Source organism: Thamnophis sirtalis, unplaced genomic scaffold, assembly GCF_051295495.1.
Source record: "Thamnophis sirtalis isolate CommonGarterSnake01/CBP01778 unplaced genomic scaffold, rThaSir2_p1.2 scaffold_5, whole genome shotgun sequence".
Taxonomy (NCBI): Eukaryota; Metazoa; Chordata; class Lepidosauria; order Squamata; family Natricidae; genus Thamnophis; species Thamnophis sirtalis.
The window spans coordinates 41,672,592-41,794,487 of record NW_028261385.1 but is presented as its reverse complement, the minus strand read 5'-3'; the positions used below and the strand labels follow the sequence as shown (position 1 = coordinate 41,794,487).

General features: G+C 37.0%; 2 protein-coding genes and 1 pseudogene across 2 annotated transcripts; all 3 read left to right on the top strand.

Moving 5' to 3' along the window:
• The first annotated feature begins 9,008 nt into the window (after positions 1-9,008).
• On the top strand, positions 9,009-11,317 carry LOC148045347 (uncharacterized). Its single transcript, XM_087715708.1, has 2 exons — positions 9,009-10,812; positions 10,862-11,317. The coding sequence occupies exon 1, from the start codon at positions 9,553-9,555 to the stop codon at positions 10,522-10,524; it is 972 nt and encodes a 323-aa protein (XP_087571834.1). The 5' UTR covers positions 9,009-9,552; the 3' UTR covers positions 10,525-10,812; positions 10,862-11,317.
• Positions 11,318-25,250: 13,933 nt separating this feature from the next.
• LOC148045345 (uncharacterized) lies at positions 25,251-98,964 on the top strand. Its single transcript, XM_087715893.1, is given in 7 exon segments — positions 25,251-25,881; positions 59,204-59,301; positions 89,881-89,982; positions 90,018-90,035; positions 93,652-94,045; positions 94,048-94,660; positions 98,757-98,964. Coding segments are annotated over 7 exon segments (2,064 nt in total).
• On the top strand, positions 41,127-41,287 carry LOC148045346 (U4 spliceosomal RNA; annotated as a pseudogene).
• Positions 98,965-121,896: the final 22,932 nt, after the last annotated feature.

The window sequence follows — 121,896 nt, the reverse complement described above, 5'->3', positions numbered from 1 at the left end:
CACATTGTCCTTGATTTTGTACCCATCTGTGTGAAAAAGAATTAACAGAGGCAAAATACCTGAGTATGCTGGGATTAACAAAGTAGATAACAAAAATCAAATTAAAAAGAGAACAAGGTTGGTTCATGTATTCTGATATCGACCAAATGCTTAGCTTTTAACATTATTTCTTATCTAGAATAAAATCATTTTTAAAAAAAAAATGATATTATTACGGAGGCAATGGAGAACACATCTTTTACCTCATTATACTCGACACTGATTATAGAATTCATGGCACAATAGCAACTTGCATTTAGAGTTTGACTAATGGTCCCAAGTAAAGAAATATAGCATTTAGTGTTATGTGTAAGGAGAGGTCAAGGGCTGTGAGGAAAAAAATGCTACAATGGCAAATACCTGATTTATTTGTGGAACAGATTTATGGTTATTGGTTATCAGATACTGAATTTTTGTGTATTTATGTTCGTAAAAGAAAAAGAAAGAAAATATGCCATTTTAATAAATTCCTTATTTTAAAACGGAATACCTTGGGAAACTGTACATGGAAAAGTACTATTACATATATACAATGGCTTCAAAGTATAGTATCTTTTCTTTTTATCAGAATCAGTTTTCTTAAAATTTATCCTGGGAAGCAGCAACATGATCAGACTTTTTTTAAATAAAGAAAATAAACAACCACTGGATATTCTTGAATCTGAAAAGTGGGGAATCTGCCCCAAAGCACTTTGATGAGAGATGTACTTTTTTGAATGATTATGTTCTCAAAATGACCCCAATCCATTTTTGGGACTATCAACAGGCTGAGGGACTTTCAAAGCTGATATAACTACAAACAAAACAGTACAAGAAAATGTAATGAAAGTACAAAGATAATAATCATGATTAAGTATACCCAATGGTTGCTAGCTGATCATGGATAGGTTGAGTGGACAGATATAACTTTGTCTTGGGAAGGTAGTAGAGATGAACTTCTGCAGCTGCAACTGTATGCAGGACCTTTGAAGGTACACCAATGTGGGCTCATGCATTGAATTATTTCCTAAAAGAAATCTACTGGTCTCCCTCATTACTTTTTATTGATGAAAAATATTTTATTTTATATTCCTACTTCTTTCTCCATGACATTTTTTTTATAAAGACATTATTATTGTTTTTAATTTTTGTACTGGAATATGAAAGACCAGTTGATATAAAGTCTAGTTGCCTTTTGAAAAAGCACCTTTGGGACAACCATGACTTGGATGATTAAGCACCTCTACAGACATTAAGCATTTTGAATCAACAACTGTACTTATGCATACAGGTACAAAAACCAGTTTTTCTATTAGCAGCATTGATATCATTGTAATGGCAGGGGAAAAAACCCTTGTAGTAGAAACTTACTTGAGCAAAGTTTGATCTGTAGTAACTATACACTATAAACAGCCCCTATATCTAACTTTTTATCATTTGATCAGATTTTTCATTGATTAAATTCGTATGACACTCCCTCCCCCCATCAACTCAGGGTGGTTCAAATAAAAACAAAATAAAAAATACAATAGGAAACAAAAAGTAGAGAAGAAAAATAGCAAAAATGACAGAAACTGGAGAAGAATGAAAAGAAAAACAACAACAAAAACAAAATCAGAATCCAAAGGGACTTCACTAACTCTAGCTAATGGCCTGAAAGATGATGTACCATAATCGCTGGTAATGGACAAAATAGTAAATCGTTTGCAGACTGAATGCTAGAATGTTGAATGTTGAAATTTAAAACTGTGATTCTGAAGACCAATGAAATGAAACTCCGAGTATTTCAGGACCCCAGCATATTGTCCTCCAAATCATATCTTAGAAATGAAGGAGACTTTGAATGGAATGTTCAGATATTTTAGGATTTTGGAATACAATACAATGGGAACAGGCATTTTGACTTAATTGTGCATCTGCAGCACATCCAATCACAGTTTGTTCTTCTAGGCTAACAGATGAGCACAGAGAATCTCAATTTTGTTTCAAAAGTACGGACCTTTCTCCAAGGAGCAAAACAAAGTAAGTTGCAAGCTTCTTGTCTCTCTGATATGGTGACATATTCTTTGTCACAATGGTTCACAATTCTGATTACTTGTGAGTAAAACTTCATTTGCATGTTCATGGTTACTACTCAATTTTATTCCACTCTTGAACATTCTTCTGCAATGTCTTATGTGAACATTACTTCTATACTGTTTTCTCTTCTTATTCTTTGATTGATCTAAATGGGAGTTGCCAATGTATAATGCACAATCATGTTTAATTTTTACTTCATGTTTCCGATTAAGACCAGCTAGAGAACAATTTGAAAGATCCACAAAGTACACCCAGAGTTTTTGGTACCTCATCGTTAGCTCTCTTGACACAAAGAAAAGCACCACCAGTTCAACTGCGCATTTTCAAGTACAGTCTAAAATATAAAGGAAAAGCAGCACAAACAAGTCCAAGTAGTCTGTTTATATAGCTCTAGAGATTCTGATAAAGAAAAACAAACATAACCTTTTCAGCTGTTCCTCACAAGGGAAAAAGAAAATGAAACATTTGATTATAATTGTTTTAATGAGCTGTGATTCAAAATGAAGATGTAATGGTCTGGCTAAAAAATATTCTGTTAATGAGCTTATACTTCTATCAAAATGTGTGAGATATAAAATTCTCTGAGGATAAAGTTAAGCAGCAAGGAATCTTTAATTGCTGGGGGGGAAACCTGAACAATATTACACTAGTGCTAATAATAATGGTGGTGTCTAATCTATAGTGCCTATGCAACAAACTTTAGGAAAATTACTTTCATCTCTTGGCTCCATTAACACTTCGTGCATGCACCATTGGACAGTCTTCATGGTATTCTTTACAGTCACTTTTACAAGAAGCTAAAGAACATTGTGTGATCATTTATATCCCGAATAGCAGACTGCAAAGTTATGGTATTTTCTTTTGTTAGACTGTTCGGTCAAATGGAACAAAGGGCTCATGGAAGATTAAATTAAATTATTGTAGTGGTAAAATATAATGTATTTCTATTGAGCTATGATGTCACCCTTGTTATTACAAGGTCAGTGCGGGCTTTCTTATGAAAAGAGATGCCAGATTCTGGGACAATCTTTAAAACAGTTTGGAAAATACAACTGATTCAAAATGTAGCCATCTCCAAGATGTTGGTTGAAAACAAGAAGTTTAGAGCATATTTCATATCAATCTGACAACAATAACATTAATTCATTTTTGAGCTAAATTTAAAGTATTGTGTTAAACAAAGCTTGGAGGGTTAATTTATATGAAAATTCACTTTTGCTACATGACTTCACCAAAGTCACATCCAAAAATTGGTTATAGCAGGTAATCTTAAACAAAAAATGTATTATTATTATATATTTATTTAGAAACTTTATTGACCACCCGTCTTACCATAGGGTAAAGGTGGCGGGTGGCTTGCAGTTACATATAGCAATATCACTTAGACTTATATACCACTTCACACTGTTTTACAGCTCTTTCTAAGCAATTTACAGAGTCAGCATATTGCCTCCAACAATCTGGCTCCTCATTTTACTGACCTCGGAAGAATGGAAGGCTGAGTCAACCTTGAGCTGGTGAGAATTGAATTGCTGAACTGCTGGTAGCAGGCAGTCAACAGAAGTGTAAGCTAAAACATAAAAAGTTAAAACAAACATTAAAACCTAAGACATATGGGGAGGGTGTGGGGGCGGTGGGATCTGTTATTACTTCATCAACCATCTCCAATTAATTAGATTAATTAGTTCCAAGGAAGAAGCTTGAAGACTAATGTCTTCATAGATTTTTTTCTAAGGGAATTACATCAGTCTCCTAACCAATCTAGACCTATCCTTGAACACTTTGGAGAAATTTAGTATTGGGCAACACACACACACTTTTGATTTATTCAAATTATTAAAATGGTCTTAACTGTACATTAAACTGTAGATACATTATTGTTTTGTTATTGTTATTCTGTGATCCACCTACACTTGTTTTTCCAAATATGTATCCAAGAGAAATTAAAATTGTTGCAATACATCAGGACTGCACAATATTGCCATTTCTAATAAGGCAGCTTTATGAAAACAGTCTTGTTAGGCTCCTAAACCAAGGCAGAATTTTCATTCACAGTTACCAAGGGGAGAATAGAGAGCTGAAACTAAGGCTGTGAAGTGACTTATTTTGTATTAAACTTCTCAGCTCTGAGGAATGTTCATCTTTGCAACTGAGCTTTCTGACAACCTGCTGGCCTTGAATTATCCCAGGCTTAATTATTGTCTTTCGCAGGGTCCATGAATGTTTCTTCTTTCCTCAGAAGAACTTTTAACATCTCTCTTTTTAAAATAGTGTCTTGAATATTGCCTGCACTTTCCCCTCCTTTCTTCCTTGTTGAGAACTATTTATGGGTCCACTTCCACCCATCCTTAAAGGAAAGAACAGAATGTTCCCTGAAATGTAATTTTACTTGGTTGTTGGACAGATTCTGAAAAAGCCTAAATCCTGAAGGTGCAGGAGATGGTCTACAGGTTTCCATGGTTACATTTTTCTGTGGCTCAGATGGGGATGGGGCCAATTATCAAGTTTTGTTTCTTCGATTTTAAGTGGTTTGTTACCTGGATACTCAACAACAAGAAAATGGAAAATAAGACTTGTTTTCTTTCTTAATTGAGGAAAAGAGGAAGCAATCATACTTGACTTTTTTTCCCTTCAGCCCACATTTCTTAACTACACTGTGAAGTATTTAGTTTAGTTGAAGACTTCATGAAATGTTGTCTTCAGTAAATCTGAGGAAAGATTTTCAATAAAGTTAAGAAGAAACTGCGATAGAAGTGAATTTCTAGCTGTCACCCTTGAAACCTCTCTCTTTTTCACCTTCCGGTAATTCTATGACAGTTGAATTTTAGTTCATAGCTTAACGAAAAATGAATCCACATGTCATTTATATACAGATAGTAGGAAGGCAGTGCATTTAAATCTGGTTAGGAATGCCGTAAGACAGACAGAACATTTTTTATTCTGCAATATGTCTTGTAATAAACAGATGTTCATCTTATTATCACTAGCATAAATGTGTGTAGATGACTGCATCTATATACTGTACAGTATGTGGCATTTCTTTCCTAACAATACACATCACTCTTTTTATAGGAATGGTAGGAAATATAGTACAAACCAGGAACACAACCTCACTACTAATATTTTCACAGGTGTCAAATAAACATTTTTTCTTTAAATTTCACATGCCTTGCCAAGCCCAAATATCTGCATTATTGAAATTGCCATTTTAAATCCAACTTTACTATCTAATTTAGGTCAAGATAACTCATAAAACAAGATGGGGAACTAAAGTTCTACATTTCATTAATGATACTAAAAAAGGTAAAAAAAAATCCTTGAATCAAGCTCAACTGTTGGCAATTTTGTGGAACATATCAGTGAAAGTGCTGGCTAACTGTTCATCATAACATTCAGCAAATAGCTCAAGTAATGTATCAACCATGATGTGCCTCTATAAATTCATGCTGTAGCTCAGTCCTTGACTGAAAGACATACTACGGAAGAGTAATTTACAAGTACGCTCAACTGTTCCCAAGGAATCTAAAAGACATTTGTTAATGTCACTTATAAAAATGTCTGAGAACACTATACTGGTTCTAAATTTAATACTTTATATGGGCAGTGGTAGAGCATTATTTAATCTGTCTCTGATTCTAATTTTGTTTGGTAATTTGAAATCTTACAGAATATGGGAGTTTCAGATAAAAATTCAAAACATGAAGAAAATGCCAACACTAAATAAAATAAAATAAAATAAAATCTTCCCTGTCTTTTTGTTGAAATCAAATTTATTGAAACCATACTAGAAAAAAACTGCTCTCATTCTTGTTCTCATCTGTGAAATGTAACCATATGACTGGGAGAAATGAGTTGCTTGATTTATCACCTGAATTAATATTTTTAGGAAGTTAGTCAAAAGATAAATAATGAAGACAAGTGAAACTTTTATGAGGAATTATAAGGAAACCAATGTTTAGGTCCAAATGAGGTCAGCACGAGAATTCTTAGGGAACTGACATGTGCCTAAAATGGTTCTTTCTATCATAGAAGAAAACCCATTTTTTAAAAAGAGATTCAGAGAAAATCTATGTAATTATGCTTAAGATCTGTTCTAGGCAAATTAATTGAAAATATAATTTTTTAAAGATGTTTTAGTGTACAACTGTAAAATAGTTTTTAAATTATAAGCCAGCCAGACTCATTGACAGTCATTTTCAGTCATCCAGGCCATGAGAATCTCTACAGACTGTTAGCCATACAATTTTGAATGAACATCCTTTGAATGATGTGGGAGTAGGAATGGATTTCCAGAGAAAAAATTGCAGATTACAGAAACCAGGAGCACCAGTCAGCCGACCCTCAAGATACAGATAAACCTCCAAGTGCTTCAACCACCCTCTAAAAGGATGCAAATGACCAGCTGTCTGCAAAGAATATAATTCCTCCCATTTCCCACTATCCTGTCAGAGCTGAAAAAGCTTCTTGAATGGGAAACGAAAGTCTTAAAAAAAACACAAGAAAGTCCAGTTGCCTCCTGAAAAAGCACCTTTTGGAAAAGGAATCAGATGATGCATTATTTCCTTACCTGATTTCATTGATTGTGTGATGAATCAACATCAGAAAACAATATAAAATGTGGAAAACAGTTACATTTTTATTAGCATTCATCCTAAAATAGATTATTCATTGTCCAGAATAGTGATGAAGAACCTCTGGCACGTGTGCCAGAAGTGGCATGCAAAGCCCTCAATGTGGGGACATGTGCTGTCGCCAGCTGCTTTTCTGGTTTTCAGCGCACATGTGTGCTGGCCAACTTATCTTCATGGGTGCCAGAGCACTGGAAAACAACGGCGCCAAAAATGTCCTGAAAATGGGCCCAAAAAAAGACAGTTTTCCGGGCTGTTTTCAGGCTGTTTTCCAGGTTGTTTTTTTGGAAATCAGCCTGGAAATGGGCAGAAAATGGCTTGAAAAAGGGCCAAAAAACAGGCATGTGCGCACCGGCCAGCTGGTCTTTGGGTTTCCGGCACTCTGGTGCATGCACACATGTCCATGCACATGCATACACATGCACAAGCATTCTGGTTTGGGCACTTGGTGCCGGAAAGGGTCGCCATCACTGGTCTAGCGCCATGGTCTCCAAATGTTTATTTATTTAGTCATTATAGTAATATGTAGTACTACTGGACTAATGTTATACATATTATAAATGATACCCATCCCAAATAAAAGGCAAAAAAAGAGTGAAATTAAGGAAGAGAAAAATATACAAAAATAAATATTGTCATATTTTTTCTGTACCCTAAGGAAAATCTTGTGCCAACTTTGGGTTGAATAGGATGTACCCTACTTTGGAAATCATTGGTCTCGCATATAAGCTGCCAAATATATGACTAACAGGTAAGAATCTAGAAAATATAAACAACGGAATCCACCAAAACATATCAGAGAAGACAATATAATTTCATTGCCTTATCCTTCTATTTTTAAAACTCTGGGTTTATCACTGCAAGTTATATAGTTATTGTTAATGGTTAACAGATCAAACAATTTGTTGTAGCTTAATAAGCATGGTTTGCTCATTATTCTCTGTTTCAAACACAGGTAGGGGAATAGTTTAAGCTTCAGGCATTTTGCGACCCACGGTTTTAACATAACAGCTGCCTGTTTTGAGGTGACTCTAACTCAGATTGTATTTATTTAAAGATTTGCAACGTGCTAAGTGGTGCATTCATTTGAACAGGAATTGTACAATATGGAGGTTCTTTCCCACTCACCTAGGCCCAAGACACATGCCAAGATGCAAACAGGTCTCCTTGTTCTATGACAGATGCTTTAGGACTTGTGGGTGTCCTACTTTTTGAGTGCGGCAAAATAAATTTTGTTTACTGCAGCCATTCATTCTATTTAGCAGCTGCAGCTTTACAAATCACACCTTGGTGGACTAAGGTTCAAGGTAACAGAGAGTTGAACTGAAAATAAACTGGCACATTGGCCTTTGTTTACAGAAAGTTCCTTTCCTACCAATTGGGCCCACCACAGTGACCAAAATTATAGCTATCTCCTTCACTTATTTTCCAAATGCTAAAATAAAAAGCAACACTTCTTTTTTTAGTATAAAATTGGCTTTAAATGACATAAAGAGCCTAAAGATGGATTTTACATGCTCATTGGCATACAACATTTCTGTATGGATGATTCACTGTTCCTTTTAGGATTAGTGTGACTAGGGAAGCTAGTATCCATCTTCAGAAAGGTCTTTTTTAGAACAGATGTTTTTCACAGCTCTGTTCAATTTGAGGACCTTTGCATGTTGCTGAGAGACCAATTACAAAGTTTGTTATTTTACAGATTTGTTCACTAAATTTAAATCCTAATCTTTCCCTTTTCCACTTGCAATTTAAAGCAAGTCACCAACCTTTTGTAGTTGAGCAGATGAAAATGGACACCTATTATTCTTATTTCTTCTAATGTAGAAACATAAAAATCTTTTTACAACTAGGAGTTGCATTTAATATTTGTGCAATCCTCAGGTTTGCTGTATAGGAGATTGTATTGCACATGATATACTTTAAAGTTTGGGAAGGATTTCTGTGATTCCTTTGTTTTTAACCTGATAAATGACAACTTTAAGACTTATGCTACAGTGTTCATAAGACAAAGTGGTAGGAAAATAAAACCCAAGGGAAAACAAGAATAAATGGAAATTTTTGGCTGATTTGTTGAGTTTTTCCAGGTTTCTTTATAAGTCATTAAATCTTGAGAAATATTACCCATTTGAATAAGTTGGAGAAAAGCAGAAAAAAATGTACAAGATCTTAGTAAATTAGGCTTATGGTGGCACAGTTATACAGTAGAATACAATACTTCAGGCATATTTTGCTGACTGTCAATTGCCAGCAGTTCAGTAGTTCAAATCTCACTGGCTTCGAGGGGAGGGGCTGCCGCCGTCGGGAGCTAAGTAAAGCTCCTGCCAGGACTCTGGTTCGTATATCTTATAAGATCTATAGATATCTCTCCTTTCTGGCAGAAAGGGGCAGGGAGAAGGTCAGTCGTTAGGATCTCTTTGTAATTCATAGCTTTTTTTTTTTTGCTGTGAATGGAGAAGAGGTTCAACATTAGCTGAGCCTTTACTCCGGCCAGTTTTCCGCGCTGCTTTTTTTTGCAGCCTAGGCAGATTGCCTCCCCCCCAGGACAAAACTAAGCTATTTAAAAGCCAATTCGGGCGGGGAACATTCCCGAGGAACTTTCTCTATTACTATTTAAAATACCAGCTTCAATCTCGCAAAAGGCTCCCTCTCTTCTTTTTTTAACTGCGTCACAAGATGGCGATCTCGTAGCTTTTGTGTTTGATCTGACGCAGCTAGCTGACCCTACCCTCCTGAAGGCTTCTCCGTACTAATTGCTAAAAGATTATCTGAGGGGAGCACAGACTTTGATTTTTGGCTCGCTGGATTCTCTTATTTTTATTCTGGAATGGCTCCCAAACTTAGACAGAAGCGCCTCCTTAATAATATATCTCCCAAAAATGCCATGAAGCCGCTACCCTTGTTTCCTACACCCTCCACGGGAGATTTGCTAACACAAGAATTCCTTCTTAAAACGCTTAATGATTTCAGACAGGAGATTAATCAACTGATTTCGGATTTATCTGATGAATTTGATGCTAAAATTGCTCAGGCAAAGCAGGATATAATCGGGGTAATGACAGTCATGACAGATTATATTGCTGAAACGGAGGACAAATTGGAACTTTTGGAAGAAAGTAACCTTAATCTGATATCAAAAATTCAAACGTTAGAACAGGAAATTGAATCTGCACAAAAAGAAATTGTCAAATTAAATTATAACAAGTCTGCCTTTGCTATACGTGTTAGAGGGCTGCGTGAAAACCAACAGGAGAATTTGAAACAGACATTCTTTGAGGCTTTCAGCCGCTTGGTGGGAAGTCCGGGACTTAACTTTGATTGGCAGATTCAAAGAATTTACCGCCAGAATTCCTGGGTAGCAAAACAGCGACAGCTTCCGAGGGACATAATAATATACTTTACTACAAGGGAATCTAGAAATGAGATAACACAGAGGCTCTACGGAAAGAGGTTGAGAATTGACGGGGACGACTTGATTGTTTTTAAGGAAATACCATTTCAAATGTTAAGATCAAGGAGACAGTATGCTTTCTTAACCGAAGAACTCAGAAACTCTCAGATTTCATATAGATGGGAAGTCCCAGCTGGTATTACAGTTACATTTGGCGACCAAAAACACCGCATTAACTCTGTCTGTGAAGCCCGAAAATTTTACTACGAGACCCTGAAGGCGGGACTTCCTGATTCATCCGGATCTGGGGAGAGACAGGGAGAAGGAGAAGACAAACAGCGAGACACGTGGTTACAAGGTGGAGCGTGTTGCTTTTCTCTTCCGGAAGGGCAGAAGACTAAAGAATAAAGACTAGCGATGTTTTTAAAGCTTTATGATTTCCGTCTGGGATAAAATGGAAAAGTGGCATATCGATGATGAGACATGGAGACTGAAAGAAGCGTTGCTGATTGGGGACATATATTGTACAGAAATTTTGTTTGAACTCTAACTTTAATTGCGCATGAACTATTCTTTTAGGTGAAGAGAGCGGAAATTGTGATCTTTTTGAGTTGTGGTTTGGGACAAACGGAGTTGGGAGGTGCGTGGGAGAGGGAAGGGCAGCGAAAGTTTAATTAGATTACATGGGGCTAGAACGTAAGCTGATGTTTGTTTGAGTTGCTATATTAATATAAGGTTAAGAAAGTTTGGTCGGAGAATCTTCAGGAAAGTGGAGTAAATATGGGAGGAGCAACGAATATGGATAAAATATATATGTGGATATGGATAAAGGCAGGGTGGAAGGTAAAAAATTTATATGTGGAGGTGGGTAAGGATAGAAAGGGAGGTGTTGGAAATGAAAAATGAAAGAAGTATTTGAGTTAATGGTGTTATAGAAAGGTTTGGATACTTGGATAAAAAAGGAGATAAATTAAAGGTTTGAATAGATAGACAAAGCAAGGAGATTTTTAGTTGGGGAATTCTAACTGATCAACTTACCTGGCTCTAATATAGTTTGAAACCCTGCAAGTAGTAAAATAATCGAAATTTGGAATGAGTCACATTGATTAAGATTTATAGATAATGGGAAGCTGTGGTAACGTAGTGGGCTTATGACCCTTTTTGTTTCTTTCTCCTTTTTGTGTGTGAGTGTGGGTGTTTTTTTTTTTATTATTTCTTATTTTCTACTATTTTTCCTTTTTCTTTTTGGCTACTTTTATCTTACTTTTTTTAAATTTTAAAGTTAGTTGGCCTTATTATACTTAAATGCTTGTTAAAGAATTATGCCGGGCATGGGACCTGCGAAGCCGTAAGGGGGTTAGGGAGGGGGGATTATAGGGGGGAGGGGGGAGGGTGGAATTACAGTTTCAATCCTTAGAACAATAAGAATTCACTTGTGTACTGCCGTTTTTTTTTTTCTTTTTCTTTTTTTCTTTTTCTACTTTTATTGTAAAAAACAAATTGAATTGTATGGATACACCAAAGTGGGGAGAAGAGGGAAAGAGAAGGGAGAAGTAAAGAGGGAGTGAGAGGGAATGTAAGGAGGGTAAATGGAGGGAGGGGGAGATGTCTGAGGGGGAAGGGAAGTAGAAGAGGGGAATGTTGGAGGGGTGAAAGGAAAGTTGGAGGGGGAAGAGAGGGTGTATGGGGGAATGAAGTGTTATGTTGGGGGGTTTTTTTTTTTTTCCTTTTTTCTTTGCACAGTATATAAGTGATTGTACAAAATGAAAATGAAAATGAAAATGAAATAAAATATTTAAAACGAAGAATAAATGGAAATTTTTGGCTGATTTGTTGAGTTTTTCCAGGTTTCTTTATAAGTCATTAAATCTTGAGAAATATTACCCATTTGAATAAGTTGGAGAAAAGCAGAAAAAAATGTACAAGATCTTAGTAAATTAGGCTTATGGTGGCACAGTTATACAGTAGAATACAATACTTCAGGCATATTTTGCTGACTGTCAATTGCCAGCAGTTCAGTAGTTCAAATCTCACTGGCTCAAAGTTGACTCAGCCTTCTATTCTTCCGAGGTCAGTAAAATGAGGACCCAGATTGTTGGGGCAATAATGCTGACTCTGTAAACCACTTGCAGAAGGCTGTAAAGCACTGTGAAGCAGTGTACAAGTGTTAGAACTATTGCTATTGCAATAGCAAACATTTCAAACAAATAAAATGTTGGACAAGTACTCCAGTTCTTATTCAGTACCAAATCAACCCCCAACATGATAACAATAAATCTATTCAAAAAATAGTATTTAATTTGCAATGAATCAAATAAAGCCTCATAATCATAAAAACTAACTCATGCTAAACTATATATATATTTATTTAGTGTCACAACCCCTGGTATGCCCCAATTATGGGAGGAAGCTAACTGCTTCCATTATCTGTCAATCGGCTCATCACAAGAGTCCATCACGACAGAAACCCAATATTTTTACTGTTGCCTTTGTTATATTTTGTGTTATATTTGTGCTGATTTATTTATTTATTTATCAGCACAAATATAACTCTCTCTATATCTATCTATCTATCTATCTATCTATCTATCTATCTATCTATCTATCTATCTATCTATCTATCTATCTATCTATCTATATTCCACCTTGGCAATTTTAATATATGTGACTTACTCCCAGAATTCTAGAAGCCAGAAATCCACACAAATTAAAATGGCTAAGGTTGAGAAACGCTGCTACAAAATAAGAGAACACACAGATCACTGTTGTCTTCCACTTGGAACTTTGATTAGAATGTCCTGTAAAGTTGCTCTATCAAAATGTCTGAAAACCAAGGGCAAACCACATCAAAGTAGCTACTATGTTGACCATTTTAAATGGCCTACACATATATGCACATGCCAAGAAGGTTTTGCCAGGCAAAAGCAAAGCATTCTACCTCAACACTTCAAATGAAGGGGATCTTAGAATGATTTGCAGTAAATCAGCAAGGAATTCAGATCTCAGTTCTCTATAGCAATAGCAGTAGACTTATATACCGCTTCATAGGCCTTTCAGGCCTCTCTAAGCGGTTTACAGAGAGTCAGCATATTGCCCCCAACAATCTGGGTCCTCATTTTACCCACCTCGGAAGGATGGAAGGCTGAGTCAACCCTGAGCCAGTGAGATTTGAACCGCTGACCTGCTGATCTAGCAGTAGCCTGCAGTGCTGCATTTTAACCACTGCGCCACCTTGGCTCTTGAATATGACAATAGCAAGAACTTTTTGTCTAAATTTTACTACTTAAATAAAGACTATTAGGATGACAGGGTTTTGTGTCAAAACTCAGTTTGATATTTATTTATTTAAATTTATATATCACACATCTCACTGACAAGACAAAAGGAGATCAGGATTGGAGTAAAAAAGAAAATAAATTGGGTAAGCTCACAAACCTAAAATCATAACACTCTTGCTGATAAGCCTATATCCCACCCAGGAGGAAATATACACTTCTTTGATACTTCTAACGGGATAAAAAATGCTCATGGGTATACCTTTTAAATTTTAAATTTCATCTCTTTTGGGAGAGTGCATTTGGCTAAGCATCATCTTTGTGCTAATGAATTTTTCAAGTTGCAAGTATAATGGCTTTTAAAATCTTAGTTAGAGTAATTAAATAGACATTTGTTATTAATGATATTGTTAATGGCAGCAGATATTATATTGAGGATATGCTAGAACAATGATTTTTATCTTTTATTTTTAATGGTTTAAGTTCATTTCAGCAGTAGACCTCAAAATGTTTGGCACACTTTTTCTTGTTATTGGAGCTATCAATTTCATTTGTCATGTATATAGAAGCAATTGCTTTTTCCTTATGTGTTTTTGAGGAAGCATACCTATCTTCTTGAACTTGTTCTTCTACAGGATAAAGTTTGTTGACAAACTTTTTGGGTCAAATTAAAAAAAAAGTTTGCCATTTCCTTATTCCTTTCCAGTTATTTTGTCATATAGTTATTTCTCAACAAACATAAGATTGAAGGTGATATCAGTAACTTGAATTCGATGAAATAAGTGTTATTTGACCACAAGGTTATGAAAGTTGCATTTGAAAATTTGTTCCTCGCTATATAAAATCTCACATTTGAATTTTATATGCAGTTTTATATACGTGTGTGTGCATATGCTAGATCTGTTGATTTATTATGCAAACATGACAGTTGAAAGTTGGGACAAAATATATTTATTCTTAGAGATATTAATGGGAATGTGTCGTTAAAAGTCAGAAAGGATCTGGACAAGGAACCCAGTTTTTTTGTGCAACAGTTACAATTCTTAGGAAAATTATAGAAAGGAACATAAAAGTTATGGGAGGAGTTAAAGGTTGAACTTGAAAGCAGGAGGCAATAAAATATGTTTTATACTTATAGAAGAGTTGTTTCCTTCTTCATATGTATAGTTAATGAAACTATGAAAATAGGCTTTGAGTTTTGTACTATTTCTTCTCCCATTGTTTCTCTCCATCAAACTCTAATTCAATGTATCAAAAATTTATATATTAGAGCATGGATTAGGAGGAACAAATTCCACATTCATCATTAGCGTCTGTGCTGGTGGAACCATTGAAAATTTTAGTTCACCAAAATTTGAAATATTGCAGATTCCAAAACTTTGTTGTAATAGTTATAAATAATATTTGATAAATATATTGATAAGTTGATTGGACTGAATTATGACTATCTTGAAATAAATATATTTTAAACAATGATTCCTTCTTGAACCATAAAATCACATGATAATCATGTATTCTATTAACAAGAGTGTAACATATTATCAAGGACTACAATTCCACCAGAAGATTGAGTTTCTAAACTTGGCATCCCATTGATCAGGGATGTGCTGTTATTTCATAAACATAAATCTGTTAGAATATTCTATATTCTGGATTATGCATTCCTTTGATTTTGTTGAAAAGATGAATCACAGAAAAGGACTTCACAATCTGCCATGAGTGAAGCAATGAGACTGCATACAGCATCATATTTGCTATCAGCAAAATGTGTCAGCTCTGTTTTGTTCTTTTATTGTTTCTTTTTACACCTAGCTTTCTAGTCAAAAAACACTCAGAGCATTTCCCATACAATATAGGTTTAAGTAACATAGACAGTTGCTGCCTTTTAAAAACCTTAGCCCAGTTATTTTTCAGATCTTTCAAAGATGCTCATAGACCTTTGAAATCTAGCAGCGGAACCAATCTGACTGTAGACTTGCTTTCTTTGTTTTTTAAAGGAAAGTCAGAAGTCTAGCAGAGATATATACACAAGAGAAATCTTGAAAATAAAATTCACTTTTGTATCAGAAACCTCCATGAACCAGAGGCTGGCAGAGTCTTCTCAAAAACAGCGGAATGCTCCTAAATTCCTAAACTGGGAATCTAGTTGAACAAGGATGAGTTCATCAGTATATTTTTCCCAAGCCAAAGTCCCTCACATCTCTTCTAATCCAAGGTCCACAAACATAATACTGGAGATTATGAGCCAGCAGTGTGCAGCAGCTGCGAAAAAAGCCAACACAGTTATAGGCTGCATAAACAGAGAGATAGAATCAAGATCACGTGAAGTCTTAATATCACTTTATAATGCCTTGGTAAGGCCACACTTAGAATACTGCATTCAGTTCTGGTCGCCACGATGTAAAAAAGATGTGGAGACTCTAGAAAGAGTGCAGAGAAGAGCAACAAAGATGATTAGAGGACTGGAGGCTAAAACATATGAGGAACGGTTGCAAGAACTGGGTATGTCTAATGTAATGAAAAGAAGGATTAGGGGAGACATGATAGCAGTGTTCCAATATCTCAAGGGTTGCCACAAAGAAGAGGGAGTCAAACTATTCTCCAAAGCACCTGAGAGCAGAACAAGAAGCAATGGGTGGAAACTAATTAAGGAGAGAAGCAACTTAGAACTGAGGAGAAATTTCCTGACAGTTATAACAATTAATCAGTGGAATGGCTTGCATCCAGAAGTTGTGAATGCCCCAACACTGGAAGTCTTTAAGAAGATGTTAGATAGCCATTTGTCTGAAATGGTATAGAGTTTCCTGTCTAGACAGGGGGTTGGAATAGAAGACCTCCAAGGTCCCTTCCAACTCTGCTATTGTATTGTATTGTAAGATTTGGAAGCCGATTAATTAATGTACTATTAAAGAAGCCAGGTTGGCAAAGTTTCAGAGATTCAGTAACATTTCTGTCAAGTCTCTAGTTTAAATCTTCTTTTTGAACTGGATTCAGATCAAATTATATTCCTTCAGAAAATTGAATTGAAGTGATTTTTCTAATTTAATTCAAATGGATTGAATCAATTTTCTAACTCAAACTCATTAGTCATAGAAAAGCCAGTCTGTATATTCCTATAAATAGGCCTCTTTTAGGCATTATTCACATACATACATACATACATACATACATACATACATACATACATACATACACACACACACACACACACACACACACACACACACACACACACACACGTATATGTTTTGCAGTATGTATGTATGTATGTATGTATGTATGTATGTATGTATGTTCCAGCATAACTCTGGAACGCCTGGGCCGTTAAAGAGAGTGAGTGCAATGTCCTAGAGTGGCAATTGTTTGTGATGTCAGTTCTTTCACAGCTTCCTCTGGAAAGCCAGATGTGACGTTTGCCCTCCATTGGACCAATGGGGAAGCAACTGATGGCTTTGGGGCAAAGTGCCAAGATTAAAGACAGAACAGGAAAAGGGAGCACATGGTAGGGGAAAGGGAGAGGGCCAGGTTGATGGGAAGCGGGGAAGGGGGAAGAAAGGCCTCTCTCAATGGCTGCCTGTCAGACAAATGCTTCAATGTCTATAAATACCCAGGCAATGCCGGGTTATCAGCTAGTAATAGCAATATAGCAGTAGACTTATATACCGCTTCATAGGCCTTTCAGGCCTCTCTAAGCGGTTTACAGAGAGTCAGCATATTGCCCCCAACAATCTGGGTCCTCATTTTACCCACCTCGGAAGGATGGAAGGCTGAGTCAACCCTGAGCCGGTGAGATTTGAACCGCTGACCTGCTGATCTAGCAGTAGCCTGCAGTGCTGCATTTAACCACTGCGCCACCTTGGCTCTTTATAGCAATAGCAATAGCAGTAGACTTATATACCGCTTCATAGGCCTTTCAGGCCTCTCTAAGCGGTTTACAGAGAGTCAGCATATTGCCCCCAACAATCTGGGTCCTCATTTTACCCACCTCGGAAGGATGGAAGGCTGAGTCAACCCTGAGCCGGTGAGATTTGAACCGCTGACCTGCTGATCTAGCAGTAGCCTGCAGTGCTGCATTTAACCACTGCGCCACCTTGGCTCTTTAGTAAGGCTAATAAAAATAATAGCCATAGTGTGAGATTGAAATACACATACTGTATACATTTTGCCCACTTCATTCACTTCAAACCTTTCCATCTAGAGGAGAAAAGCCTTGAATTAGGCTCTGTGTTATTTTGAGCACAGTTCTAAATCTCAGTGAAATCAAGGAAACTTAGTACAATTATAATAGCACTAAGTTGTGGGTACAACCTAATTGCAGATTTTTTCTGTAGGGCAGGATGAGGAAGATAGGGTTGGGGTGAATAGCTGGGCTCTCCTATATGCTTTCAATTTTATAACCCTTGAAAAGGGCCAATCAAGACACCTGAGATGTGCTAATATGAAGGAAAGAACCCCTCCCCAAACCTTTATAGCTTACTCCTTTACAGGATATTATTTATTTAATGTGCCTGTTTAATTGATGCTATGGGTGTATGTGAGAATAAAGTTCAATTTTATAAAATAAAATAGGATATTTTTTATGATAGAAATCATAATTTCAAAAAGGACAAAATGCTTCTCACTTATTTTTGCCAGTTGGGGGACATTTTTTTTTTGAAGTTTCACAAACTCACGACATGAATATTAGCTCTTCCTGCTACTTGAACCATTAATTCTCTTGAGAACATATTTGCTTCCTGATTATTTGGAACTCTTGAGTTTTTCACTCAAGCTTCTAAGAATTCCATCTAACACCTTTTCTAAGTCATTCACTCTGACTCTGCATTTTCTCATGAAGATTCACTGTTCTAATCTCTAGTCATTGTTCATGTCTGATATCATTTAGCATTTCCATTTATTTTTCTTTCTCTCTAAGACTTCAACATTATGTTACTAGCTTCTCCCTCCCCTGAAAACCTGGAATCAGTTGCTAATTTTTCTTGTTCTGTCAAGATTAGACAAACCGTTCTGAATAAGCCTACTTTGTTTTCCCAAGGGAGTTTGCTTGAAATAATCCAGTGTTTATTTTTATTCAAATTCTCACAGTACTACAAGGTTTCAGTGATTTCCTGGGATGTTTCTAGTTTTTTTCCACCAGGCCAAAAGGCTATTCTCAGAGGTAGCTCCTTCATGTAAACCTAAAAATGGAACTTTCCCACATTACAGATTACTGGAGAGTTGAAAGTTCACTCGTCTGTCTCTCAGGAAAGTCAAGGAAAAAACATACAGTACAGGCATTTCCCATTCCACTTTCTGAAGAAAAGTGCAGCTCAGTCCTTAACAAGAGCAAACGATGACTGAACAGAATATTGTTGAATAGAATCCATTTTAAAGCATCTCCGTTATATACAGCTTGGTTCTCTGTAAAGCCTTGAATCCCTCATTTTAAAATTTATTTTTTATTTTTTTAGAAAAACTGACTATCCATCAATATCTTACAGTATGAGTGCTGTAATGTTTGTAACAGATGAAAACTAGTGTTGCCGTTTTTAAGACTGAAATACTCAGCATTGTAGCAAGCACAGGTATCCAAAACCTGTATTTGCCATGGAGTATAAATGTTCAGGGGAAAGACTAACTTTTTAGGAGAATATATGCAAGAAGCAAGACAAGGGGAATTCAATATGTGCTGCATCGGAAATATTCTCCAGATCTCTCCCCCTCCCCCAATTATTTCTCCCTTCCAAAACCAGAAAAATCTAGATGGAACAAAAACATCATACTGAGGCATTTTCATGGGAGAATGTTCTGAGAGAATGCCTTGACTTGGTGTGCTCACCCACCCTCTCCTTCGCAATGGCCACAAGGAGGCAACCCAAGACTTTTGCTTCTGTTTTCCATTGGCCACAAATTAACCGCAGATCAGGCTACATGTAAACCTTAGAAGTATTATAATTTTTGTTTACCATGGAAGAAAACAAATCAGCTATAAAGTTAAACTGAACTGATTTTTTTAAAAAAAATGTGGCTGGTTTTAACAGTGATCAATACAGTTCACGATTTGTCCATGACAGATGTAAGACTAAAATTGGCTTAGACAAAAACAGAAGCTTATTGATTTACCAAATATAATGAGGAAAGGGGGCATTTAAGAAACTGGAGGTTCATTCAAAAACCTTTCACTCTTGCATCAAAACCAGGTCAATGCATGAAGGATTTACCACACTGGCCAAACATTCAAAACATCTCTAATTAAGATTAACACATTCATAAAATACACAGAAAAAACATAAATAACTAATATACTGTATGGAGTCCAATTTACATTGCACATATGTGCAAAAGCAAATTACTCACATACTTGCCGAATCATGGGTAAAGTAATCTGCTACTGCTATTTCTTAGGTTAATATGGGATTAACAGCTCTATTTCCCCAGTGGGATTGCACAGTGTGCTAGGCTGTAATGAAGTTTTTTTTTTAAAAAAAATTCTGGGCTAGAATAACAAAAAAATAACCATTATAGTTTCTAAATCAGTGTTAATGAACTGATGACATGGATATCAAAGGTGACACGCCATGATATTTCAGGTGGCAGCCTTCACCTGACAACAGCTCTTCTCAAAAGCACACCCTGATCTTGTATGATTTCCAGAGGCTGTGAAGGCTGTGTGAGAATGGCGTGTGGTCTCTTGAAATCTCCAGACTTTCTTGAAGTCACAAGAGAGGGTCATGTTCTCACATAGCCTCTGGAGCATCTTAAAATCACACAAGAACAGGGTGTGCTTTCCCGCAGTTTTCGAATGCTGCAGAGGCTGTGGAAGAGCATTCTCCAAAGATGCTTCAGTACTAAAGGTCTTGTGTGACCCACAGAGGCCTCTCAGCAGAAAAAGAACACCATCTAAAGGCAAATGGCATGTGGCAGACCCTGGGAAGTGCTGGGTCGCAGGGGCAATTGCACTATTTCCCAAGGTTCACACATCTTGGGAAACATCATGAGACAACCTTTTTTGAGTGACAGCAGTGGCTCTGCGCTGGAAATTCAGAACTGGGTATAGGGGCAGCCTTGGTGCTGCTGCCAAGTACCACTGTTGAGCATAGCCTAGATGTTCAGGAGTTGGAGGGGGGGGGACAGAATTGTTTCTCTTTTGTTTGGGAGTGGGTGACACACCAGCAGAATCAAGTTAGGCATTTTCCAAATTTTTAATATACCCAATCCAAATAGTTCACCATCATTTTCTAATTCCTACAATGGCTTAGTATTGTATGGCTTAATCAGCAAATCATAAGTGTCATAAAACATAGCAGCCAATGAATTCTTTTCTGTCCCCAAAATCAGTGGGATTTACAAGCCATTCCCAATGGAGAGTAAAATAAGAGGAAGGAAGGACCACAAACCCTGGCACTAGACGCAGCGTCAGAGGATGCTTTGAAACAGCATATCAATCCAGGGCTGCAAGGAACCTCAGAGGTCATCTAGTCCAACCCCCTGCTCCAGCAGGAGACCTTATATCATCTTGGTTATTTTGGTGTCTCTAACAGAGAGGAAAAATTCCCAGAAATCCCCAGGCATTGTCAACCTCTCCCCCTAGTAAAAAATAACCCCTAGAGCAAAAGTTTCATGCAATATTAAATAGAAGAACAGAAAAGGGGACTGCTATATATTGTTTACTGGACTGCTAAATTGGCAAAATGGACTGCTAAATTGGCCAGGGCCACCAAGTCACATGACAACATGGCAACACCCACTAAGCCACACCCATGTCTACAGAACCGGTAGTAAAAAAAATTCAATCCCACCATGGGTATGCAAGTATCACATTCAGCAGGAATTATGTCATGCTGAGATCTGATATGATTCCAACAGATTCTATAAAACTGGATTTTATGCTGACCTCTCATTTTGAACAAATATATTTCTTAAAAAACCACTGTCATACCTACAGGAGAAAGTATAATACTAGACTATCTAATGGCTAAATAATCATTTTCCCATTAGCATACTTGTCATTTGATTTTTTTATTTGTGAAGTCCATTAGTTTTCTTTTTAAAATATCACTGATACATGTATTGTATTTGTATTTATTATTTTATTTGTATATTTCATTCTATTATTGCTGCACTTGCTGTTTCAAAATGTGTCTGGGGTCACATTTAGACATGTTTTGGGACTATAAGTGCTGTTGTTATGATCTTAAGATCTAATTAATTGCTGATATTGATTAGTTTAATTAAATATTGATGTTATGGTTTTGAGACTATTGCTTTTTGAACTTTTTAAAAAATAAAATGGCTGGAATATTTTTTATTAATTCATAGCCATTTCTTCAGTTTTGTTATATTGACATATTTTTGGATACCACTCTATTAATCCTTTTTAAAAAAAATAGTTGTATTGTGTTTTTTTCTTGGAAAATTAAAACAAAAACAAAAATGGATAGAGCTATTTAATGAAACTGTACTATCCTCCCTCTGGACACTTTGCCTACCTGCTCTATCGTTATTTTTGTTTTTCATGAAAATAACTGCCAATCACATTACACACACAGCCTCACATACAGTCACACACAGACACAGTATAAATATGCAAAGTTAAGTTAAATTTATATATACAAGGAGAAAGTATTAAAATGCATACCATGTAGGCAGTAATAGTTTAAAAAGATGCCCTTCTTTTCAGCAGTATAATATTTCCATACCTACTTTTACCACTACTGCAGAAATATCATAATAATTATGATCCTTCCTTAGCATAGATAAAGCTGTGAGTCAAGGCCTAGTAGATTTTGTTAAATTACAAGTTTTGTCTTGTTGAGAAACTAGTTTTATCCCTGAGGTTTTTAAAAATGTACCTACAAGATTATTAGATTTATTTTTTTTAATGATATGCTTGTGCTGCAATTGAAAAATTATAAATTAAAAAATAAATTGAGTTTTAACCATAAACTATCCTACATTAAAACAGATTCTAGCCTTAAAAAGGGTCTTATGAAGATTGACTGGGACATAAATGTTGCTTAGTTATTTTTTGGGGAGGGGGGATTTGATTTTGTTGGACCTGAGGAAATGGGTTGTGAACTCAGCCACTTATATGGACCCAGATTGTTGGAGGCAATATGCTGACTCTGTAAACTGCTTAGAGGAAGCTGTAAAGCACCATGAAGTGGTATAAAAGTGTAAGTGCTATTGCTATTGCTATACATTAGATTGCTGCTGGCGTTACTGCTGGTTCGGAGTGCGCATAATAACCCTAACCCTGACATCACATCAGAGCCCTAGAATTTCCTGCTATACAATTCCAAATTCTCATGTTTTTCTTTTCTATTATTCCCCATCCCTTCTTTCTGTAACCCAATGATCATTGCTTTAAAAATGTGTGTGTGAATCTTCCTCTGCTGAGTTATGTTCAATTTTTGCCATGCACAACAGTGTGCTAGTGTAGTGTATGTGTGTTTTGAATTTGTGCTAATTGAGTCAAGGAAAATTATTATCTTTGTGATAATTTCATTCTATTATATTTTTGATTCTACCTTAAGCTTTGACTTTCAGATTCCACTCTCGGTAGTTCTGTGAAATTTTGTGCTATTCAGCCATTAACATCTATGTTTTGTACTACCTTAATTCTTTGATCCTGATTCAGATGGGAATCCCATCTGAATCCCCCCCCTCTGTCTGTCTGTCTGTCTGTCAATCTCTCTATCTCTATCTCTGTATCTCTATATCTATCTATCTATCTATCTATCTATCTATCTATCTATCTATCTATCTATCTATCTATCTATCTATCTATCACCTGTGTGTCTGAGGTACTGGCTGTGTACCTATTGTTCTTTTGTGTTGTAACGACCTGGGTAATGGGCTGTGTGATGACATCCTGAGCTCTATTGTAGTGATATCCTGAGTCCTGTGCTACAACCTTCTGGAGGGTTGGCTGCGTTGTAACATCCTGAGCCTTTGCGTTGTAACCTCATGAGTTATGTGATGTAATGTCCTGAGCAGATGGCTGTGGTGTAACATCCCCGGCTTTGGTTTGGCTCCGAGTTTGCGGTCTGGCCATGTGTTCATGGCGTGTGTCAGTTTGCTTTGGGTGCAGCAGTTGGTGATGCCGCCGTGGTTTGGCTTCTGGATGGTGGTTGCATTTGGTCTATGGGATGTCATCACACAGGAGGAGGAAACAGATACCAGACATCTCAAGATGCAGGGCCAGGGTTCCTTGCAGGACTATGCCAGTGAATTCTGGCTATTTAACCAAGATTCAGCCTGGAATGAGACAGCCCTCATGGACACTTTTCAAGATAGGCTGTCGGACGACCTGCAGGATGAGCTGGTACGGGTGGACAGGCCACTGATGCTCAACGCGCTGATCCACCTGTGCCTCTGAGTAGACGCCGGGTTGCAGAGGTCGGGGTGTCGCCGTGCATCCCAGGAGACCAGAGAGGTGCTGATCCTGCAGGAGACCTTAGCTCCACGGGAAGAGCCAATGGACTTGGATGCTGCTAACTGAGGTATCGCGAACTGAGATGGACAGATGGTGCGCAGGGGGGTTGTTGTTTTATTGCATGGATCTTGAGCACCTGGCATTGGTTTGCCCCAAGAAGAGTAGGGGGTTGAGAGGTCTGGGGCCTATCCCTTCAGCTCCAGAACAACTTGTTGGGAAACGAGTGGAGCCCAATATGAGGGAGACCTTAGGTCAGGTGCACACTGAGACAGAGATTGATGGCCATCCCCAGCACTTGATCATGGCAGCATGCATTCTCCTGTCTGGTAGTCTGCCGGACTTTTTTGCCCATGCCCTGGTCGATTCCGGGGCTACCACGAACTTCATGGATGAGGCATTTGTGATCAAGTATGCCATCCCTCTGTGTCCAGTGGACCCACCAATGCTGGTTGAGACCATTGATGGCTGGGTGCTTCTCTCTGGCCCTATCAAGACTGCCATGCATCCCTTGCGCCTGGTCATCGGGGATCACAAGGAGGCCATCCACTTTTACATTGCCTCGGGCCTGCACTTCCCCTTGGTTGTGGGCTTGGTCTGGCTGCGGGTGCACAACCCCCAGATTTATTGGTCCCAGAACCTGGTCATATTCCCATTCCTGCAATGTGTCGATTACACCAGTCACGTCTGTGCAGGACAGGTGCTTGGTTCACCCAGGGTGTCCTTGCCACCAGATTTAGCAGAGTTCGCAGATGTCTTCAGTGAGAAGGAGGCAGACAATTGCAGCTTCACCAGCCTTATGACTGCCCCATTGACTTGGTACCGGATGCGAAGCTCCCTGTGGGTTGCCTGTACTCCATGTCCGAGCCGGAATTGGCTGCATTGCGGGACTTTCTGGACAAGAACCTCACCCAGGTTTTTATCCGGGCCTCATCTTCACCACTGTCTGCCCTGGTCTTGTTCCTCAAGAAAAAGACCGGGGATCTGAGACTCTGTTGTGATTACCGTTGCTTGAATGTGATCACGGTGCACAACCATTACCCTCTACCCCTGATTCCTGAGTTGCTGGAGCGGCTCCGGGAGGCGACGGTGTTCATAAAACTGGATTTGCGTGGCACCTATAATCTGGTCCAAGTCTGAGCAGGGAATGGAAGATGGCCTTTGGCTCCCGGTATGGATGTTTTGAGTACATGGTTATGCCATTTGGATTGACCAATGCCCCAGCCGTCTATGAATGATGTCTTCCAGGACCTCTTGGACCAGTTTGTTGTCATCTACCTAGACGACATTTTGATTTACTTGGTTTCTCAGGAGGATCATCATCAGCACCTACGCCTGGTCCTGCAACGACTCCGGTAGATCATCTGTACGCAAAGCTGGAGAAGTGTCAGTTCTGGTAGACTACCATCAAGTTCCTGGGGCACCATATCTCCCCTGAAGGAATCATGATAGAGCCGGGCAAGGTAGAGTCGTTGCACAGTTGGCAGCCTCCTCGGCAAGTGAAGAATGTCCAGCAACTCCTTGGGTTTGCCAACTACTACCCGACCTTCACTCCCACCTTTGCTTTCCTAACAGCGCCCCCTTACTTGGCTTCTGCAGAAGAGCCGTTTTGCTGGGGGCTCACGGAGCAACACGTGTTCGAGACCTTGAAGCACGCCTTCATGAAGGAGCCAATCCTGAAACACCCTGATCTCCATCGTCCATTTGTGGTGGAGGCAAATGTGCCAGACATCATGGTGGTCATGGTGTTATTGCAGGCTCACGCCCCTGGTGGCACCCTTTTCCCTTGCACTTTCTTCTCGCGGAAACTCAATCCTTCTAAGAGCAATTACACCATCTGGGAAAAGGAGCTGCTGGCCATTAAGTTGGCATTTAAGGCCTGGAGGCATCACCTGGAGGGGGCCAGGCATCAAGTCAAGGTCTGGACAGACCATAGGAATCTAGAGTTCCTGAAAACGGCGTATAAGTTGAACCAGCGCCAGATCCGGTGGTCCCTATTTTTTGCCTGGTTCAACTTCAGAGTGGCCTACATCCCAAATGCACACAACCAAAGGGCAGCTGCCCTGTCACGGATATGTGAGTACTCTTGAACTGCAGATCCGCTTCCACCCCGGACAATTTTGCCCGTTGAATCCTTGGCTACAGTACACAAGCCAGTGGACTTACAGCCTCAGATATGGGACGCACAGTGGGACGACGGGTGGGTGGAGCAATGGAGGGCAGAGGTAGGGCCGGCCTCCCCATTGCCCTTCAATGATGACCTCTTGAGGTACTGGTACAGGCTCTATGTGCTTGTGGGGCCCCTCCGGGGACTTATTCTCTCCCAGTGTCATGACAATTCAGTGGCGGGACATTTTGGCCTTTTCAAGACTTTGAACCTGGTCTCCGTACCTTCTGGTGGCCACGCTTACAACACGATGTACAGACGTACGTCACCTCTTGTGTACAGTGTCAGCAGGCCACATCAGTGACGGAAGCTCCTCCATGGCTGCTTCAGCCATTGCCGACCCTGGTCAGACCCTGGGGAGCCGTGCCCATGGACTTTCTGATGGACTTGCCTCCGTCTTTGGGTTTTACCATGGTCCTTGTGGTGGTGGACATACTCATGAAGATGACGCATTTCATACGGAAATTGCCGAAAGCCTGCAGCACCGCCCGGATGTTCATCCAGCACCTCTTCCTGCTGCATGGCCTACCCAATCGGTTCGTGTCAGACCGTGGGATGCAGTTCATGGCCCAGTTCTAGAAAGGGCTGATGGAGGCTCTGGACATCCAGATTTGTTTGTCCTCAGCGCACCATCCTGAAACCGGTGGGGGGGGGGGCGAAGAAGGTGATTGGGATCTTGGAGCAGTACCTGCGCTGCTTCGTGAATCAGCAGACTACCTGGCCATGGTGGAGTTTGCATTTAACAATCTCCACGCAGATGACGCCCTTCCTGGCTAATGTCTGGTATCACCCTCGCTTCTTTCCTCTTACCCCAGTCAGCACAGGGCTTCCTCTCGGAGCTCCAGGCGGTCCACCAAGTGGTGCACTGCTAAAGCTAAAGAGGACTACAAGAGGGTGGCGGATAAGTCTCAGTGTGTGATGCCAGAGTTGGCTGTGGGGGATTTGGTGTGGCTGTCCATGCAGCACCTTCCATCCCACAGGCCAGCTAAGAAGTTGGACCATCGGTACCTTGTGCCATTTCTGGTGGAGGCCACAATCCACCCGGTGGCCTATCGCCTGACTCTGCCACACTCAATGAGGTGTTCCATCACTCGCTCCTGGTCCCTGAGCGGTTGGCTTGTCCTCTCTGCCCACCTTCTTCGCCCCAGCCGTCACCGTGTGATGCGGAAAAGCAGCTTATGCATGAAGTGGCCCAGATCTGGTTCTCGAAATGGCTAAAGGGATCATTCCAGTACTTGGTGGACTGGAAGGATGATGGGCTGGACTGGGGGACATGGGCCAATGCGACGGACATGCATGCCCCCACTTTAATGTGAGCCTACCATGCACAATATCCCTCGAGGCCGCACCCCGAGCGTCAGACCTGGGGGAAGGGCCCTGTGGTGAGGAATAGTGTTGTGGCCCAGCAGGATCTGATTGAGCTGCTGATGGACTCAGATAGCGAGGAACCATATGAGTCTGCCATGGAAGATGTGGAGGATCCTGTCCAGGATTCAGACTCAGAGCAGGGACCAGAGAGGCTGGTTGGCCACCAGGAGGCGCCTGAGGCATGGAGTGGTGGGGAAGATCAAAGTCAGTTTGCCCCTGAGAAGGACTGAGAAACAAAAGACACAACTCCATAGCCAGTCTCATAGAAGATAATGAAGCACAGATGGCTGTGGATTGGCCACTCCCAAGAGGGTTTATAAGTGAGGCGTTGGGAGGGGACATTTGTAGGAAACAACTTTTCGAACTAGTATTGAAGAAATCTGTCTGTATTCTAGCTGTGTCATGTGGATTGTCTGCATTGCTTCATTTGAACTTTCTGGGTTGCTGCCAAGCTATTATCTTGAAGGTGAGTTGCCTGGGTCTTCAGCCAAAGGATTTGTTATCTCATTAATTAAATAGTGGCAAACAGACCAGCCGGTGTTCTGGTTTATTCACAGGCCGGGGTGTGTGTGTGTGTGTCAGAACACATGACTAAACGCTAAAAGCAAATGATCCCTATTTTTCTATTTGCATTTTTATGTGCTTTTGAACTGCTAGTTTGGCAGAAGCTGGGACAAGTAACAGAAGCTCACTCCATTATATGGTGCTAGGGGATTCCAACCACCGAACTGCCGACCTTTCTGATCCACAAGCTCAGCGTCTTAGCTACTGAGCCACCATGTTTGTGTAGACCCACACATTTGAAACCACAGAATAATAAAATAAAATAAAAATCTGTGTAATAAAAAAGAACAGAAAAGCCATATGCAATATACTGTATACAAGGAGGCAAGTAAAGGGATACAGGAGGAAGTTAAATTTCACATGTTGATTTGAAACAGGCAGCCAAAACTTTAGCTGCAAGTTGCTAGTGTTACTTCAGTTAGGCAATGGACCATTTAAATTCCAATTTTCCCCAAGATTGTTTCTTACTCCAGTGAACTAGATGCCTTCTATGTAAATGTAATGAGGTAATGTGGTCTTGCAGCTTTTATGTATGTGTACATGCACAATTTCCTTTCCCCATCTTTTTTCTTTTAGAATTTGTTTATAGATCAAAACTTCAGCCAAAAACATTTTCAGCATCCATGAAGGGATATCCAAGAAGTGCAAATCTAGGCCATTTTATTTCCACCTGACCAAAACACAACTATTCATCTAGTATAAACTATATAGTAATTTTGTTGGAGGGGAAAAAAGAATAACCGAGAGAAAAAAAAAACATATCTGGAATGGAAGTCAAGTGTCTAATTTCTTTCCAATCCAAATGTGAGCCTATAAAATGAAAGGAGCCCCACTGCCTTAGAAATGGGAAAAAATGAGCCATTTCCAATTGTTCCCTTTGGCAGGAATTGAGATAAGTAATTTCCTGAAAGATAATTATGAATAAATTCAAAGGTAATTACAGCTGAAACCTTCTCTTCAAGCGTAAGCAGTTGTTTATAATCATTTGATTCAACTTGCATCAGTCACAGAGGAAACAAGCATATGCACTCAACTTGGCAAAAGAGTGCTATTAAACAATTCCAAAAAGAATCCTGGCTCTAACTTTCATGCCCAAACTGTCCTGTATTTTTCTTTTCTGTGGCTTAAAATCATATTATAGCCTCTTTTGGCTACATTAAAAGGTTTGGCAGGAGTTGCTGGTTAATAAGGAGTCCTTTGCTCCACATCTTGCTTTCATTTTGCTCCTTCTAGGAAACACTCCAAGAGGTTTGGTGTATCAAAGAACATGGCTCCTTTCCCCCAAGGATTCAGCACCTGGGTCAGCAGACCTGCTCTCTGTCATAGCCAACTTAATCATAATGGCATCCAGTTAATCTATTTTTTTATATTCACATATCTGAAGTATAAACAAATCACATAGTCTAGGTTTACCCAAAACATTAGACTTATGATTCCGTGCATTTGAAAGATAGCTTTTATGTATCTACCATAATAATAACAGCCTGATGTTCTTTGATAGCTTTATATTGTTGTTGGGTTAGAAACAACACATTTTAGGACGCTGGGAAAGAAAGGATATCTACAACTCTTAATTCCTTATCTAAATCTCAATTTGCAGATCATTCTTCTCATTTTGAGAGAGGGCAACAAGAAAGGACAACTGATCAGGGGCTGATCAGCATTGGTGACAATGCTTAGCAACTACATAGATTTTCTCTGTTCTCAGGATCTCTTTCTGGTCATTCAGATCTGTACTCATCGATCACAACAAAATGTAAGGACAGCCAAATATTGCTTCAACAAACAAATATACCATGTTGCTACTTCCTTGCTTCTGAGTGATCCACGGGGCCTGAAGAATCATGAAGAGTTTCATATTTGTCTCATCTGGAGGCTACTGGTTCCCAGAAAATGCAATTGCAACCTATTTTCTTTTGAGCGGGGAAGGTACTACCTAAAAAAGAAGCAGGCAGATACCTACAGTACATGAGTATAGGGAAGATTCCTAATAATTTCTTGTGTACACCATAAAACAAGCTCCCCTCACTTCAATGTATAAAACTGAAATTCAGTGCCAAGAAAACATATAATAGCCATGCTGTTTTCCTTTGATTTGGAGCATAAAATAAAATTAAATACTGTATTTGTTATTAAGCCCCCAAGAAGCTTAAAGCATCCATAAAATGTGGCTTTCCCCCCAAAAGAAAAAATAGGTCAGTAAACCCAACTCTGTTTTCCACAGTAAAATCATAACTGCATCTCAGATGCAGCCCTTAGAGAGCAAAACAACATGAACAATTGTGCAGCCACAACTATACGAGCTTTCCCATCTCTATTTTAACTGAATATGTTAGGGATTGACTTTCTTTCTGAATGCAAAACATACTCTGGCATTAAATTACATGTCTTCCATTAATAGGCAAACTGAGCAGATTAATATCCTGTCTTTAATTTTTGAGAATATAGATCGCATTAATTCCAAGAAAAAATAAGGGGAAATCTCCCTGAAAATTGCTTTGATCTTTCTGAAAAGATAGGTTACACATTTATAAACATATTAAGCAATATTGGCAGCATTTGGTTGTAACTCTATTGTTACATAGAGAAAAATGTCTGTTGAATACTAAGAGCAGATCTCTTTCAAATATATTTTCTGACAATTTAGGCTACCACTGTACTTTTAAGATTACCAGCAGTCCTCTTAGCTTAGGTTTACTTAGAAATGTGGAAAACAATAAGCAGTTGTATATCATATAACCATGATGGCACACAGGTGGTATGCAGAGCCCTCTGTGGGCACGTGAGCCATCACCCCAGCTCAGCTCCACCGCACATGTGCGTGCATCTCCCACCGGCCAGCTGGTTTCCAGATCTCTGCCGTGTATTTGCGGAGGAGAGGGGTGCAGCAGGAGATACATGTGCATGCATGTGGGGGTGCATGTGCAGGGTAAGTGGCACATGTGAAGGTCACATACACTTGCGGGGGGAGTGGCATGTGCAGGATTAGGGCGTGCAGGGCGTGGCGTCACAAACACATTACATTATGGATGCTCATGTGCGCATACGCGCATGCTTTTAGCACATGGTGACAAAAAGTTTAGCCATCACTATCATGTAGCTTAAGAAAACTTCATCTCCCTGTTCCATACTAAAATGCAATATCTAAATAAATAGCATCTGGTTGTGCAGAGAACATTTCAGTAATTCCTATGGAAGGAGGTAACTGGAGAAAGAGTCACACCATCTTATCTTTTGGAAGGCTTGCTAGCCTGGCTGCAGCATAGGTGCTTAGAAGCAGAGTAAAACCTCCCTTTAGGCTCTATTGAGTTGCAGGTTCCTAGAAGACAGACATGCTGCACTTGTTTAAAGTACCCTGCAGTTGAGCTGGAAACAAAACAACTCCACTATCAAACTGAGAAGGTATTGTGAGACTACAGGAGCACAGAGTAAATAGTGAAATGGTGCAAACGCCATGTGTAGCAATTCCTTTATATCCTTGAACTATTATAGACTATTGCATTCAACAAAAAATGGTAATATTAATTCAAAGCTCTATTTTATGGCATTCTTTTTAATACACCAATGGTGAGGTCACAAGACGGCAAGCTACCAATTTTGAAATCTCTTCTGGTTACAAAAAGGAGATTTTTATGAAATGGGAAAAGGAGAAAAAATACAATCAGAAGGGTTGAATGTTCACAACTAGGAATCTAAGCGAGACATTCCTTTAAACAAATAATACCTGCAGTAGCACACTAACTTCTCCAAGCTATGCTGATGCAAAAGATTTTTGAGCCATTGAAAGGGGAAAAAACAAAAAAGCTCATTAGTCCCAGAAGAATAGGCAATTAATTTTTCAAAGGATGTTTTGTATTTATGTCAGAAGACTAATCTCAGCCTTTCCCATGCCGGTGCCCTCCAGATGGGGGAATTTAATAATCTGCAGCTAACATGAGAAATATGTCTGTGGAAACGCACATAGAAAGTCTGTGCTGTCTTTTAAGGGGGAAGTAGAATACACCCGGCATAAAACAAAATTCTTCCAGAACAAATTGAACACTCACAGAAAGACACATACCGAAAGATAAACAAATGACAATAAGAAGTTTGTTTCAGAAAAAAAGTTGGATTGTGCTGTTGGCCGTACTTAAAAATAAATCCAGCTAATATATATCATTTATGGGTGTTGCCATCTTTTGTTCTGATGATTACTGCATTTTTAAATTGCTATATAACCAGCAGACATTCAGTGCTTAAAGCAATTCCCGTGTGAATCCAATTTCATATGCTAGAAAATAGTCACCTGTTTCATTTTTGTCATCACACATCTGTTAAAGGCATAGGACTCTGCCAGAAAGAAATAGAGAGATGGCAAACTTCCAGGATATCTCTCCATTTCCCCTTGATGCCTGAAAATAACAGCTCATAATTACTGAACTAATATTATCAATTCCAACAGATATCACATTTATTAAATAGAAGATGCGAGATTGCTGTTCATCAGTTCACAATGTGTATAATTGAAACATGAATATGATGCCTGTAAGAATGTATGTGATTCATCATGAATCCTATAAGCTTTGAACACACTTTCTCCTGTTCTTAATTAAACTGTCAAATAGAAAACTGATAATTAATGCAACGGCATTTTTTCTTTTCTTTTTCTTTTCTTCCTCCCTATAATATTTTGCACAAATGTCAGGAATATTTCTATCTATTGTTAGCTAGAGATGCAACTATTCGGGGAGTGTAAAAAAAAAGTCAGCCTTTAATATCTATTTTAATTTATTTAGGACATTAAAATATTTGCACATTTTGATCCTAAGATTAAGATGGGTTATATGGGCTTAGAAGAAGCCATCAGAAGTGGATTCTAAGGCAATGTTTAGGATTGATGACCTATTATGTATGGTCACAAATATATATTTTTTACTTTCACTTTAGTATTTTGAAAGATCAGGTTTAAAATCTGTTGAATTGATCAAGGATTACCCCTTGAACAATCTTAGTTAAGTATTACATCTCTAGATCAATTATTCAGATAGTTTGGGTCTTTCCTAAGTGAGCAAAAATTACTTATACAAATTTCACACATAGATACCTCTCCACCTTAATGTCTGTAAACATCTGGGGTCCTGTTTCTGAGATTATATTCTATGCTGGTTTTAATTTTTTAAAATTATTGGGCACTGCTCAGAGTCTGAAAAAATGGAGCACTAATGAAACCTTAGTAAATAATATACAAAATGACAAGATTAAGAGCCATTAGCACAATCACTGTCAAAAACATTCTAGAAACTAAGAAAAGAGTGTACACATGTATGAAATTTAAGGTTTCATTCCTCATTTTTATTTATTACAAATATTTCATTGTGTTATTTACAAAAAATATTAAATCAATCTAAAATAGAGTAGAAATGGGTAAAAACCTTCCCATCCAGACAGAGATATTGGATCAAATAATTAATTACCAATGAATATTCACAGCTAATATAATTAATATTCATTGGTAATTAGTAATTAATTTTAATAATTGATAATCATAATGAATAAGATTTTTAAAATATTATAGAATAAGTCTGATTAAGAATTTGGAGTATAGCAGAAGAAAATGTATTCCAAAGCACAGGAACTATCACAGAACCCATCTGATTCTGGATCAAGGTACAAACCCCATTCTACAGCCGAGAAGCAAGATTTTCCTTGAAGATTTTGGGTGCCTAGAGGCTTATAATAAAATTGTCTACCTATCTGACATTAAGAACAGAAGTGTTTAGTATTTCTCACTGAATGAAATGTGGTATTTAAATATTTGAAAGGACTGTTTTCAGTGTGATAAAAAAACCATCTGTAGAATGACCTTCTCAGAAAAAACTCACTTGACACCTAAATTAAGAGGGTTTAAAAAAAAAAATCACTGGCAAAGTACTTTTTGATTTCCTCCCTTTTTTCAGTCTTTTAACTTTATTGTGCATTTTATATACTGTAATTTATATTACAATTATTTATGGTTATTGATCTTATTTTGGTGAATTCTTCCTATTTTGTTTTAAGTGTCCACACTTGTTATATTTATTGCAGTAACATTTTACTTTTTTTGTTCACTATCCACCTGTCTGTCTACCTAATTACCTTCCCATATTCTAGAGTTTTCCAAAATATCATATTGAAGAATTTATTTGAAATTCTTTCATAAAATTCCAGACTAATTATGACATGTTCTGTGTGCTAAAACATACATACACACACAACCTGCAGAGCTTAAACAGATGGACAAGAACTTTGCTTTTCAAATGCTGGATCCAAATCCAAATAACTGGTCATCATCATAGTAACTAAACCTATTTGCAACAAAAATATTTATGAAAAATAACACAAACTTTTAATTTGAAAAACAGGAATCTAAAGCAGGGGTCTCCAACCTTTGCAATTTTAAGCACTTCAACTTCCAGAATTCCCCAACCAGCAAAGCTGGGAGTTGAAGTCCACCACGCTTAAAATTGCCACGGTTGAAGACCCCTGGTCTAAAGTACAAGAATGATCTCCTTTGCAAAAAGACCCTCCTCACTACTTGGGTGGTCACAATAATTCTACATGCCTCTTAACACTTCACATCCAATTACAACTCTTCCTTTTTGTGCCAAAAGAAATATCTAAACTATAGATGGAGAGAGGCAATGGTGGCTGTGGGTCCTTACGTCTGCCAAACAGAGCAGCTGTATTGCTGCGGATGTTTGAGAAACCAATTAAAAACACGTGGGATGACCAAGACGAGGAAGAAAGTATATAACATAAAATAAGCATAGTAAATAGTGTCACTTTGTGGGAAGCTAGACAAATGGAAGCAGAACAGCGTTGGGGACAAACCTAAGTAAAAAAAGGATTAAAGTACCTCCAAGATAAACATGGAAATAATCACAGTCTGCAATCCAAGACTGAAAGAAGTATTCATCATCATAGATTAAACCACATCAGTATAAGGATTACAAGGTTGTTTCTGTGGGTGTAGGCATGAGCAGCCACATCATTGGCAGTCCCAGTGGAAATGATGCCTGAAGACAGAAGCAGACAACTAAGGAAAGCTTTCAGAATAGCCCCACGTTTTGGGGCAGTTGTTTTAATTGTTCGTGGAGAGGTGTCTATCATCTAGGTCAGGGGTGTCAAACTGGATTTCTTTGAGGACCGGATCAGCATTGTAGTTCTCTGCAGTTGGCCGGAGGGGGGGGAATGGCTCCCCACTCATGTTTTCAGTCTGGAAAGCCTCCTGCAGCACTCTATGGCCAAAATGGGGCAAGGGGTGTGTGCACGGTTCCCCACACCCTGTTTTCAGCTTGGATAGCCTCCTGCAGCAGTCTGCCAACCGAAACAGAGCGCGAGGGGTTTGGACTGCCAGAGCCATTGCAGACCGATCCTTTGCTCTTTCTAGGCTGACCTGCAGGCCAGATTTAAGCACAACATTGGCCGCATTTGGCCCATGGGCCTTGAGTTTGACACCCCCAATCTAGATCATGGTTGTCCCAAAAGTGCTTTTTCCAAAAGGTAATTGGATTTCTTAGTATTTTCTTTGAAAAAGTTTTTGCTTCTCATTACAGATGAACCGAAGAAGCTTCTTGGATGAGAAGCAAAATGTTTTTTTTTTAAATCAAGAAAGTCCAATTGTCTTTTGGAAAAAGCACCTTTGGTTCAAGGAGAGGTTGTTTTTGTTGATGCTGATGTACTTTAAATAGCACCTCTTCTGAATATTTTGCAGAATTCACCTCTTCTGAATGTTTTGCAGAATCTAGTATACAAACCATAGTCTATTACTCTTGATGCACTCCTTATTCCAATCCCTGTCCAAAAAAGCTTTTAAAGGAGAAGTTGAGAACCAGTATTCTCATTAATGTAGATTATGCAAAGGAGAAATTGGGTGTGAGTCTTCTCACTCCTCCATTTTATAAATTAATACTTCAAGTGGTCAATTTAACAAGGGCTAAGAATGGAAGGAGTTAATTCCTTGTCGTCCTGTTCTTGGGCAATCTTATGAAAAGGAGGGGAAACGTTCTAATTTGCAGTAGTTTTCGTTCAATGTTGTTTTTGATGTTGAGATACAGGTTGGATTTTACTAAAAAAAGAGATATTCTGCTGATAGTGATCTGATGTTTGCAGGGCAACAAATACTTTGGATGAAATGGCAAAATAGGCTTGTAATATTTCCTTGTCTGTGGAACAATAAATGTAAATATGTTAATAAGAGCATACATAGCCTTTTATTTTGGAATCTAATTTTACAGATACATGTTGATTTAATTCCCCCCCTCACATGTACTTTTGCATTGGACAATTATTTTTCTTATATATTTGAAAAAAGACCCTACTTCCTAGATTTAAAGGGAAAAAATCTACTGGAGAGATTTCCTTATAAATAGTGTATGAACTCTTTAGTGAAATAAAACATCAGTTTTGGTCCGTGCCATAAAGCTGGTGGATTCTTGCTTGTTGAATCTTTCTGCCAAAGGGGTGGCTTAAAAAAATATGAAACCTTTTGTTTGATTAAATCCTAAGTGAGATTCTTACTTTATTTTAAGCAAGTCAGGAATTGTTAAGGTAACTAACTTTTTTATAATAGCTTCAGTCAGGGAATATTATATCAGTTATGACTAATAATATCTAAGATAACCATATTTGGGCTGCAAAGATCTGGACCAATATTTTTTAACCTTAGCAATTTTAGAATATGTGGACTTGACTGCCAGAATTCTATAGTCAGTACGTCCACATGTTTTACTACAGTTGAAAAACACTGATGTAGACAACCTCTAAATGGTAGCAAAGATTTCAAATTTTTGAAATCTCCTGTCCTAAATTCTTGCCCCCTAAAGGAACCTTATGGTAACAGTCAAGTGGAATACTCTGCTGCTTATTAGACAAATGCTCAGATCCACATCACTGCAGCTATTAGCAAACATATTTTTCTTATTATTGATAGTTTTATCACATATTGTAAAGAATGTTTCATTTGCATAATCAGGTTAAAACAGGTTTGTGGTAGTAAATCTCTTTCTCCAATGAGCCATGCAATTGTCTGAAATATCACTGGTTATCTTTTAAAGGCACCCTGTAAAGTATGTTTTTTTTCCCTCTAGTACGAAGTAGTTCTCTATTCCTCTCACTTCTTAACATGCACTATTTTCATTTCAAAAAATGTTAAACCTAACTGAATAAACGAAATGCATTTTATAAATGAATCCAAATATACCAAAAATTAAATGATAAAAGTGATCAAAATTTGGGTCAAAATCACCCAAAGTTATCTGAAAAAAATTAGACCGTATTCAGAGATAAGATTTAAAGCAAAGCACAACCAAAGTTGTGATTTGGAGACCATGAAAATATCAGTCTCCAAATCTTGTGAAATTATAGAAAGTCTGGATGAGTGAAACTGATTTTGTGTATTGGCAATGTGTATGAGGTTAATGCCCAAAATGTCAATGCATTATATGCTTGATCATGAGAAGTATGAAGAAATTGTATGAAGTATGAAATAAAGTGTTAAGTTCTTTCATATCCAAATTGAAATCACCAGCTGGGGGTTATATAAGATGTTGCACAAGTTGCTGAAATAATTGCATCTATGACATGAAGAAAGAAAACTCAGAGGGAATGTTTATTGATTATTTCATAAAGGCAGAGATAATATCCATTAATGATCTTGTTAATGCAGGGCCAGCAGCTTTAATATTCTTTTTATATTCTGTATGTAAATGCTTATGTTTATATAATAATAGCTGATGTTTGACTATTGTAGTAATTTATTTTCAAAAAAACTAAACAAGCACTCCTGTGTTTTATTGGAAAAGAGCTTCTGAAGCAGACACGGCAGCAACAATCCTCTCCTTTTAAAAAGCTATAAAATGGCACAACATCACTTTGAAGGAAGCTCACAGCCAACCCAACAGAAGTGTGAGATCTATGTACTGAAGCTTCACATGAAGCACTTGCCATTGCAGTGAATGAACAAGTTCAGAGATTCCTCAAGTTTTGGGGTCAATATTTAGAATTGTGAGCGTGTTTTATGGACAACCTCATTTAACAATTGCCATAGTAGGATTGTGTGGTATAATGGTTAAGGTACCAGTTTAGAAACTGGGACATCATGCATTCTAGTTCTACCTTAGGAACGAAGTTGGCTGTGTGACTTTGGGCCAGTCACTCTCTTCCAGCCGTAGGAAGGAGAAAATGGCAAACCACTTCTGTATCCAAAATTTAGAGACTTGTCCAAGCATCCAAAAAAGGGATTGCATCATTTTAACATTTTCTTTTCCAAAAATATACTGGAAGTTACGGAAGGTCCTGAGACCTCATCGGAGGTATAGATTATATTTAAAATGGTTGCTTTGGGTTGGGTCACAGTCTTACCAATCCTAGTGGATTCTAATGGCTACATTAAAATGCTTATACATAGTAGATATCAATAACAATAGATAGGACTGAGAGTTTGCTAGCATAAGGAACATGTTGTAAAACAGTTTGTTGGCCCCAAGTGCCACACTGGAAGCACAGCTTAAATCAAAGAAATTATATTATCATACTTAGACAATCAGAATTAAAAGTGGATTTTAAGGTCAATCTCTGATAGCTATATTAAAATATCCATGACAGATGGCTGTTTAAATTCTGCTTGAAGACATCCAGGGAAGGAAAACATACCCCTTCTTTATATGTAGATTTATATTGCCACCACAAATGGTTCATAAAGCCGATCACCACAGGGAGATACAAGCACAATTATATAACAATCCATCAGAAATACATATAAAGTATCTACTGTAACCTGTATCATCAACTGAAACACCTGTCTAAATAAGTATGTTTTGATCAGCTGTGGTAAAGTCACAGAAAATATTGCTGCCTACCCTGTTCCAGAGCTGAAATAGGGTGTGAGAATAACTTTGGGAAATAGAGGGAGTAAGGGATTCTCTGGATCCCTTTCAGTCCGGTTTCAGGCCTGGCTACAGCACGGAAACTGCTTTGGTCGCGCTGATCGATGATCTCTGGTGAGCCAGGGATAGGGGTTATTCCTCTATCCTAGTGCTCCTTGACCTCTCAGTGGCCTTCAATACCATCGACCATGGTATCCTTCTGCGACGGTTACGGGAGGTGGGAGTGGGAGGCACCGTTCTATGGTGGTTCTCCTCCTACCTCTCGGACAGATCGCAGTCAGTGTTGGTTGGAAGGCAGAGGTCGAACCCTAGGCCCCTCAACTATGGGGTGCCGCAGGGTTCAGTCCTGTTCCCCCCTCCTATTTAACATCTACATGAAGCCCCTGGGTGAGATCATATGACGGCACGGGATTAAATACCACCAGTATGCGGACGACACTCAATTGTATCTGTCCACCCCGTGCCAACTCAGTGAAGCAGTAGAAGTGATGTGCCAGGGCCTGGAGGCTGTTAGGGTCTGGATGGGAGCGAACAAGCTTGCACTCAATCCCGACAAGACCAAGTGGCTATTGATCCTCCCTCCCCAAAATGGTCCAGTTATTCCATCCCTTAGCCTGGGGGTGAAACCATACGCCCTTCAGAGAGGGTTCACAACTTGGGAGTCCTCCTGGATCCACAGCTGACGTTAGAACATCATTTGTCGGCTGTGACCAGGGGGACCTTTGCCCAGGTCCACCTGGCGCACCAATTGCGACCCTACCTGGACCGGGAGGCCCTTCGGATAGTCACTCACGCCCTCGTGACCTCAAGACTGGATTACTGTAACTACATGGGGCTGCCCTTGAAGAGTGTCCGAAGACTTCAGTTAGTCCAGAACGCAGCTGAGCGAGAGATCGTGAGTGCACCTAGGTACACCCACATTACACCTATCCTCCGCGAGCTGCACTGGCTACCCATTGGTCTCCGGACGCGCCTCAAGGTGCTAGTCATTACTTATAAAGCCCTACATGGCATCAGACCTGGGTACCTGAGAGACCACCTCCTGTCATCATGAAAAGAAAAAAAATGTAAAAGGAAAAAGGCATGAGCTGAGGTCAGGCTGAGCTAGTTGCTGCCAGAGTCACCATGGATGACTCTGCTTAGTGCTTAACTGTTTAAAAAAGCCTCTTAAAAAGTGCCCTCTACAGGAGGCGGCAGGAGAACGATGTGCCTCATCTAGTCTGACTTTTTATGAACACTCGAGCAGAGTTAAGCAAGGGTTAAAAGCCGAAAAATTCCTGACGTAGATGAGGCACTATGTAATACTCTAATACTATCCCTTTGGGTCTTCTGAAATTTTAATTATCTAATCATAAGCAAAAACAATGTTTTCAGTAGAATGAATTTCCACTTCTACTTACACCTGCCAGCCAAAATGCTGCTAGTGGTATTGTTAACATGGGCTGAGGAGGAAAACCTAAATTTTCTGAATCCTGGTGCAACTTTGTGTGTGTGTGTGTGTGTGTGTGTGTGTGTTTGAGAGAGGGGGGAGGGAGGGAGAGAGGGAGGAAGGAGGGGGAGAAGAAAAAGAAAGAAGGAAACTTATTTAGCAAAGGAGAAAAACAAATGCTGTCGCTTTAAATTGGAACTGAGCATGCCTGGTTGTGGAATTCTGGGAGTTGAAGTCCACAAGTCTAAAAAAATTGAAACCCACCAGCCATAAACCTCACCGCATGTCACTGGTGCCACAGAACCTTGCTTCATTCTTGTCAAACTTACTTTCATGGTCAGTGCAACAGAGAGAAGGACCTGCGAGGCATACCACTTTATAAATTATGATCAGCACTGTAAATTGTTCCAGAAACGGCTGTGAGCCATGAAACTTTGGTTAAATGGATATGATTGAAGCCCCAGAGCAAAGAAGCATTTATCACCAGCATTCTAAATCAAGTAAAATTTAGAAATATTTTTCAAAGGCAACTTCAGGCAGAATGTGTGACGGTAATAGCTATATGTGATGATAGTCCAAACAAAATGTAATGGACTGATTATCTGTAACTAAGTAGCAGTTAAATGAGGAAACATGTCCTTTCAATTGAACTCTTATAAAACCTTGGCAGGAAAATTCCCCAGCCTGAATCTATTACTCCAGTTGAGCAGGTATTCAGGATTGGCTGCAGTTACTAAATATTGGCAGAGGCAATTCTTTTTTTTCCAGTGCATGCCTGGAAACAAGCAATGTTGTCCGGGGAATGTATTAGCTGAGCCTTGGAGGTTATCAAGAAATGTATTTAGCACCAACTTAATTTTTTTTAAAAATCAGCATTTTTTTCTGGTACAGCTTTGCGCAGTGGCAGTATCGTAGCCAATGAGGTTTATCCGAGGCGCGATTATTGCTAATTGAAACTCTGGTACAGAAAAAGAATTGTTGGTTTTGAATTTTGTAGATCTCTCTCTCTCTCTCAAACAATCTATATATGTATGTATGTGTATATTTATATACACATCTTACACGGGAAAAGACCCAAATACAACAAGACCAGCATATATTTATTTTTCAGCACAAATGCAACATACATACATACATACATACATACATACATACATACATACATACATACATACATATATACATACACACACACACATGCACACAAATATACATACATGTATTCATACATGTATACATACATATATGTATACAAACAAAAACAACACACATACATACAAAAAAACAAAACTGAAAGTCCAAATAATGCCATATATATATGGCATACTATTTGGACTTTCAGTTTTCTTTTTTCTTTTTCTTTTAATTCCCATGACATGTCAAGCATTAGAACAATAAAACATGAAATAAAAAAGTAAAATAGAATTTTACTATATTAAACTTAGATTTGTAGAAGATTTGTAGAAGAATGGTAAACCCTCAGGAGATATTATATATTAGATATAAGGATTTTGTGGGAGCCAAGAGATCAAATGTGCATGGGCACAAACAAAAACAATAGTGAAGATTTCAGATCTTGAAAAAATTAACTGCTGTCTGTAACATTTCTATCCAAATATAATGCAGTTTACAAGAATGAATAATGACTATTTTCAACAGTAGCAACTGATGAAAATACCAGATCTCCATGTCTGTCTATGTTAGTTCCTGATTTTGAATGAGTTTTAAATGAATAGATTAAACCTACTTATATAATCTAGGTCAGCAACATTAAAGTTACACTAGTACAAAAGGAAGATTAGCTTATTTTCTGGATAGTTGCAATAAAAGAGTAAATGTTCACATTAGTTCCTTTTTTGCAATTCTTACATTGAATATGATATATATCATGTGTGTGTGTGTGTGTGTGTGTGTGCAAATATATAATAGAGGTTAATCCTGACTTACAATGGACCTCCCTAGGACTGCATACAACCATAATGTGAATTTCTGATGGGTGAGCCCCTCCTGTGTTCATGTGGTCATATTTTGGGTGTTCAGCAACCAATCCACATTTACTGCCATTTGCAGTATCTCATCTCAACACTTTTGCTGGAAACCAGCATTTAGAGTCCTGGTGGTGCAGTGGTTAGACTGCAGTATTGCAGACTAACTCTGCCCACACCCTGGAATTCAATCCTGACAGGGTTTAAGCTTGACTGAGCCTTCTATCCTTCTGAGGTTGGTAAAATGAGGACCCAGATTGTTGGGGGCAATATGCTGGCATTGTAAACTGTCCAGAGAATGCTGTAAACCATTATGGAGCAGTATATAAGTCTATGTGCTATTGTTATTTATTCTGGTTTCTGGCAAAAAAACATCCTTTGTAGACAATGGATTCACTTAACAACTATGGTGTTCACTTAACACCGTGATTCAATTAATGACTGTGCAAAAAAAGGTAATAAATTTGGGCACAATCACATAGTGATTCGCTTAATGACTGGCAAGACTTATGACCATAATTTATTTATTTGAATTTGAATTTTATTTCATTTATATGCCGCCCTTTTCCCCGAAGGGGACTCAGGGCGGCTCACAATCCAAGTCAAGGGAAGGGGTACAAATAAAGAATAAAAAAGATGAACAGAACAATACACAATTTAAAAGCACACAACAACCATACCATTCGAGGGGGGGGGGCAAAAGCTCTTTAGCCCCAGGCCTGTCGGAACAGCCAGGTTTTAAGGGCTTTGCGGAAGGCCTGGAGGGTGGTGAGGGTTCAAATCTCCACGGGGAGTTCGTTCCAGAGGGTCGGAGCAGCCACAGAGAAGGCTCTCCTCCGAGTAGTCGCCAGTCGACACTGGCCGGCGGATGGAATTCGGAGGAGGCCTAATCTGTGGGATCTAATCGGTCTATTGGAGGTAATTGGCAGCAGGCGGTCTCTCAAGTTCCCAGGTCCAATACCATGAAGGGCTTTATAAGTGACGACTAGCGCCTTGAAGCGTATCCGAAGACCAATAGGCAGCCAGTGCAGCTTGTGGAGGATAGGTGTTACATGGGTGAACTGAGGTGCACCCACGATCGCTCGCGCGGCTGCATTCTGGACAAGCTGAAGTCTCCGAATGCTCTTCAAGGGGTGCCCCATGTAGAGCACGTTGCAGTAGTCCAGTCTAGAGGTCACAAGGGCACGAGTGACTGTTGTGAGGGCCTCCCGGTTCAGGTAGAGATGCAACTGGTGCACCAGGCGAACCTGGGCAAATGCCCCCCTGGTCACAACCGACAAGTGGTGTTCAAAAGTCAGCTGTGGGTCCAGGAGGACTCCCAAATTGTGAACCCTGTCTGAGGGGCGTACTGTTTGACCCCCCAGCCTGAGAGATGGAAAACTTGGCCAATTAGTGGGAGGGAAACACACCAGCCACTCGGTCTTATCCGGATTGAGTGCAAGCTTGTTAACCCCATCCAGACCCTAACAGCCTCGAGGCACTGGCACACCACGTCAACCGCTTTTGGTCTCAATTACAGTGGTACGTATAAAATGGAGAATAATGCATGAAAAAAATAGGCTGTTAACATGAGCCTGAGCTGTTCCACATATATACAAAAAGAGGGCTGTGAAAATATCTACAGACCTCTGACATCCTGGACATAAACTGTTTAAACTTCTTCTCTCACCACGGCATATCAAAACAACTAGACACAAGGACAGTTTCCCCCCTATGCCATCAGTCTCCTAAGCAGCTAATTCTCACAACACTGTAAAACTATCTGGTAGGGCTGTATTAGTATTATCCTTCTCATCTCTCCTAGTACCTATTTCCTTATCTTCTTACCAATTTCATTGTATTTAAGTACAATGACAATAAAGATTATACTTACTTATGACTATAACTTTGCTGCTTGTATCTTACAATTTATATTAATTGTTTTATTTAGTATCCTTGTATGATTTATGTTGATCGCTTATTTAGTATTCTATGACTATCAGTGAGTGTTGTATCATGATTTATGATGAATGTATTTTATGATTATAATCACGATTTATCACTTGTTGCTTGTATGTACACTGAGAAAAAATTCCTTGTGTGTCCAATCACATTTGGCCAATAAAGAATTCTAGCTGCAGACGAAACAAAAATAAGAAAACCCAACTTGTCTATTTGTTCATACTTTGCAATGCCCTTTTGGAAGGGTAGATAGAAGACAGAATGGCTAATCTGTCCAGGTCTCTTTATTAAAACAATGTCAGAACAGCAAATCAACTTCTAAGAAACCTTAATTTTCACCGATTCAATTCAAAAAAGCTACCAAGAGAGAAGGAAAAAAACTTTTAGAGAGGATAATAATGCCGTGGAACTATGAAGGGCCCTTTAAAACTATCAAGACCAACATTCTTGTTGTTATAGGAGTCTACATTGAAGCATCCTTGGCAGATGGCTGCTTGAAATCATACTATTTATGTGCAGTTGCTTACAGATTCAAAACAAGAAAACAGTGAATATGACAGATGCAGAAGTTTGGATGGTTGATTGAGTACTACTTTTTTTTCTTTTTACAGTAACGTTGTTAATAGGGCCAAAAAAGCTGATTGACTCATTAGGCCTATAAGTGGCTGAAGACAATTCTACAAATGAACAAATCCTCAAGCCCTTCCAACATATCAGATTATGATTGTTATTTTGTCTGTTTTGAACCATGTTGAGCAGCTGTCTGACATTTGAAAATAAGGCAATTCACTCTTACAAATTAGGGCAGGGTTGTATAGAAATCTCTAAAGCCAGCAATTTCAACTGGGAGAAACATCATTATATGAAACAGTTGAAGCCATGACAAAATCTGGGAGAACAAGAAAAAATTCTGCTAGAATTTCTCCCTAAACAAAGCTGTAAAACAGAATCCAGCAAATGACTTGTGCGAAAGTCTAGCTGACACTGGAACAGTTGTGTCCATACATCTGCAGTATAACTGCATTGGAAGAATTGCTAGAAGGACTCTTTCCATAGCCTTCTTGTTAGTCATAAAGTATGCAAAAGGGAACAAATGGATGTACCTGAAACATTTTAGAACTTAATGGCTTGGATTGATGAAATAAACATTGAACTTGTTGGTCACAACTGCAAGCAATAGTTCTGGAGAAAAAAAAGAATGGTGTATATGAAAAGAGGACACTATTGTATAGTGGGCTTTAGTATGCAAGAAGCAGACCACCATAGATACAACAGCATTTCTTGACTTAAACTGGAACTAAGGAACAGCAGGCAATTAGTACCTGTAATTTATACTCTGGGCCCACAGGGCCTTAACCAATCATAACACATGACAAGCCCCACCCAAATATGAATGTTCAAAGTTTCCCTCCAAAACAGTTGGTGTTAACAGTTAGGGTTATCTAAAGGTTAGTTTCACTTTAACAGAACTTAACACATCTATATATATTCAATGCATAACAGAGACCTTATTTAATCAAGAACAGGTTGGTTCTATGACAGTTAGAGGCAGATCAAATACGTGTGTGGAAAAAACAAGGGATTTAAGTTAAGATCCACATATTCTAGAAGTAAGTGTTCCACAGTCAGTATTTAACTTTGTGCCATGTAGAGCAATGCTTTTCAACTGTGCAACTTTAAGATGTCTTACATTTAATTCTCATAATTCCCTACCCAGCATGGGATTTCTCAAAATTAAAGTCCATACATCTTAAAGTTCCCAAGTTTGAAAATCACTGTTGTAGACATTTCTGTTAACTTATGATTCTTTGGTTTTAATTTGACCCAAGGTACCACATTTTTGGCTGTATTAAATGAAAAAGCCTTTATTTCATGAGTTTATATCCTAATAAGTATGTTAATCTTGAATTTGACATTCAGATATGTGTGTGTGTGTGTGTGTGTGTGTGTGTGTGAACACACTAACATGAGCAATCCTGAAAACTTTATAGACTAATACTCAAAATCTAAGTCCATGAGTTCTCATTTCTTTTTTTAAATCAAAATATCAGCCAGCATTTCAAGCCTTCTGCATCCATGCTCAAACCTTCTCCTCATTTATTGAGACTGCTACACAAGTGAGAATCCATCTATCTGTTTTAGGCATTATTTCTGTATCCTGATGTCTATGTGCTGCAGAACTTGCTCCAAAACCTGCTCTGTGAGTAACAGCTCAGATGGAAAGATCAAGGGTGCATAATTTTGCAGGCATGGCTGCAGAACAAGCAGCATTTTGCCAGCCCATCACATTCTGCTACCACATTCAAAAATGGATTCTGAAATTAAAAGTAAATCTTTCTTTTCTTTTAAAAAAATAAAATTGTGTCAAGATGGATTTTTTTCCTGCTTAAATTCTTAGCAATTGGAAAGATTTCAAATCTCTTCCTGAATTTGGAAATGAATTTACAAAAACCTGGCCTTATGGTTTACACCTCACATTCATGATTGGTTGAGCCAACTCTTGTAGGTACGTTGGAAGTAATATGGATTTAGATCCAAATTTCTGACCTACTTTTAGTGAGGATATGGAAGATTTATTTTGGATATGCCCACTGAATTAATTTACTTATGTTACCATTGGCAGACATTTATCTGATGAAAAGATGGCATTATTAATATAATGCTTTTCCAAATGGTATTCATAGTAATCATTTTACTTTACAGTAGCAATTATCTCAGTTTTACAAACACAGGACTTTACATTATTTTTATAACATAAAATACTGGTTACAATTCAAAACAACAAATCAGTAGCTTATCCTTCTTTTAATCACACTTTTCCTGCTCACATCCAACTGACCTTATCAAGTTTCTTATTTATTCAGGAGAGCAATTAATTCAATCTATATGTGAAATTTATTTCCGCCCATCTCCTTACCTTTGACTCATTACTGCTATTTCAATGTTTGAATTGCAATGCTATAATATCATTATAAGTCTAGTCTTACACATACCTCCAACCAGGAGAACAGCTTGGGGCTGGGGGGGGGGGGACTTCAGCTGACAGCTTACAACCATTGTAGTCTTGGAATCCATTCTTGGCTTTAATCACAATCACAATTTCTTTTCACCATAATTTCTCTCTCTCTCCATGTTATACATTAATTCTTCTCAAAAGTAAACAATGCAATTAGGTTTCATATTTTCTTCTTTATTTTATTTCTACCCAGTATTTTATGCAAGGATCTCATGAAAATTTAGAACTTAAAATATGAGCATGCTGTTTGCCATAATAATAAAAGAATTCAAGCAGACAAGCACTTGCCACATAGTAGCCCAAACATAGCAATTATGGATAAGAAAGACAAAAAAAAAATCTACAAGTAGACATCACAGTATCTGGAGACAGCAGAATAGAAGAGAAAGAATGGAAGAAAATCACAAAATACAAAGATCTGCAAATGGAAGTAGAAAGACTGTGGCAAGATAAATCAAAGATAGTACTGATAGTGATAAGTACTTTGGGTGCCATCCCAAAACATATGGAGTATCAGTTGAACACCATCAGCATTGAAAAAAAATCACCATTAGTCAATTGCAAAAGACAACCTCACATGGAATAGCTCACATAATGCAATGATACCTTTAATACCATCAAATAACTAGAGTTTCCTACCCCTTAATCCCCAAGTCTTTGTGAAGAACTTGATAGGTGGATAAAAATGCCAAATCCAATCCAAACATCTGATTAACTGTGCTATGATCACAACTACTACTACTACTACAACTGATAATAATAATTATTATAACTTGCAAATTGAAGTTGAGTGACTGTGGAAAAAGAAATTGTGTGTTGTCCCGATTGTAATTGGAGTCCTTGGAGCAATACCTAAAGGGCTACCTCGCTATTTGGAAATTTTACATTTATTAGACTTGAACATTCTGATTCTACAAAAAACCACCCTACTTGGAACAGCTTATATCCTTCGATGTTACCTTAACAGTTCCCAGGTCCTTGGTTAGGACTCGAGCTGTTGAGCTACCAACCAGCCCCAAAGGCTGTGAATCTCACCAAAGATTAACAACAATAACAACAACAACAACAATGCCATATTGGAGCAAATTTTGTGCTATGGACTCTTTGTGACATAGGCTGGGCAAACCAGGAGCAAAAACAACAGTGACAAAAAGTTATGCCCAATTTATAATTTATACAGGGCCAGGGAATATTGAAAGCTACATTATATTCCCTGTTTTCCTTAACGTCATGGGGAAGAAAATTCCTTGTACTTGAATACTCTAAACAAACAGAATACTCTAAACAAACAATCACTTTTGCCTAACCAACCCTAAATAAAAATTCTGTATCTCTTTTTTTTAAAAAAGGAAATAAATCTCATGTTGAAAGTTTTTGTGGGGGTGTAGACCTTCCGACAATAAGATTGTTTCAAATAAAACAAGTGATTTGGGATGTAATTTTGCTTTCACTTATCTATGATAAATGACAAAATAAGGTAAAGAGATTTAAGATAGAAACTTTGTGCATCCTTCGTTTATACATGCTGATGATATTCTTTCTATTTTTTAAAAAAAACTGTTCACAAGAAAAATATGTTTCATCTTCTCTGGAGTTTTATTATGATATGTTCCACTTTAAAATAAATTATACTTATTATTCATTATAGTTGAAAACAAATTATAATTCAATGTATTGTCATGTTTTCTACCCTTTCCTCTCTGACACATAATGGTATACTTAATCCATGTCACAAAAATCCTTTAATACATGATTTAAACACCCATGGTATAAATAATGAGAAGGCATATTTTCTCTTCATCATTGATTGATATTTGATCTTGAGTCTACCACCTGCCTCTCCTGCTATCAAACTGTGAGTGATGACTAGGGCCCTTCTTTAATTATTGGTCTGTCTAGTAAATATCCAAAACTATGCTTGGACCTGCAGGGAAAGTATCATAAATTTCCAGCTGAATCAGCTTACGTAGGAAGAACTTTAGCTGAAGAATAACAGCTGTCTCTTAGCTGTGGGAAGCAGGGTAGGGAGCATCAATATTGCTCATTCCCATGAACTTGAAATTTGCACTAGGGCAGCTTGGAAGGATCACTCAAAAGTTCATGCAAAGCTTGAATCCTGAGGATGACAGATAACCGTCAGTTAATCAACAGTGTCCACTCTCATAATAAATGATTGCTTAAATAGTAGTGGGTTTTGTTTACCTCTTTGAGCAATGATGGAGCGATAAATTACAAGGAAGACCGGTGTAAATAAGTGGTTTGGGGAGTGAATGGCTTAGATCAATCTAAAACCAATGTAACATTATCTTAAACATTTGTGCTACTGTATCTGCCTCTCTCACTGACATACTGCGCCTACAACTGCATACCATAAGGAGCAATCGTCGCCCGCCTGTCTGCCTGTTTCCCTCAAGAGCCTGAAAAATGCTCATCCAATTGGCACCCATAACACGTTATATGAAAGCTCATGGCATCAAAACAATTTCTCTGTGCTTTAATTTAACCCTTGTTGGTCCTTGACCTCAGAGGAGTTGTTCTTTGACCATCAAATTCTAAGAGTTCAATAGAGCATTTGCTTAAACACCTAAAAGCATAGCCTTAGGCATTTTAGTAACTAAGCCAATAATGAGCCAATAACAGGCTAAAGGACTTTGGGAAGCCTGGGTCTCTAATCTTGCTGTCACATTATACAGCTTCTCTGTGACAAGGAGCACAGAGGCATGGTAAAAAAGAACATAATGATTTTTGGAGCACCATTCTAACTTAGGCACCGATAACTTCATTTTTAATTCTGTCTCATTAAGTTTTGAAGTGGGTTTCAGAAAGCAGAATACACTTTCATAAGAAACAAGTCTGCTTGATGCATTAGTTTCAGATTCTTAGAAATTTTACAATGTACAAAATTAACATATTAACATAATAGTCTACCATTATTGATAAGGGTTTTGTTGCATGTTAAAAGTTGAAAGTCATCATAGCAAAAAGTTTTATGGATTATTTCCCTTTATCCATATATGTCTTAATTAATCTCTTCATTTTTAAGATAGAAGATTCTTGGTTTTTATGCCACAGGCCAAGACAATTACCATATAAAACGGATTGAAAGCTTTATCATTTAATTCTTATATTTTTGTAATATTAAACATGGCATGGGACTGAGTTATCTGATGGTTTCCCTCTCGCCAGTTATATCATCCTGCATCACTAGAACTTCCAGACTGGCTGTTGTGGTTACCATTGTCCAGGGACCTTCAATAGATGGGTCCAGAAAGATGTGTCTTCTCTGCCATGGTGCCTATCTTATGGAACATTTTTCCTCCCAGAATTAGAAAAGGGAGAGACATTGTGGCATAATGGCTGGGCTAGTGGGGATATTCCAACTGGAGACTATTAGGCATCTAATAGTCTCTATTAGGCATGGAAGTCAGCTAGATCAGGGGTCACCAACCTTTTGGACCTCAGGGACCTCTAAATTCATAATTTTAAATCCCACGGACCACTAATATGAATCCAGCCCGCCGCTTGCTGAAGCACCTGTGCTTCCAGTGATGGGATGGGATCCTTCAGGCACTTAGCTTGGCTGCCTGTTTCTGCAACATAAAACACCCAAAGAGCCATTTGAATCAATTTCCCACAGAAAACAAAACACCGGGATCTCTTATCTCTCTCTTTATCTCAGGATCTCTCTCCCTTCCTCCTCCCTCTTTCATCTCTTTCTATTTTTCTGTACAAAAATGGATAATGGAAGGAGAGAATAAGTAGAAAACACTCTCACACAATAGTAGGTATAGATACATAAATATTTGATCCATCTTTCAGCTTGAATTTGTGACTGACATTGTTACTCTGTTTTGCAGACAAACATCTATTCTGTAGCCAAGTAAAATGCAGTTTGTTGATAGCTTCATAGCTTTAATAATGGCCAACAGGGCAATTGTTAACTGGAAGCAGAAACAGTACTTCAAGAACAGCAATCCTTTCTTCAGAAAAGGATAATCAAGTAACTTCAGAGTGCGGATCTAGCTGTGACAGAAAAATAGAACCTTCTTGAAAATAGTGATTTCACTGTTTCCTAGTTTAAAAAAAGGCCTTTTGTCCCACTTTAAAAGCAGAAAAGTTATCAATTTATATTGGCTACAGGAAGCTTTAAGTGTTTTGTATTTATAGTTACAAGTGAAGAACAGAGCAATAGAAATGATATTGGATACTCACATTGCGGAATTTCCAGGCCTTAGAATGATACAAGTTATAACAGTGAAAACATGATCGTAGGGTGATTGTGGAACAGATTACAAACTGCTTGTGTACATGTTCCAAGTCACAACTAAAGCAGACGAACAAAGCCAAACCATTTCCATAATAAGGTCTTGAACCAGGGATGAAATTCAGCAGGTTCTGACAGGTTCTGGAGAACTGGTAGTAGAAATTTTGAGTAGTTCAGAAAACTGGCAAATACAACCTCTGGTTGGCCCCAGGGTGGGGTGGGAATGGAGATTTTGCAATATCCTTCTCCCAGGAGGAATGGGGCTTTTGCAATATTCTTCCTCTGGAGTGGGGAGAGAATGAAGATTTTTGCAATATCCTTCTCCCAGGAGTGGGGAGGGAATGGGGATTTTGCAATATCCTTCCCCTGGAGTAGCGTGGGGATGGAAGTTTTGCAGTATCCTTCCCCTGCCATGCCCACCAAGCCACACCCACAGAACTGGTAGTAAAAAAATTGAATTTCACCACTGTCTTGAACATATATCCATCATTTTCAAGGAATCACTCTGAAATTCATTGACAGAACTAGAGGAACAGTGGAATGAAATTAAATAAGTTATTAAGGCTCTATGAAAAAAAAGGTTGCTGAAGACCAAGAAACAGAAGAAAGCAAACTGGGTGATAGAATAAATGGTAAAAATTGCCAAGGAGAGAAGAGGAACCAAAGCCAAGAAATAACAAAATCTCAGGAAGAACCTAACAAAGAATTTCAGAGAACTGTTAGACAAGATAAGAAATATTAAAGTGACATCTGTAAAGACACTGAAAATGGAAACAGATACAGCAAAACAAGGAAGTCTTCCAAAATATCTTTGAACTCAGAGGAGGTTCCAACCTTAAATTGGTATGCTAAAGAATGCCAACAGATAACAACTGATTCAAAGATCACAGATGGAAGAAGAGTTCTGAAAGTTTATTAGTACAGATGTCAACATTTAACATAGCTTTGATGTCCTATTTATAAGAATCTCTAGTACTAGAAAATGAAGTTAGAGTACAACTCCAATCTTTATCAAGTTGGAAAACTACAGGTCTGATTGAATACTTGTAGAAACATAGTAAGCTAGGGAAGAAGAATTAGTAAAGATTCTAACCAAACCATCCAAGCAAATCTGGAAAACAACACAATGGCAACACATATTGGAAGGAATCAATCTGCATACCAATACAAAAAAAAGGAAAACTTAACAGAATGTTGCAACTATTGTACAGTGTTCTTAATTTCACATGCCAGAAAAATAATACTTAACATCATCAAACACAAATTAGCAGCCTACAAGGAAAGAGAGATACCAGATGTTAAAGCTGGCTTTAGAAAAGGACAAGCAACAAGAGATATTATTACTGATACATGTTGGCCAACTGAAAAAAACATAAAAATACAACCCTCCCTCCCTCCAAAAAGAGTCCATATGTGCTTTATGGGCTATAGAAAGGCCTTTAATAATGTCATGTAATTGATCTCATGTGAAACTGTAGACAGGTAGGAAGTCCCAAGTAGAACATCCAAACCAGATTGCTCCTGGTTGGCAAGGAGTGAGGTAAAGCTCTATATTCTCTCCTTATTTATTCAATCTATTTGAGAATAGAGAGAGATTTTAAACTGGAAGGAGCACAGCAAAAAAAAAAATGGGACTGAGATTAAATATACAAAAGATCAAACTAATGACAATATGTGCAGCAAATAGCCTTAGAAATGACAAAATTTAAATATTAAATTGGTGGGTAGCTTCTGTCTATTCTTATATTCTTGCCTGTCTTCACTGTATCTTTTTAAAAAATGTAAGAAATAAAAATGTAAAAAAAAATTGGAGATACTGAGGTACAGGGTAGATAACAACAATACTGAAATATCACAAAACTAATACATTTTGATACATATTTGGAACATTATAGTATTATGAAATATCATTATCTAATTGAGATCCACCATAAAACTTTAAGCTGAAAAAAACCTGAAAAACATTTATCCCATTAAAATAAAATTATAAGTAGTAAACAATGCATTCCATAAGTACCATAAAATATACAAGAGCTCTAAAACCTAAATTTGGGTTATGGTATGGCCCAATTGTATGTGTGAGATTGAGAATGATTTCCATTTAAAATTACCTGTATTAAAACTAAGTACCATGCCATGTTACTAACTTTTTAAATATGTTATTTTAGACCTTGAGACATATTTCCACAATTTAGCTAGCCATTTTTCCAAACAGGGAGTCAGAGATCTTTTTGAATAAAAGGTGCATATTGATCTTGCTTCTATTAACTTATAACATTAAAAATTTAGCATATTTTTAAAAGTTTCATGTTTTGGTAAAAGTTATTAAAATTATATCTGGTTGTAGTAGGATTGCAGCTTTCAAAATGTGGCTCTTTCTACAGTGAATCACTTTCTGATATTATTGATCTTTACAATATTCACAATATATTGTGAACACACATGAAAGAAGGATCTAACCTCCTTGTTACATTTCCAGCACCTTTTGGAAAAACAATTATCCATTTTAGAATAGGAGTGATATTCATTTGTAGAACATCTTATATCAGTTCCCTATAATGATTAAAGCAAACTTAATATTATTTTTCCATTGACATTCCTATTCTTTATAACTATATTTATAGTCTGCATCCATTTAATGGTACAATCTTTAACTTGTTCAGATTTTGAATCATAATCATGCATAAACCATACATAACAAATGGTCAGTACTATGACTTTTAAGATTTTTAAGTTTGGTCAAGCTTCGCAATATTGACCTTACTTTGTAAATTTTGTTTATTGTTGCACTGGCTATTTGAAGATATTGAAGCCAATTAAATATGAAAGAAAACTGCACAGTAAGAGATTCAAAAGATTTTATCTTTGTCCTGTTATTAAGAAAAACTTAATGAAATTATCTCTTTACTGAGCAAATTTCTTCTGCTTTTTAAGGTTTATTCGATTTAGGATCCACTATTATCCTAATAAAGGAACCAGCTGTCAAGAGATACACTACAGATTAGCATTTGGTAGGGAGGCAATGAAGAAAAGAAATTCACCGGTTTTTCATGTCACATTCTATGGAAGTAAAAGTTGGATCTTGAAGTAGCAGAATTGAAAGAACTTTTGAATGTGATCTTGGAAAGAATACCATGGTTGTGTATAGAGCACATAAATGAATTCAGAGTTGAGGCACAAATGGCCAGATTAAAATTGTCAAATTTTCAACACAATATCCAAAGACTCAGTTCTCTTGAGAAGTCTCTATTGCCAGTAAAGGGTGGAAGGAAAGAGAAGAGAACAATTACCAGCAGCAAGGTGGATGGACTCAATTACAGGTACACCATTGAATGACCAGAAGAGTGTATGTTTGGACAGATCATTCAGCAGGAGATCTATGATGTAGTCACTAACAGTCAATGACTTGATGGCACATAATAAACCAACTACAATGATATAACTTTATATATATATATATATATATATATATATATATATATATATATATATATATATATATATATATATATATATATATATATATATATATATATATATATATATATATATATATATATATATATATATATATATATATTATTGTCAAGGTCAATAGAACTTTGATATAATAGTCTCATTGTAAAATTCTTATTACATTCCCTTTTTGTCAGAGTTTATAGTGCAGTTCTATAGATATTTACTCAGAAGCCATTAGTGTTCTCCAGAAAATTGGACATTAGAATAATAAAAAAGAATGATCAGACCACATTATTAACTAGACTTAGACGACTTAGAATAACTTGATTGTCATTTTGAATGTACACTAATCGGCATACATTAAAATGAAATTTAATTGCATACAGCTCTCAAAAGGTCACCACCTCTAATATACACTACATAAACACAACAAAATAAATAAATACAAAATTATGCATACACCCAGATATATTATATGATATGGAGAAACAACATAGTCTATTCTATTCTGTGGGATGAAAACAGGCACATATACTTTCAGGAAAAAGGCATTCTTGCCATCCATTAGAGTGGTACAGTTTAGTGTTATACCTTTCCTAACTTTGGCACATTCCAAATGTGTGGACCAACATCCAGAAGTCTTGGCAAAAGTCACGCTGGGTGAGAATTTTTTAGCAATCTAACTTTGCTTCCTATAGTACTAAATAATTTATTCTATTTATAGTTCAATTCTCAGAAATTTTATTTACTATCACAACAGTCCAGCTTTAAAAAAATATTTTATATAAATGTCATAATCTTCAAATAGCAGATATTTCTTACATTCATGGCTATATTCCTGTGAATTTTTGAGACTTGGAAGATAACTTTTTTCTCTATTTTCATTGCATTATTTTGACATGAACCTTTTAAAATAAGGAGCACATCCGAGGTCATCATTTTATTATAAATAATTGTTTTTAGTATAAATAGTAAATGGTGCATATGTTTTCTTCAGCTGTGATCTTTTATCAGTTACCACTCAATACTTACTAGACATGTAAGCTCAGAAGTAAACATTTTCAAAGTTTGCAGCCATATGTAATGCTACAAAATTTGCATAAGAATGTATGGGGGTCTATTTACATCTAGTTCCTTTCCATATGTATTTCTAATATGTTTCTGTTGAAACAATAACTCCTACAAGGTTTTGCACAGTTTCAAGAATTGTAGCTTTTTTATTAAGCCCCCATATTCTAAACATACTATTCCAGCAGTGGGTTCCTACCGGTTTGGCCCAGTTTGGCAGTAACTCAGCCTGCCACACCGCCAAACCACTTCTATTGGTGGAGCCTATGCACCACCATTTTGTTTTTTGCTTCTGCGCATGCACAGAATCATTTTTTCAGTACTGTGCATGCACTCATAGAACGCATCAAACGTGCACGCCCACAGCGCATCCCTGAGCAAAGCAGCAGTGACAGCAGCCAGAACCCACCCCTGTATTATTCATACTAAAACTTATGAAGAACAATTGCAGGAATTGGGTATGACTAGCCTAGTGAAAATAAGGACATGATAACGATTCAAGGTACTAATTATGACCTTTAAAGCGCTCAATGGCTTAGGCCCAGGGTACCTGCGAGACCACCTACTGCCACCGGTAGCCTCCCATCGTCCAGTGTGATCCCACAGAGTTGGCCTCCTCAGGGTGCCGTCGGCCAGACAGTGTCAGCTAGTGACCCCCAGGGGGAGCCTTCTCTGTGGGAGCGCCTTCCCTCTGGAATGAGCTGCCCCTGGAGCTTCATATAATCCCCGACCTCTGGTCCTTCCGACGCGCCCTAAAAAGTTGGCTTTTCCAGCAAGCCAGCCTGGCCTAAACAAAACAAAATAAATTATTGATCACTGTTAATTTTAATTCTTTTTTTTTAAAAAAAATGTCATTGTCAATTTTAATTGGGTTTGGGATATTCTATTTAATTTTTTTAAACTTTTGTATTATGTGTTTCTTTTAATGTTGTACGCCGCCCTAAGTCCTTGGGAGAAGGGCAGCATATAAATCTAATAAACCTAACCTAACCTAACCATAGCAGTCTTCCAATGTTTGTGGGGCTGCAACAAAAAAGAGAAGGGCAACCTATTTTCAAAAGCTTCAGATGGCAAGACAAGAAACAATGGATGGAAACCAATCAGGGAGAGAAGCAACCTAGAAAAAATTCCTAACAGTGAGAACAGCTTCCTTCAGAAGTTGTGGATGCTTCATCACTGAAAGCTTTTAAGAAGAGACTGGACAGCCACTTGCCTGAAATGGTATAGGGTCTCCTGCTTGAGTGGGTGGTTGGACTAGGACACTTCCAACTCTATTATTCTGTATTATGTATGTTGGATTTGCATGGCAATACTCTATGTTATCTGTAGTATAAGAGTAATACATTTCAGTTTTCATCTTCCACATCGCTGCTTTTAGTATTCTTACCTAAAAGAGGACATTTTTCCCCCTGAGTTCTGTTCCCCAAAGGAATGTTTATTAATTCAAAGTTCACTGGAATGTGTAACGTTTTCCATGGTGTGCCACTGTACTAGAGGTGTTATGTGAGTGAATTTGTCTGGTTTTGGAGGTAAGTTTCTGTGTTGTTGTTGCTCTTGGTAGTGTGGATTGGAAAGGTTTAATTAAAAAATGGATTTCAGGACCACCAAATCAGCCCATGATCATGGGTTCAGCAATTGAATTGAGCTTTGTGTACTTTCTGAAATTCATAGGGCAAATACTACAACGCCTGGTTGGTTTTGTGGTCAGGTCATAGGGGAGGAACACAAGAAAATCAATTATGCTCATGGACAAGTTGCTCCCCTTTCTTTGCCCATGAATAACACTAGGACATATGTTTGCATCAATAATTTCCCGGGAGTTTATTTACTGTGACTTGGAAAAAAACCCACCATGGATTGCCACTCTGGCAAAACTACAGGATAACCACAGGGGAAAAAATAGTCAAACATGCTCACCTCAGTTACCCTTTCCTCTAGCATAATTATTGCTTCCCAAAGGAGGAAGGGAAGAAGAGTGAAAGGCCAACCTATAGCAATTTTGATTGTATGATTTTAATTGAAAATTGTGCTGGAAAAGCGATAAAGTTGAAATGCCATACAAGTAGTCAAAAAGACAATAATCTTTTTTTTTACAGTTGCATGTCAACTCAGCTTGTTTTGGTGAGAGACACATGCAGAAACCTACCGCAGTGATAACTGTTGGCAGGAATACCATCAAGACAATTAATGCCTGGGCAGTTCCCAAACATTAGATATACTGCTAGACTGGACGCAAACAGAACTAAAAGGCCTGGGTAGGAAGACCCCCCAAAATATTAATAACTATGAATCATGGCCTTCATCCACACAGATCCTACCTACCAATGAAAAATGATGGGCATGGAATGCTTTAAGGACACCAGATATTTGAAGAAGCAAAAAGGTTATCGGAATAATATGTGAAGGGATGAGTTGAAATGGTGCCCTGTGAAGGCTTACTGAATATTGTGGGCCTACAAGAAAAACTAAATGAAGAATAGAAAAGAAACAGGGCATTGCAAAGCATTGCATGGCTATTACCCCCCAAAAAACTAGCAGGCAAAGCACATAATATCAAGACTTGACAATGGCTAAGAGCAGGAAAGTTGATTTAAGGGCAGGAAATTTGAAGAGAGAGGGGGGCTAGTTCTGGCTGCACAAGGCCAAGCCTTAAGAACAAATGTACACAAAGCCAGAATTGAGAAAACAGCAACAGACAGCAAGTGCTGTCTCTGCAAAGAAACTGAAGAAACAATGGACCACTTAATCAGCTGCTGGAAGAAGATTGCACAAACTGACTACAGACAACAACATGACAAAGTAGGAATAATTAGAATAGAATAGTGCAAGAAACACCAGAGACAAAATCACACCAATCAATTGTAAAAGGCAGCTTTACTTGGAACAGCTTGTGATAATACCTTTAACACTATCAAACAACAACCCATCCAAGTCCTTGGGAAGAACTCAACAGTAAAATACCAAATCCAGCATAAACATGTGGCTGGCTATGTGGCCAAACCTAATAATAATATAGCTTGCTATTTATTTATTAAACATCAACAAACATTAAAAACAACAACAGTTAACTACAAAAATAACACAGAAGTCAGAAAAAAGCAGGAAGACAGAGGAACATGTACAACAGGCAAAATTTGTATATTATAAGTAGTTCTTCAAAACATTCTTGTGGACCTATTATGAATCTCTAATTCTACCAATATTTTACTAACCTGATTCTTGACTGTTTCTAGGCATTAATGCAGAACAGACCAAGAACGCCTTTGTGAAAGCAGATAATGTCACTACCATTGTTATTCCTGTAATTTCAGAAAACAATCCTGAAAGCAGAGTAACATTCTTTATTCCCCAAGAGTAGTTTTAGCTTTGATAGTGTTGGTTTCCAACTTCCAAGAGTTAAAAACACATTCATAAAGCCTTCTAACAGCATTTTTTTGCAGAAGATATCATGTCTGGAAGATCTTCTCAGATAGAAAACATATTTCCTGACCCTATATTATCCATACAATTTCACCTGAGCTGTTAGCTAGTAAAGAACTCCAAGCAGCTGCTGCTACTAGGAGCAAGCAAAGATTTTAATAAAATATTTTGACCTATCTACATCCAATAGGATAAAAGCAGTAGGATAAAAAGGATGTTGGAATTATATGATTTAAAAAAAAGAAGCTTAAAAGCTGGCGAAGAATGGTCTGATTGTTTTACAGGTGGTAGGTTAGATGCAATGTGTAATCTTACTTGTACAAGATTGGTATGTTAAAAGCAATACGCTATGGTAGATCAGATACTTGAGATTAAAATAAAAGGTGAGTGGAAGAGACAAATTCTAAAATCTGGTTTACATGTGTTTTATTTATTTTACTTATTTTTCATTTAATAATGAAAAATACAGCTGGACTCACCTAAAAGAAATACATTAAAACTTCTTTTTAGTTTTATGATTTTTAGGTGGCCATAATTTGCTTATGTCGAACATATGAAGATGAAATCATTACTTAAAAATTATAAGCAGCATACTTATTTAAATAGTCTGAGAAGCTTGGGTAAATACTGAATGCCTTTAATTAGAAAAGGCTTGGATTTTATTAATATCACAATCAGCTTTAAAAAAAAACATACAAAATTGCATACATATTTTTGTTTTACCCTAAATATAGACATTAGGTAGATATCCTTACAGCTATTTATTATAACTTACTATAAACCAGAACATAAAAGTATGTATTTTTAATAATTCAAAATCTCAGCAAAAAAAATCTGCTTATTTGTTTGATGGATTTGGTTCTTAAATCCCTTAAAAATTGTCATATCACATTTTTGGATAGCCATCTGGTTTGTTGAAGACTGAAAAATCTGCCTAACACCAACACAGAAATCTTGTCATAAAGAAAACAAATCTCAGAGAAATCACTGCAAGTATTCACAACAAAACAGTTTCAAGTACTTTATACACACACACGCATACACATGCACGTACACATAATTGTTGCACTTAGGTTGTCCACTCCAGGAGGGAATGGAGAACAATATCATTAGCTCTATCCTCTTCTGTTACATACAGTGAAAATCTGAAGCAGAAGTCTTAATTGAGAGTCTACCTTATACAGGTAGTGCTTGACTTATAACAGTTCTTTTAGTAATGGTTCAAAGTTGCAACGGCAGTGAAAAGAAGTGACTTGGACCATTTTTCACACTTATAACTATTGCAGCATCCTCATGGTCATGTGATCATAATGCAGACACTTAGCAAATTACTCATATATATGATGGTTGCAGTGTTCTGGGATCATGTGATCACCTTTTGTGACTTTCTGACAAGCAACATCAATGAGGAAGTCAGATTCATTAACAACCATGTTACTCACTTACCAACTGTGGCAGTAAAGGTCACAAAAAGGAGCAAAACTAACTTGACAAAAGTCTCGCTTAGCAACATAAATTTTGGCCTTAATTGTGGTCATAAGTTGAAGGCCACTATACTACTTGTTGTCTATCCACCTTACTATTTATAGTAAGTTGTCTATCCATCTTACTATTTATAATACAACTTTTGATTAATATATTAGGAAGTTAGAGTTAGGCAAAACAAAGACTCCATCAACATTTTTACTTCCGAAAATGCCAAGGAGGCTTTGACAATTTTTGTTTATACAATAGCTTTCATGTGGAACAGTTGAGATGGGCACTTTTGCAAGGTTCTGAGCCGAGGTGGCGCAGTGGTTAAATGCAGCACTGCAGGCTACTTCAGCTGACTGCAGTTTGGCTGTTCAAATCTCACCGGCTCAAGGTTGACTCAGCCTTTCCGAGGTGGGTAAAATGAGGACCTGGATTGTTGTTGGGGGCAATATGCTGACTCTGTAAACCACTTAGAGAGGGCTGAAAGCACTATGAAGCGGTATATAAGTCTAACTGCTATTGCTATTGCTAAGAAACATCCACCCACACAGAAATGCACACAGATACCCACAAAACAAAACCAGAAAATTACTTTCTAAACTGGGTATTACTTTTGGAAAGAATGGAAAAAGATTACAAGGCACATACTTAATTTTATGAACTGAAAGAAACATATAGATACGTACCTCTAAAGAAAAAAGACAAAAATCTATATTCTTTTGTCCTTGGGTACTGGATGGATAACACTTTGTAAAAGCTGCTCATTCCAGAATGTGTATTAGAACCTGAGTGTCAGGTCCAAAACCAAGAATAACATGTGGTAATTCTCCCAAGCTGAGTTCTTTATTATTTCAGACTTATAAACAAAGTCTTGCCAGACTTAAGACTCTTATTATCTGCAAGTGCTATGTATTCTGTAAACTTTTAAGGAGAAGTTGTCTTCATCCTCTTCCTCTGATGCAAAATATCTGGGCTGACTTGCCTCTCATTCCTCCAGCATCCACCCCTTCTCACCTGGGAATCTATCTCCTAACTAAATGTCATCACAAAATCAGCCTCCTGTTTTCTGTCTTTTTGGTCATAAGACACAGATTGAAATCCATAGCTTATAAATCTCCTCAGAATCTGTTTTCAAGTTCCTGAAATCATCCAAGTTCATCAATGAAAATTATCTATATAGTTTGTTATTTTCAATGATTATAGCACTGAAAATATATGAGGATAGTAGATGTGGTGGTGCAGTGGTTAGAATACAGTACTGCAGGCTACTTCTGCTGACTGCCAGCTGCCAGCAGTTTGATTCTCACTGGCTCAGTGTTGACTCAGCCTTCCAACATTCTGAGGTTGGTAAAATGAGGACTGAGATTGTTGGTGCTGACTCTATAAACCTCTTAGAGAGGGCTGTAAAGCACTATGAAGTCATATATATGTCTAAGCGCTATTGCTATAAGAATGCAGAGCATCTGCTAATATACCTTCTGTAATTATCCATCTTCTCTTCCTCTGCACAAAAGGCCATTCAAGCAAAAAACAAAGCAAAGCAAATGAACAACATGGAGAAAATAAAATTGCTAAGCCTTGCCCTAAAGATATACATATTTCTGCAACAAGCCATGCAGATAAAATGTGATGTGATGTCGAGAAAGAAAATAATCCTAAACCTAATTTGTAGAGGATAGTTATCATTGATTTGGTGATCTTTGTGTCTAAGGAAATGTGTTTAGACCACTATCATTCATGTAATTCATTCTAATGAAATGGAAGTTCATTCAAAACATATTTGATTCCATTAGCTAATTTAGCCTTATCCTTTTTTGAAGAAAAATCCAGAGATGTTACGTTGTCTCACAAGCCTTTGCCAAAATCTTAATGAGAACATATATTCTTAACACAACAAGTACATATAGAAGCAGAAGTATTCAATTTACACATATTAAATAGTTCTGCATGCTGTGTTTCAGCGCATGAGGTGCTCCAGGAGAGGCTTTTGGAGGTCTTATGCAAAAGTTTTTTTCTTGCTTCTCCAATCCAAGTTTAGAAAACCTTCTTACCTCAGAAGCTGATAATCCTGGTTTTCTGGTACAAACAAATGAAGGACAAGAAATGCTTAAGATCTCCTTGGACATGTGGTTTAATTACAAGTTTGTTGATAACAGAGCAGGGCCTTTTTGAAACAGTATAATTACAATTAATTATTGTAATCAATTCATTATAGAGCACCAAGATGGGCAAATAATTTTACGGGCAAATAATAGTGCCTTGCCTGTATTCTAAGGTGCTCTATAATCTGAATCAGGCTGAGCACAGCAAGAGATGGAATGTAACAAAAGATGGAAGGATATTTCTGTGGCAAACACATGTAATATGCTTCTCACTTTGTAAAAATTGCAAATCAAATATTGCAAACTTAATTCACGCACATGAGGCCTCTTTCAAGCTTCTTCTTTCATTATGAAGCTTTGAATCACATGTAATTATATTATCAAAAGGGACAGCTGGAAAACTTAGCAGTATCTGGTGGAATTTTGTATCACATTTTAATAAAAGTAAATTACTTCTTTCTTAGTGAGGCATTTTGCAAAGCTGTATTTGCTGCTGGTTTTACCATCTCAACTTTTCTTGTTGATAGGTTCATTAGATAGCTGCAACATGTTTTGGCATTTTCTTTCTCTCCCCCTCTTCCCTTTCTGCATCTTTTTTTTTAACACTGAATCGATTACTGTCCCCCCCCCCTCCAATATATCTAGAAACAAGTAGAGCAGTACAGAATAAACTTATTCTTAAAAGCTGCTATGTGATCAACTGGGACATAGCATTTAAAAAGTTTAAATTAATTTGTCCTATAAGCTAACCTGCCCATATAGCCAATCTTTAACAGTTTGTGGAAATGTCTGTTTTTAAAATCTAGTTTTATCTGGGTAATTATATACAGCCATCTTTTTCTTCAAAAAGAAACAGTCCTGCGTCCCCTTGCCTTATTTCTATAGAGGTAGATAAAAAGTTTCACCCTTGTTGATGCAGGTTACACTATTAACATCCTCCAGACTTGTCTCAATTGCTGCATTTAAGCCTGTGTATAGATGTATGTGTGTGTTTGAAAGAGACACAATATGTTTAGTAATAAAGGATTTTAAGAATCAAATTCCATAGTTGTGAAAATCTTTTACTAGGTTTAACTGTAAAAAAAAATGTCTGTCTTAAATCAAACTTGGAAAAGGCAAAGAATCTTGAGAGCATAAATAATATTGATGGTCAGATCAGGATTTTTGCAAAAAGAAAGAAAAAAGAAAAGGAAAATGGAGGGTTGAAACACTAGTCCCACCCCACAAAAAGCCATTTGTTTGAAACAATTTGGATAGAAAGGAGAAAGCAGAGAAGTGGCAAATCCACTCAAACACTAACTCTAAATTTGGCTTCCAACCTGAAAAGATTGTGTTTTTAAAGGAGTCTAAGAGCGTGAAGATTTATTTCGTCTGAGTGTTTCTTAACTAAGCAACCCCAATTAATGAGAGATGGAATGTAACAAGGGAGAAATATCAAGAAAAAGCACTACCTCCTCACTGACAACTGATAACCTAATCTTGCTTGTGTGGGAAATGCTAATTAACCAACCATAGTAAATCAGAATTTGGAAAAGCAGGAGATGAAGAAGAAACATACCTGAGTTTTGGTTGTATGTAAGCTTATTCCAATTAATATAGTTTGAGCAGTTTTGACCAATGAGAGATGAGGAGTTACAAGGAAAGGAAATAATAACAGTCAAGAACTGGGAAATACGAAGGGTTTTTTTTTCTTCCTTTTTTTCTGCAAAAGATTAAGATGGCACCAGCTTCTCTTCCAGTTCCACAGTAGTTGAATTAACTAAATTTAAGGTGGACCAGAACTTCGAAATAAGACTTGTATAACTGATTGCAATTTTGGAACTGGACATTAAGGAAAAACAAAAGACCAAGATGGCTCCCATCGCTCTTCCCCACAGCAGCTGAAGCAGAAAATTTAAGGTGGATCAGAACTCTGAAATTAGAACTATATAACTAACTATAACTTTGGAACTGGACATCATGGAAAGCTGGGAATTTGAAGAACTATGTGAAATTACAAAAAAAAATACATAAATCATTAAAATCAAGCCTAAATAGAATTCTGAACCCAGAGAAACAGATATTTAAAGAATAAGGCAAAGAAGAAGGGGGGCAAGATAATGAAGGGGTAGAAACAGAGGGAAATAAAAAGCAGACAAAAAACTCCATTGGACTTGGCAGTGGTATAGGGAAAATTGTAAAAGGGGGATGTGTCCCAACAAAAGAGAATAAAAAGCAGACAAAAGATGTTTTGGAGGTTGTCAGTGGCATAAGGAAAATTGAAATAGGAGTTTATGCCCCAACAAAAAGAAATATAAAAGAGCTTCTTGATGGTGGCTTGTGGAAAATTGAAGAGACATGTCAAAACAAAGAAAAGGGAGAAGGCAGGAACAGAGAAGTGGGATAAAAGACTTACTAGGAAAAAATCAGACTAGAAATTATTATATGGGAAAATATAAAGCTAAGGGAGTTTATTCCTAAATATGACAATAAAATGGAGTTCCTAACTGGTTGAATATGATAATAGAATGATAATTAAATAAAGGTTAAAATATATGGGATATGAAGAAATTTGACACTGATATGGGGAAATTGTAAAGCAGAGGTTTATGATTCACTTTTATACATGATAATTAAACTGAGTTGCTAATTGATAGAATATGAGAATAGAAGTATAATTAGGCATGGGTTAAAATATATGAAACATGGACATATATAGAACTTTTAAGATGATGAACAAAGTGAGATGTTTACCGCTTGTTATTCTATATAGTAGATTAAGGGAATTGTAATGAACATTGAACAATAAGGATTGCCATTTATATACAATTAAGGGTAATCTAATCCAAGATATGGAAAAATGGAGAGGGAACATGAAATATACTTATAATGGAAAACTATTGAGATTTAAAGAATCACAAATTGGGGTGAGTAAGGATGTATAATTATATAAATATAACGATGAGAATAGCTGGGAATTGTAACCAGGTCTACATCTCGACCAAAATTAGGCAGGGGTGGGAGTGGATTAAAAGCACATTACTATATATGTATACTTTTTTGTTCTGTTTTTTTAAAAGAAGGGGGAACCTATATGTTAAAATTAAATATGTATATTGAAAATTATAAATACCATCAACATAAAATGGAGCTTCCTCAGAAGCTGAAATACACCAAGTAAATGAGATGAAGAGTGTGGAGGAGAGATGTAAGGAAAGAAGACAGGGATAGGAGAGAGGGTAGGAGGGGAAGAGGAGGAGAGAAAGGAGGAGTGGAAAGGGGAGAGAGGAGAAGGAGAGCGGAAGTTGAGAAGAGAAGGATAACAGAGGGAAGAAGGTAGGGAGAGGGAGGAGAAAGTGATAAAAAAACTTTATATAAAAATATGTCTGTCTATCATCTATATCCAGCTATCCAGCTATCTAACCATCCATCCATCTATCATCTATCTATGTATGTACCTGCCTGCCTGCCTGCCTGCCTGCCTACCTACCTACCTACCTACCTACCAACCAACCAACCAACCAACCAACCAACCAACCAACCAACCAACCAACCAACCTACTATACCTACTGTACCTACATATCTTCATAGTTATTTGCACTTTAAATTTATGTAGAAACTAATGACAATTGAAGCCTCAAAAGAATGTTTATCTGATGAACTTGACAACTTATTTCCAATTATCAAAACCAATACCATGTATGGCTTGACTATTCTGTTTTTACAGTTGTAGCCACTTTGTGAAACATGTATACAGTTTAGGTTTAAGGATTAGAGATGTTTGAAGAGAATGGAGTGAAGTACAATAGTGCAATAATAATAATATTAATGAAGCTCCTTAGTCATTCATAGTTTGTCACCTGCTGTTTGGATTATTGTAATATTCTCTGCCCTTGAAGACTATCCAAAAACGTCAAGTACCTGTAGTCTACAACACAGCAATGCACCCAGTAATGGTGGTGTTTAGGTTTGCCCATGTAATAGCTTTGTTGTGTAAGATGTACTGGTGTTCAGTTCCTTTCCAGGTGCAATTCAAGTGCTGGTCATTACCTTTATAGGGCCATGTTATCTACAAGACTGCCTTTCCCTAAGGACATTAGCCTGTCCTACCAGGTTAGATAGGGTGAGTATTAGGGGTGGTACACACCTTCCCTACTGGTTTGCGAATTTGGCACACGCACCACCTCTATGCATGTGCAGATCCTTCCGTACATATGCTTTTGGTGAAAAAATGGCCTAAATGGGGTGCCATCTCTCTCTCTCTCTCCCCCCTCTCTCCCTCTCTCCCTCCCTCTCCCTCCCTCCCCCTCTCTATCCATGCATCCATCCATGCATCCATCTCCATACTTTTTGTAATCTGATTTATATATAAGGATGTTGCTGGATATTCTATAGCTAGTGATGTTTTCTAAACTATGTTATTCAGAAGGAAAAATGGAATATAAATGCAACTATTTATTACGGCTGTAGTTATGTAATTTGACATTTACCTCTCTTATAATTTCATTTTTCATTCTTATTAAGACTCCTTCTTTACTTTTTTCTTATATTTCATGTATCCTTAAATTTACTGCTTCTATCAAGTGAAAACAATCTGTTTACCTGGTACATTTGCTAGCTTTTTGTTGTTGTTGTTGTTGTTGTTGTTGTTCTACATATAGGTGGCCCTTGACTCCTACTTCTGCATTGTCCTAGTCAGAAGACCAGTTCAACCAGCTTGGTGTATATGCATGCATTCAGTAATTAATGGTGCTGGCAAATGGACTGGGGGCTCTCATCCCCTTGCAGCAAGATAAAGTGAAGGCTCCAGAGGAGTAGGAAGTACACTTTGAACTCTTCTTCAGGCAATATGATGGGCATATACTGTGGGAGGCAAATAGAAGAAATTGGTGGTTTTGCCTAAGTGGTTTGCAGAACAGATCTCTGGCTCTGCAGCAGAAATGATGGCTGACTTCCCTGGGCTGTCTAGGAGCAGGCAGCATTCCTTCTTTGTTCCTACTTTAAAACAAACTTTGGTTACATTTTACTTTTGATTTAACAACTATCAACTTGAGGCTAAAAAGCCTGTCAAGGAGGCAGAGAAGCCAGATTGGAGGAGGAGGCGGTGAGAGTTTTGGAGTGGGGAAAGCAGGAGGGTGTGTGTGTACGTGTTTGCCATTAAAACTTATAGCTAGGCAAGCACATAAGAATGTTGATGGTGTGGTAATTAAACTAAGGGTTTTTCCCCCCTTTTCTTTTCTCAGTTCTACCTCTTAGTGCCAGTTTCACTGCTTTACACTTGGAACTGTTTTTAGTTCCCTTACCCAGAAATCGGAGACTATAGAGACTTAAAACAAAAAAACACAAAAACAAAATCAAAACTCCACGTTAGGGGGCAGCTTTTTAATGCCACAGTGAGATATTTTAGGGTGTACTGCTGAAATAATATCAGTACTTGGATGGCTAAAGCATGTGGCCTTTGGCCTCATTTCTGGAAGACATGTTGGTATCCTAATGAGTGGTAGAAGCTGCCATGTCATATCATGGGGAGAAGGAAATGTTCCTTGCAGGAGCACTTTGTGAAACTGCAGCAAGCAGTTCAATTGTATTCTCTAATATTAGATATGCAGATGTCACTTAAAAATTTTTGGCAGACAATTCTTTATCAAAAGTAACAGGTTCTCCCACAAGTCCCTATAAAGAGATTTTAATTTTTAACATGCATTCAAATCCAATTTGTTTGAATGATAAAATAACTGGAATAACTGAAGGAACAATAGGGGTGCCCTTATATTTTAAAGTGTCAACTTTAAGCTACAAAACCCATGTGTTCATGCAAACACTCAAATCTGTTTTACATTGCCTTAGATCCGAGTAATTTCTGCTCTTTCTGATGGGAGAACTTGGGATGGGTTCTCCCATCTCTTCCCATCCTCAATAGCCCTTGAAATAGATGGAAATAAAATGGAAATGTGGACCTTCTGCAAACAAAGCATATCCTTCATCTTGAACCAAGGCACACATCGCCAATTTTACATCAAGTAAAGTATAAAGCAATAGTTCACTCAGTTACTTTAGTGCACATGTGAAGAACCGTTGTCTGCAAAAGGCAACATTGACAGCTGAGAAAAGTGTTGCCAGAATTGCAGAAAGGGATTTGAAATAATTTCTATATTGGAAAGACAAGATGGAGATTGAGTCAAAGAAAATGGAAATATGAACTATTGCTTTCATTCTGGCATTTATATGGCTATTTTATTGATTCTATTGTTTTCATTTTTGTGGTTCCTGAGTTGCTACTGGCCTAAGGAAGAGGTATGGATGATCCATGTAGTTTGAAAATCACTTTGTACATATTTTAAAATCATAAAAGAAAGGTGTGTAAATAAATGAATGCATCCCATTAATGTTTCTTCAGGCAAAAACAATACAAAGCAGAACTATATCTGTGGACTCCTTTCAGGCGTTGAGTTCTTCCTTCCATCATCCAATGTTAAGTGAACACCTCTTCATTTGATGTATGCCCTAATTTTGAAGTCATTTGTGGAATTTTTGGGTACTGTATAGGGACTGGATGGTATTAAAAATTATGGAGGGGCCTTGGAGGCCATCTGGTCCAACCCCTACTCAATGCAGGAATCCTTCTTGGCAGATGGTCCTCCAGCCGCTGCTTCAAATACCTCCTGCAAGCAAGAGCCCACCACCTCCTGAGACAGTCTGTCCATTGTTGAACAGTTGCTACCATTATGAAATTTTGTCAAAATGTTTTTAGCTAAAGTCTGCTTCAGTGGCATTTCCACCCATCCATCTTGCCCCTTGAAGCAACAAAAAATCAGTATGTTCAATCTTTTCTCTAAAAGTTGTCTGCCTGCAAGAAGCATAATCTTTAACATAGTGTTTGGAGTGCTATGGTTTCCCATCCAACTTAACTGCTGCACACGGCTTGATGAACTTTATGGGCTTCTGCTTTTTTGAATAGTTTTAAATTTATGTAATCTTATTATTGCAGAGCAGCATAGTAAGTTTTATTGGTTGAGCCTAATAGAAACATACCTACACTGAAAACTCTGGTTTAAATAACTAAATCTGGCTTATAAACCAAAGAACTACCATTACTCCTAATGGATATGTATATTTTTAAGAGGCTATTGTAATAGTCTCTGGCACACATCTACAACAAGATAAACATATATTGCCATATTCTCATTTTATAGTATAGATAAATAAGTTGTAGTCACAATGAGGATTCAGATTTAAAGTTTCAGTACAGTTGCTTAAACAGGTACATTTAAGCCCCCAGTCATGTTTTCACAGTGAAGAGAGGCAATGCAAACCGATCCTTTTAAAAATGCTACCATTTAAAGTATTTCTGAGTTATTCTTCCAGCTGTTTCAAATCAAATGTTGACTAGGAATAACAAATATAAAATGGTTTCATATTAGTCAAAAAGGAACTAGGGATATGTGAATCACGATAAACTTATTTCATGTTCATAAAGACCTTAGTGAAAGTTTATTCTAGTACTTTATCTAAGTACTTTATTCTAAGTTTATTCTAGTACTTAAAAGTACATTAAAACACTGTTTTGCAGTCACAGCGTTCTTCCTATCTGTAGTTTTTATATGCCATACTCCTCCAAATACATGGATTTACATACATTTACCCATATGCATTAATTCATGCCTTTTTAATGGTTATTTAACATATTTCTCCTGATGTATGCTATTAATTGAAACTACATCTAATATTATTTTTGATGCTAATATGCTTCCTCAGTAGATAAAATTCACACTAGGTTTGACTAGTGAATGACAAATGCTACTGGTTTCCATCATCTTCCTTGTGTGCATGAAAATAATTATCTACCAGTATGTTGTGTCATGCTAATTCACTCTTCTAAAAATCCTTGATTCATTCAGCCATGCTGGGTAGAGAATTCTGGGAATTGAAGTCCACGCATGTTAAAATTGCCAAGGTTGAGAAACACTGGTACCGATATGGATTTTCAAAAGGGTAAAACAGCAGCAGTAGAAAAGAAACAATAACAAGGCTCTTTATGAAAAGCTAAACAGTGTCTTTACTATTCCAAGTAATTATCAGCATTATTACTCCTTGCTTGTACTCTCTGGTGTTCTTTGTTAGAAAGCTAATCATAATGTCATACATATGGCTCTGCAGCAGTAATTAAGAATTAAGCAACAAACCCTAATCTATCATCCACTGCTGTGGGGATTTAGCTTTCTGACAGAAGGGGGAAAAAGTTCACAGCACAGGTAGAATCTGCAGCAATCAATTATGTTCTTGAATGAACAAATGACATACTTGTGAATCAAAACCAAATGGCTGAAGTTTGGTTTGAAACTTGAAGCTATACATTTTAGCTGTATAGCTTCTTTTCATGAAAACAAGGAAGTGTACAGGGAGAAAAAAGGGAGCTTTCTAATCGAGAACATGGATCCTGCAACCATCCTCATTATTAGCCATCATATAACATTTATGAACAGATGAAATGACAGGTTAAATATCAAAATGTTATTTATCTCTTTCTGCATCTGTCAGGAAGTGGTGTGTTTTTGTCTGAGAGCATTCACACATATGGACATGAATTCAGTATATGTGAGAAATACTCTGCAGATGAATTTTTGCTCGCCTTGATACAGACCTTTCTTTAACAGAACATGTATGGCAGACAAAGATCACTTCATTTAGTCCTGTTCCAGATCACTGGACATGCATTGGCCACATAGCCTTCTGATTGTGCCTTTTCTGATTGTGGATTTTCCATGTCTTCATAGACTCTTATTGGTTCCAGATTCACCATTGAATATCTCTCCAGGCATTTTTTACTACTTACATTCTCATGTCTTTAATTTCTTTCACTTACTGTTTCTTATTTTTCTTCTGTACCTTGTATAATATTGCTTATTCCCAAAGAAAACAGTGTGATTGGTATATGTATATGTGGGTACTTATGTGCGTGCACACGCGCTCGCGCGCGCGCGCGCGCACACACACACACACACACAAAATGTACATTTAGAATGTAAAAGTGGTAAGATGTATTGCAATCACGAACAGAGCTAGTTGGCACAATTGTTCCCTCACACTTTTCAGTGACAATTAGTGACAAATCACAGTGTCACATCCCATTTGTTACTCAGATTCAGACTGCATGTTATATGTAATTTTTCTTTCTTCTACTTGTTGTTTTTTCCAGTTCAATTTCAAATCAAAGAAGCTGAAGGGGGAAGACTTCAAAAGTAACCATTTGAGGAAAAAAGAGAAAAATCCTGATAGGCATCTGAGTCAAAATACTTACTGAAACATGCCTACATGTTTCAGAGGATTTCCTTCTTCTGGACAACTTGTAAATGATGGAAAATGCATCCAGACAATAAACAGTAAAGATGAATATTTTTCTTATAATTCTCTCCTATATATTGTACTCATCTTACCATATGCTTAAGCAAATTCATTTGATCTTGACAAATAACCTAAGAGGAGATCTCATCCCTGCTCTCTGTCTCCTTTCTACACAAATACCTTATTTTTAATTCCAGCTCTCCTTTATTAATTAATTTGGAGCTTGAGAGATATTGTAATTAGAGGTAAGCCTGGAGCATGACTAGATTTGATGCGGGATCAAACTGGCATGCAATATAACATGCCTCACAGCATTTGTTACAAGGTTAAAAATTGAGAGTTGAGCTATGACAGAAAAAGTTGGACCAAAATATATTTTTCTAGTTAATGGCAATATTGGAACTAATAATTTGTTTTTCTAGTTAATGGCAATATTGGAACTGATAATTTGTTTTAGGTTCTTTTGATTTTTAAAGTTAGGGCTAGGTGCATTTGAGAAACCTTTTTTTCCCAGTCTGAACAGCTTAGTTAAACGTATTGTTGCTTCATCTATTGGTGGTGGCAATTCTCCTTTTATTTATTGTGTCATCCAAAAAGATTCCCAGGTAAAAGAAGGTAGCAGTGCTCTCCTTCTGAACTGGCTTCACATATTATCAGGGAAGATAATTTGTCCGTATTCTGGGTAGAAATGGTTTTCACCAAACAAACATGGTTATTGATAAGCTTGTATCTGCTTCATTGTTTTGTGCCTTCTGAATATTAATGAACTTCCCAATAGTGCAGCCTTTGGAGGGGGGGGGGGAAGGCCAGATATTTGGCATCAATCAAAATATTTATGACATTAGCTTTGGATGTACAGAAACTTGAATTGCTATCTATTTTAATCACTATCTATTTTGTAGTTTTGATTCTGCGACTCAAAGATTTATATAGCATGTTTTATAATACGTCTCAATCAGAACAGCTCTATATACTTCAGCCTACAAAACTAATTTCATATGTGGCTCAGAAATCTTGAGTTTCCCAGATCTCATTTAATTGGAAGAGGATAATGTTGAATATGGTTGGCAGATGTGTTGCTAATTAATATCCTACTGGGTTAATCAGCAGAACCTTGGGAGATGCTCAAAGACTTTTGATGTATTTTAGGGGAGGGGAAATCCTCACCACTTGATCTATAGCTGTTTTAAACAAATTGTATTCATATTGTTATGAATTATTTTTGTATAAAATTATTTTACTTTCTATTTTGCATTTTGTTATTTTTACATGTTAATGGATTGATATGCTGTATATTTCTTAAATGCAAGATATTCCTTTTATAGTTATATTTTGATTCTTATATTTTTAAACCATTTCAATTTGTATTTTCTATTATGGTCAGTACATGCTTTTCCACAAATATTAAACTACAGCAGCTTGGTACAACTAAAGCTTGATACTGTTGTAATTATTCACTTAAAATCTTGCTACAGAATTATTGTAACAATCACCTTCCTTAAAATTCTGCAGTTATTATGTGCCAATATTCTCAAAGTTTGCAGGTACCCTTATATATTAGACTAAGGCTAAGAAAATGACAACTCATTCATTGTTTACACCCACGGACTAGGTTTATCTGCATTCATTCCATCTGCTGATGGAGCTTACGCTTTTTAATAAAATTTGTTAGTCAGAAAAGTTTTCCAGATTATTTTTTTTTGCTGACTAATATGGCTGTCCTACCCTAACCCTTATCCTAACCCTACTACATTGTTTTTTTGTTTTTATCCCTGATTTACTCAGGATAGACCTACCTTGGAAGTACATTTTCAAGGATCATTATCATTTTTATACCTCCTGCTCTTCCCAGAACCTTTGCTGTGATTGTTTTAAAACATAATTCCAGCTCTCCACAACAAGAATTTACTGCCCTATCTCCTCAGAAGCAGCAATAGATAGATATATAGAATTCACTTTTTTGGGCAAAGTATGTCAAAAGATAGTGTCTGTTTGATTCTATATCAGTTCTGCCTTCTTCCTGTTTCTACTCAGAAATTTTTCTCTCCTATAAGGGGATAAATCTTTAGGCTGTCATATAGCTTTCTGGGAAATGTTTTCCAACTCATGGATAATGGAAGCCAAAACAACTCTGGCCTAACCTGAGATTTAGGAAGGCAACTCTTTAAAACTGTACAGACTTAAAAGTTAAAGATTGTCCCACCCAATTTAGGATGAATCCACTTTTCCCATCCCCGCTGCCCCTCCTCTCTCCCTCTTATATTACCTACTGAATTACTGGTAGGAGTAACTTATTCTTCCAAGAAACAAATCTTCCAGAAGACCACCGAACAGCATAAATATGAGCATTTTCTAATATGGAAAATATGCTAAAATTATTTCCTCAAAAATGGGTTAAGATATTTAAAAAACAAAACAAAAAAAATGGGTTGAGAAAGATGTTATAATCCAGCATACGATCCTAATTAATGTCCAAGAAACTAAAAATGTATTGAATTTGCCATGGCATTATATGAAAGCATATTGACATCCAATTATGGCTCGGAGAAGTTACTGCCATGAAATGGCAGTGCATCTGTTCAGCAAAACAATCATGGATTTTTTTTAAAAAAAAGTAGTGAACTACTACATATATGGCTAATACAGAAATTGTAACCAATGACAACAGCATTCAGACTCTTACAAAGTTGCATTGGGGATAAAGCAATCCAGAAGAGCATTTTTAAGAGGGTGTTGTTTTCTCTCTCTTCTGTCTTATAAATTGTGGTGTTTTGGCTGTTGGGGAATGCCACCTCAGAAAAGAAATTGCTTGCCTCTTACAATGACAGGCAAACAAATTCCTGGCTAATAATCTTAGTATCTGTCATGCTGGGAGCTACTTCTCTAATGGTTGTGGCTGGCTATTTATACAGATACTGATTTCCCTAGATCAACTCTTAAGTGTCACTGGCATGAGTGGGAGGGGAATAGGTCCTTTATGTGGAAAGCACAATTCTGTCAGGACTCTCTAATTAGTTATCTTAATTAACCATCTTGATTGTATTCAACTGAGCAAAGTGGTAGACAACAATATAGAGAAACTATCCTGCACTGGAAGAGATGAAGTTAATAAGAGAAGAGTACTTTCTCAATAGCATTTCATTTTCACTATTTTTCACATTTCACTTTGTTTGATGAAAAGTGGCATTTGCCATGTTAGTATATAATTGAAATTTACAATCAGGAAAAATGAAGGCAAAACAAAACTTCACAGAAGACAATATTTGTGTTTGTGTTTGTGTATGTGGAAGGTGAATTAAAGTCCCTTAGTTGAGAATTAGAATGGAATTATAGATTTCCCCCCAAATATTTATATTGTTATTCAAGCAATTGCCTCATCGTCATAAGAATAATTTTGATTTAACTTCCTGGTCAGGACTAAACTATTTGCTGGACATTTCACATTCATGATTCTATTATATGCCAATTTTATTGCATAAAGGAGTCATGTTTAATTTACTTTCATGCAAAACATTCCATAATTTGAGCCTATTCACTTTATCAAGAGGTGTCAAACTGGCGGCCCATGGGCCAGATGTGTCATGTGCAGGCCATGCCAACCCCAGCTCCACGAATGGGAAAACATCACAAAATGTCATGTGACAACAATGTGACACCATGAGCTTGACACCTGTGTTCTAAACTATTAAAGCATTAGCATCTTTTTTCATTTGGACAACATACAAGAAATTTCCTGCCTGGGAAATAGGTTCAATTTTTCTCTTTGCTACCTTTGAAATACATTTTTAATTTTCTGTGATTTTGAATGTTTGGACATGACTAGTTGATAATATTCTCTTTCATATCTTTCTGTTTAGAACTGTGAATCTGTTTTGATGTTATGTTACCATTTTGGGTGTTTTAGAGATAAACTAGGAAGGCAGGAAATAAGTACCATCATCCAATTACCTCACCACTTCTAGTGACTGTTCAAACTCAGAATTCTTAATAATGTGAAAAGATACCAAATCAACTCACTCAACAAAAACAGGCTAAAAGGAAAAATAGACACATTTGTCTATAAATGTAAAAGTTCAAATTACTCTATCTCTCAAGAATTTATCTCTTGGACAATAACATTCCCAACCTAAATAATCTTGTCAACTCTGGTGCTCATACTATCCTGTCCTATAAATTAAATCATCTTCGTCCAGGAGAAGATGAGAGAGAGAAAATCTTTTAATTTTAATCATTTTACATTGATAGTAGATAGCATATTTTCTGTAAAGACCCATATTTTCTTAGTGGTAGATAAGGTCAAATAAGCTGTGTAGGAGGCCAGAGTAATAAATAGATAGATATCAACATTGTATTCTTGAGGTCTAATTTCTCTGACCTCTTATCTTTATAGGAAGCCTCACTCATTCATTGAATCCCTGTGCATTCAATTTGCCAGATGATCAAAAATAGATCAAAAGCAAATTATCAGATGATCAACAATAGATCTCACAAGAGATTTCTGTTGAATAAGGTTTTGAGTGAGGTCCAAGAGTATAATATATGTACACTAGGGGTCTTTGGTAGCTTAGGGATTATTAATTGCCCATCTCATTGTATATTGTTGTAACCATGCATCAAAATTATTCATATAGTTTTGTAATAAAATGTGAGCATATGCAAGAAATAGAGAAAAACAAAACAAAAAAAGAAACAGAATCTCCTGAACTCCATAATTCATTTTCATGCTAAAATTATGTCCTCGAGGCACAGAAGCCCTTCTTTAGCAACTGCCATCACGTTGACGAAACAAGGTTTTACATCCCAACTTGTTTGGGAAAGTGAAAGTTAAGCTCCCATGTGTTGTTATTGTCAGAACTTAGATTTGAGAGTCACCATCTGTGAGTACTCACACTTGAAGTCTGATTAAAATCAAATGCATTTGATCAAGAAAGCGAAGCAACATAATGAGACTGATGGGAATCATTCAAAACTCTGGACCAAGGAGATGGGATTTAGATCTTCTGATTTTATTTTATTTGTGTAAAATCAGTACTTTTGTAAGGAGAGAGTGGACTGAGAGTCTGGCACTGAGAGATAGGGCTGGAAATAAGATGCTGAATTGACTGAGAAAAATTCACCTAATATATAAAAGATGATGGCGTTATGGAATGGTCCTCTGCTGACTTGTTTCTGAAACAAATCTGTTTCTTCACACTAAATTAATCTTAAAACTTAGTTAGATTAGAGCATATATCAAAAAAGATTTCAGTATAAACTCCAAATACTGCCCTGCAGCTCCATGATATAGGATGACTTTAAAATTTTGAAATAAAATATTATATGGTTTTCTAAATTATTTCTATTATATAGATTAGAGGAGGATTAAGAGGAAGAGGAAGATAATGATTGTGAATTTAACAAAATCTGCAGGCTTTCTGATTAAATAATTGTGGTAATTTAAATTCTATTTTATCTAAAATAATTTTGTTTCACCTGTGAAATATGCAACAACTAAAAAAGGTATATTTTGCTGTAGACAAAACAGGCAAGAACTGTTCTTATCTGGAGTAAATATTTATTTCTGTTCTAGTTAGTGTAATAGAATGGGGGAAGAATTAACTCATCCTTCCCCAACATGAATTGAATGTGAGCTTCAGCTAATCAAATTTAGATTGAGCAGTCTGGGATATGAACAAAAGGATATTTATCATTTCTATGATGGCATAAAGAAATGTAGGTGTCTTTGATCAGGTTTTACTTTTTAACAAATCCCAAGTGAACAGAAGCTGACACAAATTCTTTAATGAGAAAATATAAATACAACATCTTTCTGCAACTCTGAATGCACACTAACTATGTATGTACAAGTTATTTGCAGGTTCAAAATAATAAAAAGTGAACATAACAGATGCCAACAAATAAAGCTTTCCAGTTGATTTGGTGCTATTTGTCCTCCGCCCCCCATACATTTGTACAAATGAAGAAAGTTGTACTGGTGAACTACACGTTAGATCCTTCTAAGCTTTGATTATGTCAGATCTTCAAGGTAATCCAAAAGCACAATGAATACTAACTTTACCTCTATTGCAAAGTTACACTAATAGAATTTTGCAAGACTGAAAGCATTTCCCTATTCCTTTCCTTTTGCTTTAAAAAAAAGTAAGAAAGGCCCCTTTTGAGATATTTCCCATGCCTCCTCTGCTTCTGTGAACTTTTTTCATGATGGTGGCCTATGCTGTGGTTCTTCCTCCTTTCTCCCAAGGCCATTCCCACTTACTATTACAGATTATAATTATCGCTTTGCTTATTTTCAAACCTATGGCTTCTCTAAGCAGTTCTTTGAACATTTGAAAATTAAAATATCACATGATAAGTAAGTAAAGACATTTAGAATAAGTAAAATAAATAAAGACATTGGGGGGGGGGAAGAAAAGAGGGCAAATTGGTTAAATGCTTTTTCTTATAAACTTAGTTTTTCTGTTTTTCTTTGATTTTATTATTGTTTATTCTACATTTATTCTAAATGTTTGTATAAAACCCAGTGGTGGGTTCTGGATTCCATTCCAAACGGTGTGGTTGGAACGGCCCCACCATCACACACATGCTCGCACGCAGCACGTAAATGTATTGTAGCATCAAATGACGCTTCCGCAAGCCTCCGCAACGCTCCAACTACTCAGCGGAGTATCACGCAGGCGCTGTACATGCTATGTGCATGGTAAGAAGCACCAACAGCTTTAAAACACAGTAAGGAGCATGGGCAAGCCCTTCAGAGCACCATACTGGAACGGTACCTGGTGCTCCAGGCAGGCTCCGCTTTGCACGTACCAAGGCGTACCTCCTGCAACCCACCACTGATAAAACCTCACCTTTTCAAATCTCACTTCAACTTCAATGTAACAGAGAAACAGCAATAATAATATTTTTTTTAAAAAAATCAATAGAATAGATGAATTAAAGATTACACTGCTATCTAATTATATGCATTCTATTCCTTCTTTTTATTCCGGATTTGTTTTTTTCTGTTGCTTTTTACTTCATTAATAAAATAAAAATTATTGGGGAGAAAAAGGAAAAGAAATGTAATAGAATCTGTGTCAGATTATCTCTCAGCTCAGAGGACATTAAAACAAATACTGTAACACTTTTTTATGAATCAATCAAGGATTTATGATTAAGATCATTACCAGAAAAATATAAATATATAATAGAATTAATCCAGTTACATGAAAAAAAATCCTTGAAAATATAATTGCCCAACTGGAGGCATATCAGTGTGATGCAACTGAATGGAACTCTTTAAACAAGTTAAAAGGGAGGGGTATGCTCTGTTCTTATGTAACAGAAAGGGGTTTCTTAAAAGAGAATGCAAGCTTCTAAAGCTAAGATGTTCACAACAGAAAGAGATAATGAGGTTAAATGTACTAAAGGAAAAATTGTGGGCAGGAATTACAAAAACAACAAGGCACAATTAAATAGTATTTTTACTGTAAGCCATCCAGAGTTGTGTATGTGAGCTAGGCAGCTGCTTAAATCAAATAAATAAATATATTTATGCTGACACATTTACACAGGAAAAGTTTTCTTCTGGATGGTGGGGTATGAGGCAGGTATAACTGCAAGCAAGATGTGTATGTAAGCCTTAATCATTTTAACCAAGGGAAAATAATGGAATTTCAATCAATTAACGTAGAAAGGACAGGTTAAATCTGAAATAACTTATAAATCATAATGAAAACAGGAATATAATATTTCAACGTTATGTTAAATGCAAAAGATAATGTTATTTTATGCATATTTTATCTTGTTCAACTTGATTACAAAATAGTTCTTAAAAATATACTTATATAATAATATGAACCAGAAAGCACCTAAAGGTAATTTGCTGGATTGGATGGTAGCCTAAACCAAGCCAAGCAGAGGATGCATGCACAATGATAATCCTGCAAAATGACTATGCCATTTAGAAAATAAAGGATGAGGACTAAGCAGTTAAACTGAATGTCCTTTTAATAAACAAAGGGAATAAAATTGTGATTGTTGATTAAAAGCAAAGGAAAAAGGAACAGTTTTCCTGGGCTGTTCAAACAAGCCAATTGGTTGTCAGACGCTATTTTTTCAGACCACATGAGCCCATTCTGATAAGTTCCCTAAAGGAATGAGGCAGGTGGCGCCTGAGGTAAGTCAACAGCAATCTTTATTAACAGAACTGTACAACAAGCAAGTTAGTGGTAGACAGGGACCTCCCCCCTGCTTGACAGCTATTTATACGGAGCTGTCAAGCGGGGAGGCCAATAGCCGCACGTCTGACAGCCCGCGCTCAGCCATGCCGCGTCAGAGCCAATCAGGCGCGGCCTGGCTGTTGCTGTCTGTCAGTCGTAACTGCGATGACTAAACACATTCCAATCAAAACAAAGGACAGGAAAACTATTTTGTAACACTCCGATTGTTCTTCAGAGCATTACTTTTACCTATCTCTCAGCCAATAAGAGTGAAATATTTGAGAAATTCTAATTGCATTTGTTCAATATTGTGAACGGTGGAGGTGGGTGTTGGACAAATAAGGCGAGATAGCTTTAACTCAAACGCTTTATTAACCAACTGCTAGCTAACTGAAACTGCATTAAAACAATGAACAGAGGCTCCCCCGTCTGACAGCTCCTTAAATACCCCACTGTCAGACGGCTTAGCCAATCAGCATCCAGAACAGCTCCCACCTAGGGAAATGGTGTGAATGGAGCTGAATATGCAACAACATTGTGCTTATCTAGAAATCAAATTCAAATAAAAATAAATGTTAAAATCTGATATTAGGAGAAGAATATTAGAATTGGGACTTTGAAAAATATTTTAACAAGGGAGGCATAAAACATGGTCAAATATTAAGTTCTAACCTGAACTAAACAAGGTTGCAGAAGGAAAGAATTACATTATACATTATCAGTAGCATCTTGCTTGATGCAAGATTATAATGGACAATTTGGGACAGGTGGAAAAGGACTTAACACAGCAACTTACCTATAGAACGATAAACAGATAAACCCTATTTAGTGCAAATCTATCTTCTCAGATGCAAAGTTATGTGTATATCCTTAAAGAAGAAAGGAATAAATTAAATTTCAGGGCCTAATTAGGAATAATACTGAGCTATCAATGAGGAATAAAGGAATGGAGTTTTGCTTAAAAACTGGAAATGCTCTGTTGCTCATTTTAACAAAGAGGAAAGGATAAACTTAAATGAGTTGTGACATTTAAATATTAGTACAAACCCATCACATTCTATCCTTAGCCTCTGTATTTCCCAACAAGGGAGGGAAGTAACAACAGCAACAACATTATTGTACAGTCAAGAAATTACTGAAAATGAATCTGAGGAAAACACTACTGAATTCAGAAGACACCTAATTAGAACCGTTGCCCTGTTTGTTTGTTTGCTTGCTTATGAGATGTGTACAGCCACCCATTTTACAACTCTGAGCACTTTACAACAACAAGACAGTCACAAAAACAATGTTCAAACCCATAAAACATAATAATTATGAAATTGTTAAAGTGCTAGTACCTGAGAAATATCATCTGAGAAAATGTGCTCCACAACTGAAGATAAGAATGCAGCTGATAACAGAATAGCAAAGTTGAAAGAGACCTTGCAGGTCTTCTAATCTAACTCCCTGCTTATACCATTTCAGACAAATGGATGTCCAATCCCCTCTTCAAAATCTCCAGTGTTACAACATCCACCGCTTGATTGCTTTCTTTTTCTGAATTGGTATCAATTGGTATCAATTCAGAGAAAGAAAGTCAGGAAATTGCCTGCAGCTGAGGCCCAGAAAAGAGGTAGCTGCAGGAAAAGAAATGGAATGTTTGCACAGAAGTCAAGCATGGGGTATAACAGGACTACTGAAGGGCAAGAAAAACATAGATTGCAAATGGATTTTCCTAATAAAGCATCATTTTAATGGAAACATGAAACCTTGTAAAATTAGATTAGGAGAAAGTAAACATATGGTTAAGATTATGGCAAAGTTGTTGCACTAATAGTTAAACATGAAAGCATCAGGATTCCTACAAAGTGTAGCAGCATTTAGAAGTGTCCACTCCCCTCCCCAATTGTCAACTTTAAGATGAGTGGAATTTGTGTCCCGGGATTCCCCAGCCAGCACTAACTGGGGAATTCTGGGAGTTGAAGTCCATTCATCTTAAACTTAGCAAGTTTGAAAAAATTGACAACACCACATGTGGAGAACTTGGATATGAACATTTCTGCAATGTGAATTGAAAGAGAAGATGTACATATATTGATCCTCAGGTTTTGAAGAATCACAGAAAGAAAATCTAGTTTGTAAACTTAAAAAAAAATCCATACATAGAGTGAAGTCAGCACCAAAACATGGTCTTATAAGCCAAATCAATATTACAAAACATGGGCTTTGAGTTGGACAATGCCGATCCATTCTTATACATATCAGTTAATATGCATGTATATTCTCTGTTATGTTGACAGTTTCATGGTTTGACCAGAGAAAAGAATTTAGAAATAGTGAACAATTAATAAAAAGGAGTGGAGTAAAACAACTTGGGAATATCAGCCACCAATTTGGAACTAATTTGGAACTGAAATAAAAAAGAATAAAAGTGGAAGTACTTGCTCAATCAGAACCAAAATAAAATAGTGTTCCTAGTTTTAATGGAGCAAGGAGTCAATGTATACCCATGGAAGTTGGATGTCTAAACACCTTGTTAACTGTTAAGTATGAAGTAGGTCTATTTTTTTTTTTAGGGTTGCATGTCAGCAAGTGGCATAGGAAATATTGTGTGGGTGGAAGGAAAAATAAAATGTCAACATATTCTAGAAGCTAATAGCTTCAGAATTTAGTAAAATAGAAGCAGAAAAAACATTGGATATCTTAGCAAGACAACAGTGTGAAAGGTATCTTCAAATCAGCCTTAAAGGATTTGTATGAAAGAAAGAGAAAGATTGTGAAATGGTCTTCACCATTCTGAGATGTGATTATTTTTATGTTTTTATATTATTATTATACAATTATATCACAGCGGCCAGTTGTTTTGCCGGATTTGGCATTGGTTACTAGTAGGGCCCCACCCAGGGGCCTAGGATGTCATAACGTATTTTCGTAATATGCGTGCAGATCCAAGCAGTGCGGCTTTTTGCATTTGATGATGGTGATTTTGTCAATTTTTAACTGTTTTAAATGTAATTCCAGTGCTTTTCGAATAGCACCCAATGTGCCAATTACCACTGGAATTACCACTGCTGGTTTGTGCCATAGTCGTTGAATTTCGATTTTTAAGTCCTGGTATTTTGCAATGTTTTCATGTTCATTGTCGGCGACCCTGCTATCCCCTGGTATTGCGATGTCTATGATTGTGACCTTATTTTTCTCAACCAGTGTGATGTCTGGTGTATTATGCGCCAGTATTTTGTCGGTTTGTATATGGAAATCCCACAAGATCTTGACCATCTGATTTTCGGTGACTTTTTCAGGCTGATGTTCCCACCAGTTTGTTGCTGTTTTAATATTATAATTTTTGCACAAATTCCAATGGATCATTTGTGCTACTGAATTGTGCCGCAATTTATAAGCAGTCTGCGCGATTTTTTTACAGCAGCTGAGTATGTGATCAACAGTTTCGTCAGCTTCTTTGCAAAGTCTGCATTTGGCATCATCAGAGGATTTTTCGATTTTGGCCTTAATGGCATTTGTGCGGATAGCTTGTTCTTGCGCAGCCAGGATTAGTGACTCTGTTTCTTTCTTTAATGTACCTGTTTTTAACCATAACCAAGTTTGTTCACTGTCCACTTTATCTTTTATTTTTTCCAGAAATTGACCATGCAGTGCTTTGTTCTGCCAACTCTCCATTCTTGATTTTATCACATCTTTTCTGTATTCTTGTTTTGTCTGTTGGGCCTTCAGTAGATTTTTGTTCTTTACTTCGATTAATAGATGTTCTTGACTTTCTTTTAAATAATCAGCCAGTGCATGTTTTTCTTCTTCAACTGTTTGCTTCACTTGTAATAATCCTCTGCCACCTGATTTTCGGGGCAGATATAGTCTATCAGTATCACCACGTGGATGTAAACTGTAGTGCATTGTCATTAGTTTCCTGGTTTTTCGGTCCAAAAGGTCCAAATCAGCTTGTGTCCAGTTAACTATGCCAGCTGTGTATCTTATAACTGGTATTGCCCAGGTATTTATGGCTTTGATTGTATTTCCACCATTCAATTTAGATTTCAAAATTTTCCTAACTCTGTTGGTGTACTCTCGTCTGACAATAGTTTTTACTTCTCCATGCTTGATGTTATCCAACTGCAGAATGCCTAAGTATTTGTAGGCTTCATTTTCTTTGCATTTAATTAGTTGGCCATTGGGCATTTCAACTCCCTCAGATGCAGTGATTTTGCCCCTTTTTATGGATACAGTGGCGCATTTTTCCATGCCAAACTGCACTGAAATATCGGTGCTGAATACTCGGACTGTATTTGTCAATGATTGGATTTCTATTTCTGACTTTCCATAGAGTTTCAAATCATCCATATATAGTAAATGCGAAAATTTTTCAGCTTTTTTGGCTGTTTGGTAGCCTAATTTCATTTTTTTAAAGATTACTGATAGTGGGATCATTGCGATGATGAAGAGAAGAGGTGAAAGTGAATCACCCTGGAAAATTCCTCGCTTGATATTAACCATTCCGTAGCTCTCATTCCCTACTGCCAACTCAGTTCTCCATTGTTTCATTGCCTTTTCAGTAAAGGATGTAATATTTTTGCTAATGCCAGTTGTTTCTAAGCATTTTATGATCAAACTATGTGGCAGTGAGTCAAATGCCTTTTTGTAATCAATCCAGACCATATTCAAGTTCGTTTTTCTGTTCTTACAATTTTCTAATATCATTTTATCAATTAGAAGCTGATCTTTTGTGCCCCTGCTCCTTCTTTTGTTGCCTTTTTGCTCTACTGGCAAGATGTTGTTTGTTTCCAAATAATCCATCATGTTATCTGCAATAATGCCTGTGAGTAATTTGAAGGTTGTTGGCAAGCATGTTATTGGTCTATAGTTTTCAGGTGTTGTTCCTTTAGTTGGATCTTTCTGAATCAAGTATGTTTTTCCAGTTGTCAACCATTCATCAATTTGGCCCTTTTGTAAAATTTCATTCATTTGCCAGGCCAATATTGCATGTAAACTGGTCAGGTATTTGAGCCAGAAACCATGTAATTGGTCCTTTCCAGGTGATGTCCAATTCTTTACCTTTTTAACTCGATTTTTGACCATCTCAGTTGTTATTTCTAATACTTGCATTTGTTTGTTGCCAATGCTTTTCTCAAAGTCATGTATCCACTTTGCTTCCTTGTTGTAGTCCTTTGCATTTTCCCACAATTCTTTCCAGAATTCAACTGTGGCCTGCTTTTCTGGTTTTTCACTTTTGGTGTCACCATTCACATTAAGACTTTGATAAAAACGCCGTTGGTCTGATCGAAATTGCGATTTTGTTTATATTGGATGATTCGTGCCTCATATCTTTCAATTTTTCTAGCTGTTGCTGTTATCTGCTGTTTTACAATCTCTACAGCTTCATTGATGTTTCTTCTATCCAATCCAATTATTATACAATTGTATCACAGCGGCCAGTTGGTTCGCCGGATTTGGCATTGGTTACTAGTCGGGCCCCACCCAGGGGCCTAGGACGTCGTAACGTATTTTCGTAATATGCGTGCAGATCCAAGCAGTGCAGCTTTTTGCATTTGACTGATGGTGATTTTGTCAATATTTAACTGTTTTAAATGTAATTCCAGTGCTTTTGGAATAGCACCCAGTGTGCCAATTACCACTGGAATTACCACTGCTGGTTTGTGCCATAGTCGTTGAATTTCGATTTTTAAGTCCTGGTATCTTGCGATTTTTTCATGTTCCTTCTCGGCGACCCTGCTATCACCTGGTATTGCGATGTCTATGATTGTGACCTTATTTTTCTCAACCAGTGTGATGTCTGGTGTATTATGCGCCAGTATTTTGTCGGTTTGTATTATTATTATTATTATTATTATTATTATTATTATTATTATTATTATTATTATATTGAATAGAAAAATAACAAAAGTTTTTAGTGAGTTTTGAGCCATCTGACTTATGAGGTTAGCTGGCAGTAATAATGTTAAAGTTACTTCCAAATGTGCAACTTCTGTCTAGAGGCAAGAATAAAATCTATTCAGGAATAGATATTAGTAAAAATATCTCTTCCACTAAGCTTTTAATTGCTAATTGATTTTTTACTTTTTGATTCATATTGTAATTGTACAATACCATATCTATGTTGCCAGGTTTTATAAACTGAGAAGCAGATATTAAATAGACAATAGACAGACAGATGATGATGATAGATAGATAGATAGATAGATAGATAGATAGATAGATAGATAGATAGATAGATAGATAGAAGAAAAATATGAAACATTCTAAATAGAATAGACTAGAATTCTTTATTGGTCAAGTGTGATTGGAGACACAAAGAATTTGTCCCTGGTACATAAGCTCTCAGTGTACATACAAACAATGTGGTAAATCATGATCATAGTCATCATAAAAATACATTCATCATAAATCATAAAATATAACACTTAATGATAGTCATAGGATGCTAAATAAGTAATCAACATGAATTGTCCTTGTGTCTGGTTGTTCCGGTGTGCAATGCCCTATAGCGTTGTCTTGAGGTTGAAAGTGTTTATATCCAGGATGTGTGGAATCTGTAGATATTTTCACAGCCCTCTTTCTGGATCATGCAGAATACAGGTGCTCAATGGCATAATAAAATAAATAATTTTTAAAAAGGGAAAGTACATCAAAGGGCTAAGAGACACAATATGGACATTTAATAGCTTAAATGTGTAAAAGCTATTAAATCTCAAAACTATAATGCACAACAGCATTTTTTCATCCCATCAAACAGCCATTACACGTACCTATCCTATTCTCTTTCATGTGAGTGAAATAGTAGTTCCTGTATGAACCACTTCATAGCAACACTGGCTGAAGAACTGTGCGGGATTCTGATTAGGTTATCAATGAATATAAACAAGCAAGTTGCTACGTACAGTATTTATGTTATTCAAATCACTTGGGATCCTGCTTTATAGCGATAAATCATAAAGAACTTTCTAAGTATTGATAAGGTGATTGTGTTTGCCTCGCTTTATGATCCAATTAAAGCTTGTGTTATCTTATTTCCTTACTTGTTCCAATGCCAACCACCATCAATAGGTCAATAAGACTTGAATGATTAGGAAAATAGGTGTATTTGCTCTAAATAGCTGACAGCTTGAATTAGCCAAAAAAAACCCTCTAAACCATTTATAAACCTCTAGCATTATAAAAGTTGCCATCTCTAGAAACCTGCTTCTCTCTCCCCCACCTCCATGTTCTTATCACCTGCAGATACCATTAATATGTGACTCTTAAAAATGCAACCTGTACTGTCAAATACAAAATGTACTATTGAATGCAATATCGGATAAATTAAAACTATACAGTTAGTACCTCCTCAGAAAGATGGGTCGAATCAATATTTCAAACTTCCTTTTTTCTAGACTCATTTAGAATATGTCACTAAAATACTGTACGTACATTAAAAACCTATAAGATTTTTAATAGTACTCTCATCTGATCTAATGATTTTGGAAAGTACTTAAACAAAAAATAAGGGGCACAGAGCATGTTTTATACTTTCTAATTTATTTTACTGAACTGATAGCCCATCATGTAAATAGAGACAGGAAGGAGAAGCTGATGGGAATTAGATGAGCGTATATAATAGTGTTACATAGATGATGACAGTTGAGTTTAAAGACCTCATGACAGTTGTCTCTTGACTGAGACTAGCATCTGTTTGTACCATTTTTTATTTTATTCATTATATCAATCATTTGATATAAAAAATACTGTTAAGCAATATAATCATACATTTAATAAATTAAGTAAATTGAAATTATTGGGAAGTATTGCATAATGGTACTGTAGCAACACTTCCTACTTTGCATGTCTGCTTCTCCTGACATGTCATAAAGAATTGGGGAATTATCTTGCATTAGTCCTATTAAAAAGCAAGCATGATGGTGATCTACTGCATCTCAATAGAAAAGCTCTTGAGACAGTGATCCAAAAAGAGGAAGAAAAGGGGGGCATGAAAGTTCATGTTATTCATAAATGTCTATCCATTTTTCTTTTCATTTTTATACAGTATTTTAGGCCATTGGAGGTTTATTTTTTATTTCTTTTATTTCAGCCCTATCTGATTCTAGACCAAGTTTTTTGTCAGAATGTGCATTTCTGAGTGTTAAATGGGTTCTGCTTGACCATATGTGATTATAGAAGGATATTTCTCCTTGGTAGCCTAAGGTATTCAATATTCAGATACTGCTAGTCATGTCATAGTGTCAGGACAGGCACAAGATGGCTACATATTATTTATGATGGATTTAGTTGGATTTTCTTCCTTCCTATCCCAGAGTTCAGGAAAGATTACACCAGCTTTAAAAATGAAATGATAAACCAAACTGTTGAAAATAAAAGACATAAACTGTCAGAACAAAACCCAGTCAGATGAAAATTGCAAATTAATCCCCTTATCACATAGACATATACTTTTTTTCTATGTAGTAATCTGATAATTGACACTAAAAGCCAGCCAAAAGAAGAACTTTTTAGAGCTGATTCACACATGTTTGTACTTCATTGAAAAGTGTTGGGCTTGAGCTGATTTTGAGTTGATATGATGAAAGCTTTGCTGATTTGTATGGTTTTTCACACATGAGGGTCACTACACAACATGGTAAGTCTGCTCTTGCAAACAGAAAATGAGGCAGGGAACTTTTTCCTAGTTCCTACCTCTTTAAATTGCATGTAGGACTCTCAAATTCCTCTCTACAAATGCATGAGTTCCTAAGTACATCAAATACGTATAAAGCTTGTAGAAATGTTATATTGCATCTATGTTTCTGTATAAAGTTGCATTTTTAAATGGACCATGTAGTAATATTTGCATATGTATTCTGCTCCAGACTATTTACATTTTGTTTGTTTTTCTGTATGTTTTTGAAAGGAAATATAGTTAAAATGGTTAGCAGCATATAACAACTGTGTATTTTTATAAAACATAATTAAAAATATCTTGATTTGTGGAAGAAGATATTGATGAAACAGATTCCTTCCCAAATAAGTGCTGGCTGAAAAATGTATTAGAAAAAATATATTCCCTCGGCCTCTTTATTAGAACTGAAGTTAAAAAAGAGGGAGTAATAGTTTGTTAAACGGAGAATGGGTTGATTCTATTATGTTGATTCCATATTGTGGCAGTAGCAAGAGCAGTTAGATTTATATATAGCTTCACAGTGCTTTACAGCTCTCTCTAAATGATTTACAGAGTCAGCATATTGCCCCATATTGCCAGGAACAATCTGGCTCCTCATTTTATCGACCTTGGATGGAAGGCTGAGTCAACCTTGTGCCATTGAGAAATGAACTACAAAATTTCAGGCAGCTGGCAGGCAGCAGAATGCAGAACTGCATTTTAACCACTGCACCACAACCATTTGTAAAAGTATTGCCCAGGTTTTAGAAGATATAATAATAATAATAATAATAATAATAATAATAATAATAATAACAACAACAACAACAACAACAACAACAACAACTCTGCCGTTGCCGGTCCCAAGCCCGGATGAGAAAGGAGGAGGGTTGGGGTCAGGTTGGCATCTGGTCCCGTAAAAAAACCCCCGCCAACCCATACAATATGGTGAAAAAACCAAATAAGAATTCCATACCGCATTGGTCGTTGTGCGGGTTAACAAGGGCCATGGCGGATGTTGGGGTCTCTGGACATCTGTCGACAAGTGGTCTACAAATGGACCAGCCAACAAAACAACAAAAATATAGTGCAGATGAAAACCGCGCCATAATGGCCTGTTACTACAACTCAGAGCCAGAAAAAAGAGGCTATTTAAAGTGAATGTATGAATTATGGAAACAACAATATCCAGATTCAAATGTTAGTGAACAACGACTAGCACATCAAAGGCGATTTATTATACGGAATAAAGTGTTTAGTGAAGTTGAACATGAGAAAATTCAGGCAAATTGCAAAACCCAAAAAACAATATCACAAGCAGAAATAACTGATATTCAAGACACAACTAAAGACATTATAGTATAACTCCCAGAAGAAGCTCTCGGTGAGGAAATAACATCACCACCACTAGAACCAGTTATCACTGAACCAACTGATGAACTAACTCAAAAACAAAAAGAATTGAAGGATAAGATCATGGAGCATTTTCTGCTTAATGAGGAAAGGCAACGTTTACCCTCACTAAAAACTGTGCCTAAGAAAATTTTGGCCCCTATCATGAAAATGGTTAATGCAGTGTTTTCAACAATTGAACCGGGATCCATCTTGGAAACAAACCAGTTAATGTACAGTGCAGCTGTAATAGTCACTAATAAACTAGGCATTAAAATTAAAGTACCTAGTCACACAACAGAAAAAGCATCAAAGCCAAAGTGGAAAATCCGTTTAGAACAAAAAATCAAAAAATTAAGGGCAGATGCTAGTAACTTAAAAAACATGCATGAACAACGGCTTAAAAACAACAAAATCATAGATCGCCTAATCAGAAGATATAAATTGGATACAAGAAACATCAATGAAGCTGTAGAGATTGTAAAACAGCAGATAACAGCAACACCTAGAAAAATCAAAGATATGAGGCACGAATCATCCAATATAAACAAAATCAGCAATTTCGATCAGACCAACGGCGTTTTTATCAAAGTCTTAATGTGAATGGTGACACCAAAAGTGAAAAACCAGAAAAACAGGCCACAGTTGAATTCTGGAACGAATTGTGGGAAAATGCAAAGGACTACAACAAGGAAGCAAAGTGGATACATGACTTTGAGAAAAGCATTGGCAACAAACAAATGCAAGTATTAGAAATAACAACTGAGATGGTCAAAAATCGAGTAAAAAAGGTAAAGAGTTGGACATCACCTGGAAAGGACCAATTACATGGTTTCTGGCTCAAATATCTGACCAGTTTACATGCAATATTGGCCAGGCAACTGAATGAAATTTTACAAAAGGACCAAATTGATGAATGGTTGACAACTGAAAAAACATATTTGATTCAGAAAGATGCAACTAAGGGAACAACACCTGAAAACTATAGACCAATAACATGCTTGCCAACAACCTTCAAATTACTCACAGGCATTATTGCAGATAACATGATGGATTATTTGGAAACAAACAACATCTTGCCAGTAAAGCAAAAAGGCAACAAAAGAAGGAGCAGGGGCACAAAAGATCAGCTTCTAATTGATAAAATGATATTAGAAAATTGTAAGAACAGAAAAACGAACTTGAATATGGTCTGGATTGATTACAAAAAGGCATTTGACTCACTGCCACATAGTTGGATCATAAAATGCTTAGAAACAACTGGCATTAGCAAAAATATTACATCCTTTACGAAAAGGCGATGAAACAATGGAGAACTGAGTTGGCAGTAGGGAATGAGATCTACGGAATGGTTAATATCAAGCGAGGAATTTTCCAGGGTGATTCACTTTCACCTCTTCTCTTCATCATCGCAATGATCCCACTATCAGTAATCTTAAAAAAAATGAAATTAGGCTACCAGACAGCCAAAGAAGCTGAAAAAATTTCGCATTTACTATATATGGATGATTTGAAACTCTATGGAAAATCAGAAATAGAAATCCAATCATTGACAAACACAGTATGAGTATTCAGCACCGATATTTCAATGCAGTTTGGCATGGAAAAATGCACCACTGTATCCATAAAAAGGGGCAAAATCACTGCATGTGAGGGAATTGAAATGCCCAATGGCCAATTAATTAAATGCAAAGAAAATAAAGCCTACAAATACTTAGGCATTCTGCAGTTGGATAACATCAAGCATGGAGAAGTAAAAGCTATTGTCAGGCGAGAGTACACCAACAGAGTTAGGAAAATTTTGAAATCTAAATTGAATGGTGGAAATACAATCAAGGCCATAAATACCTGGGCAATACCAGTTATAAGATACACAGCTGGTATAGTTAACTGGACACAAGCTGATTTGGACCTTTTGGACCGAAAAACGAGGAAACTAATGACAATGCACTACAGTTTACATCCCCGGGGTGATACTGATAGACTGTACCTGCCCTGAAAATCAGGTGGCAGAGGATTATTACAAGTGAAGCAAACAGTTGAAGAAGAAAAAAATGCACTGGCTGATTATTTAAAAGAAAGTAAACAACATCTATTAATTGAAGTAAAGAAGAAAAAACTACTGAAGGTCCAACAGACAAAACAAGAATACAGAAAAGATGTGATAATATCAAGAATGGAGAGTTGGCAGAACAAAGCACTGCATGGCCAATTTCTGGAAAAAATAAAAGATAAAGTGGACAGTGAACAAACTTGGTTATGGTTAACAACAGGTACATTAAAGAAAGAAACAGAGTCACTAATCCTGGCTGCGCAAGAACAAGCTATCCACACAAATGCCATTGAGGCCAAAATCGAAAAATCCTCTGATGATACCAAATGCAGACTTTGCAAAGAAGCTGATGAAACTGTTGATCACATACTCAGCTGCTGTAAAAAAATCACGCAGACTGATTATATATTGCAGCACAATTCAGTAGCACAAATGATCCATTGGAATTTGTACAAAAATTATAATATTAAAACAGCAACGAACTGGTGGGAACATCAGCCTGAAAAAGTCACCGAAAATCAGATGGTCAAGATCTTGTGAGATTTTCGCATACAAACAGACAAAATACTGGCACATAATACACCAGACATCACACTGGTTGAGAAAAATAAGGTCACAATCATAGACATCGCAATACCAGGGGATAGCAGGGTCGCCGACAATGAACATGAAAAAATCGCAAAATACCAGGACTTAAAAATCGCAATTCAATGACTATGGCACAAACCAGCAGTGGTAATTCCAGTGGTAATTGGCACACTGGGTGCTATTCCAAAAGCACTGGAATTACATTTAAAACAGTTAAAAATTGACAAAATCACCATCATCAAATGCAAAAAGCCGCACTGCTTGGATCTGCACGCATATTACGAAAATACGTTACAACGTCCTAGGCCCCTGGGTGGGGGCCGACTAGTAACCAATGCCAAATCCGGCGAACCAACTGGCCGCTGTGATACAATTGTATAATAATAATAATAATATACAATCAATGCCATAAATACCTGGGCAATACCAGTTATAAGACACACAGCTGGTATAGTTAACTGGACACAAGCTGATTTGGACCTTTTGGACCGAAAAACCAGGAAACTAATGACAATGCACTACAGTTTACATCCACGTGGTGATACTGATAGACTATATATGCCCCGAAAATCAGGTGGCAGAGAATTATTACAAGTGAAGCAAACAGTTGAAGAAGAAAAACATGCACTGGCTGATTATTTAAAAGAAAGTCAAGAACATCTATTAATTGAAGTAAAGAACAAAAATCTACTCAAGGCCCAACAGACGAAACAAGAATACAGAAAAGATGTGATAAAATCAAAAATGGAGAGTTGGCAGAACAAAGCACTGCATGGCCAATTTCTGGAAAAAATAAAAGATAAAGTGGACAGTGAACAAACTTGGTTATGGTTAACAACAGGTACATTAAAGAAAGAAACAGAGTCACTAATCCTGGCTGCGCAAAACAAGCTATCCGCACAAATGCCATTAAGGCCAAAATTGAAAAATCCTCTGATGATACCAAATGCAGACTTTGCAAAGAAGCTGATGAAACTGTTGATCACATACTCAGCTGCTGTAAAAAAATCGCGCAGACTGATTATAAATTGCGGCACAATTCAGTAGCACAAATGATCCATTGGAATTTGTGCAAAAATTTTAATATTAAAACAGCAACGAACTGGTGGGAACATCAGCCTGAAAAAGTCACCGAAAATCAGATGGTCAAGATCTTGTGGGATTTTCGCATACAAACAGACAAAATACTGGCACATAATACACCAGACATCACACTGGTTGAGAAAAATAAGGTCACAATCATAGACATCGCAATACCAGGTGATAGCAGGGTCGCCGAGAAGGAACATGAAAAAATCGCAAGATACCAGGACTTAAAAATCGAAATTCAACGACTATGGCACAAACCAGCAGTGGTAATTCCAGTGGTAATTGGCACACTGGGTGCTATTCCAAAAGCACTGGAATTACATTTAAAACAGTTAAAAATTGACAAAATCACCATCAGTCAAATGCAAAAAGCCGCACTGCTTGCATATTACGCATATTACGAAAATATGTTACGACGTCCTAGGCCCCTGGGTGGGGCCCGACTAGTAACCAATGCCAAATCCGGCGAAACAACTGGCCGCTGTGATACAATTGAATAATAATAATAATAATAATAACAACAACAACAACAACAACAACAACAACAACAACAACAATACACTTGGTGTACATGATTTGAAGCTGTTTGGTAGAAGAAAAGCTGAACTGAATTTATTAATTGAAAGCACAAAAGAATTTAGCCAAGACATTGGTATGCAGTTTGGAATTGACAAATGTGCAACAATGGCAACCAAAGCAGGCAAGGTCATGAAGATGATGGAATAGAACTTGAGAATGAAGAAATGATAAAGGCAGTAAAACCAGAAGAAGGCTACAAGTACTTGGGGATTTTAGAGGCCTCTGACTTAATGCATAATAAAGTCAAGGAATTAACTTTAGCCAAGAACATTCAACGAATTCATAAGATATTAAAGTCCAAATTAAATGAAGAAAACATCATAAAAGCTATAAATACCTGGGCTATAACTGTGATCCGATACTCTGCAGGAATAATTGACTGGACCCAGATGGAGTTGGATAATTTGGACAGAAAAACAAGGAAGCTAATGACAATGAATCATGCTTTACACCCTAAAAGTGATGTTGACCGATTATATCTACCAAGAGCAGAGGGTACTCCTACAAGTAAAACAGTCTGTGGAAGAAGAAAAACACAGCTTGAATGATTACATCCAGAAAAGTGAAGAACCAATGATTAAGGAAGTAAAGGAGGCCTTTTAAAGACATCTAAGTCAAAAGCTGAATATAAGAAGGAAGTAATTGAGAAGTGAGCTGAAAATTGGAAAAACAAAGCTATGCATAGCCAATATTTGAAAAGTATTGAAGTCAAAGCTGACCAAAAGCTAACTTGGAACTGGTTACTGAAAAAAGAAACAGAAGGCTTTATTTTGGCAGCTCAAGAACAAGCCTTAGCCACAAACTACATGAAGGCAAAAATTCAAAATGTTACCTCCAATAGCAAATGCCGCCTCTGTAATGAGAAAGATGAGACAGTCGACCAATTGATCAGTGGGTGCAGCAAAATTTCACAAACTGACTACCTACAACTCCATGACCATGTTGCTAAGATCATTCACTGGAAATTGTGCCAAAAGTTTGGATTTGAGTACAGCAAAAACCACTGGGACCATCAGGTTGAGAAGGTTTTAGAAAATGAGAAAGTCAAGATCTTGTGGGACTTCAGAATTCAGACTGACAGGCACTTGGCCCACAACACACCTGACATAACAATAGTTGAAAAGAAAAAAGTATGGTTCATTGACATTGCAATACCTGGAGATGCACGAATTGAAGATAAACATCAAGAAAAAAATTACCAAGTACCGGGACTTGCAAATTGAAGTTGAGCGACTGTGGAAAAAGAATATATCCTCCAATGTTACCTTAACAGTTCCTAGCTAATCCTTGATTAGGATTCAAGCTGTTGAGCTATCAGCCAGCCCTAAAGGCCTCGAATCTCACCAAAGATTAACCACATCATAATAATAATTAATCCACTGGTCATTATATAGAAAATATGATTTATCTGTATTCAGAAAGTCATGGAAACATAAAGTGCAAAAAGTTATCAAAAATGAGAAGGTGAAGATCTTGTGGGACTTTCGAATACAAACAGATCGTCATTTGGAGCACAACATGCCAGATATCATGGTTGTAGAGGGCCAAAGTGTACAGGTTATTGATATTGCTGTTCCTGGAGTTGCCAGAGTGAAGAAAAATAACTAGAAATAATAATGAAATATCGCAACCTGGCCATCGAAACTACATGGCTATGGATGAAGCATGTGACAGTGATACCCATTATCATTGGGGCACTTGGCACCATGTCCAAGAATTTTACAAGATACATCAACAAATTGCAGCTTCTTGCAATAACACCAGCGGAACTGCAAAAAACTGCGCTACTCAGAATATCTTATATTTTAAAAAGGTACTTGGTTGATACCTAGGACGCTGGCAGCAAACTGTATCAACCATTAGCACCAGTCACTGGTATTTATAATGCATTTTTGAATGTTCAGTTGGCTGAGTTTCATGTTTAATGAATAAAGTATATAATAATAATAATAATAATAATAATAATAATAATATATTTTATATTTTATAATAATAATATTTGCTACTCAAGAGCAAGCGCTACAAACTAATGCCATGAAATCCACCAACAATTCAGAATGCTGATTTTGCAACAACAAAGTTGAAACTGTTTCACATTTCATATGTGATTGCAGCAAAATCACACAAACTGATTATAAAACTAGACATGACCAAATTACTAAATTAATCCACTGGTCATTATGTAAAAAATACAATTTACCTGTATTCAGAAAGTCAAAGGAACATCAAGTGAAAAAAGTTATTGAAAATGAGAAGGTAAAGATCTTTTGGGACTTTCTAATACAGACGGATCTCCATCTGGAACACAACATGCCAGATATCACAGTTATCGAAAACCGAAACATACAATTTATTGACATCACGGTACCAGGAGATGCCAGGGTTGAAGAAAAAAAAAACTGGAAAAAATCATGAAATACCATGACCTGGCCATCAAAACTACATAATTATGGATGAAACATGTTACAATGATACCCATTCTCATCGGGGCATTTGGTACCATGTCCAAGAATTTTATAAGATACATAAGCAAACTGCAGCTTCCTGCAATAACACCAATGAAACTGCAAAAATCTGTGCTACTCGGAACATCGTATATTTTAAGAAGGCTCTTGGTTGCTATTAGGACACTGGAAGCAACCCGTATCAACCATTAGCACCAGTCAGTGGTATTTGTGATGCATTTTTGTATGTTCAGTTGATTGAGTTTCATGTTTAATGAATAAAGTATTATTATAATCATCATCATCATCCTTGAAAATCTATATTGGTAACCTCTGAAGATTATTTGGGTCACACTATTGATATATTTCAGCCATTGGCTAGAAAAAAATTAATGGCTATCTCAATTCTCACAGAACAGTGAATCTTGGATCAAAGCTGATGTGTCTTTGTCTCTTTTCTCTCTCTTGTTCTTCAGTCCTATTGTTTCATATGGATTTATAACAACTCTGCTCTAATTAGATTATTAATCCTTAGTTAAGTGTCAAAGCAGCCACAGTACACACTGACAGAAAGGGAGGGTTTCCATTTCTGAGAGCTGTCTGTGGATCAAACTGTGTTGTCACCAGTTATGAGCTTCCCAAGTTTTTTAAGCAACTGCCTATGAGTTCAGCTACTGTACTTAAAAAAGGTGTGATCAATTTATTTCAACACCATTGTGGAAACCACAGGTTCTATAGAAGTTAGGCAATTTAACTGCAAAGGGGAGGGGGATATGTTGCTATAGGAATGTGTTTAATTAAAAAATATTAACCAGATAAGCAACAAAATATTTAAATTTCATAGAAATCTTTTTTTTAATTCCACCTAGCTTCTTTTATATAACATGAGTAAGAACATCTTCATTTTTATAAGATACCATCAAATTATATGGTAAGTCTCTGAGTTTTAAGCAAATACTTTAAAAACTCTCTTTTGTAAGGCTAGTCTTGAATGACAGACATAAAGTGCCAAGTAGTCATTCAAACAATTCTTCCCTACAGAGCTTCAAAAATGTCATGAATCAATCATCTCCGCCTTATTCTGCTCATCAAGATGTCTAACATATAAGAAAATTGGATTACCATAGATGGCATGGCATTGATTGAAGCTCATTACACTCTAACATTAATGCTAATCTTAAAGTAGTCAAATTCACTTATTCTGAAGACTTTTAGTCACAACCCAGAAGTCAGCTTCCATAAAATGGGAATAGCAGATTCCAAAAATATGTGTGAGTTAGTACAACGATATATAAATATTTTCTCACTGGACATAACTACACATAATAAACAGAAACAGACTCTGATTTACAGTGACTGCTGAAACTCTTCTGTTATCCGATAGCCATTTATGCTGCCTCCTTTCCTAATGAGTAACATAGGAAATACAATATTTTGGATTCATTACAATTCAAGTTCTCAATCTTTTTTTTTTTTTTGAAGAATCTATGAGAACACACAAAGTTTACTTTATGTCATAGATAGTGTATGTCAAAAGAATTATGGTTCTGCTTTGTGGAAGTGCCTAAGCAGCACCATATTAGTTAAATTTTCTGAATGCTTACCTACCCAGCCTCAGTCTCTCAGAGTCTCTAGACAAAAATACAACATGGACACTTCATTCAGCAACCACAAAACTATCAAAAGCTGATTGGGAAGGTATTTATGTGAAAATGATATAAAAGCCTTTTCCTCCATTGTAAATTAAACATTGCCATAGTGTATGTAAGCTACATTTAGGAAGTGAATCCTTTGTGGTTTTCCACCCATTGCTGCTTTGAATGTTTTTTGTGTCTTTATGTGTATTTTCAAACAGTAGACGTTATCTGCAGTTTTCATAAAAAGATGCCAACTGTCCTAGGACACTGACAAACTTTCACAAACCCATCTTGGCACCATTTGTTCTTTCCCACTAACTTTATTATTCCTTCCTAGCACTCCTAATTTTTCCACATCCTCTACTCCTGCTTAGTGGTGAAATCCAAAAATGTTCCCCACCGGTTCTGTGGGCTTGGCTTGGTGGGTGTGGCTTGCTAGTCATGTGATCATGTGGATGTGGCCATCTTGTAAAATGTGGTGAAACTCACTTAACAATGCTCTTGCTTAGCAACCAAAATTTTGGGCTCAATTGTGTTCATAGGTTTTCTTTCTTTCTTTCTTTCTTTCTTTCTTTCTTTCTTTCTTTCTATCTTTCTTTCTTTCTTTGCCTTTCTTTCTTTTCTCCCTCTCTCTTTCTCTGTTGCTGTTGTTGTCACTGCCACTAGATGCATCTGCGCAGGAGAACTCCCTGGCACAGCAGAATTCCAGGATGACGGAGAGCCCAGGCAAGCTCTGCCCCCATCGCTGCAGTGGCCCTTGGTAGAGAGACATAGCTGCTGCTCTAGGGCTGAGAGGGCAGCGGTGACAGTGGTGCTCTGAGAGGGCAGGCACCAGATGGATGTACTGGGGCTGCTGCATGTGCACACCGCCTGCTCTCCCAGAGCACTGCCACCCCTCTCTGCCCAAGAGCAGTGGTAGCCTCTCTACCAAGGACTGCCCCCCCAGCCACTGGCTGGGCTGGGCTGGACTCCAACCTCAGAAGGCAAGTGGGTGTGGGGGACTGCCGGAAAGGCTGCCTTCCATGCGGCCTTATGCTTGCCTGCCTTTGCAAGCTGGTCACGGGGACACCGGGAAGGCCATGTGGAAGGCAGATAAGCATGGCAGGACTGCAGGGAAGGGAGTAGGCTGCTAGCTTTCTTCCCCATGGCTGGTCAGCCCTGCCATGCTTGCCTTTCTTCCATGTGGTCCACTGCTTGCTTGCCTTTGCAAGTTGGCCATGGGGACACCAGGAAAGCTGCATGGAATGCAGGTAAGCATGGCAGGATTGCGTGTCACAGGGAAGGGAATACAGGAAGCAGGCTGGGATGGTGGAAAGCAGAGACTGGGTGGTGTGGGCGAGTGAGTGGCAACTGGGGGACTGGTTTGGGGGCATAGCCATCCCTCAGTCCCTACCAGCAACCCAGGCACAATGTCTGCTACTGAACTGGTAGGATTTCACCCCTGCTCCTGCCCCAAGTCTCACATTGGTTCCCGTAGTTCTTTCTAGTCTACCTGTTGACTTTCCTACTTCTCTGTTCCTAATGATACATCTATATGGTTTCTTTCCTTCTTATTTTGGAGAGGAAAAAAGTACATAAGGATAGTTCTAGTTCCCTGTTGAAGCTAGGGACATTCTAGGAAAAGAAATAAGAAATCAAGGTTTAACCTTTGTTTTGGAGCTATTCCAGTTGCCAGGATGAAAAACAAACAAATTGGACAATACACCTTCTTGCAAAGTCTCTTGGCATTTTGTAAGAAAATCAAATATATAATACAGTAATAATAGTAATAATAATAATAGTATTTTAGTATTTAAATTATTTGAAAACTGAAACATGCAATTTTACTGCACTATATGAACTAATTAAAAAAAAACTTGAAGACCTCCATTTTAACTTGCTTTGTAAAGGCTGTCAGGATCAGAGCAAGCCTAAGTTCTTTTGGTAAACTATTCCACAACAATGGAGCATAGCAGAGAATAATCTTTTCCTAGCTTTGAGTTCTCTGATCTCCCACTAATAGGTGACTACCAACACTTTTCCAAGTTGTTTGAATTAGATGCATTAATTGTGTTTGAGGGATGTGCTCCTGCAGGCATCACCAAGTCATACAGGGCTTATAAATTAAAAATAGCACATTAAATTGCACCTGGATACCTACTGGCATTTAATGCATGGCTCACAGCATAGCTGTAATATGTTCATGATCTTTAGTGCCAGTTAGCAAACAGTATTTTGTACCAATTGTGATTTCCAGGGGCTCTTAAATGGCAGTGACATGTAGGACACTTGCAGTTGTCCAGCTGTGTGGTTATGATAGCATGAGTTACCATTGCTATATCTCCTGCTCCAGATATGGCTGCAAGTGGTATGCCAACCAGAGCAGGGCAAGACTCTCATACATATAGTCTCCAATTTTTCATCCAAGGACCTTCAAGTGATGAGCATGATTTCTCTAGGAGAAGTGAACCTCTTTGAGAGACATACTGAAGTGGACAGAGATCCTCAATGTACAAACAGCAGGTCCCTTAATAGCCTCAAGATACTTGTCCAAGTCTGCCACCACAGCCTGAAGTGGTGAAGTACAATTGAATATCATCATCATCATCATCATCATCATCATCATCACCACCACCACCACCACCACTATCGTCATCACCAACATCATTATCATCTTGTTGATATCTCCTCTCACCCCGGCAGCTTCATTTAGAGGTTGAAAAGTAAAGATCAACACACTACTGAACAGAGGCCACCAAGCTGATTTTTATACTATAATCACCACTGAAAGACAACCACTGAAACACAGTGCTCCAATACATAGCCTATATAAGCAGTCAAGAAGGATATGATGGTTAATGACATTAATAGCTGCTGAGAAGTTTAAGACATCCAGGAGTTCTCTTATATACAGTACATCATCTGTTAATATGATCAATGCTATGTTGTGTCTTATGCTCAGGCTGAATACTTGACTGAAAAGATTCCCAATAAACTATTTCCTATAGGTTGTACTTTTCTTCATACTATTAATCTCTTGAAACTCTACCTCATATAGTCAATTGAATTCCCCTTAACTTCAGTTGACATCACTCTCTGTTAGACCCAGAGGTGTACCACATCATAAATTCAATTCAACATAAAGGCTAAAACTGCTTTTATTGAGATTGACTACAATAAAATAATTTTGAAAGTGTGATTGTGCCGCGACTTCTCCTCTTTCTTATATTTCACTGAATCAGAGAGACATTTGCGAGCAGCTTCCAAATGTTATCTCTCTTCTGGCTTAAATCATGTTTTAACTCTTTTGCCTAGACAACAGTTATGGTATACGTCCAAAACCACAATCTTTCTTACTTTCCACTTACCATCTCACTTTTTTCAAAGGTCATTTTTATACTATAGTGAACAAAAAATACACATATTTGTATATAAAAAATGGCTGTGTGTGTGTGTGCGCGTGTATGTTCCAGCATAACTCTGGAACGCCTTGACAAATTTCAACTAAACTTGGTACACAGATGACTTATTCTCTGGAAACAAATACTGTGGGGACAAGACACCCTTTAACACTCTTCAGCGTGTGTGTGTGTGTGTGTGTGTGTTCATTCCAGCATAGCTCTGAAATGCCTGAGCCGCTGAAACAAAAATGAATTAATTATATCTATAGTGTCAAATCAGAGTACTTTTGACAGTAATAGTGTGTATTAGTGTGATAGTGTTAGGATACAGCCTGTTGTGCCCTACTCTACAGCACAGTGGAGTTACCATGGTAACAACTTCACAGTACTCCACAATGGAGCTCCAACCTAATACAGGATAAATAAATAAATACCTAGTCAACATCAGGTTATCGGCTAGTAGACTGATATATACTGATGTGTGTGTGTGTTTGTGTGTGTGTGTAGGAATTAACCAATTAATACTATTTGCATATGAATCTCCATGAGAGAAAGTCATTGGTAGAGTAATAGGTAAAATAGAACATGTCTATGGAGATTCTCACTCATCCAGGTCATGACCATGGTCTTTATGAATCATTAAAAAAATAGAAATCTTTGTCACATCTTTGGAAAAAAACTACATATAGAAATGTAGTTTTCAAGACTTACCAATAGATTTCAATTGGAATAAACAAGGACAGGAGGCTTTAATGATTAGATATTTGGTGGTGATATTTGGCAAAGATTTTCCAAGGGCTTTGTTTTTGTGAAAAATTTGCTCTTTTCTGTCCTAGATATTGGATATCATTTTATACACTTGTTATTATTATTATTTATAAGAAAAATAAATTGCCTTCACTGCCACTGCAAAGATTCTTTTGTTTATCTTGTAATTTTACACAGTGGAAATTTTGGACTATCTTTAGGACTCTGTTGTTCCTTTGTTCTTTTTGTAGCCAGTTGCTGTACTACAAAATAGCCCAATAAATATTTGTAATTAAGATGTTGCAGCAGCAATTCATCTCCTAAATGTTCACTGAAATAATATCTCAATTGAGGCATTTTTTTCTTTTACAAAAACCACAACAATCATCACCCGGTTTGGCTAGCACTCTCCTCCTTAGAAGTGAGATTGCTGTGAAAAGTGAGGATAGCACTTGATGTGTTACTATTTGTTGTGAAGTGATTTAATAAATGTTTAAACAAGTCATGCTGCTGTGACAGCATTTTGTATTTAGAAGTTGTAGCTCAGATTTTTGTCATGCGTGTGGTCCATAATCTTTTGAACCCTTGAATACAGAGCAATGATTCTGAAATATTCTGTTTGTATCAATATCACTATTTGGAAATTTGGTTCAGTACTGGAACAAAGGATTCAAAGAGATCTGAGTGACTTGGTAAAGGAGACTTGGTAAAGGATTTGCCCTAAATGATGACTCTGCCAGCAAAACTCCCTTTTTGATAGCTCTGCCATGTTTATTTTATTTATTTAAGAAAATTTGTATCGCCGCCTATTCACTCTCAGTGACTCTGGGCAGCTTACAACAATAAAATCCAATATACAAACCAGAGGTGGTATTCTACCAGTTTGGACCGGATTGCTCGAACTGGTAGTGGAAATCGCGGGTGGCTCCACCCACCCATGCCCGACTCTATGGCATCCCATTTAGGCCATTTTTTTCATCAAAAGCGAATGTGTGGAAGGATCTGCAGAGGTGGTTTCATATTTGCGAACTGATGGGAAGGTAAGTATATACCACCCCTGATACAAACAATAAAAAACCAGTAATTCCCCTACCTCCCTGGCGACCATAATCAATCAAACAAGGCACTTGATGGGCTCCATCCCACTTTGGGTTCCCTAGGTCCATCGGCAAAACCAGGTCTTCATGGACTTGCAATAGAGTGTCACAGTGAGAGCCAATCTAATCTCCACACAAATAATGTTCCAAAGAGAGGGAGCCACCACAGAGAAGTCTCTTATTCTGGGTCCTGTCAGTTATACCTCCTTAGGAGAGGGGGCCAGCAACATTCCCTGCCTCCCTATTCTGGTGGGTTGGGTAGATGTGACTGGGAAAGGATTTGTAAATGTTGTTCACTTAGAAGTTATTTTTTTTGCTAATATTGATTTTATATTTGACAGAGCATCCAGTTATATTAATTTTTACATTTTCAGACACATAGAATTTAGCACCAAACCTAGAGCCATTACTTTCCTGTCTTGAACTTATAAGCATTTTGACTTAGAAATTAAGTCATTTTGTGTTAAGTAAGGTTTACTTCCAGATGTGCCCATACTTGAAGGAGAATGCTAGAATAGGTAGGTATCTAATTGATCTTCTAATGCTTTCAAAATCACAATGGTTACTTCTGTAGCAGTTTTACTGTGGACTTTTGGAAGCCACTAAGAGTGCATATGAATTTGCAGTATATTAACACAGTTCTTTAAAAAAAGTATATATTTGAGTTCCAAAAATACACATTTGTTTAGGTCTTACTTTAACAAAAAAAATATCTGGGCTTGAGGAAGTGGCTCTCTTAAGGAAACACCAAAGAGGAACACCCCATCTTCCCCTGCTCCTCTCCAGTCAACTTAAAAGAATGCTGACAACTAGTTTTTGAAGCAGCAACGTGAGACAATGGGATATTTCCCTGAGGCTTCCCCACTGCTAGTTACCCTTTTTGTTGCTGGCTTCCCTGATTTACTTTGTATCCTCAAGCCAGCCTCTCTTTGTTTTGCAGAGAGAAGACTCCCAGCTGAGCAAAGTTTCTCCTTTAGTGACAAATAGTTTCTCTTTCTCTTTGAAAGGCTGTCTCATATTCTCAGAATCTTCTTAGGCCATCCTTCACTTGGGTAACCATCTTTTTGTTTCTTTTCTCCTATTTTATAGCCAGTCCTGCAAACCAAACTGTTCTTCCTTTCCATTCTTCTCCCAAACATGTGTCTATGCATCTGTATTTACAGCTCTTCAACTTTTTAGCTTTGTCAATTGCCTATTTGGTCTTTGGGACATAGTTGCTGCCTTGGTAGAGGTCTTCTATAATGTCAAGCTATCCAATAGCTTGCAGAGTCAATCTTGAAAACTTGATGCTAACAAGAAGACTCCCATTGGTTCAGATTACCTGTCCCTCTATTTACCTTAGCATTTCTAGGCCCCAAAGATGCTTTCTCAAAAGGCAACTGGACTTTCTTTGTTTTACTTGAAGAATTTTCACTTCTCATCCAAGAAGCTTCTCCATTTCTAGGGACCTCAGTTCTTCCACTTCTGACTTTTTACTCTTCTAGAGGAAACTCCAGTTTGCAATTAGAAGCCAGCACCCAAGTTCATTTCCTCATTGCTTCTGTTAAATTCTTTCCAGTTTTCCTCAAGCTTTACTCTATTATCAGCTTTACTGCTAGCACTTGGGTTGCATTTGCTAATCAATTTTTCCAGCATGATTTATACAAAGCTATTTTTTACTGTTATTGTTTTCTGTATTTTATTCATTGTATCATGTACACATTGCAGAGCTAATAATTACTTCTCCAAATGTACCTTTATTTTGTTACTTGAAAGCTAGGGGTTAAGTAGACATCAATTAACAATAAATCACTGACTTTTAACAACATGTGTGAACACTATAGTTAATATATTAACCTAGTGACCTATTACTGAAATGTTTCAAGTACCTAATGACCTAATGATCATGACCTAATAGTGATGAATTATAAAGAGAAAATTCAGTGGTATTTTCCCACACTATGCTTTTTCTCAGTCTGTAACAGACATTAAATGCTACATTGATTAGAATTTAACTTTCTATTTCAAAATAACATATTTCCACTTTCTATAAAATGTGAATGACATGTATATATTTAAGCTGTGCATATGTCCTCAAAGAGGCATCAAATGACAGTGATAGCATTCTGTTATTTGGAAACTATTTGGGTGGAAATTTAAAAAAAAGAGTTATTCAGGTGACCAGACATAATGTCATAATTTGTGGTTTGGTTGAATTTGAGTTCCCACTTCTGATTTTTAGAAATGGCTGAATCTCATCTGGTTATCCTAGAGCAGTGATGGCTAACCTTTTTGTTGTTGAGTGCGAAAAATGCATGCACATGTTCCAGCACCCATAATGCAAGCGCATCCTCACATGCGCATGCGTGCACAACCCTCCCCCACACTTCCCATCACATGTGCCACACTGCTTTCTTCCAAGCTGAGATTGGTATTTCCCCAGGGGGTTGGAGGAGACCATTTTTGCTCTCCCCAGGCTCCAGAAAAGCCTCTGGAGGCAGGGGACAGTAAAAAATGGGCCCAACGGGCCTACTGAAAGTTTGGAAATGATCCAGTAGGCTCGTTGGTACAGTTTTTCGCCCTCTCCAGACCTCCATAGGCTTTCCTGAAGCATGGGAGGGCAAAAACAGCCTCCCCCAGCCCTCTGGAAGGTCAAAAATCAGCTGGCCGGTGTACACATGTATGCTGGAGTGGATAGGTTCACCCTCATGGTCCTAGAGGCACAACATTACCAAAAGTGATGACCAAAATTCTGGAGAAATGCAGCAATATTGATATATGGTCAGGCTACTCTGATAAAAATTTTAGGCAACAGATTATGGGTCTTCTGTATGAAGGAAATTAATGTTTAAGTGGAAAGATGAGGATCTTTTTTTGAAATATAGTAGAGTTGAGCTTCAGACGACTGAATATAAAGAATGAATTTGCAAGCTTTGTTTTGTTCCATAATATACTCTCATTGCACATGTGAGAAAACAATAATTGGTGCCCTTTGAGTTTCTAAATTACACATTGGCTAATAAAAATGAATCAAGTATAATGCAAGGGCATTTTGCTATAGGACTCCATAAACATGTCATGATAAAATACAATTATCATATTTTACTATCAGTATTATAAGATTGGCAACTGTCCCCCTTATTCAAAATAAAGCAGTCAAAATATCTCTTCAATTGGTTTAAAAATTTTATTAGCAAATATCTAATATCTAAACAGCAAACTGCATTCCTGTCGATGAGAGCAACATACTGTTGTTGAAGTATGTTAAATTGTGGTAGATGAGACAAAAAACTATTTTAAAACAGGAACAATTTAAGTCAACTTTAAGCTACCTTAGTTATGGGCTAGGGATGACAAGAAAGGGATGAGAAGAAACAACATGAGGAAACATTATTAAAAAAACATGCTAAAAAGAAGATTGTTAAGCACTGAGCATTAATAACAAAGATGAGCCAAATATTTTGATGCTGGTTAAGTGAGAAGGAATCAGAAAGCTCGTCTGTGTTCTTCGCAGTCTTCCAAAGATATGAAGACGTATGGAAACTCAAGGAAAACTGCAGAATTTGTTCTAGCAAATTTAAAAAAATATTTTTCTGGATGACATTCCTGATTTAGATATATTTTTTTCTTTAATAACAATTCAATTGATGTATATATTTTCTCAGTAACTAATAAGAAATTTTTTTCAGAAGAATCATTTATTTATATTACAAAACTGTAGAAAAATGTGGATACTCAGATTCAAATCTATCCTCATCCATAGAAGCTCACTAGGGATTTTTGGCCAGTCACTATCTCCATGTAATGGTTTGAAATATATCAGTTAATCAAATAAACAAATTAAAAGCTAGTTTTAAAATATATGAATGAATTTTGTAGATCCACAGGTTTTAGAAATAATTGCCTCTACCTCCTCCCCCCCCCAAAAAAAATTATCCACAATCATAAGGATGCAGCTTTATGATTTTTTAGGAGAAGTTTTCTAGAGTCATAGGATCTACTGCATCTCTTCTGAGAAGACAGATAGTGGGATCTGAACTGATTAATGCCATCAAGCAGATACTTAACAGCCTTTGGTCAACAATGCTTTCATTAGTATTGAGCAGGATAGATTCTATGGACTAAATGGCTCTTCCAAATATATAATGTTAAAAAATAAGGAGCAAAAAAGAAGAAAGGAAAGCATCAGCTTACAGTTCCATCTACTATGACCAATATGATTGTTCAGTAAATTGAATTGGAATAAGGATTCAGAGGAGCTCAGTTCTCATTATGATTCTTTCAGATAAACCAGATTTCCCCCCCAGTATTCAATTGCTACAATTTAGGCTTATATACCACCTCATAGCACTTTACAGCACTCTCTGGGCAGTTTGCAATGTAAGTGTCCACATTTTACTAACCTTGGAAGGATGGAATGCTGATACAAATTTGAACACCATCAGGAACGAACTTCAGGCTCTGGACAGAGTTTGTGCCACCATGGCTCCTTTATTCTGATATTTTAATTTTCCACGCAGAGACAGTTTGTTCATGCCTTATTAATTAAAACATTTTTCAGTGAACAAAGTAGCATGGCACGTTCTTTATTTTGACCTCCAGCAGGCTTTAATTTTGTGATTTCAATTTGTTTTGAGCAGCTTTTTCAGCTAGGTGTTCCCCACATATAGTTAGACAATAATTCCTGGTGAATTAATTTTGGAGAATATCCCATAGATTCAAAGTATTTTAGAAGCAACATATACATTTTCTTCATTTCAGTCGTGCTGCTTGGCAACAGGGCTGGAAGTTATCCTTAAGATACAATTCAAAATGGAGAAGAAGGGCAAAAATTATGACAACCCTTGGAAATAATAAGCCAAAATAATGACTTTGCTGTTAAGGTGATGCTATGGCAAGATACAGGATATTTTATCTATACAAAACTCCCACTAATTAAAAAAATACAGATTGTATTGCTAATGAAAACTATTCATTGTTATATTCTGGTTATTGAAAACAAGCTATGTGGTTGTAAGGAAGTATCAGAAATAGTATATGAAGCTGAATATGGGCCTACTGTTCCACATCTTACTTCACTAATAAAAAGCCAGTGGAGGAAGGAAGAACATAGGAATTTCCTTCTGCTTAGTCAGGTCTAGCTAACTTCATTTACCTTGAAATTTTCTAGAACTTTGTAGCTTGTCAGGCATTAGAGATGAGTCTTCCCCCTTCCTATTCTTAGATAAGTGGGTTAGCTTGTATGACAGTGACAGTGACACTATTGCTTCGCTAAGCCATAATAATCTTTATTTATGGCCACATTTGAAATGGAACCTGGATTAGCAGCCACCATGCTGTTTTGTTGCTTTTTCTTATTCAGGAAAGCTTAACCTGTTTTATTTGCAGGTGTCTTGCAAATCTTAACAATTTTAACAAGCAATCGATTTCAAAGGAATTTTGAATTAGAATTGTGCTTTCTAATTTTACATTTAACCTTTCCTGTTCCATTTGACTTTCTAGAGCCTGTTCCCTGTATGTTTGGGACTGGGAAATTCTTTCTTTTCTACCTGTATGTTCCCCCTAAAACAGTGTTTCTCAACCTTGGCGACTTTAAGTCCTGTGGACTTCAACTCCAAGAATTCCCCAGCCAGCACAGCTGGCTGGAGAATTCTAGGAGTTGAAGTCCACAGGACTTAAAGTCGCCAAGGTTGAGAAACACTGCCCTAAAACCTCAAATCATGTTCATGCTTGGGAAAAAATACCCTGCCATTAACTTCAATTAAAACTTTTTCCCAAACTGAGTTAGAAGGTATAATCTTGGTTGCTTATTGTTCAGAATGAGTCTGGAAATATTTGTTAAAATAGCAACATGCTTGATGAATGGGTTCATTTACAACCCCCAGAAGACTATAGTTTCAGAGGAAGAGACCTTGGCCATTGCATTCCCTCAAGTGCACTTTTCTGTGTTCTTCGGTTGTTGCTGCAATATCACTTACTTTTTATCCATTTTTGAATTCAAAATATTTATATATTCTTGGGTAAAAATGTCTATAACAAAACCAGTACACGTTAACATAATCCTTATTTGATGAAAAATAATATCGTTCTAATGAGATGCCCCTTTTACTTACACCACTCAGTTTTTGACTGCTTTTTCTTGCCAATTTAATATAATGGTAGGTTCTGAAAAATAATTATAATAAATAATAAAAAAATATGCAAATAGGGAACTTCCTATATGTTGGCTTGGCTACTCCAGTGCCTTTTCATATCTATCTGGACTTGGTACTTTTGAACATTTGAACACCAAATCCTAAATTCTGCCTGTGAATTCTCTTCCTTTTTAAGAATGATGCACATGAGTTTTTTATGATTGTTATTTGTTGACCTCCCATAACTTATTGCAAAGAAAAGAAAAGAAGAAAAGAATATCTTCTGAAACAGTTTAATAATACCCCCCTCCCCAATCAAATAATGCAAACTCCTTTTCCTGAGTATGGAGAACAGAGAAATACAGAACAGCACCAAAATGGCATCTGTTCTTTATACTAAAATGAAGAAGCTGCAGAAGGTTTGTGGAAACTTGCTGAGGTTTGTTGTCACTTAGCAGGAAGTGTTCAGGAGTTTGTGAAGAACAAAATTACAATTTGTCAAATGTTGCAAACCTCAGAGTACTCGCACAGTATCTGATTTCACTGTTTCTGTAAATAGGCATTCATTTGACATGGTTTCAAGATGACCAACTTTTTGTTTACTGGTAATACTCTGTTCTTCTAACTTTGGGGAAAAACATCTTTGCATATAGATAAGGCTAAACATTCTTTTTAACAGAAGTAATATTTATTTAGCTGTTTCTAGGCAACTATATTCTGCTGGAATAGAGAATCAAGGCATAATGTTTTTCGACAAGCATGTCCCATCATTGTGTGTTATGAACTTCCTACAGATTCCTGGGAACCTGCTTTTCACATAGATGTTCCTAAGATAATACCCAGCTGGTGCCCCAATATTGTCTTCAAAAGCTAAAAGCACCCAAGGAACTTAGATGCTGGTCAGAAAAAAAGAGACATCTGGATTTCCTTCCTGTAATCACAGCAGAAAGACAAGCGGTTTATGAAGAAAGAAAAATAAGAGAAAGGGCCAGAGAGATCTGATCCTTAGACACTGTGGAAACCAATAGTCATTTGGGCTACTGATGGTTTCACTAGGGAACTGATTTGGGAATAGGATCCTCTGCCTAGTTACTACATTAGTGTTTCTCAAATATGGCAACTTCATTTATTTTTATCCTGCATTTATTTTTTAGAAATAACTCAAGTTGCCAAACATATACTGTAAAATACTCCTTCTACTTCCTTTTTGCCTTACAACAACCTTGGAAGGTGGGTTGGGCTGAGACAGAGTGACGGTTTGACTGTTGGACCTGCTACAACTTAAATCCCTAAATAGAAATGATCCTTGGCTTCATTTGTTAAGAAAGTTACAGTTAAGTAGTGATCAATTCTGTTGTAGTATTGCAAAGCCAGAACTGAGAGTTGTTCAACAAAATTTCTTAAGTTTTACTTTTCCCTCCCTTAACTTTCTCTCATTGCTTGCCCCCCACCCAAGTGGAACCAATCAGGCAAGATGTTCCTAACAGCTAGTCCAAGGGTGGGTTGGTATATGGCCCCCTCTTTCTTTCAGCTGAGTGACCTTGAAGCAGTGTCTCAAGGAGATACAGCACTTACTTTCATTTCCTGAAGCATATTCCCCTTCATTCCCTCTCCCCACACTTCATGGCAGTCTGTTACCATATAATAGTGAAGCAAAAGCAAGTATAAGGTAGGAACTGATAGTGACTAGCCCCAGGTCACTCAGCTGGCTTTTATGGCTAAGGCAGGACTAGAATTCTTAGATTCCAGGTTTCTAATCTGATATCTTAAGCAAATAATGTTGAATTAAATAGAACTCTTTCATTGCATCAATAGAAAGCATGCTTTGTTTTATTTTATTGAAAGGACCACCTGAAATATATGCATGAATCAGATATGCATTAAAAGATTACTAAATCTAAGGAAAAATGCAAAGATGCAAAAGTTCAAATCATATTTAAAGGATGTACTTCCTCCAAGGTAAAAAAAGAAAGAAAGATACTATTGTTGAAAAAAAAAAATTCTAGTATTTCTGAAATGTACTTTCTGGCAGAATGCCAGAATCAGATTTGAATAGACAGTGCTACATCTGCTGCTTCACCATGTTCATCAGATTGCAATAGCCAGCTTAGATGAGAAACAAAATGGGATAATTGTCTCCTACCCCAGCCCATCATTTGGATACCTTAACAAATATGGTACCATTTTGTTTATAGGTTGGTTCATACAGTTCCTTCTGTTTTCTGAGTATTCCTTATCAATAGCAGGTGTCTGAGCATTTGTGTGCTGCCAAGGCATGGAGATGGTCATCAGTTAAATAGTTTTAAATGAGAGTGGGTAAATTCACAGAAGACATGACTATTAAGAGCTGCTAATCATAACAGCTGTGTGTAATCTTCAGATTTTTTAAAAAGAATGATGATACAAACTGCCTATTGCTTTCATTTCCAGCTTTTTTAGTTGCATCTAAATAGTTGGTCAGATGCAATTTTTTTATCATGTTACTATTCTTATATGGGATAGTTGGTTATCACAGAAGGCCATTTATCATGGCATTCAAACTTTGGAATATGTCCCATGTAATATTTCACGCAACGCTGAGTAAACTGAGTATAATTACTTGGAGAAATCTATCAGTTCTTTCTTCTCTTTTTATTCCTCACTCCCTTGCTTTTAAAAGTGAGGGATTAGATATTTAACTTCTTTTTTTATTTGCTGGTTTTATTTTATTGTGTTTCATTCTATACATTGGCTTTGTAACTTGTGGATTTTTAAGCTGAAAAAAATGGAACCCATCTTAAAACAGAGGCCCTTACAGAAAAATTGATGAAATGGTTTGGTGTCCTGTTCATGGAATGATGCATGGAAATTATGTTCACTCTATAGCCTGAGTCTGCTGCAGAGTCTGCTGCATTTGTCTATCTCAACCTGGGGTCTACCAGAAGTGTGAGGGATTCACATTAGGAATTGTGGGAACTGGATTCCAACTCATTAGAAAAGAACAAAGTTCAAGAAAAAAAATGACTTTCAGAGGTCATGGGGAACTTTTTCCGAGAGATCTTCTAAAGTTGGTTCTGGTAAAGATGAAGATAGTTCAATACTTCTGCAATTATTTCAAAAATTCTCTTGAGCATATAAAAGCTTTTTGGAAGCTAAAATGTTTTTGAGAAAAGATGCTCATATATTAAATTTTATGAGCGAATTTGATACACCAGATAAGATGCATTTCTGTGTGACCTCTTTAAAAGACTGAAGAAAGTAGGACATACTGAGACATCTTTTGTTTTTAAATATATGCTTCCTATTTATTTTACATAGAGCAATAATGTTTAGTTTCTTTGTTTCAGAAACAACTGGGATTTGTTTTATGACTTGATTGATTTATAAACTTATAACAGTATAGGGAAGTTTATTTAATCTTTTTTGTTTGTAAAGAGTGAAGCCATATAAAATTGTAAATGGCAACATAAATAGATGTCAACCCAACCTTAGTAATTACACTTACAAAGAATGTCCTCCTATCATCTATAAACATAGCCTGATCAATTGAAATGTTGTACATAAGAAGGGACCATAGGAACATTTTTTTGAAGTCACATAAGCATCATTGCCCAATTCCTACATGTAAGACAAATATTTTTTTAAAAAAATCAACAAAAAAGAGAGAATGTATTGTACAGAATTATGCAACACGAATGACAAAGAACCAGATGTTCCCTGAGTCATTGCAGGGCAAGTAGCAGCTACCTGTGTTGTAAAATGATAAGCTGTCAAAAGTGGGACTTAAAACCAAAGAATTAGCAGCTGTGCTTTACCTCCCCAACCTTCTCTCTAAAGTTTCACCTAATCAGTAGGAAGAGAGAACTTATCCTGCTGCTGAGTACGAATATGTCATTTGATAATAAAAAGGAATGGAACATTGAAAAGAGAATGAAGACATCTTATGCTTAGGCTTGACTTAAGTCAACTTGAACAATATTTGGCTGAAGCTTGACTGAACAACACTCCCTTGTGCCAATAAAAATCATTTAAAGTTGCAATTATTCCTTCCCTTGGCAATGGGAAATGAACTGGAACTTTTAAAAAATGTTTGGAATATGACCTAAGCTAAGAAATATCCTAATATATGCAACATTTTTTCCCTTTTCCTCTGCATGTTGAAAAGCTCTTGAAATCATGGTAAAGCAAAACCTTGCATTAGAACACTAGTTAGGCAGGAGATTTGATTATGAAGGTAGGGCAAAACTTCACGGGTCCACTTGTCAGATAATTTGAGTTCTGACTACTTCATTGCATTTATTTTTCAATAGCAACCTGCTAAGAAAGGGCCTCTGTCCCAAAAGACATCATGCTTCTCTGAGCTGAAACAGGGCATAGTGCTGCCTTAGAATTGAGGTGGAAACAACCATGACTTTAAAAGAGATTGACTTTGGAGAGAAATCACAAGATCCTTCTCCCTCCTTACCATTAAAACACAGTGCACCCTAACTTTTTATTTCTGTCAGAGTATGCACAGCATGACTCTATGATTTTGAGACAACCCAGGGGCAAAATATAGTACACAGAGGTTTTGTCTTTCAAACAATGGTTTATATAGAGGACCTAAATATACATACATGTGTTAGACAAATACTAGGAAAGCAATCAATCTTCAACTCTACATGAAGAACTACAATGGAGCTACATGAGGAGAAAGATACACAAGGAGAGAGAGATTTCCTCACATGGCCTCCCTTATATATATAGTTTCTTAAAGTGGCAGTAATACTGCTGACTCATCCTCAGGTCATCATTTCCATTTACAGCCTTACAACAGCTGATCGGCTATTAAATCATCATTACCCTGAAAATTTCCTCTCTTTGGATTGTGTTACCATGCAAAAGATAGTAAGGAGAAATCAGAGATGCATGAAGCCTTTCTGCTCTAAGCAAGAAAAAAATGGAATTATCTAGAATGGTGGTTTCGTTTAAAATCCTTATGGCAGGGCAGACACCCTGAGAATTACTGAATCTGAAGCTCCAGTTTGTCCTAAGTCATCAACCTGAAAACTAGATGTAAATACTACATTAACTAGAATGCTGTCATCACTCATTCTTTGAAGCCCTCTCTCTTTTCAAATAGAATATCATCGTCAAATTGTGTATTTATCAAAAATGGGCATTTAAATTATGGCAATAATAATTTATTATTCATTTTCAAACTGTAAGATACTTTGTTCATCCTGAATAGGCAGGTGTCTAAACCAATATAAGGAACTTTATAGAGATATGAGTAACTGTGATATGGAAATCTGAACCAAAGGCAAAACAAACAAAGAAAAAACTGCTTTTCCAAAGAGCTGCATGTGCTTGCTAAATGTAGGAGTCTAACCTTGGAACCAAAAATCAATCCCTTTAGTTCATAGAAGAGCAAACCTGAACAAATTTTAAGGAAACATAATTTCCCAGTAATCACCACATATCAGAGACATATTCAAAATCGAGCAGAAGAATTGTTACGATTAAGTATTTCCTGTGAGCTGGTGCTGTCCAAATCTGTTTGCTTTCAGCAATTTATGTTGGATCCTGAGAAGCTGCCAGGAATGCAAATTGTGAGAGAAAGGTGCTGGTCACTTGGCTCTCCTAAATATCACTCTCACTAGCTCTTATTTCTATTAAAAAAACAAAGTGACTGAATTCTCACACAATAGCTAAATCTCAGAAGGTCTTTACAATGTTCTAAACCTGACACTTTATATAGTACATCATAAGGTTTTAAGTGCTTGTAACCCTGTGTGAAATAATCTAGTAGTGCTTAATGAACAAGATGCTTACTTTAGCTTAAGCACTCTTTAAAAATCTGAGTTTTCCTTCCTACAAAATAATTGCCTTTTCAGGGTTGTTTGCAACAGAGAAGATGCTGCCAGCCTAATGTTATGTACCTCCCAGGCTCTTTGGCTCCCCCCCTTAAAAAAAGTAAATGTGAGGGCAGAGGAGACTGTCATTTTAATTACTGGCCAAGATGATCAGTAGGAACATGTCCCCTCAAGGCACTGAACAAAACTGCTTAGCTTCAGCAAGATTGTTGTGTCACATTCGTCCAAATCATATAGTGAAGTTGAATTCATCCATCCCGAACAAAGTAATGGCAACTGAATAAATTGAAACTCCATCCAGATCTGTCTGCCAAAGTGAATTGTGTTCACTTTGTTTGGGGAGTTTCAACTTTCCTTGAAAGTTCAGTGCTGCCGCTTCTGGATCCATCACTGTCCCAGAAAGCGTAAATGACCTGAATAACTGGGAGCACCTTTTCATACCATAAACTGATATATCTAACCAACACCCAGATGGCTGACCTTCGGGTTTGATTATTTCAATGTATAGTACCTGGGGTTAACTTCAGTAATTATTCAAAAGCTTCCCCGGGAAATACAGCTGCCAAGATCCTGAAATAGGGATGACCAATGCAATCATATGATGTCAACAGGACTTAGTTCAAAACTTTTGTATTCAACCTTAAAGCCCGAAAATATAGGTCCAGGAACAATTTTTCTCACCCAGACTGGCACCTTCAAATGTGGAGTGGGTGTAGTTGCCTAGAATTCCTTGGCCTGGCCAAATACCACGACACAGAGAGAAAACAGCTTTTGCACTCAAAGGTCCTGCTTGGAGCATCACCACAAAGCACAAAAAGGGGGCTTACAGTGGCATCTCTGCTGTTGGTTGCTGTCTTAACTGCAGCATTCAGAATTTCTGTGCAGCCAGCAGTTTCAGTTTTGATTTGCTTTGTTTAATTTTTATTTTAAGGGTCCACAATCCCCTGGAAAATATCATGCCTCAGTGTTTATTCATTCATTTTCCTTTACTAGTATAGATTAATATATTTCAAATTTCTTAAAAATTTCTAATTTTTGGCCAAGTGAGAACAATAGCAAACTTGTAAGCAGAAAAATAGAGCTAGAATAGAATACAATTCTTTATTGGCCAAGTGGGATTGAACACACAAGGAATTTGTCTTTGGTGCATATGCTCTCAATGTGCATAAATGCTAAGGTACAACACTTAATGATAGTCATAGGGTACAAGTAAGCAATCAAATCATACTAGGAAGCAATTAATATAAATCATAAGGATACAAGTAACAAGTTACAGTCATACAGTCATACAGTCATAAGTGGAAGGAGATGGGTGATAGGAACAATGAGAAGAGTAATAGTAATAGTAATGCAGGCTTAATAAATAGTTTGACAGTGTTAGACAATAGGGTCTGCAGAGAAGCTGTTTCTCATGAGGGTGGATTCAGTAAAATTATGAATGACCAGCATATGGAGCTCATGATCTGCCACTCCTATATGCATCTATGTTGTGAGGAATCAACTGTCATTCCCAGAAGTGTTTCTATTGGTTTCCATACCTCTGGGTTCAAGATATTTGTCATTAACAAAGACTGTGCTGTTAGTTCTTGAACTTTACAGACATATGATAGCTGTAATGGAGATGTTTTCATGGCAGATAAAAAGCTTGGGCAATTTTCTGGCAACTATCAGCCACATAAAGCTATTTTAGCCTACTTTCTTATGGATGTTTTTGCCAATATGAATGTTAAAGAAAATATATGCTGCCTACAATAAATTTAATTCCTAACAGGTGAATGAATCCTTGCCAAGATAATGTGCTTGTCATTGCTTGTGCCCTGCAATTGTAAGTAGTACATTAGAGAATGTTCTGAATGTATTCACCTTCTATAAATAGACACAATTTAAGGATTCTTTTTACACTGACAAATTCCTTCAGGTGGTTACATGCATTCTGTGCATTTAGCACACTGGACTATTCATATTTATTTTTTTCTTTCACCAATGACACTGGTTTCTCACACTCAAAATATGATTTCTGTTAGCTTTTGTTTGCACAGACATCTATAGTTTATGCAGTTGTGTAAAGGAATTTGGCTGTGGAAAGAAGTCCTTTATATTCCTAGAATTATTTGGTTAGTGACAATAATGGAATTGAAAAAAGAGCTGAAGATGGCAATCAAAATTATCTGGAGACTTGAGAACCTTCCTACAAGAAAAGGGTTAAAATATTTAGGACTGAAGCTACACAAAAGATAGAGAGATAGACAACTCAGGACATAAAGTTGTATGCCAATTGTACCCATTTCTGGATCTTCTCACAATTATCCACACCTTGATCACCTCCTGTCTGGACAATTGTAATGTGATCTGAATGGGAGGGTGGCCTTAAGAGTATCTAGAATCTCTAGTTGGTTCAGAATGGAGAAAATTGAGTAGTTTTGCACAAGCCTAGACTTGCACGTATGTCACCTCTCTCATGGAAGCTGCACTGACTTCCAATCTGCTTCTAGGTATAATTCAAGGTGCTGGTTACCACCTTTAAAACACTACATGGCTTGAGGCTAGTTTATTTGAAGGAATGCTTCTCCCCTATTACATCGACTGCACCCACCAGGACAGAAAGACAGGGAATGTTATGGGTTCCTTCAATTAGAGAGGTACATCTGGTGGACTATGAAGAAGGGTGGCCCCCCTCTCTATGGAACACCATTTCCTCCACGTTGGGCTCAAAGTTGACTATGACTTCCATTCTTCCAATGGATGTTGTAAACTATCCATAAAGAGTTGTAAAGCACTGTGGGGTGCTATATATGTCTAAGTGCTATTGCTGTAAGTTATAATCATCACTTTTATGGGGCAGGCTGGCTACAACAGTTTGAGGCAGCTTTGGACCTGATATCCATATATTCAGAAATTATTTATTAATTATTTATACTGTTAAACTTCTATACAGGAGACACAACAATAATCTTCCCATTTTGACATCATTCTGGTAACATTGCATTAATATATACATCCTCCTGATATTTGCATAATATTGCAGGTTATTTATTTGTTTAGAAAATTTATATTGCCTCCTACTCACACATGGCGAGTCAAGGCAGCATACAAGGTTACACTAGTCCATATAACTAGTGCTGTTGTTGAAGTCCTGTCACAACAGTTTCATTTGTTGTAAGCAGAAATCCACTCCTTTCTACTGTACTTTGCTGAGTTAAAACCTCAAAAATGTTTTCTTTCTCCTTATTAAGGAATGTGCATTAATTCAGAGCAGTGTTTCTCAACCCTTGCCATTTTAAGATATGTGGACTTCAATCCCCAGCCAGCTATGCAGGGAGTTGATTCAAACATCTTAAAGTTGCTCAGATGGAAAAATACTAATCAAAAGAGCTTGAAACTTTATGAATGGAAACTTTAGACTTACCACCGCTTTATACCCTGTTATATTAAAAACAGTTGAGAGATGCAAGAATTTGGGGGTGATAGATTTCTGTTTAGACTGTCACCGACCTAGGTCTTTGAGCACACAGATATCATTCTTGGAAATGTATTTGAACCTCTGCATTGTTCTTACTAGAGGTTACCTTATATATTCTACAATGTTGCTAGAAAGTTATTTGAAATTAGTTGAAGCAGCTTCAAAGAGGAATTCCTGGGCTTTAGTTTTAACAAAGTAAAATCTTATTTCTTTTCTTTAGTATTCAACCAACTTAGACATATGACCATTCTATTCAGTGACTTTGAAATGATTCCTGCAGTGCCTTATAACTTTAACAGCTGCTTATTAGACTGTTTAAAACACCAGATCTGTCCAGTTTTCCAGAGCTACTTTCCAGATATTCTATTGTTCACAAACCCCTTTACAATTACCAGCATTTACCTCAAGTGAACCTGGACTGGAACAATTTTCCCCCTGATTTTTCTTGGCTGCTCTATATATTCATTTTTGTACAGTATATTTGGTTTTAATAGATTTTTATGATTGTTCATCACCTAGAGACACTTGTTGAGATTGAAATTGAATAAACAAACAAGTGAATAAAGACAGCTGAAGAAAGTTCCCTTCTAATATTGTATTTCAATGTGCTCAAAATCCATTATTGTAGGAATATTTTTCTGTTAGAAACCAATCCAAAGATATGATTATTTTATTTTCCAGTTTTTCTGTTTGCTGATTGAGAAACTTGAAAAAAAATGTTGGGGTATGAATTATTGGAAGATTAAAACAAGTGTATCAACATTGGGAAGTAATTCCCAAACTGAGACAATTCAATGTATGTGTAATTAAAAACAAGTCCAGTTCAACTCAGTGAGCTTGTTCATGGATAAATGTCAGCAGGATTAATTATTTAATTATGACTGTAAGGGATATCAAATACCATATTATTGAAGAAAAAATGAAAGGGACCAAGATTTTGTTCAGCTTGCTGTTCATAAACCAGTAAACTATTAATATGGTCTTGACCATAATGTTATTTAAACCCTATGTCCATACAGCAAACAGCTAAAACAATTTGAAGACCAGTGCATCAGAAGAGCATTAGGAGGTCAACTTTGTACAGAATAAACATATAGGAAAAGAAAGATAAAAAAGCAATATCTTAATAAAATATCAAATTGCAAATACATCAACCACGAAAAGCATTTCTCATTCCCAGACTATTCCCCCCCCCCCAAAAAAATGCTATGGAATACAGTGATATTTACAATAAGTCATCAAAATAATTAGGCTTTTTGTTGTGATATTGAGTTTTCATTGTAACACACATTTAATCATTTATCCCCTCATTCTGCTGACACATATAGCTGAGTACAACTTTCGGCAATGATACCCACACAGGATCGTGTAATTTCTCCTGTCATGGTAATCTTTGATTCCCCGTGGAAAAAAGAGAGGGTTCTAACCAGATTTACAGTGCAGAAATGCAATCCAAAGTAACTTTTAATGTATCCATGTTCTACATATAAGCAGCTTCTTTGATGCTATCAAAGCCCATTTGAAACACGAGAAAGCCAAACCCTTCGTGACAGCCTCATAATCTTCTCATGGTAAAGCCAGTTTGTGTAACTGCATCAGATTGAGATGTGTAGGATTTGCATCAAAGGAAATCATTCTAAGTGTTGATTAGCAATGGCAGCAGATAAAACTGAACTCTCTGTCAATGGATATAGAGTAAAATATACTGAAGTTGTACTTGATATGTCTGACATTCAGTGACAACTAGTTTCCTGTAGTTTCTACCAGCTGAAATAATGGTACAAGTTGGCATTATGACAGGATGATACTCAGAGAGTGCCAAACTAGTTTCAAGGACTGGCTAAGACAGAAAACAAAGCAACTCAACAACCCTTTGGAGAACCTCCAACAATCTCGATTTCTGATGTTTTCATACCATTATTTTCCTGCGACATGCAAATCACACTTGATGGAATTGCATAGCTATAGTCTCCTTTTTCTTGAAAATAACAGACATGGGATGGATGTAATGGAACTGGGAATGGTAGTTAGTTTTGCTTCTGAGTCACAAACCTGGGAAATAGCCTGGATGCAGTAAATCCTGCACAAGCAAAGTTCTCATGGGCAGCAGTAAGAATTTCTTTCTCAGCAGATTTACAAATTTGTAAGAGGAAAGTATTCACTTAAGTGTCAGGAATTGTGAAGTTCTTGCATTGGATTAAATTGTAAGGACATAGAGATTTCTGACACTCTGATGTTTACTGTATTTATGTACTGATTACATTGAATGTAATCATTTAATATTAGAAATACAGTACATGGTTCCTGAATATCTCTCCCATTCCTAAGATAATTGCCTTTGCACAAGTTCAACC

Coding starts and splice junctions, on each gene's coding strand:
- LOC148045347 (XM_087715708.1), top strand. CDS start 9,553: ATGGCTCCCAAACTTAGACAGAAGCGCCTCCTTAATAATATATCTCCC.